Here is a 115,983-nt window from a genome sequence, read left to right on the forward strand (position 1 = left end):
AATGCCAGAAGTTTAATTATTTTACCAAAATAAGAGGGATCAAACAAAATACATGTTATTTTTTAGTACTGACCTGAATAAGATATTTCACATAAAAGACGTTTACATATAGTCCACAAGAGAAAATAAGAGTTACATTTATAAAAATTACCCGTTCAAAAGTTTACATACGCTTGATTCTTAATACTGTGTTATTACCTGAATGATCCACAGCTGTGTTTTTGTTTTTTGTTCATGAGTCCCTTGTTTGTCCTGAAGTTAAACTGCCTGCTGTTCTTTAGAATAATTCTTCAGGTCTCACAAATTTTTTCAGCATTTTTCTGTATTTGAACCCTTTCCAACAATGACTGTATGATTTTGAGATCCATTTCTTCACACTGAGGACAAATGAGGGACTCATATGCAACTATTACAAAAATTTAAAACGTCACTGATGCTCCAGAAGGAAACACAATGCATTAAGAGCCAGGGGGTGAATACTTTTAGAATTTGAAGATCAGGGTAAATTGAACGTATTTTGTCTTCTGGGAAAAATGTAAGCATCTTCTGTAGCTTCTAAAGGGGAATACTAAATGAAAAAATATGATATAAAAATGTACACATCTTCATTCTGTTCAAAAGTTTTCACCCTCCGGCTCCAACTGCATTGTGTTTCTTTATAAAGCTTCAGTGAGTGTTTGAACCTTTTGTAATAGTTGCATATGAGTCCCTCAGTTGTCCTGAGTGTGGAAAGATGGATCTCAAAATCATAGAGTCATTGTTGGACAGGGTTCAAATACACAAAAATGCTGAAAAACCACAGAATTTGTGGGACCTGAAGGATTTTTTTTGAAGAACAGCGGGCAGTTAAACTGTTCAGGACAAACAAGGGATTCATGAACAACTTAAAAAAAAAAAAAAACACACACACACACACACACACAGGTGTGGATCATTCAGGCAACACAGTATTAAGAATCAAGTGTATGTAAACTTTTGAGCAGCATTATGTTTAAATTTAAATTCAACTATTATTTTCTTTTGTGGACTATATGTAAATGTCCTTAATGTGAAATATCTTATTCATGTCAGTACTAAATAAAGAATAACATGCATTTTGTAGGATCCCTCTTATTTTGGTAAAATAATTAACATTTTGCAGATTCTGCAAGGTGTATGTAAACTTTTGACTTCAACTGTATATGCATACACACACACAACAGTTCTTTCTGGACGTCGAATCTGATCGGCTGAGAGGAGCGCGATATGTGTGATATCGGAACTCCAATGGTTTCACTATTTGTATCACTCCGCTTACAGCATTTCTCACAGTGAGTGTCACGGCTGCTGCCCAAATCCATTATATATTTATAAGTAATACTGTTTTTGTGTCACGGAATGTAGTTTTAAGAGTTTTCAGGTGAGAATGTACTTGTTTAGCAGGTAGAAAACCTACTAGATACTATCATGACTGTGCCAGAAGAAGAAATCATTACTGTTGAACCTTATATAGTAATGTGATTAAAGCTTATGACACTGTTTGCTCTCAGTATGGCACTTGTTAACCTTAAACCATCCTGAACCAGTGCAAAATCTTCTTTGTGGTGTAAATCCTCTCTGCGAAATACATTCTTTCAGCAGAGGAATTCTGCATTAGAAATCTTTAGACTCAAGCACAAGTTTAACCCAAATACCACACAAACATTCTTGCCAATCATCACGTAAGAATACACTCTCAGGACATTTTCTTAAGTTAGACAAAAATTTCTTTGTTGTTGCATTGAAAGAAAAGGAAATAAGTAGCACAATGGTTTATTTTTATGTTGTTTGCTAAGTTATTATGTCATTGGAACACCTCAGGGGGAATGTTTAGAGGTATTCTGTTTAAATGAATGCACCTGCGGACTCTTCAGTCTTTACAGGCTCATTAGACAGAGTGTATCTACTCAGAGACAGTCTGTGTGAAAACATACAATTTGTCTTTATGTGAAGGGTTAGCTGTTTGTCACCTCATTATACGAGCTGCACCTGCACACGCCCTTATTATATACATGTGCATGTGTGAGTTGTAAATCTTTGAATAGGGTCGAAAGCACGAAGTAGGAAATGATGATCCTAAGATGGCACAGATGATGATTGCAATGGAACAAAAACCGTGGCTAGACTCGTCTGTGCTTGTCCTACTCATCGTATTTCTGTCATTGCTCTGCGTATTGAGACAACAAACCACACACTCATGATCGAACACACCAAACGCCTGGCATGCAATAACACTGGTATAGATGGGGACAGTGTTGGGTAACTACTCTGAAACTGCAGTTTTTGAAGTTTTAAGCTACATATAATAAGCAGAGTAAACCTCTGAAAAACTGAGAATATATTTCTGAATTTCTCTATCAAAGCATTATTTATCTGGCACATAAGCATGAGAAATTCAATAAGGGAGACACTGTTAACTATCGCTTGATAGTTCAGCCCAAAATGAAAATCACCCTATGATTTACTCACCCTCAAGCCATTCTAGGTGTATGTGGCTTTATTCTTTCAGATGAATACAATTAGAAATATATATAAAAAGTGTCATGGTTCCTTTGAAGCTTTATAATGGTAGTGAATGGGTGTTGAGATTTTGAACTCTAATAAAGTGCATCCATCATAAAAAGTACTGCACACAGCTTCGGGGTGTTACTAAAGGCCTTCTGAATCAAATTGATGTGTTTGTGTAAGAAAGATATCCATATTTAAATCTTTATAAACCGTAACTCTTTTTAGAGCACTTTTTATGATGGATGGATACACTTTATTGGACTTCAAAATCTCAACAGCCATTCACTGCCATTATGAAGCTTGAAAGAGCCAGGAAATTTTTTAATGTAACTCCGATTGTATTTGTCTAAAAAAAGAAAGTCATATACACCTGGGATGGCTTGAGGGTGAGTAAATCATGGGGTAAATTTAATTTTTTTCATTTCATCCCTTTAAACTTGCATTAAAAAATGTACACTATACAATACAACTAATACAACTAGAAATAAAGTGATAAATGTCAGAATTTAGCTAAATATATCTTTACGCCACACAGGGACTTTTGGGTATATAAATCTGTGAATGGTTTTTAAACAAAACGATTCTTTAAAATCAATAATTCCCGCCACTACAAATTAATCAATCAATCAATTATTAACTCTGCCTCTTTTTGTTAAATGTCAGTTTTAATAAACAATAATAGCCATTATAAAAATACAAAGCATAAGAGGCTTATATAAGAGGAAATAGACAAAAGCAAATTTTGAAATGGAAACGGACATAATTACATCCTGTACTGTACTATGCTGAACCGTACCAGAGGTTGCGTTAGACTTTAACATTGTCCTTCATTTTGATGGATAGGGTCGTAAAAATTCTGTCATAATCTATTATAGTCATTTTAATGTACATATTTTAATTGTAACAACACATTTAATTGCTTTTACTTTTGTTCACATTTTCATTTTTAATCATTAACTTACAGAACGACATCACAGTGTTTAAAAACTCTTTTAATAGATTCTCACTTTAATGAACCAATATCGATTCTTAAATCCCAGCTGATCTTTTGGTCTGTGCTGTTTTCATCTGATGAATGAACAATCTTTTGCAATTGGCTGAGGTCTGTGCTCAGATTTCTAATTCTGTCCATTTCATTAAGAAATTCAAGCAATAAATACCATTTTGGTGCTTTTTAATGTGGAGTGAGAGATCGCTTTAGCTAAGGTGGGTAGGCTACTCACCAGGTCGTAATCAAACACAGTAAATAATTCGTGACAGTTTCATTTTTGTTCTGGATCCCGTGCTCTGTTGCTACACTGGAGCGCACTCGCTACCACCTGGATAGGGGTGGGAATTACAGCTTCAATTTACAATAGATCACCCTCAGTGTAATCTGTGTAAAGTTACAATATTCGGTTAATGTGACCTCTGGTGGAAAAGAGCCATATATGGTTCTTTATGCATCACTACACTATTGACATTCAAACTACTTGCGAAACTGCTTGCGAAATTTCACCTAAATGTCTGGACACGTTTACCATTATTCGTTGAATTTTGTTCAGGCAAAATCCAGTCGTTTCAACAGGAGTCCACACAACTGTGAATTTCATGTGAGCGCATGTGAGGTTTCCCAACATAGATTTCACAACAGGTTCAAGTTAGTCACATGGATTCGCAAAAGAAAGCTGCTTGTTTTGAAAGCGACCTCTGTATGAGAGGTACTTCATACATCCCTATACTACTGACAATAAACAATCAACCTTTTTTGCCTTGCAAAATTCCACAAATGTAAAGTTTTGCACCTATAGTTCACCCAGAAATAAAAATTCTGTCCTCATTTACTCACCCTCAAGTTTTTCCAAACCTGTATGAGTTTGTCTCTTCTCTTGAACACAAAAATATTTTGAAGAACCAAAAAGTTCCATACTTTTCCATACTGTTAAAGTCAATGGCTACCAGCAACTGTTTCTTATTTTGTGTTTAACAGAAGAAAGAAACTATACAGGTTCGAAACAACTTCAGGAATACCTTTCATTTACCTTTCATCTGGATAACTATTCTTTTAATAGTGTTCCTTTCTTTACTCCCCAGCACTGGATGAGAAAATACAAAATACCTTGTTTGACTAATAGAACAGTTTCAACAACAGTTAAAGGATTTCAATATTTAAAATCTACTTAAAATAAAAGATACATTTTTGCAAACACCTGACCATATAACCCCTCATCTATAAGTTATAATTTACACACACTGGCGACATGTCCTTACAGAGGTCAACATTTCAGATAAACATTACAATACATCAGAGGATATTAATCAGGCTTCATATCATCATTTGCTGATAGCCACATCATACCATATGTGAAAGCACATGACGTAAGTCACTTTTAATGTGATGAATCATACTAAAGAAACTTCCACCAATTTTACTGGTATACGATAACAAGAAGTTGAACGAGACACATTTTAGTGCTGTTTTTCCGTATTATTATTCCATGCTTTGCGGTGCCAATGTACTCAAAGAACAGGAAGTGTCAAATGCCCACTCTTGTCCAACTCAAGATGAACACTTCTGTAGCTCCACACACACTTTAGTAGTTTAAAAGATCAGAAAAGCTTTAAAACAACAGCCTGTTCCAGTGTAGTGGTGCGGTGTGTTTGTGTGCATACATGTGATAGCAAATTAGTGAATGCCTTGTTAATGATTTACATAAGATATACACTATAACCTTAACAGGACGCCAAATGACACTTTGTACTACAAAACCTGAAAAGACTGTAGACGCGGCATGATTTCCAGAGAAACTATGTAAAGCAAGAAAGAAAAAGTATGTCTGGGAACTCTGATATCATGATAATACAAATACATTTTACATTACATGTAAAATAGACAATGTGTAGCCTATTATACAGTAGCCTACTAGTGCAAAATGATCCAAACTTATAAAACAAAGCGAAGTAACAGCTGGTCAAACGTCATTGACTAAGATCCGCCCTCGCCTTCTCTTTTACCTCCTCCAAAGCTGTAAAAGCTTTAGCTTAGCCAGTCACAAAAGGCCATGTTTACCTGAACTTCACTCTAATCTATCACCTGTATTGACCAGTGTCCTGACCCAGCTGACAGTGTTTACTCAAACCCATAGTCTGTCTGTTTGCTTTCTTCTCCAGTGAAGCTCTCCAGCACATGTGCCCAGCAGTGATGTGCTCCCTGAGGAGGTCACATACTTGGGCCACCCAGCAAGAAACGCATCACCTGGAAATAAGAGCTCTGATGAGCCACAGCTGGAGGATCTTCTCCTCAAGAGGCAATTCGCTGTGTAATATGCCACTTCTAGCGTTGTAAACATTTCCAGGTCTGTTGTATGGAAATCATTATCCCAGTAGCTATTGTTAAGAGATCCATTTCAGATCCTAATGAAAGTTATTAAAGTTGGCATGAAATAAAAATTCACCAGACTTGTGTAGACGTAAGACATAGCAGGTCTGTTCCAAATGTTTAGTCTGCTTAAAAGAGAAGTCCACTTCCAGAACAACAATTTACAAATAATTTACTCACCCCCTTGTCATCCAAGATGTTCATGTCTTTCTTTCTTCAGTCATAAAGAAATTATGTTTTTTGAGGAAAACTTTTCAGGATTTTTCTTCATATAATGGACCGATATGGTGCCCCGATTTTAAACTTCCAAAATGCAAAATGAAAAAAAGACATGAATATCATGGATGACAAGGGGGTGAGTACATTATTTGTGAATCTTTGTTTTGGAAGTGGACTTCTCCTTTAAATTACAAGACGAATGTTTACTGGATTGAAGAGACTTAATTGCTTGATTTTTCACACATAATTCTTTAGAAAAATGTAAAAAATATAAAAATATTATATGTTTGACCTGTAATGAAAACTACAGAGCTTGGATCATAAAACTAAGCATTTAAATATCATCAATAAGACATATTATTGAAAAAACTGATATTTATGTATTTTATGTAAAAATGTTGAGTCAGCTTAAAATATTTGTTACTTAAAATTTTAAGTCAACTTAAATAAGTTTAGTCAACTTTAAATGTTATGTTGTGCTAAGTGATATTTGTGTTGACTAAACTTAAAATTTTAAGGCAGCAGGGTAACAAATGACTTTAAGTTGAAACCACAATTTTTTTTTACAGCTCAATTTGGGCTTTTTTTTCGTCCTTGGTTGTGAGCTCACTAGATCATATATCGGACATTAAAAAATGATATATAAAGCATAATACAATACATAAAAGACACTTGCAATTTTTTATATAAATATTTTGTCTAAAGGTTAAATATGAAAAAAAAAAAAAAAATTAGATTTTTCTGACTATTTTTTCACATGTCAGGCTTTACAGTATTAAAGTACTACCGTTTATCCTAAGTATCCCAAAAATTCCATAATTTCCATAATTTAAAAAGTTATTATTTTAAGGATGATTTTCATATTTTAAGATTCAATGTCTGAGGAAAGGGTAAAACATATGTAATACACAAGTAAGTTTTAATGTGACCACAAAAAAATCCTCATAAAAGTACCCAAAATTATAAAACTATATATACATATATATATATATATATATATATATATATATATATATATATATATATATATATATATATATATATAAGCAGTAACAATATAATCTAAAATAATTTGATATACTTTTGTTTGAATGTTTGGGGTCAGAAAGATTTTTTTTTGAAAGAAATTAATACTTTTATTCAGCAACAATTAATTAAATTCACCAAAAGTAACAGTAAATACATTTCGAAAGCTACAAAGTATTTCTCTTTCATATAAATATTGGTCTTTTTGACTTTCTAGAATCAAAGAATCCTGAAAAGATGTTTTAGTTCTTTTAAAAAACAACGATATGTGACCCTGGACCACAATACCAGTCATAAGTAGCACAGATATATTTGTAGCAATAGCCAAGAATACATTATATGGCTTAAAATTATACATTTTTCTTTTTTATGCCAAAAATCATTAGGATATTAAGTAAAGATCATGTTCCACAAAGATATTTTGCAAATTTCCTAACGTAAATATATCAAAGCTTAATTTTTGATTAGTAATATGGATTGCTAAGAACTTCATTTGGACAACTTTACAGGTGATTTTCTCAATTTTTTGACATTTTTGCACCCTCAGGTTCCAGATTTTCAAATAGTTTTAGATTATATAAATCTCAATTTCCAAAAATTGACCCTAATGACTGGTTTTGTGATCCAGGGTCACATATTATGCACATATATTGAAATAATCTGCATTTTTGTAATATTTAAATATGATGTAAACACTACATCACTTTTTGATTCTGAATTTTAAAATCAATATCATTTATTATATCCCCGCATGATCTAGCTGTCTTGCAAATCTACTATTTAAAAAATCTGATAAAGTAACATGAAACTTTGATGGTGATTTTTAAGATTCCCCATTTTTTGACATAGTAGGCCTATATTAAAAAACAAAAACAATGTAAAATAAATTTACACACAAATATATTTTCAGAGGTAACATTATACAGAGGTTAGCGCTAGAAATGTATCTGAGGAATTGTGTCTTAATCAGCCTGTTATTTGAGAGGGCGCTATGCCTTTAAGAGTTTCCGAGCGCTGCCTGCGAAACTTTGGGAGGCCGTTGGACTGCTGCACTTTGGATAATGAAGGAAGTGACGAATCCGCAATACTAGGAGAGAGAGGGGGGAAAAACTCCAGAGGAGAAAAACAGAAACTAAGACTGAAGTCAGCGTGAAGCGCACTGTACTGAATGAAGGCGAGCGTCAGAGGCATGAGCAGCACGAGTCAGCGAGAGCTCACGAATCAAAGTTCCCTCAATGAGAGACGCGAGACGAGTGCAAACCCCAGATTGATCCGTGCGTGACGCGGCTCTCCTAAATGTTTATTTACCAAACGTGAAAAGTCTCCAGACCCGTTTTAAAGGACTTTATGAATTCTTTTGTATATCCAGCTTCCAAAAAATATGGATGAAGTTGCGAAAGTGGAGCCGCTGTGATGTTTGGAGGAGATAGCGGAGTCTGTCTGAAGAGTCTTGTGGAATGAGTCGAACCGCATCAGCGACTGTTATTCCAGTGGATTCTCCTTCTGAGCTCGCTTTTTGAGTTTTAGGATTATCTGGAATGTTTGCGAGGTGGATTTCGCCCGGTTCAGTTCGGTTCACTGTTTGGCTTTGGCTGCTCACGGTGTCAGTAACTCTCGGGTTTGCTTCAGAGCTGAAGGTGAGGGTTCGTTTGGCCGATGGACAGATCACAGATGAACTTCTGGAGGCGGACAGTGAGAGAGACTCCATCACTGTGGAGTTTAAACAGGGAGATGGGACTCTTATAACTTTTGTGGCCGATTTCAAGCAGGTAAGTTGAAAATTGTGGCCAGGATGAAGGTTTGTGGTTGTTTAATCTGACTGTCACATGATGCCACAGAAGTGTGTTGAAATGCACTATGTTTCATGACTTTTTTTTCATGTTTCATTCATAGTGGAGGAATTATTAGTTGATTAATCGGAATGTCAATTCATGCTTTTCTTTTTTACAGTTTTACACTAAAGCTGTTCTAAATTCTGTTCTAAATTACATTTCATATGAACAAACATCTGAAGGACATATGCTCTGTTACTTTAAGAATATGCAATATATATTCTGCATATACAAATTGAATCTTAAATCTAAATCTTAAAGTGCTCTTAAAATGATATGATATGCAGAAGTTATGGATGTACAGTTACATTTATGTTTATTTAGTTGGCTGGCAATGTATCATTCTATTTTGCTCTGTTACCTTATAAATATAATTTTGACATTCTTCACTTTAATAAATATATATATACATGCACAAAGATGGGTAGATTACTTACAAATTGTAATCTGTTACTGATTCCAGATTACATAAAAATTTGAGTAACGTAATCTAGGTTACTCATTTTAAGTAATGTATGCTGACTACTTTTTAGATTACTTTTAGTTTTTTTTTTTTTGTCAAACTTGTTTTAAATTTACTATCAGATGTACCATATAGATAAAAAAAAGAAAAAAAAAAAAAAAAATGAGAAATGTATTTGTAATCTTTTACTGATTTCAGATTACATAATGAAAATTGTAGTAACATAATCTAGGTTACTCATTTTAGGTAATGTATTTTGACTACTTTTTAGATTACTTTTAGATTACTTTTTTCAAACGTGTTTTAAATTTATCATCAAACGTACCGTATAGATATAAAAAAAAAGTAAAGGAAAAAAAAGAAATATATTCTTTTAAAATCAGCATCAAAAAAATGCATTTAACTGGGCATAATATAAGTTGATAAAAGCTAATAATTAATTAAATCATAAAAAAGTAAAATAAAAGTTATTTAAACTCTTGAAAAATAAATATCGAAATCAGTGACATTGCACAATGACTTTCAGATTTGAATTATTTTTGTCCGTACATCATTATTTGTTTCATACTTGGTCTAATGGCTAGAGAGATGCTATTTTCCGTCAAATTCATAAGCACGGCTTGCAAAAAAAAAAAAAAAAATTTGTTACGACATTTGTGAATATAGACAGAGCTAAATGGTTTGACAGTAGGGTTTTAGAAAGGAAAATTTAAAGGCGTAAAAGAGAAGAATAGGGGAGAATCAATAAATTATGAATAATTCTCTGCCGTTATGTGAATATGTAATCACAGAACCCATAAAAAAAGTAACTGTAATCTGATTATGGGCATTTTAAAATGCAACGTACTCTTAATTACAAGTACTTTTGGAATGAAATTAAGACTTGGAAGTTGTAAATGTGAGTTTTTTTTTTTTTTTTTTTTTTTTTTTTTTACAGTTACATTTAATTATTTAGTTGACTGACACTGTAATCCAGAGAAAAGTACAATGCTTTCAATGCATCTTCTCAAAACCAGTGAGATTTAGATGATATTGCTTACATTTCTAGCTCTGCTACATTTCTTTTTTTCATTTACCAGATCATCTACTGTACAGTGATAAAGCCTCAGATATTGGCGATTAAACTTGTAATTTGAGAAGTGGTTACTTTTTCTTCCTTAAACTATTATAATCAGTGCATTTGTGTTAAATCATCCATATTAGCGCTGAACTTCTGACCTGAGGTCAGATTCTTTTAGTGGTGATCATACCATCAGGATTAGCAGTGGCACTGTCACTGAACTCATCCGCCTCAGTTCAGTCACGTCAGCAGCCCTCTGCCCTCTCGCGTCCCCTGATCCTGCACAGATGTGGTCAGCGTGGGGGTTTGGATCACATTTGGGAAGGCTTGAACTTTTCCTTTCCTCCTTTTATCAGTTCCACTAGCGAGCCTGTCTCCATTCTTCTCACATGTGTTTCTCATCTCGAGTTTCCCCCTGTATCTCAGGGATTTATGGAAAGTTGAATTAACGATGACTTCCAGCTGGATTTACTGCACGCTGCACTGCAAAGGCTTAAACGGGGACGGAGGAAGACAAATATTCATTCATTAGAAATATTACTGAATGAAGTATGGTTTTGCTGGGATCCCACTAATCAGGTGCTAAGCGAACCCTCTGGATTTGATATCCAAAGCTGTAGTATTTTTCTTTTCTTCTCATTTCTTTTACATAAACATTTAGTGACAGATTTGGCACAGCACAGATCTTCATTTATTTTTCGTTTATCAAAGTGAATGCAGCCTGTGATTTCCTCTCATCAGAAAATATACGTTTTCTGTTACTGTGGAATTTACAGATTAAATGCCAACTGTGGCATATTTTACACTAGATTCAGACAATTTTTATATTGTTAGTCTTCATTAAATGGATACGGTCAAAAACGAGGTGCAGTTTACCATCCCTCCACTAATTATATAGCAGCGTTTTGTTTTAGTCACCGTTCACTTTTGGTTTCACTGGAAATCAGATCAGATTGTATCACGCATGCCTAAAAGGAATTTTTTTTTGTTTGCATACATTTTCATACATTTACATTTTCAAAGCATACAGTTTCGTAATTTAAAAAACAGGTATTTCTGATTAACAGACTAGCATTTTTCCAGTCTGTGTGGAAAAAGTGTGGGATGTATGAGATTCTTTGATTGTTTGGTCAGCTTCAGCTCCGTTTCGGGGGTTGCAGGAATTCCGGTAACTAATCAGCGGTGACTGTTTGGTGGAGGAGACACTTTGTATGATCACAAATCTTTCATCTCCAACTCAAGCTCTTCTCTTAAACGGTTCCGTTGTATTTCTAGTGGTATTATGTTTCTCAGCGCATCAGCAGCATAGGCAGCGGCGAAGATGAATTCATCTCATCTCGCATCCTCTGCCTGAGGAGCAGGGCGGTCTGCTTTTATGCTCATCTCCCTATTGGGATATCTGTGACCTCCTTGGACACAATCCAACCCACCTCTTTGCTTTGAAATGTTATCGGCACTAGCTTTTGGGCTTGCTGAAAATTTCATTATGTTAGATTCAACTTTAGGGCGAGCTTTTATTGTTGCTTGAGGCAAGACGTGTTGCATTGGCTCTGGTATGAGAAACTCATCATACGTTTGGTAGCATTTTGAAGTTGTTTCGCTTTTCAAATTGTCGTTTTGTCACTTGTGGGAACTTGTCTGTCTTTTATGTCCCGGTTTTACAGTTTGTTTGGATGCTGTCCAGGTGCGTAAACTTGCCCAGTCTAACCTGTTTCAGAATGTCCCACTGAGTCTGAGTCATGTGAGATGGATGTGACCTTAACCACACACCGCACAGGCTCGAACAACCTCTCTCATGAAGTATTATGACACAAATGGATGTTTAAAAGATTTATGTCAAGATGAATGACAGACCACACCTGTTGTGTAGACTTGTAATGCTGTTTTACATTACAATAAAGGAACTAAGAAATTGCGTGACTGGCAAAGTATAAATATCTCATTGCAAATTGCTGGGTTTCGAGGTGGTTTTGTCAGCATGCAGAAATGGCATAATTTGCCTTTAAAATCATTTGTTAAATTGAGTTCGCTGGTGATACTCTGTAAACAACAGAATGGATTGCACAGAGGGTTAATGTACTACTGAACACAATGTTCTGCTCATTTATGCTGTCTAAACTATCATTCCAGCAGCAATGATCAGCAAAATATGTGAGTTTTGTTTAGTTCAGTGGCATTGTTTACATTCAGTGCTGCCAATATGGCCGATTGATGACGTGTTGTGAAAACCCTCTATACAAAATAAAGTGTACGGTGTCTCAAATACAGGTTCATTTCAAGTTTTCATGTGCAAGTGTGTTGACAACAGGCAGGCCATCTCTGCAGGCCCCTTGGGTACAAGCTGATGTCTTTATTGAAGGCAGAACCAGGCAGATGTTGACCCTTTGAATGCTGCTGAGTAGGAAGAGGCCTCTTTTACCCACAGAGAGAGCGGCACACTGTTATGCAAAGTGCTTTGAACTGTTCAAGTCAGTTGATCGGGAGTGCATTGAGAAGTGAGAAACTAAAATATGCTGATTTTTAATCATACTTTGCTTGAACATCCAAGCACAGCAGTCCTTTAATTCATGTGTGTTGCAATTTGGTAAAACCCTTGATTGCAGAGCACAGATTGGTTCAAAAAATAAATCCCTGTGTGAAATGGTCTTCAGTGTTTCATAAATTGTCACAAGCAAATGGCAGTTTGATTGCTAGAGATTGCTTTCATCGTACCTTAGCAGCATAGAGTTTACTTAATCAACATGGTAGTTTCTTCTTCAGTCACTGAATTGCAGATATGAGGATTTTACACAGTTTTTTTTCAGTGGTGGAAGAATTGAGACCATTTGTAGTAATTGAGCATTTTACATTTTTGTTCAGGTGGCTTGAAGAGATAGTTCACCCAAAAAAATTAAAATTCTGTCATTAATTACCCTCATGTCGTTCCAAACCCGTAAGACCTTCATTCATTTTTGGAACACAAATTAAGATATTTTTGATGAAATCCCAGAGATTTCTGACCCTGCATAGACAGCAACGCAACTAACACATTCAAGGCCTAGAAACGTAGTAAGGACATCGTTAAAATAGTCAACCTGATCTCATGACAAAAACATATCTGTGGGAGTTGTTCGGATTGTTCAGATTGTTTTAACGTACATATGGAACGTGTTATTTGACGTTGGTTTTGTATGTATCACCGCAGTTCTGACTTGAAATGTCCATTGTGTGGCGCTGTAACTCTAACGCTTCATGACGTTTTAAAATAACGTACCACCTGCACAACACCTAATACGTATTTCGCGTCTTGCAAAAGTTTTAACAGGTAAGTTTTCATCATGAGATCAGGCAGAAAATAGTCCATGTGACATCAGTGGTTCAACTGTGAAGTTATGAAGCTGCGAGAATACTTTTTGTGTGCAAAGAGTGTCTTCTCTTTTGTGTCAGTCTTTGACGCACAAAGTATTCTCGTAGTTTTATAAAATTAAGGTTGAACCACTGATGTCACATGGACTATTTTAATGATGTACTCACTACCTTTCTGGGCCCTAAATGTGGTAGTTGCTATCTACGCAGGGTCAAAAAGCTCTCGGATTTCATCAGAAATATTGTACTTTTTGTTCCAAAGATGGACGAAGGTCTTACAGATTTGGAACGACATGAGTTTTTATTTGCATAGGAACCTGGTGAGTGTGCTTTTAGGTCCTGAAGGTGTATGAAGAACATTTTACTCATTATAATTCATTCACTATATCGCCGGAATTAGTTTTGATAGTAAAACATGCTTTATTATTATTGAGGATTAGCCGTTTCCTTAAAGCCCTTCCAAAGCGGCAAGAGAGAAGAAATAACCTCTGATCTCTTTGATTCATTGCTTTATGAATCAGGCCTTGGGTTACGTCAGTTCTAGCCAAGTCCAACTTCCCGTTAAAAGCCATTGTACAACCCAAGGTTACATTTTTGTTTTCTTGATGAGGCATATCTTTATAGAAATGAGATGTACTTCCCCTTTTAGTTTGCAGGAACAGCATGAATCCTCTTTAGTGCGTAAGGGTCTTGTCTCTTCCTTCTCCCATGCTCTGATGTCTCCCTCCGGGCTTTGTGCAATACCTTCTGCTTGGTATGTGGTGTTGAAATATTGGCATAACGGTTGTAAAGAGGCATCAGGTTTAAGATCTTGATTTATTATTTAACACATGAGCCATTGTGCCAAATGTTTTGTTAGTTATGAGATGGTTTTGGAAGGAGTTAGCAGCCCATAGGAGGTACCGCCGTGATCCTGACTAGAGCAAATAAGCATGTATCAGTGACTGTGAAGCACAATCAGACAGCTGAAACAGAGTAAAGACGTCCCTGGCGTCCCGCAAGAGCTCAAGTTAGCCACATGCCAAATAGGAGTCAAAGGTCACACGTTGACAGCCCAGTGGAAGCAATGGTCTTCCATTACTGTTAGAGCCAAGTGCCTCTATTTTTGCCCTGCTGTTTAGTTTTTGGTGTCATATTCAAAGGATAATCTACTTTAAGATGTTACCAAAACAGAATTGCGTCGTCTTGTATTTAGTGGAATACGTTATGTTTTTGCTCTTAGGTGTGTGAGACCTCAAATTCCTCTTGTATTTGAGCACAGCTCAAGCGTTTCTCCCACGCTCTGTCTTTTGTCCAAGGTTGCTGTTCATTAGAGCGAAAGGTTAAATGCTGGCATGCACCTGTGCCTTTTCACCAGCCTTCTTAGAAAACCAATTAAACATCTTTGCCGTCACAGAAGGAGCTGTAATCCATTTAAGGGAAATTCTAGACAATAGAGTTTCCATAGTTTCTTTTTAAGAAGGAACCACGTTTACAATAAACCTGCTTTTGTGGATCATATCTACATGCCTTGTTATTTGTTTATATTAATCTTGAAACTTTCCCCCAGTTACCTTTAACTGCTCTGGGTTTTTTGTTGTATGTAATGCACCATAACCATTGAATCTTTGAAGTCTTGCCAATCTGGAATTTCGTTTCACAAGGGAAATTTTAAAGCATGTAGACCTGCATTCTGACACAGCCTTGATTACTTCAATCTAGCGATATGGCTTGAAGGAATACTTTGCCTGAAAATGAAAATTGTCACGGTTTGCTCACCCCCATGTCATTCCAAACCTGTATGGTGTTCTTTCTTCTGTGGAACATAAAAGAAGGTATTTTTAAGAATGTCTCAACTGTTTTGTCCATATAATGAAAGTTAATGGGGTCCAAAACAACTTTCTTTGAATGGACAAACAAAAACTAAGACAACTTAGGTTTGTCATAAGTCATACAGGTTTGGAACAACATGAGGGTGAGTAAATGGCTTTAGCCAGGAAGGCCGGAAATATATTTTACGCAGATCAATGCTTGGCGAACATGCAGTTATGTGGTAGTAAAAAGTACTCAAGAGGGCTTTAGGGTTACTCTCAAATGTCTGTGCCATTAAACCAGATGCATTGTTACTCAGGTAGCAGCTATAAACATGTCGACAGTTGAATGTGTGCTATTGTATTTACCAAACTGTTGCTCCTCCATGACTCTGAGAAAACTGTTGAAAAGAAGAGTGTTTATGTTAACACTAGCTATGACACATTATGAATTATGTTCAGATAGATTTCAGATATAAAGTATGGTGTGCATGTTTCGGGGCTAGGGGAAATCGAAAAGGAAGAAAGAAATTGAGGGAATTTGAAAAGGATCTCTACTTCTTTATCTAATCAAATTCATCCATAGATCTGTTTGTAGTTAACCCACATTTTCAATATGGTAATGCTGGTGTTAATAATGCATGTAATCTTGAAATATACTGACTTGTTTTGCATGTTTTGTTCTCAATTCTCTTGTGTGTTTGTTGTGCAGTACAAAGTTTTTTTTGATGGCAACATGTGCATTATATTGCAAACAGGCATCTTAAGCAATTCCTCTTAAGGCCTCTTGGGTAGATATTATTCATGCCAGTTGTTACAATGGAAAGCAGCACTTGCAAACACAACGCAAACGTTTTTAATGTGGCAAAACAAAGAGCATTTAATCGACGCCGTTTATACAATCATTCATCAATGTCACTGAACAGTACTGGCAGAATTAGCAAAAATACATTCTATCACGTCTTTCATAGTTGCTCGTCTCTAGGGATGAATAGAGAGGGTGTTTTATGTTTAAGAGACAAACAAACATGAAGTTTGGAGGCTAGTCTTATAAACTACCACAAATTCAGATCCAAACAACATTCACTTAGATACAAGTTTCAAAACTTTAGCACAAAATAAAGCTGTAAGCCAATCTAACATTCAAACATTGGAAATAATTGTTTTTTTTTTTTTTTTTTTTAATGTTTTTGAACTGTTTCTAATGCTCACCAAGGCTGCATTTATTTGATCCAAAAATATAGTGGAAACCATAATATTGTGAAATGCATTAAATTGATCAAAAGTGACAGTAAAGACCAGTAAATTTCAAATAAATGCTGTTCTTTAGAACTTCATCTGAGAATTCTACAAAAAGTATCGGTTTCCACAAAGAACTTTAGCAGGAAAAACTTTTCAACATTAGTAAATCAGAATCATTACATTTTAAAACACATTCAAATAGAAAATGTAGAAATGTTTTTACTCTGACTTTATCAATCTTTGTTTGAGTATATGCCAATGGTGATGGTTCAGAAATGTCAGAAAGCACTTCTTGCGTTTTTTGCCTCAAGTTTGCATGTCTGTAACTTAAGAAGTATTAAGGATATCTTAATATCCTTTTAGATTTTGGTTCTTAGCAAACTTTTCTTTTGGTATCTTCATTTAAAGGTCCTTGATGGTTCAGTCCCAGAGGTATGAAGATCTTAATGTGGCTCCATGGGTGAAGTGGTTAATTGAATCTCAGGTGAAAATTGCCATTTTGTAGAAGGGGGTCAAAATGACAATTTTCACCTGAGATTGGAGCCAATTTACAGGGGTGTAGAAAGCTCATTATTTTATTTGTACACAGAGATTGGTAGGTCTGTTAGTAAAATTAGTTGATTTCATCAATCTTTATTTCATTGTATACTAACGATGACAGTTAAAAAATGGCAAAAAGCACTTCTTAGGTTTTTTGGACCAAGTTTGAATGCCTGTAACTCAAGAAGTCATAAAGATATCTTTCTGTCCCTTTAAATTCAGGTTTTTAACAAACTTTGCTTTTGGTATCCTTATTTGAAAGGCCCCTTGATGGTTCAGACTCAGAGATATGGAGATCTTAATGTGGCTCCATGAGTAAATTAATAAATTGAATCAGGTAAAAAATTGTAATTGGTAATTTGGAGATTTGGAGCCAATTTACAGGCGGTAAAAATGATTTTAGAAAGCTGGCAGCCTCATTATTTTATTTTGCACAGAGATTGGCAGGTCTGTTGAATCTGTTGAATTTATCAGTCTTTATTTTATTATATGGCAATGGTGACAGTTCAAAAATGGCAAAAAGCACTTCTTGTGGTTTTTACCTCAAGTTTGTATGCCTTTAACTCAAGAAGTATTGAAGATATCTCAATTTTCTTTTAGATTCTGGTTCTTAACCAACTTTGGTATCTTTATTTTAAACGCCCTCGATGGTTCAGTTCCAGAGTGAGTGAATTGGTAAATTGAATCTCAAGTGAAAATTGCCATTTGGAAAAGGGAGGTCAGAATGGCAATTTTCACCTTAGATTTGGAGCCAAATTAGAGGAGTGTGAAAATGACTTTAGAAAGCTGGCAGGCTCATTATTTTAGTTTTACACAAAGATTGGTAGGTCTATTAGTAAAGTCTGTTGACTTTAACAACCTTTGTTTTACTATATGCCAAAAATGACAAAAAAGCATTTTTTGTGTTTTTGCCTCAAGTTTGCATGACTGTAACTCAAGAAATATTAAAGGTATCTTAATATCCTTTCAGATTGTGGTTCTTAACAAACTTTCCTTTTGGTTTATTCATTTTAAAGGCCCTTGATGGTTCAATCCCAGAGATCTTAATGTGGCTCCATGGGCAAATTAGTAATTCAAATAGGTGAAAATTTACATTTTGTAGAAGGGGGTCAAAATGACAATTTTCAGCTGAGATTTGGAGCCAATTTACAGGTGGTAAAAATGATTTTAGAAAGCTGGCAGTCTCATTATTTTATTTTTACACAGAGATTGGTAGGTCTATTAGTAAAGTCTGTTGACTTTATTGACCTTTGTTTTACTATATGCCAAAAATGACAGTTAAAAAATGGCAAAAAAGCATTTTGCCTCAAGTTTGCATGCCTGTAACTCAAGAAATATTAAAGATATCTTAATATCCTTTCAGATTCTGGTTCTTAACAAACTTTTCTTTTGGTTTATTAATTTTAAAGGCCCTTGATGGTTCAATCCCAGAGATCTTAATGTGGCTCCATGGGCAAATTGGTAAATTGAAAAAGGTAAAATGGTGGATTATTTAATAAATACACATCTGTGACATTTAATATTTTGGCTTTCATTATTATATATGTTTGTCTTTCCATATAAAAAAAATTAACAAATCAAAAATTGGAGCGGGCTACCTCTGAATTTCATTGCATGGGCAAACAGTTGAATCATCTTTCAAAATATCTTTGGTGCAGCCAGTGTTTCATTTATGACTTTATTGTTTTTGATAATAAGTCAACGTTGTGTATCTGACGTGAATTTTATGGCGTACGCAGTGTTTGGTATGGACTGTGAAAGCAGCGCCAAGCTTTGTGACAGTGCCACTGTCAGACGTCAGCATAGTCCAAACAAACACGCCGTGATCCTGCAGCAGGAAGCAGGACCAGGAGCAGAAGCTAGTGTTTGCTTTGACTTCAGAGATGGCATACATTTCTTCAGGACTGTCAAAATAAACTTTCCGGCAGCGAGATTTATGTTCAGTTTCTAATCTGGGCATTTGGTGGACCGGCTCAAGGTGGGCGAACGAATGAAAAACTGAGCCGAGGATCAAGCTGACTGAAGTATTTACTCGCTAACCTGGCTTAGACATGTTCCTGCATGGCGGGGGTCAAACAGAGAATTGTAACAGGACCCTGGAGGAAAGCGAAAGAGATAGTCACCACAGATAAGGAAAGAGGAAATTGTCAAGCACTGAAGATAAAGGGTAGCTGTAAAGAGAAATCAATGATTGAGCTGCTGATATCAGGTCGGCTCGCATCAGCTTAGTGAGCGGTCTACCTGCGCGGTGTCAGTTTGCTGGGTTTCTCCCTGTTGTCATCGAGGTGTTTGCGGAGTAGTGACGCCAACACTTCCCTGTAATTAAACAGAGTGCCTAGAGCAGTTCCCCCACCAACGCCCCCTTCTCAAACCAAACCGCCTGTCTGCCGGCTGGGAGGTCCTTGTAGTGCCAGATCTTAAAATAACAAGGGCCTGCTCACTCCCCCCCTCTTGTGTTTGTTGATTGTTCTGTCACCCATGCCGTAATTCCGCCAGGTCTGCCTCCTCCGTCAATCTAATAACCTTCCTGCTGCTTCCTCCTTGGAAGAGCCTCCATGCCGAACGGCTCTTCATTAGAAATATAGTTTTGAGTTACATTTATTAACTTGTTTATAGCTTGTCTGTGATTTCATGGACAGATTTAGAGATTGGGGTCTGTGTACTTGATACACATAAGACACACATAAGAGATGCTAGTATGTAGTATATGAACCACATACTGTTTTTTTTTTTACAGAAAAGTATTTATTTGTGATAAAGATTTTATAAAATAAGACAAAATAAGTTGGATTAAGCATTGTGAAAATACACTACTGTTTCAAAGTTTGAAGTATTTTACTGCAAAAAGTAATATTGTGAAATATTAGTAATATTTAAAATAATGTTTTTTAAATGTTTTATTATCAATGTTTGATAACATTTCCTATTATTACCTATTATTGTGCTGCTTTCTGTATTTTTATTGAAATACTTTTTTTTTCTAAATTCTTTGAAAAGAAAGTTTAGAGAAAAAGGAAAGATACATGTTTAATTGAAATGGAAACATACAATGGAAACAAATCATTTTGTTACATTATGAATGTCTTTACTGTCATGCGACCTTACTGAATAAAAGTATTTATCCTACTTTTGAACGGTAGCGTATAATATCTAGAATCATTCGTATCTGTTTAGGAATGGAAACATCTAGTTAAAAAATAAAAACAAATTAATAAATATAAAATAAATATTTATTACATTTATTTTATATATATATATATATATATATATATATATATATATATATATATATATATATATATATATTTGAATACATCTATAAATTGGTTAAAAATATTAGGTAAAAATATATGAAATAGCTAAAAAAAAATAGAATAGATAAAAAAACAATTTCTTTCAATATTAATATTACTATAAATAATACTATATATATATAAATATATAGTTATATATGTAGTTATATATAAAGTTTGAAGGAATTTACAAATTATTTAATTAAAACAAGAATATATATATACTTACATGTACTTTATAAGTTTAGTATTATATTTATAAAATGTGTGTATATATCTATATAATATATAAATATAAATATTAGTAAGAATACATAATATAATTCAAAGAATTTCTAAATGATAAAGGTATGTCTATATATATATGTATATATATGTATGTATGACTATCTATATAATATTTATATAAATATAACTATTAGTAAGAATATATAATTTTATAATAATAGATAGATAAAAGTATATATATATATATATATATAATAAAAAAGCAGATGTATGTCAAATAATTCAGTGTAAAATATTTAAACAATGTTTACACAATGTTAGTTAAATGTAACCATGAAATACAATATATATATTTTTTTATTTTATTTAATCTTTTTTGTCTTTTTAACTTGATAAACAAATCTAAAATGGATAAAGAAATGACATTAACAATGAAAAAACATTTATTACTTGTTACCTTTAGCTACCTTTTGAAAACTGTTGTGAAAGAAACTTTTTTCAGGATTCTTTGACGAATAGGCATGTTTCAGAGCAGCATTTTTTACTATCACATTTGATCAATTAAATGCATTCCTTGCTGAATAAAAGTATTTATTTCTTTAAAAATATCTTAGTGACTACAGCTGTTTTTGTATTTATTTGTCAATTTATAAATACTTTATTTTTATTTTTAAACTAATGCATTGGAAATTAATGTCATTATTTTAATTATAAGTGCCATTCCGCGTCCTCCATAAAAAAGCAGATCATTTGCTCTCAAATTTTTGTCAAGTTTGCGCAGGAAAAACAAACACGTTTAATTTGGATTGGCTAGCAATCACCAAGTTTGTCTGCAAAACTGAATTTACACCCCCGGGCAAAACTTTACAAATAAGATCATTGTCATTCAAATAGAATGTTAGAGGAGGTGAATGAGTCTTGGCTGTCTATCTGCCACGGGCTCAGTGAGACTGCTGCTCCATGAGTTTGAGGGTTGACCAACTCTGGAAACCAGATGGAAGATTCTAGAAAGAAAATTAGATGAGAGCTCCAGAGCAAACAAAGACAGCTTGGGATTGTTTGTTTGGATTGTCTGAGAAAACCTCCGACTTTTTGCGAGCGAAACCCTGAAAGCTTGCTCCCTTCTGTCGGCTCAGTGCTCGAGACCTTACTGTGAAAAACAAGAGGAGGAGGAGGGAGTGAGGAGAATGTGTGTGTCTTCTGCTGGCAGAGTCATGGGGATGCCAGAGCAAGGAGAAACTGATGAATGGGTAGACAGGTCTGCGGCCTTGCTCTCCTCCTCTCTGGGGTTTCCCATAATGCCTTTACATGGAAGTCTTTATAGGCACAGGGGCGCTGCCAGATATCTGGTCTGGTTGCTAACAGTGACTTAATGATGTGCTGAAATATACAGTGTTTCTTTGTTGTTCTGGGCAGGAATGCTATAAAATCTTCTAATGAGGGTTTGACTGTAAACTTAAAGGTCGACAGCTGACTTTCAAATGCTAAAAAGTGAGGTTTCAGGAGCCAGAAGGAATAAAATTGATTAGTATTTGATGCTATACAAGTCTCCAACTCAAATACACCAGTATTTGTAGGTAATTAGGGGTCGACTGATATGTGTTTTTCAGGGCCAATACAGATTATTACACATCATTATATGTGTGGTGTAAAAATGGTAATATATAATACAAAAATGGTAATATATAATATGACACATTACAGATACGATATATATGTCTGGTGCAAAAATGAAAATTAATGTCAAAATTAAGAATAACAAGGGCTCTGACAAAAACTTTCTTTGAATGCATTTAAATCATTTTATCGGCAAATCGGTTTTGCCGATTTATAATAATTCTATATTATAAATGACAAATTTATGTAACAAATTATTTAAAATAAACGCTGTTCATTAAACTCAATTCAGCAAATAATCCTGACGGGGAAAAAAGGGGTTTCCATGAAAATATTAAGCAGACAAAAACATTTTTTAACACCGATATAATAAGAACCATTATTAATTGAGCATGAAATCAGCATATTAGAATGATTTCTGAAGACTAAAGTCACTGAAGACTGGTGTAAGTGCTGCTGAAAATTAATCTTTGGCATCACAGGAATACATTTTAGTATTGTTTCTACTGTTTTTGTGTGTGTGCTTATTACAAAAACATTAATGACATTGTAATTGCTTCAATTCACCTTTTTGTGTTTCTGAAGGAGTGGCACAGTTGAAAAATGACTGAATGTTTTTCTTCTCAGGATGTGAAGATCTTCCGGGCGCTGATCCTGGGAGAACTGGAGAGAGGGCAGAGCCAATATCAGGCGCTCTGCTTCATCACACGCCTCAACCACAATGAGATCATCCCCAGCGAGTCCATGGCCAGACTCCGACAGGTCAGTCCGTTTCTCCCAGGCTCCCTCGGAGGCTGATGACAGGGCAGGGAGAAGTCACTAGGGTGAAAACAAGCATATGCTGGGTGTTAGAGTTGAGCTCATAGGGTCAACTGTGTTGCGTAGGAGTGTGATGTTTTAAATGGGAGATCTCAGAGGAACAGGGCTGTAAAAGGCCTTTGATGAGTAGTTCCTGGGAGGGCGTCCAAGGTCTTAGATGTGTGAATATGAATAAAAGGTGTGAGAAAAGACCGTAAACATCAAGCGTTAAGGAACGGCACGACTAATACTAAAACTTTCCTTTTTGTACTACAGAAAAATCCCCAGGCCATCCGAACGGCAGAAGAGAAGAGAAATACGGAGATGCTGAGCATGAACGTAGCAGTCAATTTGACACGGACGTGGCAGCTGAGTGCCCACATCCACAACATGTGCAGCGTCGCCCGGGAGGCCGTGTACACTCGTGAGGCTGATGTCAGACACTGGCTGGACAGAGGCAAGCATGCTTACTGCATCCCTTAATTACACCCTACCAAACCCAGCACGATTAAATATATCGTTGACATAGTGCACTTCACATATTAACCCTCTAAAGCCTGATTTATGAAGTAGTTTTCAATTCACATTTATATGTGTAGCACTTTTCAGAATACACATTTTTGCAAATTGTTTCTTCTAACAATCTGGAGTAATTTATCATGTCAGAGTGATGTCAGTATGGCAGAAATGTACAGTTCATGGATAGTAAAAATCATGCAGTTAGTCAATGACATATATTCTAATAGAAATGGTGAATACGATTAACAGCAATTATTATATATTGTGATCAGAATTATAGTAATATAAGGAAAGACAAATCTTCTTTTCACATGAACTCCAAATTAACCTTTAGAGAAAGTATGTAAAAAGTAGTGGTGTCATTTGGTTTAAAAAAAATTCATTATCTCAACAAAATGTATTTTTTCATGATTGAAATTAGTCTTTGAAACATTAATTAAATTCAGATTTTGGTGAAGTTTTGATGGTTCTAAATGAATGTACAAATGTGTTTAATTTATATTTAATATATGTAAATATATGTTTTATATATATATAAATGTATATATATGACCTAAATTATAAATGCAACACTTTTGTTTTTGCCCCCATTTTTCTAAGATTTCTAAGACTTTTTCTATGTACACAAAAGGCCTGTTTCTTTCAAATATTGCTCACAAATCTGTCTAAATCTGTGTTAGTGAACACTTCTCCTTTGCCGAGATAATCCATCCACCTCACAGGTGTGGCAAATCAAGATGCTGCTTAGACAGCATGATTATTGCACAGGTGTGCCTTAGGCTGGCCACAATAAAAGGCCACTCTAAAATATGCAGTTTTATCACACAGCACAATGCCACAGATGTCGCAAGTTTTGAGGGAGCGTGCAATTGGCATGCTGACTGCAGGAATGTCCACCAGAGCTGTTGCCCGTGAATTGAATGTTCATTTCTCCACCATAAGCCATCTCCAGAGGCCTTTCAGAGAATTTGGCAGTGCATCCAGCCTCACAACCGCAGACCACGTGTAACAACACCAGCCCAGGATCTCCACATCCAGCATCTTCACTTCCAAGATCGTCTGAGACCAGCCACCCGGACAGCTGCTGCAACAATTGGTTTGCATAACCGAAGAATTTCATGCACAAACAGTCAGAAACCGTCTCAGGGAAGCTCACCTGCATGCTTGTCGCCCTCATTGGGGTCTCAACCTGACTGCAGTTCGTCGTCGTAACTGACTTGAGTGGGCAAATGCTCACATTCGATGGCGTCTGGCACTTTGGAGAGTTGTTCTCTTCATGGATGAATTCCGGTTTTCACTGTACAGGGCAGGTGGCAGACAGCATGTATGGCGTTGTGTGGGTGAGCGGTTTGCTGATGTCAACGTTGTGGATCGAGTAGCCTATGGTGGCGGTGGGGTTATGGTATGGGCAGGCGTATGTTATGGACAACAAACACAGGTGGATTTTATTGATGGCATTTGGAATGCACAGAGATACCATGACGAGATCTTGAGGCCCACTGTTGTGGCATTCATCCACGACCATCACCTCATGTTGCAGCATGATAATGCACAGCCCCATGTTGCAAGGATCTGTACACAATTCCTGGAAGCTGAAAACATCCCAGTTCTTGCATGGCCAGCATACTCGCCCAAGATGTCACCCACTGAGCATGTTTGGGATGCTCTGGATCAGCATTTACGACAGCGTGTTCCAGTTCCTGCCAATATTCAGCAACTTCGCACAGCCATTGAAGAGGAGTGGACCAACATTCCACAGGCCACAAAATTTAACAACCTGATCAACTCTATACAAAGGAAATGTGTTGCATTGCATGAGCCAAATGGTGGTCACACCAGATACTGACTGGTTTTCGGACCCCTCCGGACCCCACAATACAGTAAAACTGCACATTTTAGAGTGGGCTTTTATCGTGGCAAGCCTAAGGCACATCTGTGCAATAATCATGATGTCTAAGCAGCATCTTGATATGCCACACCTGTGAGGTGGATGGATTATCTCAGCAAGGGAGAAGTGCTCACTAACACAGATTTAGACGGATTTGTGAACGATATTTGAGAGAAATAGGCCTTTTGTGTACATAGAAAAAGTCTTAGATCTTTGAGTTCAGCTCATGAAAAATGGGGCAAAAACAACAGTGTTGCGTTTATAATTTTGATCAGTGTAGTAAGACCTAGTACAGATGTCTTACTGTTTTAATTGGAACACATCTGCATTTGTAACGCCTCACTGACCTACATAGCTTGACGCTTGATGATCATTAACGATAATGATTTTTCCAACTCTTTAGGCATGGAGGCCTCCATGTTCGAGCCTCAAGCAGTGGAGGTGCCAGGCCTGCAGAGCTGCGGGACAGTGAAGGACCTGTGGCAACCTTGTTCCTGTAGCTACAACCTCAGACTGGAATGGTACCCCTGCCTGCTGAAGTACTGCCGCAACAGAGACGTCTCCGGCAAGGGAAGCCCCTATAAATGCGGCATCAAGAGCTGCAGCAAAGGCTACCAGTTTACTTACTACGTACCCCACAAACAGCTGTGCCTATGGGAGGAAGAGACCTAGAATGATATATGCTTCTGCAAAAACATATTTAATGTGACCTTCACCACAGGTTTCATTCACCTCCAAGCCTTCAGACTCGTGCCTTCTGCACAGAGCAGAAATGATGCTGGATGGAGTGTGATTCGAGGAGCGCTAGCACTCTAATTTTGATTCTCCAGAGCACGTCTTTGTGCTGGTCAGTAGTTTTAAAACTCCTTTGCTCTGTGGAACGAGTGGAATTGAGAGCCAAGCGAGTTTGGGATGAGCAACCTGTGAATTAGTCAGTATATAACAAGATATAATCTTAAAATTAGCTGGAAATGGTTGCCAATTATTTTTTTTTTCTGAAACTTATTTATTTTGCAGTGGGAAATGATTGAAGATACATAAGCACAGCGCACATGTTAAGAGAAAGTGCATTTTCTCTCTCTTTTTTTTTTTTTTTTTTTTGATTCAAAGCACTGTATTAAGTTCTAGTGAACATACGCATGCTTTGATTAATATCGGTACAGACAGAAAATGCTATTAATTCAACTTTCAATTCAGACAGATTCAATCATGTGAATGATCTCACCTCAAGTCTTAATGCTGGGATTCTTTGGGAGTATATGTTTTTGTTTTCACAAGGATGGACTTTACTCAATTGCACAACAGTATCATTTAAAGGAACAGTTCACCCAAAAATTAAAATTTAGTGATCATTTAATCACTCACATGAGTTTCTTTCTTATGGTGAACACAAAAGAAGATATTTTAAAGAACCAACAGTTGTTGGTCCCCATTGACTTCCATAGGGAAAGAAATACTATGAAAGTGTCAGCATTCTTCTAAATATCTTCTTTTATTAACATCAAAAAGAAACTCATACAGGTTTGGAACGACATGAGGGTGAGTAAATGATTAAATGTACAATTTTGGGTGGACTGTCCCTGTCCAGCTGGATCAATATACAAACTCAGTTTGAAGTATGGACTCTCATAAGTTGGGAACAGGCAACACTGCAAACCTGACATGAGGAAACCAATGTACGTGAGATGGAAAATATACAGAGAAAGCTGATGAAATCCTGTTTAGATTGTCACTACTGTTCATCCAACACTGCCATCTTCTGGTTATGCAGCATTACTGTCACTCAGGCTTCTCCTATCAGTATGACCTCAAAATATCAGCTGTGAAACCATCACAAATACGGATTCACAATCTTTTGTGTGGTATCGAACGTCCTCAAAGAATTCACTTTCATTCAACAGGACCAAATCCGCAGACTCTATCATTGTTCCACATTTCACTTTTCAGCTCACAACTTCTTGTTCTTACAGTGGGAATGTTCACGTTTAACATGCCACAGGTGACTCGGTTGTTGTTCATGGTACTAAAATGTTTATACTGATTTATTTAATTTTGTTTCAAAGAGTTTAAGTGTTATGTTAAAAGTGTTGTTTGAGATTACACCTTCCCTAACCTTCCCAAACAACAGCCATTGTTTGGAATACAAGTGCCTTTGGTGATTCAGTGTTTACTGAGTCTTTTTAAGGATAAAGCTGTTATGAATAAAGTATCAAAACTATTTTCCTATGAAAGTGAATATGAGCATAATATGAAGTAATTTTAAATAAAAGCTCCTTCAGCAAAGTGTCTGTTATAACCTGTCTCTTTTTTTTTTTTTTTACTGTTACATTGTTACAACATTTTAGTCTAATTTATCACAAATCATTTTGGAGTTTGCAAGTTAAAAGTGGGAGGCCAAAATTTTTTATCATTAATTAATTCACCCTCAAGTCATTCTAAACCTGTAGACCTTAATTCATCTTCGGAACACAAATTTAGATATTTTTGATGAAATCTGAGATGCAACAGACACATTCAAGGTACAGAAAGGTAGTGAGGACATCCTTAAAATAGTCCATGTGACATCAGTGGTTCAACCGTAATGTTTTGTGCGCAAAAAAAAAAAAAAAAAAAAAACTTTAAAAAAAAAAAAAAAACTTTATTCAACAATTATAAAGTCATATTTACAATGTTTTCAAAACGCGTCATCAATCGGCCATATTGGCAGCACTGAACATAAACAACGCCATTGAGTTGAACAAAACTTGCATATTTTGCTGATTATTGCTGCTGAAAATGGTCAATTATTGTCATGTTTTGGGCTGTACTAATTGGCCAGACGAGGAAAAACATTTGGAATACTATTAGACTGCCAAAAGTTATAACAAATCAAGGAGAAGAGTGCAAAAAACGGAGGAAAAAAGGCGTTTGTGGTTGACCAAACTGAACCAGGATTTCCAGGGCAAGAATCTTGACAAAATTCATGTTTGTTCTTATCATTTCCAGTCAGGTAGGTGAAATATTAGGCTAATATCTTAATTAATACCGCTTGTATGTATCTTTACCACCTATTAACTTTAGTTTGTCAAAATATTGTGGCCTTTCCTGTTTACTAAGTCGTTTTCTGTATGATTTACAGCGTCCACACATTTTTTCTGTGGTTTAGACAACATAAATTAGCAAAACAACATGTTAAGCAGTACATTAACTGTGCGATCCATGCTGTTGTTTACGTCCGAGTGTCCCAAGTATGACCGCGCATCCGGGTAATTGACCAAATCGTAAGTGTGATTCTGTCTATGCAGGGTCAGAAAGCTCTCGGGTTTCATAAAAATATCTTAATATGTGTTCTGAAGATGAACGAAGGTCTTACGGGTTTGGAAAGACATATGAGGGTGATAAATTAATGATAATTTTAATTTTTGGATGAGCTATCTCTTTAAGTTCAAAGTCACTATGGTTACCGTTGTCAATTGTTTTGAAGGACGCGGTCCGTACCGGCAGAGGTCGCCATATTGTAAGGATGTGTCTTCCTCTTTGTTGTCATCCTCGCTGTTGTCCAGCCGCTGAGGGACTGAGTGGCTGAAATGTGGCTTTTGTTTGTGTGGTGATTTGCGTACCATCTCCAAGACGATGCCGGAGCTGAACACTGAGATCCCTCAAGGCCTCGTGTGCGGTCTGCTGCTGCGCTTCTGTACGTGATGCTGAACCGGGAGGCACGGAGGAAGAAGACAGCATCCATGCCGAGCACTGAATAACTCTCCGGCCTGTCAATGAACATGTTATTGAGGTGACTGTTGTAAGAGGTATATACTTATTTCTTTTTTTAAGAACATATTTAATTTCATGGCTACACGTTTAACCAGCTCGTCTTAATTTAATGAAGGGTGGTAATTAATTAACCCAGCAATCCCACAGCTCAGAAGATTAGCTTAAGTCTGAATCGAGCAGTAACGTTATCTGTTTTGCACTGTGCATTAAGAATATTTGAGAAAGATGTGGTTTATATATATACATACATATATATATATATATATATATATATATATATATATATATATATATATTACTCAGTTTTATTTTTTATTTAAATTAACTTTTTGGCAACAGTAGGGATGTACGATGTTTTTATTAGCACTTTTAATGAATACATAGTACAAAAAAAAAAACGGTTTTCAGATCGTCAGATAATTTAATATTTCAACAAAACAGATATGAGAAAACCAGAAAAGCTTTTTTAATTTATTTAATTTTTTTTTTTTTTTTTTTTTTTTTTTTTTTTTTTTAGAAGTGATATACAGATGCAGTGCAACAATTGATTCTACATATATACAAATAATAAACACAAACACTGGTAACATTTAATTCATTTGTTTTTATTCATTTATTTCTTTTGCTAATTTATCAGACTACACAGGTCGCATTGTGTATTTTTGGTTCATCAAAGGCTAATATGATTAAAAATGTCATTTTTTTGTTTTCATCGCATAATTTTGCTTGAAGCAGGGTCATGTTTCAAATTATTTTTAGGTAAAATGTTTTTACTGTATTTTATTATTTTATTGAATCCCAAACCTTTCATATACACTACCAGTTTTTTTTATTTTTAAAGAAGGCTCTTTCGCTCAGCAAGCCTGCATTTATTTGATCCAAAGCACAGCAAAAACAGTACAATTTTGAAATATTTTTACTATTTAAAATAACAGTTTTCTATTTGAATATATTTTAAAATGTGATTTATTCCTGTGATCTCAAAGCTGAATTTTTATCATCATTACTCCAGTCACATGATCCTTCAGAAATCATTCTAATATTCTGATTTGCTGCTCAAAAATCATTTATTATTATTATTATGTTGAAAACAGCAGTAAATTGTTTCAGGTTTCTTTGATGAATAGCAAGTTCAGAAGAACAGCATTTGTCTGAAATAGAAATAGAAACAGAAACATTATAAATGTCTTTGTCATCATCTTTTGATAAATTTAAAGCGTACTTGCAAAATAAAAGTATTAATTTCTTTAATTTCTTTCCCCCAAAACATTTCAGATAAATGTTAAAATAAAAATATTTCAAAATTTTACTGTTTCTGCTGTACTTTGGATCAAATAAACGCAGGCTTGGTGGGCAGAAGAGAATTCTTTAAAAAACATTTGAAATCTTGCTGTTCAAAAACTTTTGACAGGTAGTGTATGTTTAATAAAATGACCTAATATTGACACTGCTTTACTTCCGAGGTTTGGACAACATTAGGATAAAGAGCTGTGGATAAGGTTGCCACGGTGACTTTTGAGCATGTATTTTATCAATTATTTCTTATTAAACCTGTTATGAATAAGAACAGGCTATATCAGTGACCGGATTTGTATGTATATTTAAGTTAAAATAAAGTAACCTAGTATTGACCTAGTTCAACTTCAGCTGCTTGACATCCGAGATTCGGACAACATTAGGATAAAGAGCTGTGGATAAGGTTGCCACAGTAACTTTTGGTCTACATTTGACACACCCAGACACAAGCCAGACTCTTGTATTTCTCAACTGTTAATGTGAAATCCACTGCTAGCCCTTCACACATCCTCGAGTGGTTTTAGCGCTTATTCCACATCAGAATCAAAGGAAAAGTGTCATTTTTAGACAGCCACTCAAGCGCTGTGGTGCTTCAAGTAAGTACTCTCATGAATGCATGCATGCAATCTAACATGGTAAAGTGTTTTGTGAATGTGACATCTCATTGTATTTGATTAGGTTCACAGAATAAAGATGACGCCGTTGGTGCTGGGAGTTGGAGCGTGCTTAGCTGGCTGGATTGCTCTTTATGCTTTGCTGTGTTACACAAATGGCTCTTGTGGCTATGAATGGAACTGTCGGCTAGTTACACTATTCCATGGCATCCTTGCAGTCTGTATAACTGCATACATTGGATACATAGATGGACCGTGGCCTTTCACCTACCCAGGCAAGATATATTAAATGTTAATATATATATCCACCTATTTCTTCAATGTGGAAATAAACCTATGGGTGAGACTTCCGGTTGATTATCCGCTATACAGGGAAATAATGAGAAGAATAACAACGTGCAGTAAATGGTAAAATTGTTTGCACTACAAACCAGTGTGTTTATAATAAAGATAATATGTTAAAATATGATGGTAATACACACCAATTTGCACTATCAAGCAGCAAAACAAGCTGTTTTGTACAGCTAAAAATAGCTGGATGCGGATGAGACCGGAAGCCTGACCCATAAAATCTACAAATGAAGTGGATAATGTATATATAGACTACATAATGCAGCTCAGAGATGGCATGAATGCATTTTGATTATAATTGCATAATTAATGCTATGAGATTAATGTTTCAGATCTAAAATTTTGAATATTAAAATATGAAATAAAAAAATCCAAAATAGGTACTACATTTGAACAAAAACCTAGTTTGAGAGCGTTAAATTACTTGCGGTGTCAACTGCACCATTTTACTGCACTTTACAACTTTTACATTATGGAATCTCAGTTAAAGTTGTAAGTCATCTGGGTGCTTTTCGCCTGTTGTTTCATGAATATTATGAATTTAGACATACTATTCTTCTCATGCACTGTTTTTTGCTCTTACATAGTAGGGAAATAGCCGTCCTAGGTGTATATGACTTTCTTCTTTCAGATGAATATAATTGAAGTTAAATTTAAAAAAAAGTCCTGGCTCTTCCAAGTTTTACAATGGCAGTGAATGGGTGTTGAAATTTTGAAGCCCAAAAAACTGCATACATCCAACATAAAAGTCTACTAACATAAAATCTGACATAAATATCCATATTTGTAACTTTATAAGTTGTTATCTCTAGCTTTCACTAACTGTTGTACGTGCGTTCATGAGAAAGTGGCTATATGGATATAAATATGGATTTTTTTTGTACACAAATGCATCGATAAATTTCAGAAGGCCTTTATTAACCCCCTGGAGCTGTGTGGAGTACTTTTTATGATGGATGGATGCACTTTATTGGACTTCAAAATCTCAACACCCATTCACTGCCATTATAAAGCTTGAAAGAGCCAGAACATTGTTTAATATAACACAGATTATATTTCGTCTGAAGGAAGAAAGTCATATACATCTAGGATAGCTTGAGGGTGTATAAATCATGCTGTAACTTTTATTTTTTGGTGAACTATTCCTTTACAAAACAAAGCAAGTGACTATTTATGAATGAGTCGTTGAATTATTCACTCAACTGTTTTTTTCTAAATGCAGATTTAGTCAGTAATAAAACACCAATGTGTGCTTAGAAAATTGTCTTTAAAATTATTTTTGTTGGTGAAATATAGCCAGAAGGGACAGTATTATATCTAAAATATACCTTGTTTAATATTAATATCTTGTTTATTGAACTGTTGTTTAAAATCAATATCACAGTTGCAATCATGCTGATATTTGGAGTGTTTTTGCTTGATATTTGCAAAGTAAATGAAACACTCGATAATGTCAGCTCACACATTGTCAAAAAATTAGTTTGCTGATTTAGCAAAAAGCTTTGTATTGTAACAACGTCAGTAGTCCAAGTAAATTAACAATGTGTAATATTTTTTGCACTAAGATATCCCATTTATTTGACAGCAAAAGTCTGTCAGATTATATAAAATACAGATAAAACTACATATCGTACTTCCACAGTTTTGAATCCCCACATTTTTGAACCCAGTGCATTATAGGTGTTGAAGTATTCCTACTTTTCTTTACCACAGCCCTTTTTCTCTTTTTTCCTCTAGCCGTGTAGCATCAATTTTTAAAAAAACATATTCTACTGCATAGACAGCCGTCTTTTATCAAAATCCTATCTGGCCAGCTGCAGATTACCCCTTTAAAACAACAACTGTGATATTATTGTAGACATTTCACACACTCCTAATATATAATGTTGTCTTATTAGTATGGACATACTGTCTTTTTTCCATGAAAAATGCTTATTTTGTACTATATATATTATTTGCAGGTACAAAGAACACCCCTCTGCAGATCACCGCTATGGTGGTCAGCCTGGGCTACTTTATCTTTGACATGGCCTGGTGTGTGTATTTCCGCACAGAGGGTCTGGTGATGCTCGCACACCACACCATGAGCATCCTGGGTATTCTGCTCACTCTGTGGCTGGGGGAGTCGGGCATCGAGTCGTGCGCCGTGCTGTTTGGCAGCGAGATCACAAACCCCCTACTTCAGACCCGCTGGTTTTTGAAACACTCCGGCCGGTACGACAGCTTCCTTGGAGAGGTGGTGGACGTTCTGTTTGTGCTGCTGTTTGTGTTCATGCGCATTTTTGTCGGCGGCGCCATGTTGTACTGTGAGCTGATCTCTCCGAGACCAAAGTTCATCATTAAATGCGGTGGCGTGGCCATGTACGCGCTGTCCTGGGTGTTCGTGGTTGACATCGGCCGCTTCGCATACCGCAAATCCCAGCTCAAATACCAGCGCTGGATGAATCGCCACAGGATGGCAGAGGTCAACGGGCAGGACGTGAAGAGAGAGTGAAAGATCTCTCCGATCAGCAGATTGGCCTCTTGTTTCTAACACTTGAGAGAAGAGAATCAGAACAAGTGTACCAGCTAATAAAGCTCTGCAGCTAATAGATGTTTACATATTTTTTAAAGGATATCAGCCATTAGTGTTTATTTGTGGTTGGTAATATACACATGGGAAAACATCCATGCTGTATCAGAGCCCTTAAACAGTCTTAATGGTTTTTTATTATTTGCCATTATGATTAACTCAAAATTCTTACAATCAAATCTAATTTGTTATATTTGTACTCATAAGGAATTAAGTGTTTAAACTGTACTGGAAATATTTGATATTTTTGTAATTAGGAACACTACTTGTTATACATTTTAATTAGTTAGGTTGCTTTTACAGATTTTCCATTACACTTTTAGTATGTGCAATATTCAGAAATGATCATGAAACACTACTAAATGTTTCTGGAAGATTACCGAATGATTTGTGTGTGATTAATGACTTGAATGAAAAAGTAAATCCAGAAGTTTTGTCTTTGAAATGTAACCTTTTTCAAATTGTGAGACTGAGTGATGACTTACAGGATGTTTGCATCAGTTATTTATCTGTTATGGTGAACTGACCACACCAGTTGATAAATCAATAAACATCATCATTCCAAAAATGTATTTTAGGGTGATGTAATGTACCGACTTATTTCTGAATATGGAAGTGTCGCCTGACTGGAATGGTGCTTTACATTTCCAGTCTCTGGTGTTTCTAGTAAAATTAACGTATTTTCCGTTAAAACAAAAAAGCACACGACGACATGGTCGCAACTTTTTGTTGTAAATCACTTGTCATAGTTCAACGAGTGGGAAGATGACATGAAGCGATGCCAAATTAGCTGCACTGAAAACATGCGCACACTCAGGGTGAAGTTTGCGGCATTTTTTTCCACAAAATGATAAGGGTACGTATTATTTTGACACATTATTTTATTACTTCACACAGTATTTTAACTTAAGAAGGGAAAACAAGAGCAGCACCCAAACGGAAAATAGAATCAGTCATGGCGGCGCTCAACTGTTACTCAAGAAAAAGGTGGACACATACAGAAATTCAGGCTGACTGATCGTTTTAACACTGTAACTAATAGACCTGTAGTGACAAGAATAATTCCAATTCTATATCTATTTTCTCCAGTGGTAACTGATTTAAAAATAAGTCAGGAAATCAATAAAAAAGTGTACTCAAAGTCATTATGACTTTTTGCCAATATTTGCCATTATGATAAACTCGAATTCTTAGAATTAAATCTAATTTGATGTATTTGTATATATTTGGTTTATTGACAGAAATCTAGGTCTAAGTGTTTAAATATCTGAATATGCAAGAACCAGAATATGTGAAATGTTAATTCTTTTTCCAAAACAAGAGGGATCATACAAAATGCATGTTATTTTTTATTTATTACTGACCTGAATAAGAAATTTTACATAAAACACGTTTACATATGAAGAGTTCAGATGCAAAACCAGCTAAAAGCCATCTCGGTCAAAAATGAGATAATGATACTGAGTGAATGTTCCTGACACACAGTATATGTCCATCAAATACTTTTACTTCAAACTCTCTAAATTCCAGCCTCAGCCCAATCAGAAGTACCAGTACTTCCATAGAAACCTATACAAAGTAGCCAGAAAGAAATGCTCATTTTAAAGAAAAACGTCAGATGGATTTAGAGGCTTTTGCATCTGAACTCTTCATATAGTCCACAAGAGAAAATAATAGTTGAATTTATAAAAATGACCTTGTTTACTTGATACTGCTTAATACTGTGTTGTTACCTGAATGATCCACAGCTGTGTTTTTGTTTGGTGATAGTTGCTCATGAGTCCCTTTTTTGTCCTGAACAGTTAAACTGCCCGCCGTTCTTCAGAAAAATCCTTCAGGTCCCACCAATTTGTTTTTTTTTTTTTTTTTTTTTTTTTTTTGAACCCTTTCCAACAATGACTATGATTTTGGAGATTCATCTTTTCACACTGAGAACAACTGAAGGACTCATATGCAACTATTACAAAAGTTCAAACGCTCACTGATGCTCCAGAAGGAAACACAATGCATGACAACTTTTTGAATTTGAATATCAGGGTAAATTTACTTTGTCTTCTGCAGGGCAGTACTAAATGAAAAAAAAAGTACACATCTTCATTCTGTTCAAAAGTTTACACCCCTAGCTCTAAGCATCAGTGAGCATTTGAACCCTCTGTAAAAGTTGCATATGAGTCCCTCAGTTGTCCTTAGAGTGAAAAAATGGATCTCAAAATCACATAGTCATTGTTGGAGAGGGTTCAAATACACAAAAATGCTGAAAAAACAAAGAATTGTGGGACCTGAAGTATTTTTTTGAAGAACAGCAGGCAGTTTAACTATTCAGGACAAGCAAGGGACTCATAAACAACTAAACAAAACAAAACAAAACAAAGAAAACCCACAGCTGTGAATCATTCAGGTAACAACACAGTATTAAGAATCAAGTGTATGTGAACTTTTGAACAGGGTAAATTTTATAAATTAAACTATTATTTTCTCTTGCGGACTATATGTAAACATCTTTCATGTGAAATATCTTATTCAGGTCAGTACTACATAAAAAATAACATGCATTTTATATTATCCCTCTTATTTCGGCAAAATAATTAACATTTTGCAGATTCTGCATGGTGTATGTAAACGTTTGACCTCATCTGTATATAATAATTTTTCATAAAAGTGTTTTGTTTTGTTCAGTTGGAAATCTTAAGAAATCATCTCTAGATTCTTTTTCTAGCAAATAGGTACATTTATGTGCATTTTAAACTATATTATTATTACTATAATGGTAACACTTTACAATAAGATACATTAGTTAACTATATTAGTTAATGAAATAAGAATGAACAAAACTTCTAAAGCATTTGTAAATCTTAATGATAATTTCAGCATTTACAAATGCATTATTAAAATCACAAGTTGTGCTTAACATTAGTTAATGCACTGTGAACTAACATGAACTAATAATAAACAACTGTATTTTCATTAGCTAACAGAATAAATACTGTATGTATTGTTCATTATTTGTTCATGTTAATACACTTAACTAACTTATTGTAAAGTACCAATATTATTATTATACAAAGCATAATTACTAAACAAAATCCAGTATAATGTACGTAAAAGGTCCAACTTGAAGTAAAACGTCATTAACGCGTTGCAGTTTTGTGAACGTCCACCATGTGGCAAACTAACATAATACTTAAACGGTTTCGCACTGTAGGGCTTGACGTTTTTTTTTTTTTTTTTTTTTTTTTAATATAACCAGTGGCTGGTTCACATTTTCCAACAGATTAATTAAACTCACTGAGCCAGCTGTAAATGAAATAAATCACGACTTTTACTTAAGAAAACCCATAATGTGAAAAGTGAACGCCTTGTCCGAATCACTATGGATACACAAATGTTCCATTCAAAACAAGTACTTTTTAATGTATTCATAAACAAAATACTAAAAAAGCCTATACTTAAAGCCATCTAAAACGGCATTAATTAATCACGTACCCTTTTTTAAAAAAACATGTCCGAATGTTTTATTTTCCGCTAGACGCGTTTCCAGAGTTCGAGAGAATCTGAGCAAAAACGAAACTTTGAATTACCATCCTCACTCCACAAACTATAACCAAAACACTGGCAGTTTCTCAAATTTCATTGAGCTTGTCTACCTAGATAGCATTTTGTGCACGTTCCGAGTGTGTTCAGCAGAGCGAGCTCGAGTGAACTCGGTTGAATCGGAAATGCTGTCCACACAGGCGGCTCACTAGGTTTTGAGACGCAACCCCGCGGGAGACACGGCAGCAGTCCGGCACATCTCAACTTTCCCCACTTTGATGGACGGGAACCTACAACCTCTAAACTGATTTCAACGTGGACCCTCGCTTCCGTACGAGCTCGGTATCGTCTCTGAAAACATTCGGGAAGACCTACGCGAACTTTACCGAGTGGTTTTGTTTATTTTGATGCTGAAGTGATTTCGTCGCCGCTCCATGGAAACTCTCCGTGAGGTGACACGTGTATGAGCGCGTGTATTTTTCCCAGTCTGGATGACTGTGGGATTGGTGTGGATGCACACGGCTGTTTAATATTGTTGTTGCGAAAACATCGCGTCTCGTTTTTGGAGTGGACGTTATTTGGCTGCCGTTAGCTTTAGCATAGCAAAGGCCTGGTCTGCAGTCTGGGTTGCGGTACTAGTTATCTGCTGTTGCTGCTGCTGTGTTGGCTGTGGACGTATACACATTCAGCATTAGGATACTGAAAAGTGTTTTAATTGCCACAGGAGTGTAACTTCGTGGAGAAGGAAGTGTTTCGTCTTCACCTGGGAGCTGCTGCTGAATATGAAGGTAAATTTATAACTGTACGATAACGGGAACTCACCAATTGTGAGTTATTTTGGTTTAATTATTGACTGGTCTGTACAAGTCTCTTACTGTTAAACTAACACGTGTAACGTTTTTATAACATTTTGTGTATACAGAACATACTTAGTGAGTTTTATATGTCTAAACTGTAATTAACGTTACAGTAGAGTGTTATTGTGTTAATAATAATGTTGTTATCAACAACAGTGTTATTTTTGTTAAACAGCACCACTTCTGCAGGAACCAAATGTTCTTTGGGTTACTTGAGGATGCTAGTTTAAAACATGTTTGTTGGTTTTGGAAAATTTATGTGATGATTTTACTTTTCAGGTCTTCAGTTCATATCATAATGCTTATGTATTATTAATATTTAAAGTCATCTGCTCATGCGTTTTTGGCCATGTTTGTGATTGGATGCATTTATACATGCTGTTTTAGTGCAACTTTTATAATAAATTTTCTGTTTTTTTTTGTCATTAGTGAACCTCTTGGTCAGCACAAGCAGAATACGGATGCAACATCCTCATGCAACAACAGAAACCGATGCTTCCCTGGATGCATCTGAAAATGACTATAGGATATAGGACGAATAAAAGCTAAAAACAAAAGCCCAATGAGCGACACACGGTCCACAGTCACTGACAGGTATGTATGAGTTATATTCGTGTTATGTGGACAAACTCGCTTTTGGTGCGATCCTACCATAAACTTAACCAGACATCTAAGCCTACATCTGTGTTAGCTTTCTGAAGGACAGCATTGAGCTTTTAATGGTTTTGTAATGTAGTGTGTATGGTGTAGGATGGTCATGAAGTCTGGTTCTTCACCGGTTTTGTGCTTCGCTTCCAATTTTGAGAAGTCAGTTTTCGAGTCATGCGTTCAAGTATGTTTCTGTAGGTTTGTGTTGTAGAAATACATTCACAGACACACTGCGTGATCTGTCATGTTGATTATGTTTTTTGATCCATATGTCATTTGACCTATCAACTGTGAAAATACAATTTACATTGACATGAGCAACTTTCATGGTGCCTGTAGCAGTTGGAAAGTCATTTACTGTGGCGACATTTTGACTTTGACAGCGTCTGTGGCATTATGGGATGGTTTGTTTTGAATTTCAGCAGATGAAGTAGTTCATCTGGGTCTTTGATACAGTGCTTGTTGCATACTATATAGCAGAGAACTACACATACCATTAGTGTTTTATTTTATTATTATAAACATTACCGGTCAAAAGTTTTTGAACAGTAAGATATATATATTTTTTTTTAAAGAAGTCTCTTTTGCTCACCGAGCCAGCATTTATTTGATCCAAAATATAGCAAAAGCAGTAATATTATGAAATATTTTTACTATTTAAAATAACTGCTATTTATTTGAATATATTTTAAAATGTAATTTATTCCTGTGATCAAAGCTGAATTTTCAGCATCATTACTCCAGTCTTCAGTGTCACATGATCCTTCAGAAATCATTCTAAAATGCTGATTTGCTGTTCAAGAAACATTTTTAATATTATTACCAATATATAAAATAGTTGAGTACTTTTTTTTTTTTTTAGGATTCTTTGAATAAATCAGACAAATCAGCATTTATCTGAAATAAAAGTTTTTGTAACATTATTCACCATACCATTCAAAAGCTTGGGAGTCAGTATAATTTTCTTTCTTTTTGGGAAAGAAATTCTAGAATAATTAATAATTTTATTTAGTAAGGATGTTTTAAATTTATCAAAATGATAAAGACATTTATATTGTTACAAAAGATTTCTATTTCAGATAAATTCTGTTCTTCTGAACTTTCTATTCATCAAAGAAATCTGAAAAATTCTACTCAGCTGTTTACAACATAATAATAATAATAATAAATGTCTTTTGAGCAGCAAATCAACACATTAGATTGATTTCTGAAGGACCATGTGACTGGAGTAATGATGCTAAAAATTCAGCTTTGAAATCACGAATACATTACATTTTAAAATATATTCAAATAGAAAAGAGTTATTTTTTAATAGTAAAATATTTCACAATTTAACTGTTTTGCTGTACTTTGGATCAAATAAATGCAGGCTTGGTTAGCAAAAAAGACTTCTTTAAATAACTTTTGACTGGTAGTGTATATTATTTTATAGTATTTAGTTTAAATATCTGAATTAACTTTTAAGTTATTTTTAATTTTCAGTTTAGTTAGTTTTAATGTTTCTATTTAGCTTTAATTTATTTTGATTTCAGGTTTATTAGTTTTAGTACTTCATTTAACTTATTTTATTTCATTTAGCTGCCAAGGCAGCATTTTCTAATTTTCACTTGTTTATTTTTTTAGTTTTTCCATTTAATATTTATATTTTATTTTATATATTTTTTTATTTCAATTGTTAAAAAATGTTTTTTAGTAGTTTAATACCAGCACTGACCTGCACTGCCTTTTTTGTGCATGTTATGTGCTAATTATGGATTTTTCATGCAAGTATGTCAAATATTAGATCTTTTTTTTGTTGATCTTTCTGATGCATGTTTAGCAATGCTGCCGTCTTGAATTCTGCATCAACCAATATCATGCTTGGTTTTGTTTGGAATAATCTTGTCAGGCTGCTCACAGCATATTATGCAATTCTTACTCAAATGTGATCCAAACTGTCTCTGATCTCATTTCAGAAGCCAAATGGCCACACAACTAGCCTAAAACATTTGCAGTTAGTGACAAGGTTTATAATTTCTTACAGACAAGCGGTTTAGAAGAAAACCATTGTTATCATGTTGTATTTTATTGTATTTCCTTCAATCATTTCATTTTTGCAAAACTCACGACTGGCTCACTTAGCTATTGCTTTTTAGACCGTAACAATTTAAGTGAGAGTTCTTGTGTAATTTTATCATTCTGCATCATTCATAATTTCCTATTGATCCCACTCAGACTTTTTTATGAGAAGTGTTTAGTGGAAACTAAGCCATGGGAAAGTTCAATAAATGTATCAATAACCACTATTTGTTCAGCCCTCACATACTTTTCATTCATGATGTCTGAAAAACGTCAGTCGGAGAGTGTTTTCTACTTGTAAACCGGGCCGTTGGAGCAGCTCTCACAGGTCTTTGCCACTGACGTCACTGTGGAACAGCAGACTGGTTGTCTGTCTGGTCATCTCTGTGATGACAGAAATGCTTTCAGCGCTGCAGGGATTGAAACACAAGCATCGGAAGCTGACTCTGAGGGAGAGACTTGCTTGCATGGTGTCGTTGATCTACCTTTCATCCCGTCTATTAGAGTAGCAATATCAGGATTGAACGGTTTTGGCCACCCAGGCCTAGTTGAAGATGATTGGTGATCATCTCATCTGTTGTCACTGCAGGTGATGCATTGTTCAGCACAATGTATGTGGCTAATGCATCTTTTGTTAGCTTCAGCCATGTGGCGTTCTGTTTTAATCCTAAGGTTATGCCAGTTCAAAGTCATTTGTTGTTTCTTTGTGTCTAGACCTCATTCACTTTCACCCCTACACTGAAGAATGACACGTAAGACAGGATATCCTGTAAGAAGATTGGTCACAGCTTTTAAGTTTGTAAACAAATTGTTTACCTAGACATTGTTCTTGTGTAGTGTTTGGGATTGAAGCAACAGTTTAGCGTAAAGCTTTTAGAGTACAGCTTTACAGAAGGTTGGCATCTTTGTTTTTGTTAGATACTAATTAATGAAAAAATTGTTTCTTTCCATATACATTATCATTGCAGTCAATACTATATTATTATATAAAAAGTTTAAAGGAAATTTCACATTTTTGCAGGAAAAACTAAATAACACAAATATTAAGAAATTATTTTGTTTTACAGTTTTGCTCATTAAAATCTTTTCCCACTATAATAATTAATAACTGTCGAATTAAACAAGCTGACACTTGTGTAGCTGTGAATTTTATGTTCTTTTTTTTCACACTCTGAGGAATTATTACTGAAATGTGTTTCCTGTTCATCAGTGATAAGCAGAGAGCAGCTTAATAACCAAGTTGCTTAAAATAGCCGCGTGACTGAGCTCTGATGCATTGCTTCACTATTAATATTTTGACACTCTAGTATTTGAAACTGTACTGTCATTAATACATTCTGAAATGAAATGCATGGTATGGTTATTATGGCTGTAGCTCTGGTGATAATGTAAAATAGTCAGCATCACTTAGCAAAGGCATTTTTATTTTGACCATTCTAATTTTTTTGCACCGTGTCTTTCTGACACATTTTCCATGTTACTGTACTGTAATTAGGGCTGGGCGATATTCCGATAACGATAATTATCGCAATATAATTTTCCTCGATAAAACAATATGAAGAGTTCGATAAATGTTCGATATAATTTTTATGTGCCAAAAGCGGAACGAAACAGCGCGACTCATTTGAATCGCGCCACACGGACCGTGTGAATCAAAGTTCAAACTGGCGTGCTGCGTGAGCTCACTGGAGAAGATGCATTTATTATTGTAATCTCACGTCGCTTCCGTTATGAGCGCGGCTGCCGCACGCCTACATTTCAAATAACGAACTTGAGCACGCAAAAGACGCGATATGTGAACGGCTCTGTCACACAAGCACTAAACAGCGCTGTGAGATCCAGTATGAAACACTTGAATTCAGCGATGAACACAAATGACTCTGTGATTCAAACTAGTTTAAAGCTGTGTGCAACGAGACAGTCAGAAAGCTTTTCAATCTACACATCATTTACCATGGCTTTACTGTAGTAACACTCACTTCACCATGGTAGTGTGGCGGTAGTGTGGCAGCAGTGTGGTATATTAACATTGAATTTTATTTCAGGAGTAATGGTATATAATTATAGTATGTGTGTATTTGTGATTAAGCTATAGCATGTGTGCATTTATACTGAATGTTTTTAGACTACCGTATTTCATAGAAATAGGCTACCTATAAAACCATGTAGTTATATTTTTACCATGGTACTGAGGTATCATTATGTGTGGTTTTAACTGTGTTTATCATGATTTAAAATGTATGCTTGCTACTATGGGAGACCAATGCTTAATTAAAAAAACAAAAAAACAAACAAAAAAAAAACAACTGGGTCAGAATAAATTTGACCATATAAAACTGAGGTTACTACAATTTTTATAGATGTTACTGATTGATAATGAACAAAAATTTACTTCTGCATCCTCAAGCTACTATCAAAATTATTATTATTATTATTATTATTATTATTATTATTATTATTATTATTATCAGACAACCCAAACCTGTTTCTTGATTTTAAACATTATAACTCATTAGAACATGCAGAAATTATTATTTTTATTTAGATATTTATTTTGTTAAGGAAAATTATTGGTCTGGTTTCTACAACTGTCACTTTGGAGCAAAAATCTGACTTTAAACTTGAAAGAAACAAAGATTTGACATTTATCGTTTATCGACTGATATGAAAAAAATTATCGTGATTTTATTTTGCCAATATCGCCCAGCCCTAGCTGTAATATTAATCTCGTTCTGTAATGCAGCAGGGTTTCCTGCATCAAGCATGCTTGCTACCGGTTAGTCTGCCGTACGCTGATCAAAATATAATCCCTGTTTATTTTGGCTGAAAGATGTGAGTTAGATTTTTGTGTGGAGAGAAAGAAAGACTTGGGTGTTGCAAAATAATCTTTCGACAACAAATAATCATCCTAGCTTTCAACTGCGTTTTCCTCGCTGGCTGCATGCAGCTATAAATCTACAGTAGGACATGCTGTTCAGTTCCCCACAGAATCGCTCGATTAGGGCGGTTCTTTTTAATGAATCATAACAGCCAATCAGGCTAATTGAACACAAGCCTCTACAGTCAAATCATCAACTAAATTGGTCAACAAACTTTTGTTGTTATTTTTTTTTATAAAGCTGTTATGTATGGAAACCGGTTTCTATACTGTTCTTGAATTAAAAATACATAAAAGGTACAGTAATTGTTGACTTTTTATCTCACAATTCTGTGAGAATTGTGTGATATAAAAAAGTCAATTCCAAAATATAAAAAGTCTAAATATGAAGTCAGAAATGCAGGATATAAACTCACAATTGCAAGAAATAAAGCCAGAATTGCGAGACACAAACATGCAGTTCTAGAAAAAAAGTTTATATTTTGCTATCCTGGCTGGTTAATTGAAAGTTAATTTCTTGCAATTCTGACTTGAAGAATTGCAAGAGACATACACACAATTCTGAGAAAAAAAGCTTATATCTCACAATTTTCTCAAATTCTCAAATTTCTTTTTTTCCAATTCTGACTTTATAACTCGCAATTGTGAGTTTATATCATGCAATTCTGAATTTATTTCTCGCATTTCTGACTTTATAGCTTGTAATTTTGTGGGATGTAGTCAGAATTACAAGATTATATTTCGTAATTCTTTATTTTACGACTTTATTTCTTGCAATTGTGAGTTTATATCATGCAATTCTGAGAAAAAAAGTAATAATTGCAAGTTTGTATCACGCAATTCTGGGGAAAAAAAGTCAATTTGGAGTTTATATCTTGCAGTTCAGACTTAATTTAATATCCCACAACTCTGACTTTATTTCTCACAATTCTGAATTTGTTACTTGCAATTGTAAGTTTATATCATGCAGTTCTGAGGAAGAAAGTTATAATTGCAAGTTTATGTCACGCAATTCTAGGAAAAGAGTCAGAATTGAGAGTTTATATGTATTTATATATTTGTTTTATTATCTTATGTAACCATATATTTTATTATTTATTTATATTTTATTGTTTTAAGTAGTTTTATTATTTTATGTAACTATATACTGAGGGAGGACGGTTTAATTGTGCTAAATTACACATGGTATTTTAGCTGTCACTATTTTAATCTAGCTGCTTTGTGGTTAAACTTCTGTACAGGGTGTGCATGTGCTGTGATCATGCAGAGCTCCCTTGAATCTCAGATTTTCAGTCCATTATTTCTAAGCGCAGAACCGGTCAGCCCACTCTAGCTTTAGATCATAGTGTCAACACGAGTGCTGTGTTCTTCTGACACACGCCCAACGCTTTCTGCGATACGGAGATTCACAGTGAGGATTGATGAAGCAGTGCACTGATGTTTGGCGTGTGATATTGTTGTGTCCTCATCCTTGTGGCCATAGTGGCTGACAGACGCTCTCACTGGAGTGTAAATGAAGAGCGGAGTGGGCCGGCCTCACACCCTGCTGCCACTTTGGCATGCACACAACAGCCACTCCTTCTCCTCTCCGCTGCTCTTTCTGCACCAGATCTGTCTCAGTAAAGATCAGCAGCCCCTGCTGAGGCACAACAATGTCTGACACCCCCGATCTTCCCCCTCTGTTTTCCCCTGCCCCCTCCACCTCCAGACAAATGGGCCTTTCACTACAGCACGGGGCCACACCTATGCTCACCTTTACCTTGGGTGAAGCAGCTGAGAGTCTCAGAAACACGCCTAGTTACTCGGTTGTCAGACGTAAATATAAGCATGTAAGCTTAGCAGGAGGTGAGTCATCCGTCTTGTCAAAGCCCTCATTGTGATTTCGGCCTTGCTGCCTCGTGTCTTACAACCTTCTGAGCTGAAATGGAGAAATTGGTTTCTTTTTGTTCTGACGGATAGGGTGGAAATCCTGAAGCTTGCAGATTGACAAAGATGTTTGAAGTCGGATTTGGACAGAATACCAGTTTTGCCCAATGGAAACTCATAAAAAATGCACTAAATCATAGTTCGGAGGAAGGCTGGTCTGTGCAGGGTGGATATTCTGGTTTCTCTGGCAGCGTAGAAAATCTCAGTTGACAGTCATGAAGCCCAGACCGCACTGTGAAATCAACTGAAAGTCTATGAATAGAAGTAACTCAGAAATCTCAAGTCTCCAGCAGAAGATAGCCATGAATGCACATTTTGTGTTGCAAAATGAGTCCCTTTGGGAGTAATGTACATTGCGTCAACTGGCAAGAAATGCATTTCACATGGCCATTAAAGTAATTATTAATAAGTATGGGCAGGTTCTCCCTAAGGTTCAGGTATGGTGTTTTTTAATTTTTCGACGCCCATTTACAGTCAACACCCTTGAAATTTGAGTCAGGTGTTTTTCAGCTTAAACCACATTTGGTTGTTATTGTTTTCAGCGCTTAATGATCATATGAAGGCTGTATGATTACGGGATTGGCTTGATGAAGGGTCTAATTTGAATTAGCTCTCAGCATAGAAATTAGCATACAACTGTTTTGAAGGTGATATCATGTGCTGCAAATACTTTACAACCTACAAGGCTAAAATGTCAAGACAGAATATGAGTATTTTGTCACATTGCGCAGATATTTGGAGTGTTTGTGTGTAATTATTGGGCGGGCACATGAATATTTAAAATAAAAATGTGATGAGTGGTGCTACTTTGGCAACTTTTGCTAAAGGGCTGGTCACACTTAGGGCTGGGCGATAAATCGGTAATTTCCTCGATAAACGATAACGAGTTTGATAAATGTTCGAAACACTGTGCGCACCGAGACAGTCAGTAGGCTTTTTAATCTACGTCTGCATTCTAATTCAAACTACTATCAAATGTGTATTTCTAAGAGATGAAAATTTTTATATTATTATTATTATTATTATTAATAATGTTATCAGGCAACACAAACGGGCAGAAGACGCGGTTTTATTTACTACACAAATACTGAAGCACATGTGACGCTCGCTGTGATTTTTGGCCTCTGCGTCTCACTATATGACGACATGAACACATGAACTTATGTGAATTTTACCAATTCATTTCAATTTAAATAAAACATTTAAATGATAAAAATAAATAATACAACCAGATTAACCACTTAATTGTAGAATTTTTTTTTACAATTATTATTCAAACTGAAGCAATATTCACACAATTTCATGTATTCAATTTTAACAACCTTTTAATTAATTTTCATTTAATTAAAAGTAAATAAATGTTTAATGCCTTCATTTGAGTATGAGAAAAATTAAAACAAACAAGAATTTCTGGAAAAAATAAAAATAAAAAAATGGTTCAAAATGTTGAAATTGAGATATTTGGACTTATTTTTTTCATTGAAATAAATGTTTTTGTTATTAAACAGAGTGTAAAGTACCGAAAAAAAGTAACATTGGGTACCCAACCCTACCCTCAAGCCATCCTACGTGTATGTGACTTTCGTCTTTCAGACGAATACAAATGGAGTTATATTAAAAAATGCCCTGACTCTTCCAAGCTTTATAATAGCAGTGAATGGGTGTTGAGATTTTAAAGCCCAAAAAAGTGCATCCATCCATCATAAAAAGTACTCCACACGGCTCTGGGAGGTTAATAAAGGCCTTCTGAAGTGAATCGATGCATTTGTGTAAGAAAAATATCTATATTTAAAACTTTATAAACCATAATGTCTGGTTTTCGCTAACTGTACACATGTAGGGGCCTATTAATTTTTATTAAGACATCCCAGACCACCACCAGACGGGATCGCAGCGGCGGCAGGTTGTAGTGAATGCCGTGATTGCCATTTGCTGGCTTTGGCTAGCCTCTAAGCTTACGCCTACGACATGCCTGTTATGCATCGCTCCAGTAGAGTTATTGTAAGCTAATTTGATATTACACCGTTTACACAAACCTTTTCCAATTTCTTCTAATTCAAAATAATCCCACACCTTAGTATTTTGCATGGTCATGAGGTCTCTATAAGGGCATGCAATTTACTTTTCGCCAAGATGCACTTTTAAAAATAATGTATTATTTTTCAAACTTTTAATTTGAACTTATTTAAAATGTTTTAAATGTAACGTTAAGATCACAGCAATTTTAATCATAAAATCATGTTTTTGAGTGTAGTCGACTGTTGTTCAGTATCGACTAGTAGGAGCTGTACCGTTTAGTCAACTAGTCGACTAGACCCGCACATCCCTACTAGCAAGGGGTCAGGGTATTTTGACCTCTATGGCATTGAAACAGTTGAAACCTCTAATTTAGACAGGAAGTGGCAGTTCAACTGTCGTGCCAAACAAGCAACCAACGTTTTTTTTGTCCATGATATTTTGTAATGCGTCTCTGACATAAATGCTACCACAATGTACAGTAGTATGCAAAACTGTGGTAACTACTTCAAAAATAGTGCTGGGCAAAGAATACCCCTTCTCTGTCTACTGTTAGAACATGCGACCATCAAAAGTTGGTGTTTGAAGATACCTGAAACAGCACTTTTTCCCATATTTTGTAAGTAAACATGCAATATCACCTTGTGTACAGCTTCAAATTCTTATATGAATCTTTTAAAAAATTAACCAATAGTGAATCAGATGGATGCTTTTTACTCTACACCATGTTTTAGAAGGTCCAGGAATGATTCTCTATGGACTGAGACTGCAACTCTATTACCGGTAGTGTTTTTGTGACCTTAACACACGTCAGTAGAGAGTTTTAAAATTTGGATTTCCTAGCAGTACAGCAAATGCCAGTCGAGTTTGGAGAGTTCTTTCACAAGGTTTGTTTGAACATAGATTCCCCTATACACCCTGACAGCGAGTGGGAAATGCGGAGCTGTAGCCAATGGCCCTCTGGCTGTTGGAGAGGGGGAGGGACATTGACCGAGGGTTTGCAGTGTTGTGATGTAGATGTTAATGCTCACATGTAGTCGCCGATACCAAAACGCACTAAACATGCAAGTCTTGGTACGATTTGTGGCTGGTGTCGTAGCTTGCTGCCGGTGTTATTTTCAACATCAAAATGAACATCTAATATTCTCTGTTCCCTGTGCCATATCGTTGAGGTCTGATATATTCCTTCTCCATTTGCAGTCTTGGCTTATGCAATCCCTGGCCGTCTGTGCCAAGCGGAGACCAGACTGCTGTGCTGTATTTTCTCTGGTGCATTAAGCTGTGACTGAAAAGTGTGGAGAGAGAGAGACGACTGCCTCTCTGCAGAAGGCGATTGGATATGATTTATTCGCCTGTCCTCTTCTCCCTCATGCTGCGTGGATGCTTAAATCTTATGTAGTTTCTGGGGCAGCGTGGCAAGGCGGGCACGCAGGGGCGAGATTAATCCTGTGTGTTGCATGCTTCACTGCTGTGAGATGCTATGACAGTTGGCTGCAGGATTAACGTGGAACTGATGCACTAAAATACAGATTTGGTGATTTTAGGAATATTACAGGAAATATTAGAAGTATATTAGAAAGTACAGGCTAAATACAAGGTGCAGTTCACTTCAAAATTAAAATTTTGTCTATTTATCCACCCTCTTATTGATTTAAATCAGTATAAGCTTCTTTAATTATTTTTTTTAAAACTTAAATTTATTTATTATTATTTATTTTTTTTGTGAGCAATACAGGTTGCAGAATTTAAGCATTTTTTAAATCAATTTACATCCATACAAATGTTTTTCTTTATTCTTTTATTTCATTACTTTTGTATTTTATTTTATTTTATTTTTTTTATTTTGTATTATTTTTTTTATTTTATTTGCTTTTGTTTAATTTTATTTATTTAATGAGGCTTACAGGTTGCAAAATGGATTGGCCCTGGAGCAAAGAACCGTATATACGCTACCAGTCAAACGTTTTTTAGATTTTTAATGAATTTTTAAAGAAGTCTCTTCTGCTCACCCATCCTGCATTTATTCGATCCAAAGTACAGCAAAAACAGTAAAAAAAAAAAAAAAAAAAAACTAAAAAACTAAAATAATAGTTTTCTATTTGAATATATTTTACAATGTAATTTATTTCAAAGCTAAATTTTTAGCGTCATTACTCTAGTCACACGATCCTTCAGAAGTCATTCTAATATTTAGATTTACTGCTCAAAAAACAAAAAAAAAACATTTCTCAAAAAATAAACAAAACAAAACAAAAATCAGATAAGTGCTGATCTTTGGATCCTTCTGTACATCAAAGAATTCTGAGAAAAAATATTACTCAACTGTTTTAAATGATGATGATAATAATAATAATGTTTCTTGAACAGCAAATCAGCTTATTAGAATGATTTTTGAAGTACCATGTGACACTGAAGACTAGAGTAATGATGCTGAAAATTTAGCTTTAATCACAGGAATAAATTACATTTTAAAATATATTCAAACAGAAAACCGATATTTTAAATAGTAAAATTATTTAACATTTTTATTGTTTTTGCTGTACTTTGGATAGAATAAATGCAGGCTTGGTGAGCAGAAGAGCTCTTCTTTAACTTTTTTAAAAACCATTAAAAATCTTACTGTTCAAAAACGTTTGATTTGTAGTCAAAAGCACTATATATAGGCTGATCTGCGTAGCAACGCGTCACACGAATTTACCTCTCAAGTTGAATTTTTTTCAACTTGTGTGGAAGACACGTTAATGCGTGTTCACGTCACCTGGTCTGTCCGCCTCTTTGCATTGACTTTGTATGTAATCTACTTGTGCAAATAATTCAGTTCGCCTTTGATGTCCACAATAGCGGAGCTTGAAGCTCCTTTAGTAGCTTGTTGTAATTAGCAGGCTGCCTCTCTTTAGTTTTTGACAGAGAAGGACCTGTGTCGTAGTGATCTTTTGTTTCGGGAGCCGTGGATCGGTATGAGTTCTGACTACCCCTTGGCGTCAGCTTGTCCTCCTGACCTTGGTGGCGACAAAGTGTGTTCTGAACTTGGCTTACTCTCTGCTTTCCCACCTCCTCCTGCAATATCAAAGAATTTAAACGGACAATCTAGCGTGAAGAAATGCACATCCTCCAGCCCTGTCAGGACGGGTGATTGAGTTTATTGGAGCAGAAAAGGAAAATCTCCCCAGGCCGTTGCAGCTCAGAACCCCCCTTTCCTCATTGTGATGTCACCTGGGGGAGGGGCCGCTCATTTCACATGCCCAGCTCGACCCGTGTCTTCTGACATTACCCCGAATGACACTTCCACATCCACTTACCTTTCATTTCTGTTGTCTTTTGCTCTCGCTTCCCATTATTACATGGACTGTATGTGTGTTTGCACTCTCGCAAACACACACTCGCCGTGCTCTTGTTTGATCATGTCATTACTCAGTCATCACAGTTTAATGGGTTTTAACAGCTGATGTTTGGAGCAAATGTTGGCTCCTGTTAGAGCCAGTTGGTGCGCTTGAGGCCATAAAGACTCTGCCTCTCTTATCCGTCCGCAAAGCATTTGTCCTCATCTTATTTGCCTAGGCGCTTTCCCGGATTTGCTTATTCATTTTGGTTTATAATGGACCTACATGCAGCCTTTTATTTATGAAATGACTTGATTGTTCTTCTGTGAAGAGACATCCGCGATGTTTATTTTTCTGTTCGCTTCTGCTTCACTTATTTCCACTGACTCAAGCAGCCAAAATTTGACAGATCTGCAAATGAGACTTCATTTGCTCTTGGAGTGGGTGGTTTTGTCCCTAGCAGTTTAAAAGCAAGTTCCCCTTTTGGTATTTGAAGGAGAAGTGAAATGCTGTATTGTATTATTTACTGGGTGTACTATGTGTGTCCATGTGTTTTTATTTCTTTATTTCTTTGTTTTTTTTTCCATCTCACAATTCTGACTTTTTTTCCTTACAGACGCAAGTTTAGGTCTCACAATTCTGGCTTTTTTCTTGCAATTTTACTGTGTAAAGTTTTTTTTCAGAAATGTGAGATATAAACTTGCGGTTGTGACTTATAAAGTCCAATTGTAATGGGAAAAGAAACTGATATATTCTTAGAATTGTAAGTTCTTATCTCAATTCTGACTCAACTCGCAATTGTTATAAAGTCAGAACTGCGAGATGTAAACTTACAATTCTAAGACAAAAAAATTTTTTTTTATTCTCACAACTGCGAATCTTCTGTCTTCATTTTTAGACTTGCAAGTTTGTCTTGCAATTTTGACTTAACTTGCAGTAAGGAGTTTATATATCACAATTCTGAGAAAAAAGGCAGAATTGTGAGACGTAAACTCACGATTGCGAGGAAAAAGGTCAGAATTGAGGGATTAAAAAGTTGCAATTACCTTTCTTTTTATTTTTTATTAAGTAGTGGAAACTGGGTTTCATAGTTAAGGGAATCTTGGTCTTCTTTTTCTTGCTTGTTTAATTTAGGTCTATGGACAGCATGATGTCAATTACCACAGGAAACAGGAAATGGTTTCAGTAATTTTGTGTTTGCTAAGATTTTACAGTTGTTGTTTTTTTTTTGTTTGTTTGTTTTTTTTTGTCCAGAGGTTTGTACCATCACAGTTTTTTTTTTTTTTGCAACATATTTTTATTTATCAAAAAGAAAGTTATACTTTTATTTCAATTAAAATTCATTTTATTTATTTATTTAGCAATAATAGACTTGGACCTTCTTTATTAAAAAAATATATCAGAAATTGTACAGCTGTAATTTAACTTTACTGTGATCATAAATTCAGAAACATACTTTTGCTGGAAAATTATGACATAAAATGATATCCTGTAATTTGTTTATTGTTCTGGATGTATTTTTAGTCCATGTTAGCCAGATGACTTACACTTTACAAATTTTAAGGGGAAAAAACAACAAAACAGAAATTGTTACAATTATGTACAATACCTCACAGAAAACCAGCTCATTTAGATTTTTACCCAGTTTAGACCTGACATGTTGAAAAATGAGTTAAAAAGTGACAATAAAAAGTATTGATACATAAACGATACCATCACACTCACGGTCCAGAAAGCTAGTAAGGACATCATTAAAATAGTCCATCTGACATCAGTGGTTCATTCAGTGGTATATATATATATATATATATATATATATATATATATATCAATCAACTTTATTCAGCAATTTCTTCTTTTCCATGTGATGGATGTTCACGAGAGTACCACAACTCATGTCTATGCAGGGTCAGAAAGTTCTCGTATTTTATCCAAAAATATCTTAATTTGTGTTCTGAAGATCTGAAGATCTTACAGGTTTGGAATGACATGAGGTTGAGTAGTTAATGACAGAATAAAATTTTTTGAGTTAACTATCCTTATTTTTTGTGATGAAATATTTCCATGTTTTTTAACGTTTATTGAATCCAAACATTACTTCACATTATTACAAGGCTATATTGTGAATCCTGGGTGTTGGGTCAGGTCACTGTCTGACACACACAGACTCTTGCTAAAACACACACATGACCATTTGGAGCGATGCAGACATGCTCGACAGTGGTGATGTCATGAGCTGGAGCACAGAGGTCCTCTGGACCACATTGGATACAAACAGCATGTGTTCTTTCTTCTGCAAAGTCACTGCTCATTCTCGCTCACTGCCAGCCCAGCACTCACTTGTTTTTTCCTCTAGTGCTCTAGCCAGCACTGATATCATCCCTCAGCTCTCCGCACCCCCCTATCTTCCTGCCAGCCTGCCCACCGCAACCTGAGCATGACACTGTCACATGCGCACACTAAAGAAATCTGTACGCTGAACTTCCAGAGAAGTGTAGAAGAGGAGGGACAATGTTGCAAAAGAGCCATGTTGTTTTCCACCCCGTATCCCGCTTTTCCTTCAAGTGGTTTCTGACAAACACGCCTTTCAGAGTCAAGTAATTGGGGTGTCCCTCATCCAGGCCTTTCTGGCTTTGCGTGGAACATTTTCCATTATTGCACAAAACCTCAATTGAGTGGAGAACCCACCCCCTCCACCTCACCAATCCCTCTGCCGTTCTTGCACTTCCTTTACCCTTCCTTCTCAACCCCCATTGCCGCCTCCTTCTCCAGGAGTGAAGATGGCCTCCTTTGGATCAGACAGTGCTGTTGACTCCTACATTTAGCAAACTCGTTTGACTCTAGAGAGTATGCAAGTTTGTTTTAAGGGTTTTTCGGTTTTTAAGCATGTAGCGGTAAAAACCCTGTTGTAATTGATAGAATGGCCAAGGATCAGCAATCTCCATGTAAAACTGATTGTGCAGACCAAACCATAAGTCGTAGAGACTTTAAACTTGGAGGGATGATAGTACTTACACTGTCTACAATGCCACCAAGACTCGCCCCAATTGGCCTGACGGGGGCGCTACAGCAAAAAAAGTCACTACTGTTTGTCCTATTAACATAAAAATGGGTACGAGCTGTCTTGGTCCAAAGAGCATCTAGTGGCTATAAGGACATTTGCATATCTCGAAAATCAATAGGCCGATGAACTTCGAGCACCTGTTAGACCAGGTTAATAGAGGTCGATTGGAACAAAACTTGGTAGCCCTGTTTGAATTACGGCCCTGAAGGGCTGTGAGAAATTTTAAAGAAGTAGGCCACTAGGGAGTTATATTGCATTTTTCAAGAGCTTAAATGATTGTATATTGCATGGTTTTTCACATGTACACACAATATTTGTATCATACGATAGACCTCCTCATTCCAAACAGCTTTGCCTCTAGAACCACTGCTGTCAATCAAACTGTTTCTTAAATGATTGAGAAAATGTAAAAAAAAAAAAAAAAAAAACTACTTTTGCAAACTAGTCCTAGGTTTTTCGGGAAAAATCTTGGGAAAAAACACTGCAGTGCAAATCTCTGGACTGTCTAGGTTAATAATTAAAAAAAAAAATGTTGAAATGTACCCTTTGGCAAGCTCTAACGGGGCCGTTTGGAAAAGGGGCCTGTCTAAATATACCTAAAAGCCTATAAAGCCTAAACTAAAGCTCAAAACTTCATGAATAGTGCTATAACAGTCAAAAACATATTTCTATAGTAAATGACCTGGGTTTGCTAAAAATGCTTATTTTTTTATCATTGTTTTAGGTCATTACAGGCTTGATAAGTAAATGCCTTTTTAATAAGTGCTTAAATGCCATAAAGCACTTGAACCCCAGTAATTGCTGCTTGCAGCTATATTTTTGCTTACAGTTGTGTCTTTGTCTGACACTTCTGACTTTACAAACTCAAAATTTAGAGAAACTTGTTAATTTTGACAAGAAAAGTCAGAATCATGAGATGGAAAAAAAATTGCAATTACATTTTTTTGTTGTTGTTTATTCTGTGGCTGAAACATGACAAAGAAAAGAGTTTTGTGTGATTTAAAAACAAATCTATATTGCAAAGATGTAAGCTAAAAATTCTGAGAAGAAATAAAGATAGAAAGTTGACTTCTTCTTCTTTTTTTTTTTTTTTTAGTCCATTCCATGGAAATTAGCTTTCATGAGAGAGGCTAGACAAGTTGGAGACACACTATTAAAAAGTTAAGTTAAAACTTCTATGCACAAGCATTACAGTAACAGTTGTGGTCATAAGCACAAATAGCAGTATTCTTACGTGTACCATCAGCATGCATGATTCATTAGGGAGAGAATAACATGTAAAAGGTAAGGTTATTGGCTGCTTCGGTTGTTTGGATTTACTTTTCCATTCCTCCTCTTTAGCGGGAGGTTTTTAGCTGAGCGGACCATGGAACGTTTTACAGGCCCTTTCATAAATGGCCCATTCAGTTCCCTCAGACTGCTCTCAAAAGGATCCTGTGTCACTACAGAGAGCTCTGATACAAGCAAGAACAGTGTGCTGCACCACAGCCCCTGCTTGAAGACGATTGTTTTGACGCTTTTCATTTTAAAGTGATAGTTCATCTGAAAATGACATTTCTGTCATTTACTCAAATTCATGTTCTTCCGAAGTTCCTGTATGTACACTACTGTTCAAAAGCTTGGGGTCAGTAAGATACTTTAGTTTTTTTGCAATTCAGCAAAGACTCATTAAGTTGATAAAATGTTACAGTAAAATATGTACAGTAAAGACATTTATTTCAATGTTAATATATTAGAATGGTATCTGAAAAGTCATATGACACTGAAGATTGGATTAATGATGCTAAAAATTCAGTTTTGCACCACAGGGATTAATTACATTTTGAAATATATGAAAATAGAACATGTTATTTATTTTCAGAAATTTTTAAGAATCTTCTTGTGAACTTTTCAACATCTGACATAATGCTTTCTAAAGTCCAAAAATGACAAAACGCCTACAAGTTCTGCGCTATTTAGAGTCTAGTCATCATAAAGTCACTCTTCACTCACAATCCTGCCCTCCAGCCAGCTAATAATTCGAAATCCACTGTGACTGGATCATTGAGTCCCAGTCGTTTCCAGCCAGTTCAGTGATCAAATTGTTCATTTAAACCTGTACTTTTCAATAAACTCTAGGTCCGGTTCATAAACTGAACTGATTCGTTCACAACTCAATGATCTGTTTGCAACAGTTAGAGTTAACAGCTCATTAGAGGGGAAGATTATTAGGTAATAACGGTGACTTAAATTTAGTCATTCCACACAAGGCTATCCACTTCAAAATACTTGGGATGTAGTATAGAATGCGTATGAACTACTGTTATGATGCTTTTAAAAAATGTTGTCTCTTTTTGTAGCTTAAATGATTAGGTCACCTCCAGAATAAAAAAATTCTTGATAATTTACTCACCATGACATCTAAGATGTTCATGTCAATTTTCTTTACTTGAAAAGCAATTTTTTTTGAGGAAAACATTCCGGGTATTTTTTTCTATATAGTGGACATCAATGGGGATCAACGGGTTGAAGGTCCAAATTGCAGTTTCAGTGCAGCTTCAAAGGGCTCTACACGATCACAGCCGAGGAATAAGGGTCTTATTTAGTGAAATGATTGGTCATTTTCTTCTTCACGCATTATGTAATCACGTTGGAATAATCACGCGGCGTTAGTCAGGGTTTGTACAAGGTGCTTAAAGAGCTTGAACTACTTGAATTTGACTTTTTGAAATTTCAGGCCTGGAAAACCCTTAATAGTGGGTTTTTGAATCATTCCGCAAATTCAACGATTCGGCGTCTGCGCTTCGAGTTCTGATCTGAAATGATGGTAATAATAGTAATATTCCTTAAAAGGGACTTGAAAAGTGTTTAAATGATTAAAAGACAAAGTATCTATGAAATAAGTTTTCCTTTTTTCAATAAGCGCATATCTTTTCATGCGAAATTCACGCAATTAAAAAAAAAGTGTTACTTATTTTGCCTATTTCAGTTAACATAAAACTATCGAGCTAAACCAGTAGTAATACTATGGCTGAAGACGTGAAAAAAGAAACCGATGAACCAAATCAGCTGAGTCATTTACACTGGAACCGCACAGATTGATTCAAACTCGTGACTTCGATCTTTCATTTCAAGTGATTCACCAATAAAACCTAGATTGAATGAAAAGAGCCATTCATTTTCAAATTTCAATATCGATTTTAAAAAACACGTATAGTGATGGGCGAAACAGAGCTTTTTGAAACTCCGAATCAGATTAACCATTAATTCATTGTTTCATAGTGCTCTAATTGGATTGTAAATCAACTGATTCAGATCTGGACTTCACTTTGAGTATCGCAAATCATTTGAGTTAGATCAGGACTTCGGAGAGGCTTCGTGAATCATTTGACTTGGATCAGAACTTTGCATATTGTGAATCATTTGATTTCGATTGGCACTTCACGTGTCGCAAATCATTTTATTCAGATCATGACTTTGCGTATCGTGAATCATTCTGTGAAATGAATGATTTGTGATCCACGCTCTGAGTCCTGACCTGAAATACTGGTTCGTGAATCATTATTCAGATTGAGACTTCAGAGCAGGTTCGAAAGTCTTTTGTTTTAGATCAGAACATCAGAGTGGGTTTTTGAATCATTCCGCAAATTCAGTGATTCGCCCTCTGCTCTCTGAGTTCTGATCTGAAATGATGGTTCGTGAATCATTATTCGGATTGGGAATTTAGTGCACATTCATGAATCATTTGATTTAGTTCGGGATTTCGGCATGCATATCGTGAATCATTTGTTTCAGATCAGGTTTTTGAAGCGGTTTCGCAAATCTTTTTTAAACCTCAAAATCATCAATGTCATCGGACTTTGTTGTTTTACCTGCTTTTTTGTAAAGGGAGTTTGACTTTCTTTGCTCATTCACTTTGTAAACACAAAGTGCTACATCACCTGTGACCTTTCCAACGTGATTACGTAATGTGTGAAGTCGAGCTAGTGCAAGACGAGCATTTATGGTCAAAAAGTATCTAAATTTGTTTTTTTTTTTGTTTTTTTTGAGAAAATGACAGATCAGGTTCATTGAAACTGCAGGTTGGACCTTCAACCTGTTGATCCTCATTGAAGTCCACTATATGGAGAACAATACTAAAATGTTATCCTCAAAAACTTTTTTTTTTTTTTCAACTGAAGAAAGAAAGTAAATGATCAGGAATTTTTTATTCTAGAAGTGAACTAATTCTTTAACAGACATGATCACTATGAACTATGGAAAAGAGCTCCATGAAGATTCTTGCAAGTTTTAAATGACACAAGGATGAGTAAATGATACATTTTCATTTTTAGAAGAACCAGCCCTTGAAAGATTAAGTCTTTCTGATTTTGGTCTCACTCATTTTGATTTCCTTCTGGGAATTTCAGTGGTTATTAGCCCTTGTGGTTATATTCAAGATAAGTTGTGCTTTGTAAAACAGTGGGTTTTACATGTTATTTTGATTTGCACAAAATTTAAATCTAAAATAAATGTGCAAATCGTAGCCCCTATTGGGAATGGGAATAGAATTGCTTCATATTGGCCTGTGCTGGCACTCAAGGTTAATTTTATTAGTTGAGTTTTAATTGAAAAAGTCAGTGATTGACGGCTGCTCTCTTATTAGTCTTATCTAGTTTACCAGCGGTGACAAATTGCCCTACGTAATCTACCGGCCTTATAAAGGGTGGGCTAATCCCACCGAGTCCTTTCTATTACTTTGCTGCAGTGTTAATTTCACAGTTAGCTGACCTCTGAGGCAATCTCAGGAAAGTTAGTTAAGTGCTCACGCGATTATTCCCTGTGTTCAGGGCAACACTGCAAATGTCTTACACTTCACAGTGAGGGTATAGAGTCAACTCTCTCCGATACTGTCCCGTAATGAACTGGCTGTTTGGCTGACCCGTAGAATGAGTTCAAAATCGACAAGCTGTCAGGCTGATGGACAAATGTGAGGTCTAGCTGACCCTCCGTCGTATAAAATGCTGAAGTGATTGTTTCACCGAGGTGTTTCTCATTGGTGTTCTGCGAGGTCCACGGGTCAAGCTCCTGAGCCCAGGTGAAGGAAATGGCAGTGGGTTGTTAGTACAGTGCCTCTCAGTTAGATGCAGTCGGACAGGCCTACAAAGGGCTTCTTCAGCACTGTGTCCCATCACTGACTGGTCTAGAAAACAGAGGTTTCTCACACGGCCTGTGAGCGGGAAGCAGAGCGCTGTTAAACGCATTCACCCCACCTCGCCTCACCTTACTGCCGAGGCTACTTTTAGATTTGGAGTCATAGCTACTGCTGTACGCAGGCTTTTCCACTTGCATTTGTGATAAAGAACTGACAAGGACTCATGCGGAGCCTCTTAATTGATGCGTGCAATGAATAGGGCGACATTAGCGCAGTGGGGCACATCTGTTGTCCTAGCAGGAAGTTAACTAAGCAAATAGTGATTGCACACAGCAAGAGGATGCTATTCAACACTACACAATATGCAGTGCCATCAATCAGTGCACTTAAAGAGATAGTTCACTCAAAAATGAAAATTCTGTCATTATACCTCACCGTCATGTTGTTCCAAACCCATAAGACCTTCGTTCATCTTCGCAACACATATTACGTTTTGATGAAATCCAAGAGCTTTCTGACCCTGCATAGACAGCAATGCAACTGACATGTTTAGGGCCCGGAAAGGTAGTGAGGACAGCATTAAAATAGTCCATGTGACATCAGTGGTACAACGTTAATCTTATAAAGCTAAGAGAATATGTTCTGTGAGCAAAGAAAACAACATTGACTTTATTCAACAATTTTTTCTCTTCCGTGTCAGATGGACTGTTTTAATGATGTCCTTACTACCTTTCTGGGCCTTGAATGTGTCAGTTGCATCTGCATTTTTTCTGCCGGTGTGAATACATTTTGTGAGCAGTCACACTGGCGCGACCACTGTGTTGTTTAACTCATACGCACTGCTGTTTCTGTTATGTATGTGAAACATCAAACGGCAAACAAAATAAAAGCATAATAAATCTGTGCTACGTTAGAGCTGCACAGTGTGGACCGTTTATCAGCTCAGACTGCAACGCAAACAAATTTGTCCGAGCCTAGAACAGCCTCACAAAGGAACCAAAGTTGATTTTGTGACAATGTTACTGCACAGTGCTGCGAGATCCAGTGAAAAGCCTATGAGTTCATCGCAGAATGAATAAGGTTACTGTGAGATCTGGTGAGAATCTTTAAAATTATGCACAAAATTCTCTGTTGTAAATTACGTATATTAGAAAACCACACATATTAACACTAACTATAACCATGTTTTTTTTGGTAGAAATAGTCGTATTTTATTACATTATTATATCTATGTTTGTGCAAATCATTCGTGATCCAGCTTCACTTACAGCAGAAGTGAGTATAAGGTTTTTTTTTTTAAAGAATCTTTGCGATCGCCTTTTCTAATAATGTGCTAGTTAGCCAGTTTCGTCCCTAAATGCAGCTAAAGTAAACAGGCTCGTCACTCCACAGAGAGAAGAGAGGGGCGGGGAGCAGAGCTAATTAACATTTAAAGCAACATTGACCAGAACAGGTTGATTTTTACAAGGTAAAAAGGGTGTTTTTTACACTACCACTGAGAAATTTAAACAAAGCATATTATAGACTTTTTATTAAGGCCCTAATGAATCATATCAACTTGTGGAAAATGGGCATCCAATGACCCCTTTATTAAAAGTAAATTTTGTATGCTTCCCAACTCAAGCTTAGTGCTTTGCTGTCAAATGTATAAACCTGAAATAAACAAGAAATGAACATGTAATATTATTAGCTACTGTACGTGTTAATGCGAAACAATAATTTTGTGATTAAAATATCAATTTTTATTAATACTCCCACACACCACACACCATCTGTAGAACTGCTTTCAAATGTTAGTCTGGAGCCAGATAGATAGATAGATTTTAAGCTATACTACTATATGTTAGTTCAATAATTAATCACGTTTGTTTACTGTAGCATGAACATTTGGTTTCATTTTGTTTGTTTATTTATTTATGACATGATTTAAGCTAAAGAAGCACAGTTTACAATATCATGATGTATTTTATCATTTATTCCTTATTTGAAATATGTTTCACATTATTATATCATTTACTCCTTGAAACAACATTTGATTTTTGTTTTTTTCTCCATTCAAATACATTAGCACTGTAGTTGCATGACTGAAAATAACTGCCCAGGGGCGTCACCAATATGGCCACTGAGTGAACTCATCTTAAAGGGACCTTGCGTAGTTTTGTTTATGGAGAGTTTTGCTCATTTTGTTTTTTCAGGGCATGTCCATGTTGGCATCTGGCAAATTTTCACCCAGTACCAAATTCATTTTTGGTAAATATTGTTAGGTTTGATGTCCTTTTAATGTCAGCAGAAAAAATAAGAGAAGCATCTTATATAGTTAGTTTATGGTTTCATTGCATTTAGTTTTTTTTTTTTCCACCTACTGTACTCAGCTCTACTAGACTGCAGCTCATTTTTGTGTCACAACCCTCCCAGTGTATTATGTTATGTGCTCATCGCAGTGTGTTAATGTGTTTCATTGACTTTGTATATCGATTTCTCCTATTTGTGTTTACAGAACCAGTAGCATTCTCAGCAGAGACCATCCTCCCAACAAGAGTCCCAAAAGCGATAAGCTGCCCGGTACCCCAACACACGAGTTTGACCCTACAGGTAAATGACGTCCGAGAATTTCTTTTACACTTACCCTTACTTTCCTTACTCATACAGAATGGTAGTGTTTAGCTGTACTAAAGGCTGTCCTGACTGCTCGTGTGTTCGTGTGGTGTGGACCAAAGCACACTGCTCCTCTCACACGGCCTCTTCAGACTCTAAAATGGAAACAGTTTCCTCCACACACAGCACAGATGGAAGGCTGTGCCCGTCCACTAACTGCAGTGGAACGGCTTTAAACAGCGGCATGATTCATACTTGCTGACCATAAACGATGCACATGTTCCTGGCCCCAGTTCTGGCAGTTGAAAGACATTGTCAGTGTGTTTTTCTTTCAAGTTTTGCCTCTGTTTTTCCTCTCAGCCTGCTGGTGAGAGTAGAGAAGGAAAAGCAGTTCTGTGCATGGCCGTTAATGTGAGGTTTATGGTGGAGAACAATGTGATAATCGTGTTGATTAAAATACGATTCGCATTGTTTGGATGGAGAGATGTTTGAAAAACGAGTGAGATGATGACAGAATTTCATCTTACAGCTCTTCTAGAGTGGTTTTCACATGTGCGTAGTTTTGTTTTATTGGTTTGACCTAATGTTAATATCTCACTTTCACATGTTAGAGAGAATGGTGGTGAATGGAGGATGTGATGCATGTCTATTCCTGATGTTCCTCTGGTTTTGGACTCGCCTTTTCTGATGCATGACTAAACCATCTTAACCACGGTGTGGCGTTCAGTGTCCTCTAGGGTTGGGCGATATAGATAAAAATATTAAATATTTTTAAAATTCCTTTGACAGTATTTGATGTTGTTTATTTTGAATTGGTATTGGTTGTTTTTGTTTGACCAAGCAGCCATTGTTGTATAGTACATTCAAAGCGATTTACAGTAAAACATTTAGTTATTAGAAATTTAGGGCTGTCAAAATTCCTCGATTCGGTTCGAAAAAATTTTGCCCGTGTTGAGTAACTGCCAAAATACCGGAAGTGTCGCATTTCACTGACGAGAATCCAAAAAAATGCATTATTAGACCATTTTCCAAGGCTGCATGATATTTTAAACCCATTTTTAAAAAATTCACGAACACTGTGATTTTATTCAATAAATATATGCAATGCGAGTTTACTATATGCGCTTAATTATTTGCACGCCTGTATGTTACGTACACGCATCTCGGAGCGGCTCCGTTCACAGTAAATGCTGCTCCACACAAATTGTTGCATCTCAAACTCCATTTCTGCAAATTGTTGAGAGTTTCGATTTATTATAACGATCATCTGGGAACGCAACATCCGCCATTTCATCATATTTATAAGGTGAATCATTTATAAACCTATGCAAACACAGGAGAATACATCAGTATCTTTCTAAATATGCTAACTGTTCATTGCGATTTCAAAATAAAAATTTAAACCCTTGCTTTGAGTTTACAGATTTTGATGTCCACATATTCAAGAAATTACAGTGGCTGTAGCTTTTATGCTTTTATGGCGACATATTAAAGATTAAATGGACATTTGAATTAAGTGTTGTTTAGTCAATATTAAACAAGGATTAGATTGTGCAGTAAAGTGAAAAAACAATCATCAGGCTGTTGGCGCCCTCTGCAATCATTTGTTATAATGAGTAATGTACATTAGCTCTGTTGTTTATAATACATCATATTTTAACCATTTTCTTCAATAAAACCATATGGTTTCTTGTTGTTGAAAAACACTTCCTTAATCGTATATTTCCAGGAAGTTCATTTGAGAATACGCTGATATATCGCCCAACCCTAATATCTTCCCAAAATCGGAGTGTCTGAGAAGTGTGGCTCTTTTGTGCAATTAATTTCAGCCCAAAGTTGTATAGCCTTGCGTAATGATGGAGACTATTGTTTTAAATCTTAAACTTTCCGCTAAACAATATCACTGATTACATTTTTATGAGAAATTCAAGTATGCTAGGCTAATCAAATCCACAGTTTACTCTCTTGTGTTATGATTAACTATGATTATCCATATTTCAAGATGAAAGCAAAAACCAACATCCTTGCGTAACCGTTTTTGAGAATCTCTTGTTGAACTCTTGTTAAAGCACTTCTCAACCCAAATTCTGTTAATTGGTTATATGTGACCCTGGACCACAAAACCGGTCATAAGGGTGAATAAATAAGCTTTCCGTTGATCTATGGTTTGTTAGGATAGGACAATATTTGGCCAAGACTCTGAGGGAATCAAAAAAATCTAAATATTGAGAAAATTACCTTTTAAAGTTGTCCAAATGAAGTTCTTAGCAATGCATATCTCTAACCAAAAAGTTTTGATATATTTGCGGTAGGAAATGTACAAAATATCTTCATAAAAACATGATCTATACTTAATACCCTAATGATTTTTGGCATAAAAGACAAATCAATCATTTTGACCCTTACAGTATATTTTTGGCTACTGCTACAAGGCTAGCTACTTTAGACTGGTTTTGTGGTCCAGAGTCATATATCTGTTTATGCCAAGCATTGATTTCTGGGTTAACACCTAGGGACCTTAATACCTGAACACCTTATTAATCATTTCGGGGAAGACATTTTGTTAATATGTAAGTCCTTGGGGGTTTGACTGCTTATCAATAGACAACGACCCATTCCAAAACAGCCACACTGTGTGTATTTGTGCCATTGCTCATTTTTTTCATTTGCGTCCTCTCTCTGTGTCCTCTGTGATATGTGCGTGTGTGTCCCGTGTTGTGATCATGATGTTGTGTGGCTCAGACGTGCTGGTGCAGAAGAGTGGATTTGTAGTGGCTGACAGGAGACCTGAGTCTTGTGGTAAGATGATCGTACTGTTGCTGTGTTTCTAGTATGTCTTTACTTTTGTGCGGGTGATTCTTCTCCAGCACTCTGAAGTTCAAGTGTTATCAGCATTTATTTATGTTCAGCTTCCCCGCTAAGTTGATTTTGGGCTGTGTGTGTGTTATTTGACAATAGCAGATAGCATTATTCTTAAAGGGTTTAAGATTTTTTGGATGAAAACCGGGAGGCTTTTGACTGTCCCCTTGACTGCCAGGTAAATACCACTGTCAAGGCCCAGAAAGGTATGAAAGACATTGTCAAAATAGTCCATCTGCCATCAGTGGTTCAATCTGAATTTTATGAAGTGACGAGAATACTTTTTGTACGCAAAGAAAAAATCAAATCAAAGCGTAAATATACGTAGAAAACGTATTCGTGTTGTTTGGCTGACACAGAACGGCGTATGTGTCCAGCGGATACTCTCCAAAATGGCGCTATGCTGACACGGAGGAGACGAATTGTTGATTTTTTTTGCATACAAAAAGTATTTTCGTACTTATTAGTGGGACAGTCAAAAGCCTCCCGGTTTTCATCCAGAATATCTTAAATTGTGTAATGAAGACAAACGAAGTTTTACAGGTTTGGAACGACATGGGGGTAAGTGATTAATGACACAATTTTCATCAGAATCTCTAGAACTGCTCTGAAAATCACTTCATGAGCCTTTTACCATTTCTTTTGAGAAAAACCAAAACTACGTCATATCATTTACAAACAAACTTGTGTTGGGGCAGGAAAATGTTACTTAATGTAATAATAGTACTACTACTAACAAAATTATTGTTAAACCATTCTTTTTTAGGAATATTTACTAGAAAAATTATTTAGCAGAATTTATTTGCCAGAAAAATGTAAGGCACAACACAGTATTTCTGAAAAAATAAGTAAAACAATAATAAATGAGTTTTTATAAAATTAATTATTTAGAGATGCTTTTGATTATTAAAATTGAATGAAACCATTAAAATGGAATGCAGAAAATTAATGGAAAACACAGAAGTTGGTCAAAATAAAACTACAGTTGAGAAAAAAGAAAATAAAACGTATTTCAGGGGCTTTGAAAATGTAATTTTTGTTAAACTTTTAAATTGTGTAAGTTTCGTGATCTCAATTAATTAGGCATGCTTTTTCATGACTACATTTTAATTTAACTATTAAAACAGAATCTAGAAAAGTTAAAACAGAAAAAAAATAAATTAAAAAAAAAACTGAATTTGGGAAAAAATATTTTATAGGGCCCTATACTACTAATAAAATTATTATTATAACATTATTTTTAAAGAATATTTCCCCCCAAAAAAAAAAAAAAAAAAAAAAAAAATGCTGGGATTTAATTACCTGAAAAATTTAAATACACATTATTTCTGAACAAAAAAAAACAAAACAAAAAAAAAAAACACTTTTTAAATCTTTTTATAATAAATTCAATTAATTCGAGATGCTTTTGATTATTAGAATTTTAATGGAAAAACATAATTTGGTAAAAATAAAACAAACAAACAAAAAAAAAATCATAGGACTTAATGTCATACTTTTAGTATATTGCTGTTAATTTGAGTAAGTTTCATGATTTTAATTATTTTGACATGATTTTTGCTTATTTTTAAAATTTATTAAAAAAAGAGTCTAGAAAAATTAAAACGGAATAAAAACTGAATCCTGAAAAATTAAAATGAAAAAAAGTTGGGGAGAAAATAAAACGTAATTTGGGAAAAAATAAAACAGATTTTGAAGGGCCCTATTTATGTTGTGCTACAGTTATTTGAGAATTTGATGATAAATTATGGAACATTGTTACATTTTAAAAATGTCAGCAGCATGCCGACATAAAGCAACGTTCGCTACAGGCGTCCCGAGTTCGAATCCTGGCTAGAAAACCTTTCACGATCCCACCCACTATATCTCTGCCACTTCGCTTCCTGTCAGTTCTGATCTGTCCTATCAAAATAAAGGCAAAAATGCCCAAAAATACATAATAACTTTTATGTTTTAATATATTTTAAAATGTAATTTATTCCTGAATTTATTCCTGAATTTTTAGCAGCTATTATTAGTAGTACAGTTCTCATCAATGTTTAACACAGTTGTGCTGGTTAATATTTTTGTAGAAGCTCTAATACGTTGTAATAACTCCAGAAAATCTTAAGTAATTACATAATTATATTTTTTATATAATTAGTTTGGGGCTTTAATCTGACAGACGGCATGTGTGTGGTGTCTACTTTATGCAGAAAAGAATTATTTCTTTATTAAATTAAAATGACTGATGGAGAAGGTGTTTACAGTAATGCACTTGGAATCATTGTTTCTGAAGTCATATCCGTTAAATGCAGTCTTTTCTAAATTAGTCATGGAAAATGTGTAATATAATTATATCATAAGGAAAGCATAAGGAAACTCTTCACGCTAATCAATGCTGAAGTCATGTTTAAACTGCAATATTTCTTGATGAGTTGAAGGTACGTCACACAGGGCATCTCTGTATGACTGAGCAGTTCATAGTCATTTCTGTGATCTGAGAACTGCAGCTTTTGTTTTCACATCTGATGAGCTATCAGTTTTGAAAGTAGGCCCGTCTCTCACACGCAGCATTAGATGTCCGTGATAACCCACATCCCCACAGCTCTCATCATTTCTTGTATCCTTCCATTATTCTGGGAAGCGAGCTAGGTTTTGATTGGACTGCGAGGTTGATGCATTCATTTCACAACTCTGCAGATTTTATGTTGCCAAGTACTTCATGCCCGTGACTATCTGCACTTACTTACGCTGCCAGTTTGATCAGCTATTGGAGTTATTGTTACCGTAATCTGCTTTGAAAGGCCTCTCCTGATGAATGCTGTAATAAAGACATTGGCAATCCAGTAAAATCAGTTTCATTGCTCCTTTCATAGCTCACTTCAGTTCTTGTTCTCTCCCTTCCTCCAGGGCTGGTTCAAAGATGCGTGATCATTCAGAAAGATGAGAACGGCTTTGGGCTGACCGTCAGTGGGGACAACCCTGTTTTCGTGCAGCTCGTCAAACAAGGTAAGATGCCTGTCTGTCACACTGTCTGTCTTTCTGGCTCCGCCCACAACAGCTCCTGTGGTTGTCTGTCGAGACTTTCCCCTTCCTAGGCTGATATAACACTTGGCTGCAAGTCAGACAATGCGTGTTTCAAAGTGAAACGTGCACTTCGTTCAGGCGAAAACCACCTAAAATCCCATAGACTTTTACTGAGGGGGTGGTGAAAACTTTTATGCATAGAGGCCTGTGGTGCATCTAAGCTGTTTATTATCTATAGCAAAGCTTAACAATTCCCTACTTGAAAAACAGCTAAAACCAGCCTAAGCTGAATGGCTGCTTTGGCTGGTCTCCCAGGCTGGTTTTAAAGTGGTTTAAAGTGGTTTTGGCCACTTTTTAGCTGGTCAGGATGGTCGTAGCTGGCCAAGCTGGGAGACCTGCTGAAAGACCAGCCAAGGCTAAACCAGCTATTTTTAGCTGGTTTAAACATGTTAATCATGCGAGAAACATGTTAATCGTGCTAGCAACATGCTCGTAACTTGTTAATCATGTTAGCAACATGCTATTAACATGCTAATAATGCTAGCAACTTGCTAATTATGCTAAAACAGACTAGCAACATGTTAGTAACTTGCTAATCATGCTAGCAACTTGCTAGTAACTTGCTAATCATGTTAGTAACATGCCAGCAACATGCTAATCATGCTAACAACATGCTAGCAACAAGCTAATAATGGTAGAAACGTGTAACATGTTAATCATGTTAGAAACATGTTAGCAGCATGCTAATAAAATGCTAACCATGTTAGAAACATTCTAGCAACATTCTAATCAGGATAATTATGCTAGCAACATGCTAGTAACATGTTAATCGTGTCAGAAACATACTAGCAACATGCTAATCAGGCTATAAACATGGTAGTAACTTGTTAATCATGCTAACAACTGCTAATAATTTGCTAGTCATGTTAGTAACATGCTACTAACTTGTTAACCATGTTAGAAACATGTTGGCAACATGCTAGTACCTTGCTAATCATGTTAACAACATGCTACTAACATACTAATCATGTTAAAAACATGCCAGCAACATGCTAATCATGCAAACAACATGCTAGTAACAAGCTAATAATGGTAGAAACATGTAACATGTTAATCATGTTAGAAACATGTTAGCAGCATGCTATAAAAATGCTAACCATGTTAGAAACATTCTAGCAACATTCTAATCAGGATAATTATGCTAGCAACATGCTAGTAACATGTTAATCGTGTTAGACTAGCAAAATGCTAATCAGGCTATAAACATGGTAGTAACTTGCTAATCATGTTAACAACATGCTAGCAACAAGGAAGTAACAAGCTAATAATTTTAGAAAACATGTAAACATTCTAGTAATTTGTTAATCATGCTAGCAGCATGTTAGCAACAAACAAGTAACAAGCTAATAATGTTAGAAACATGTTAGTAGCATGTTAATCATGTTAAAAACATGTTAGCAACATGCTAGTAACATGCTTGTCGTGTTAAAACATTCTTGCAACATGCTAATCAGGATAATCATGTTAGCAACAAGCTAGTAACTTGCTAATCATGATAACAACAAGCTAGTAACAAGCTAATAATATTAGAAACATGTTAGTAACATGTTAGTCATGTTAGAAACATGTTTGCAACATGCTAATCATTCTAGCAACATGCTAGTAACATGCTAATCATGTTAGAATCATGCTAGCAACATGCTAATAACTTGCTAATCATTCTAACAACATGCTAGTAACATGGTAACAACATTTTAATCAGCCTATAAAATGCAAACACCAAGCTTGTTGAATCATGTAAGCGATGTGTTAAATCATGATAGCAACATCAACTTTCATACTTTTACAACTGCTTCAAACTTTCAGGCTAGGCTTTCTCAAGCCACCTTTAAGTTTGTTCTCAAACTTTACTCTTCTAGTTTCTTTTGCGGTGCAGTTGTTTTACAGTATATGGCCATTACTGTCATTGTAGTTGTTGTTATTATTATTATTAATTTCTAATTTGTTTGGCTTCCTAAAACACCAGTGTGAATGTAATTTAGAGTGAGACAGTATATCACAAATAAAAAGAGGGTTGTGTCCCTTTTAAAGTTCAAGTCAATTCACTCACTTTTTTCTGACTTAAGTTTTCTTAATTAAGAACATGGGTTGGAGCTCTTAATTTTGAACTCGTTCAAAGTTCGTTAAGATGGAGAGATGTGATAGAGTGAACACATTTACACAAGACAATAAATGCATGAACACCCAAAATGGAAGTTTCTTCATTTGCAAAATGACAGTGAAAACCAATTTGTGTGCAGTGTAAGTGGGGCACGTTAACCACATAGAAATGTGTTTAAAAACCACCCAGCACTCCGGCAACCACTTACTGCACTAGAAAATACTTTCAACTCATAATCGTCATAATCGTCTCCTGTCTTTTTGGTAGATGGCGCTGCCATGCGTGCAGGTGTTCAGACGGGGGACAGGATCATTAAGGTGAGATGCTTACAGATGCAAGAGCTGTATTTCCCACTCCTCTCCCTTCACCACTGCTTTTTAGCATCTGTCTATTCTGCCACCTGCTGGTCACAAATTGACCTTGTGTTTGAGTCTGTGTAGGAGAACTCACACGTATATGTTTTTATGGTGAGAGTATATTGCATTTTTAATGTGTCTTCTCTCCTTTAGGTGAACGGGACATTGGTGACGCAATCAAACCATGTTGAAGTGGTGAAATTAATCAAATGTGAGTGTAAACCATTTGGTTGGGTAAAGATGAACGCTTCATGTTTCCACCGCTGACCGAAACTCATTTGTTCTTCACAGCCGGCTCATATGTGGCCCTCACAGTATTAGGCCGGCCTCCCGGGTTGCCCCAGATCCCCCTCTCTGAGGTAGATGTGGGTCTCTTGTCACCGGGGGGTTATGGGGACCCTTTTGTTACATCTCCCAACTCTTACAATGCAGTGGAACGTACCTCCTCTCCTCTTGTATCATGGGTAAGAACCCCATACCTTTCTGTGAATTTGATTTTTTTTTTGTTTTGTTGTCATTTTACTTCCTCATATCTCTCCTACATATTACATTTATCATTTACTCCTCCTTGTTATTTGTAAACCCAACCCTACATAGGAAGAGAACAGTTCTCCACTCAACCAAAGAATGGACAACAAAAGGATGCTGTTCAAGGAGCAACAGGACATACAGGTCAGAATCTAAATATCAGACTCAAAACTACTGGTTTAAAGTGGACACGCATGCTGCTTTCTGTGCCTGTCAGTAAAGTGTTGAGTTACGGAGCTGTATTGTTGCAGTATGACCTAAGTTGATAAGAATGAGGCCTTTCCTGTTGGGAGGTAATTTAGAGCTTCAGTTTAGCTGATAAGTGAGAGGACAGACTTAAGCTCCTCCCACTATATTTTGACACAGTAATCACCTTCATGTCTTGTAAACAAAGATCTGTCCTTCTAATTGTTTTGGAGAGCAACATAGAAGTAGACTTTTACAGAGCAGTTGTTAGGCTTATACTCGTCTGTTACACTCTGACTCTGTGTGTAAGACATCTGATTATATAGTATATGAAAATGTCCCTTCCTTAGGGACTGAAGGAGGACTACAGTAGAACTCCTACACCCAAACCACTACGGGACATCCAGGAAGCCAAGAAGCACATTCCACATCAGCAGGGCCATACACATGTATGAAATTTCTGACCAGTCTCAATTCTATTCATATTCAAAGCATCAGTAACACACTGTTAGGGAGATAAATATAGCTGTTATAAGATATGTTTAGATGTAGCTAGAGAAACAGAATTTTTTATTTAAAATTTTTACACAAAAACTTTATACAATCCAACCGTTTTTCAGCATTGATATCAGCATATTACCATGATTTCTGTATTTTGTGACAAATTCAGCTTTGCCATAACAGAAATGCGTTTTAAAATTAGTGCTGGGCAACAATTAATCACGATTAATCGCATTCAAAATAAATAAATTAGTGGTCAAATGATTAATTGTGCTTAATTGCATCCAAAATAAACGTTTTTGATTACATAATGTATGTGTACATACTGTGTATGTTTATTATGTATATATAAATACGCACACACAGTATATGTTTTGAAAATATTTACATGTATTACATTTATAGTCATCTAATTGATAAGTATTTTTGATATTTAAACAACATTTTTCTTAAATATAAAAATGCATGTGTTCATTTATATATACATAATAAATACACAGTACTCACACATATATTATGTAAACAAAAACTTTTATTTTGGATGCGATTAATCTTTTGACAGCACTAATTAAAATGGAAAAGTTATGTTAAATGGAAGTAATATTTCACAGTTGATGCTGTCAAATCGATTAATCACAATTAATTGAATCCAAAATAAAGGTTTGTTTACATGATATGTCTGTACTTTGTATTTTAATACATGCAAATATACACACATAGCTACATGTATATATGTAAGAAATATATGTGTAATATATTTTTATTTATACATAATATAAATCATATGTATGTATGTGTGTTTGTGTGTGTGTATATATATACACAGTATACACACATTATGGAAACTTATTTTGGATACGATTAATTGTGATTAATTGTTTTGACAGCACTCTTCACAGTATTACTTTTTTTAATGTGTGTTGATCAAATACATACAGCATTGGTGAGCATAATAGGTGGCTTTTAAAAACAATCTTATTTTCTTATGTTATTACATGACATTAAAATGTTATGTTTATATATATATATATATAGTCAAATTGTGTCATTTTGGATAATAACAGCTTCCCCTTTTTTATGCAATCATTTCTGGGCAAACAGTCTTCAGAGGATGCTAATTGCTTAATCTGATTGATATATTACTTGACCATTAATTAGAAATTGTTAGTTTCAAAATATCATGGATCTGACTGAATAGCTTTGAATTATGCTGCATGTATTAACTATATCTGAACCTCTGCTTTAGGAAAGTCTGTGTCTCAGGAACAGTGAAGATGGCTTTTGGGTGGATGAGGATCAGTATAAGGGAGATTTGAGCCCGGAGTGTTTTTGGAGTGGAAGTTCAGTGTCATCTGTAAGTGTACATTGCGCTCTCTCTTCTTTGAGATATCTTCACTGATCTGTTAAACAGGGGCACTTATCTTGAGTGTAGGTGTAATTAATTGTGTTTTTTGTTGTGTGATGTGCAGATCCAGCGCCGGTTCTACCCGGCCTCACCAGAGAGCCAAAGGGACTCCAGCTGTTCCAGTCCGAAGAGCAACCCCAGAGACAGCCTCAACTCCTGCCCATCCCCTGATGTCGAGGACTGCTCCGACCTGGTGAGAACCGCTGCGTTTGACAGACCTTTCCGTCTGATTTCTGATGAGCATGATTGTCACACCTTTCTGCTTCCCGTAGGATTCTCGTTTCTCATCCACCATAGGGAGTCCACCCTCCCGCCTGGCTTCAGAGATCATTGCTGCTGAAGATGATGACTTTGACACAGAGCAGGAGCAGGTATTTTCAGTTCCTTTCCGTCAAGTGCAGGGACCATGGTCTTGGTCACATGCCTCTTTAAACTGCTCTGATGTGTCTCAGGTGAATGGCCAGTGTAGCTGCTTCCAGAGTATCGAGCTGCTCAAGACTCGCCCTGCTCATCTTGCTGCCTTTCTGCACCATGTGATCTCTCAGTTTGACCCTGCACCTCTGGTGAGTTTCAGCAGTAATTAGCAATGCTTGCAAAGGCAAGTAAGACATCAAGGTCATGCTTTCTAAGCAATCAGATTTCATGGTTTTCACCTAAACTGACAATAAATTCGTCAACTTGGGTTGACCAAAAAAAAAAAAAAAAAAAATCAGAAGACCATCTTGTGAAGCTGTAAGCACATCTGCATCAATTTAGGTCACCGTATGTGAGAATTTATGAAATTGTTCTATTCTTTATAGAACAATTTCTTTATTGTTCTATATTCTTTACATGAGCAGAGGATCCAAATCTTAAATCATTCACAGCAAAAAACAAAACAAAACAGAAACATTACAAATTTAATTAAATAGGGAAACTGTGGCATATGCAATATTCCACTGAAGTCTTCATGTCACAACCCCTAATGTAACAGTCTGTTGCACAATGAATGCACATGTTTTTTCCTGTTCAGACTGCAAAAAAAACTAAACAAATTTTAATTGTTTTTTTATGCTTGTGTGAGCAAAGATATAGACTTGTTGGTACGAATAGGAGGATAACAGTTTGAATAAAAATAAAAAAAAGTATGATTATCAATGTTGAAAACTGCTTAATATTTTTGAAAAACTGTGATTTCGGTGTAATTTATTTGAAGTAGACATTATAAATGCCTTGACTGTCAATTTTGTGTGGTGACAGATAGAGCTCAACATGCTGCAACTTAAGAAAACACATGCAAATAGAAAAAACACCACCAAATTAGGAAAAAAGTTAGACAACACATTTGCTGCAAATACAGAAACACCCTGCAAATACTGCAAATACAACCAAATAAAGAAGCGCGCAGCAAATACTCCCAACTTAACCAAATACAGAAACGCTCAGAAAATACTCACAACTCAACCAAACACAGAAATGCTGTGCAAATACTCACAGCACAACCAAATACAGAAATTAACTGTAAATACTCACAACTCAACCAAATACAAAAACAAGCTGCAAATACTCCCAACTCAACCAAATACAGAAACGAGCTGCAAATACTCACAACACAACCAAATATAGAAATGAACTGTAAATACTCACAACTCACCCAAATTCAGAAATGCCCTGCAAATACTCCCAACTCAACCAAATACAGAAACGAGCTGCAAATACTCATAACACAACCAAATACAGAAATGAACTGTAAATACTCACAACTCAGCCACATTCAGAAATGAGCTGCAAATACTCCCAACACAACCAAATACAGAAACGAGATGCAAATGCTCACAACTCAATCAAATTCAGAAATGCCCTGCAAATACTCCCAACTCAACCAAATACAGAAACGAGCTGCAAGTACTCACAACACAACCAAATACAGAAATTAACTGTAAATACTCACAACTCACCCAAATTCAGAAATGCCCTGCAAATACTCCCAACTCAACCAAATACAGAAATGAACTGTAAATACTCACAACTCAACCAAATAAGTAAAATGCATTGCAAATACTCCCAACACAACCAAATACAGAAATGAGCTGCAAATACTCACAACTCAATCAAATTCAGAAATGCCCTGCGAATACTCCCAACTCAACCAAATACAGAAACAAGCTGCAAATACTCACAACTCAATCAAATTCAGAAATGCCCTGCAAATACTCCCAACTCAACCAAATACAGAAACAAGCTGCAAATACTCACAACTCAATCAAATTCAGAAATGCCCTGCAAATACTCCCAACTCAACCAAATACAGAAATGAACTGTAAATACTCACAGCTCAACCAAATACAGAAACGAGCTGCAAATACTCCCAACTCAACCAAATACAGAAATGAACTGTAAATACTCACAACTCAACCAAATACAGAAACGAGCTGCAAATACTCCCAACACAACCAAATACAGAAATGAACTGTAAATACTCACAGCTCAACCAAATAAGTAAAATGCCCTGCAAATACTCCCAACAGAACCAAATACAGAAATGAGCTGCAAATACTCACAACTCAACCAAATTCAGAAATGAGCTGTAAATACTCCGAACACAACCAAATACAGAAACAAGCTGCAAATACTCACAACTCAATCAAATTCAGAAATGCCCTGCAAATACTCCCAACTCAACCAAATACAGAAATGAACTGTAAATACTCACAGCTCAACCAAATACAGAAACGAGCTGCAAATACTCCCAACTCAACCAAATACAGAAACAAGCTGCAAATACTCACAACTCAATCAAATTCAGAAATGCCCTGCAAATACTCCCAACTCAACCAAATACAGAAATGAACTGTAAATACTCACAGCTCAACCAAATACAGAAACGAGCTGCAAATACTCCCAACTCAACCAAATACAGAAATGAACTGTAAATACTCACAACTCAACCAAATACAGAAACGAGCTGCAAATACTCCCAACACAACCAAATACAGAAATGAACTGTAAATACTCACAGCTCAACCAAATAAGTAAAATGCCCTGCAAATACTCCCAACAGAACCAAATACAGAAATGAGCTGCAAATACTCACAACTCAACCAAATTCAGAAATGAGCTGTAAATACTCCGAACACAACCAAATACAGAAACGAGTCACCTGTTGCAGTTCCTATTAAACATTTCTGATGTGGTCTGTGCGTATTTGAAATGCATTTCTCTATTTGGTTTGGTTTCTGTATTTGCACACATTGAGTATTTGCAGCACATGTGTTGTCAAACTGATGAGGATGCTTTAATTTTTATTTTCCATTTGCAGCAAGTTGAACTCTCTCGGCCACCGTAATTCTAAACAATTTAATGCCTTCTTGCTGGATAAAAGTATTAATTTCTTTAAAAGCTCTTAAACAAAATATTTGAAACTGTTTATTAGTGATTATATCTGTATCGTCAGTCGTGTTTCAGATTGAAATCGGTCAAACAAATTCACAAATCTGTTTCAAATTGCTGTTTTTTTGCTCAGTGCCTCTTCCTTCCCTCCACAGCTCTGCTACCTGTACGCTGACCTCTACAAACAGACCAACTCCAAAGAAACACGGCGCATCTTCATGGACTTCTTGACGTTCTTCTTAGACCGGGGGGCAGTAAGTGAAGCTTTTCACACCTCGTCTCTTCTCGCTCAAACCCGTCATTGTCTGCTCTGCCTTGGTATCATTTGGTCTGCGGGCAAGTTGAGGCAAAAGCCTGTATCCACCCAGATCAACCGTGCCTTTTGTCCTAAGAGGTGTGTGGAGGGTTACTCCTTTCCCAGCACCCTCAGGGTCAGGAAGCAAACACGCTCTCAGACAACCTTTTACCTCCACGGTCATCGCATATTGTTGTTCTCGAACTTCGTGTACATGTGTGTTTGTGAGTGGGTGCGCGTCTTCCCTGCAGCAAACTTTGTTCTCTTTCTGCCAGATGGACGGGTAGTTCATTTGTAACTCGTGCATATTTTTTTCCCACGGCTCTGCTGTTTTGCTACATTGTTATTTTAGTGTTTGTAGTTGTTTTACAGAGGAAAAAAATAATAAATAAAAACTGCTGCTTTTATCAGAAAGACCTTTTTAATTTATTATTTTTGTTCAACAGAATTTGAAAGTCGCTGTGCCTGAATCCATCTCCTCTGAGCTCGGTAAGCACAGTTAATTTTAGAAACGTCTAAATGGAAGTCGTTCTCACCCTCATCCTGTTGTTTGTGTGTTCATTTCAACATCCAACCACATAATCATTTCTCAGCCCTCAGTGGGAAACCTGCAATTGTTCAGAAAGCACAAATCCTGTTTAACATTCATGTTGACTATTCATGTAATTATGGATTTAGCTTCTGAAGCACTTGGTCACTCTGCCCTTGTGTCATGTTGACATCTTAAAAAGGCAACATGTTTAATGACACGCACTGATGCCATTTCTATTCATGCAGGTTGTTTACTGGTCATATATGGGTGTGTGTGAGAAATGTTTTAGTGTTGTACCTAACTATAATTTGGGAACAGAATTGTCCTTTTGGGACATTTGAGAATGTCCTCAATTGAAAATGAATTTATAAATAATGCAAATAGTAATTTTTTTTGTGTGCGTGTTGTCAGAGCGACGGAGACCAGAGCTGATTCCTGAGGAATTACACAGGCAATATATACAGACAATGCAGGAAACTCTCCTTCCGGATGTACAGAGAAACTTGGAGGACTTCAGGTCAGGATTATAGACATTCTCATTTCATCACTGACCTCTGCTGCCACATTGCACTTTTTCAGACTGACAGTAACACACTGACAGTGACACCTACAAAACAACTGCATCCACTCTTACAGGCAGAAGCGCAGTATGGGCTTGACCTTGGCTGATGTAGAGCTGTCTCGTCTGGACTCTGAACAGCCGGCTCTGGAGAGAGAAAGATCATGCGCTGAAAACATCCTCACCAAAATAGATGACGTTCTGTGAGAATCTCACACACTCTTTTAGTCTCTGTACATCAGGGCTGGACGATTATATTAAATAGTAATGATACATTTGCAGTGATTTTACTGATGATTTTTAAACAAAACAATGTACATTTTATTTGGCCATTAAGTGTTTTTTTGACATTCATGACATTAGTGTAGTATTTCATAATCGTAGTCTTTCAAAATCTTGTGGAATAGCTATTAATAATATGTCTGATTTATTTTTCAGTTTCAAAAATGTTATAATTGGTTGAAATTTATTTATAAATTATATGTTTTAATTTCAGCCTTTGTTTAAGAGTTTGATTTATGTATTTTGAATACATAAATATCAAAGTACAAATTGAGTTAAAATCTTAAAAAAAGTTATTTTTTAGCTGTTTTGGTGAATAATTATTCAGCTACAGTATATCATTTTCACAGCCCTTTTTATTTATCTATTTAAGAGCAAATTTTAGCTCTATTACTAAATAAAAATTATATTTATATCATCACCCTTTTTAGCCCTTTTATGTGTGTTTCAGGACAAATACATAAATAGCAAAATATAAATTTAATATTGTCAGTAGACTAAGAAAAGAGAAATTTATTAGCTATATTGTTAAATAAAAAATTAAATAAAAATGATTTAGCTATATCATTATCACCCTTTTAGCCGTTTTATTGATCTATTTCAGAGAAAATACATAAATAGCTAAATATAAATTTAATATTGTTAATAGACTGAGAAAAGAGAAATTATTTAGCTATATTGTTAAATAAAAAATTAGCTATATTGTCCTTAAATAAAAATGATTTAGCTATATCATTGTCTCCCTTTTAGCCCTTTTATTGATCTATTTCAGAGAAAATACATAAATATCAAAATATAAATTTAATATTGTCAATAGACTAAAAAACAAGATTGTTATATTGTTAAAAATGCAGTTATATTGTTCTCAGATAAAAGCTTATTTAACTATATCATCACCCTTTTAGCCCTATTATTTATCTGTTTCAGAGAAAATACATAAATGTCAAAATATAAATGTAATCTTGTCAATAGACTAAATAAGATAAATTATTTAGCTATATTGTTAAAAAATTAGCTATGTTGTTTTCAAATAAAAAATGATTTATCTATATCATCACCCTTTTAGATATTTTATTGATCTAATTCTGAGCAAATTTATAAATATCAAAATAAAAAGAGAATGTTGTCAATAGACTAAAAAAGAGAAATTTAGTTATATTGTTAAAAAATTTGATATATTCTCAAGTAAAAATGATTTAGCTATATCATCACCTTTTTAGCCCTTTTATTGATCTATTTCAGAGCAAATACATAAATATCAAAATATAAGTTTAATATTATCAATAGACTAAAAAAGATAAATTATTTAGCTATATTGTTAAATTTTTGCCGTATTGTTCTCAAATAAAAACGATTTAGCTATATTATCAACCTTTTAGATATTTTACTGATCTAACTGAGAGAAAATACATAAATATCAAAATATAAATGTAATATTGTCATTAGACTAAAAAAAGAAATGTAGCTATATTGTTTAATAAAAAACTAGCTATGTTGTTCTCTAATAAAACAATTTAGCTATATTATCACCCATTTAGCTCTTTTATTGATCTATTTCAGATAAAATACATAAGTATCAAAATATAAATTTTAAGAAAAAAAATATTTAGCCATATTGTTAGATAAAATGTGCTATGTTGTTCTTATATAAAATGATTTAGCTAAATCATTATCACCCTTTTAGCCCTTTTATCGATCTATTTCAGAGCAAATGTCAAAATATTAATTTAATATTGTCAATAGACTAAAAAAGAGAAATTATTTAGCTATGTTATTAAATAAAAATGAGTTATGTTGTTCTCAGATAAAAATTATTTAGCTATATTATCACCCTTTAGCTCATTTATTGATCTATTTCGGAGCTAATACATAAATGCCAAAATATAAATTTAATATTGTCAATAGACTAAAAAAAGATAAAATATTGATCTATATTGTTAAAAAAAAGCTAAATGATTAGGCTGCATCACTATCAGAGCAAATTAATACATTTCATATTGTCAGTAGACAAAAAAATATGTAGCTACATTGTTCACTGTTTTAACTTATTTATGCATTTCACTCAAAATATGTTGAATATCAAAATCTATTTTAAATATCATCTAGCCCTACTCCACATACTCAAGATTGTCTTCTCAATGACTGTCCTCCATCTTACATATGTGTCTCTTTCAGGCTGACTTCACAACCCACAGAAGAGGAGAAATGGTAAGAATTTTTCATGTTCTCCACTGGCAAAACTCATCCATAATGATCAACAATAAAGACATTAAGAATGAGGGTTATTTGATTGCGCATAAAGACGCTGTGTTAGATTTGTTTATAAATTGTCAGCCTGGGGTGCACCAGCATATTGACACTTGATACAAATGCAAGATGCTGCGGAACAGAGCGACTTAATGAGATTTCTAATCTTCTAGCTTTATTCTAGTCCTCATTTACCATAATGTAGGCAAACATATTTGAGATGCCATATGGAAACACCACAAGCCTGTATGATTTATGAATGTTCAGGACATATGTGAGAAGATAGACTGTGAACTTGTGCGCGTGTGCACGTGAGTTTAGAGACATATGGCAGAAGGCACAATAAGATAGGAGTCATGTAGAACAGGAGGAGTTGGCCACATGGAGCCAACAGCACTCAACAGGCACAACACAACCCTCAGAGACACAAATCTAAATTAAGAAATGAAAGACTTCGATGCTCAGCGCTGTGCTCTAGTTACTAAGCTTGGACATGGAGTGGGAAAAGAGTTAAATTCAATCCTAATACACAGTTTTGTCTCTTCCAGCAACACTTTACAGTATGTGATCTTTATGTACATGAAGCATCTTGGAGTTCGGGTGAAAGAGCAACGAAACCTGGAGTCCAAACGAGTTCGAATTAATTTTCTTCCTTCCAAACTAAGGGTATATGCTTGTACTGTTTTCTGCCACCTTACATTTTCATGTTTCTACCACATAACTCTGTTCCAAAACCTGGCTTGCTGTCTGCTAGGGATGTGTGATATGTATCATCTGCGATATTCGATTTGACTATCGATTATATCAGAAAAAATGTAGAACAAAATGTAGGTTAGATTACTGCGTGTGCGCATTTAGAGTTCACGCTTTCACGGCGTGATTGACTCTGTTAAAATACATTCAGAATTCCCCCAAAATTTAATATAAGGGGCATATATGCCCCAATATGACTTTTATGTCTTATATAACGTTAATAGGTTACATACACCCTGCAGAATCTGCAAAATGTTAATTATTTTACCAAAATAAGAGGGATCATTCAAAATGCATGTTGTTTCTTATTTAGTACTGACCTGTGTTTTTTTTGTTTAGTGATTGTTGTATATGAGTTCATGTTCTTCAGAAAAATCCTTCAGGTCCCACAAAATCTTTGAATTTCAGCATTTTTGTGTATTTGAACCCTTTCCAACAATGACTGTATGATTTTGAGATCCATCTTCTCACACTAAGGACAACTGAGGAACTTCTTTTAGAGCATCAGTGAGTGCTTGCACCTTGCATACGAGTCCCTCAGTTGTCTTCAGTGTGAAAAGATGGATCTTAAAATCATACAGTCATTGTTGGAAAGGGTTCAAATACACAAAAATGCTGAAAAACAAAGAATTTGTGGGACCTGAAGGATTTTTCTGAAGAACAGCGGGCAGTTTAACTGTTCAGGACAAACAAGGGACTCATGAACAACTATCACTAAACAAAAAAACACAGTTGTGGATCATTCAGGTAACAACACAGGTGTATGTAAAATTGAACGAGGTAATTTTTATAAATTTACACCCTGCAGAATCTGCAAGATGTTAATTATTTTACCAAAATAAGAGGGATCATTCAAAATTCATGTTATTTTTTTATTTAGTACTGACCTGAATAAGAGATTTCGCAAAAGATGTTTACCTATAGTCGACAAGAGAAAATACTAGTTAAATTTACAAAAATGACCCTGTTCTAAAGTTTACATACGCCTGATTCTTAATACTGTGTTGTTACTAGAATGATCCACAGCTGTGCTTTTTTGTTCAGTGATAGTTGTTCATGAGTTCATGTTCTTCAGAAAAATCCAGTTTAACTAGAAAATGGTTTTAAACAAAGCCACAACAGAATTGAGGAACACACAACACTGTTCCGTTACTGAATCAATAAGACGTTTGAACGAATCGTTCGAATAATTGACTCTCTCATGCAGTGATTTGCCTCCACCTACTGGCAATTTTTAATTTATATTTAAAAGTGTATTCAAAAAAATATTTAAAATATCAGTATTCAACTTGTTTTTGTTCTGTTTTTTTTCCCCCAAAACATTATTCATGCATTTGTAACTGTAGGTTATATGTTTTCATGTCCTGCATTAAACAGTCTGTGTAAATGCATCTAAATGCCACATCTGATTCAAATTATGTCCCACCTCTGCATTGCAAACTCAAATTTTGTTGACACTGATTTAATTTGTTTGGTAACAGCCCTTTAATGTCTTACTATTTGAATTTATTGAGTAAATTGAAGAATTTGACACAAAAGATGATGCATACAATTAAAAAGTAAAAATGCCCATAAAAGGTAACAATCAATTTAAACTTTTTAAAAAAGGTCATTTCTGTTGCTCCTGCAAACTAACCACCTCACATAATAGGAAGAAAATCAAAAACTCTGGGAGTCAGCTGTCCACGGCAGTCCTAAACCTGTCAAAGTACCAGCACAATAACACGCTCAGCAAAATATCGTCTAATTATCATTATCGACCAAATTCCAGAAAATATCAAGATGTCATTTTTTTTGTCTTTATCGCACACTCATACTGCCAGTTACCTACTGAGGGAACATCCTATCAGAAACTCATTTGACTGATTTGAAATGTTCTTTGTTCAAGAGTTTGACATTAATATAGTTTTGTGTTAGCATATTAATCTAATAAAAAAGTGCACACATTAGAATCTTTTTTTTTTTTGTTTTTTTGTTAGATCTAAAAATGATTGTAAAATCAAAATAAAATATTACTATTGTACTGTAAAATAAAATTAAGAAATTTAGCTTTTAAATCAGTCAAATATTTTACTACATTACACGGGGATGTTTTGTGGTCATGTTGAAGCGAATGGAATCACATTGATTTGATGTACACGAGTAATCACGATCCACAATCCATCTATAATGAACATTATTCTCATCCTATATGTATTGCTTGTTATGTAAAGATACACGCAGGCATAATTACGGCCGAAGCAAGCTTATGATGTCTTGAAATGCTCCCTCTATTGGCAGTTTACTAGGTTTTGGAACAGAGCAATTATCTTCTCAGTCTTCCCATGGCAATGTCGTTAGCCTGAGGATTGTTGTTTTATCCTTCCTCAACAGAAAAGCAAAACAGAGAAGGAAGGGGAGGAGAAACTGAAAAGGCCTCGCTTTCCCATCCGGGTGCCCCCGCGGTGGCCCAGTCGCCTCGATTCAGTACCATGTAAGTCTAATGTGCAGTTCTACAACCTGCAGCTATTGAAGACACTGACTTTCTTTCTTAAGGCTTTTAATGTTTTTGTGGATTTAGAACCGCCATTAACCAGTGGATGGTTTAAAAAATGTAATGGACATGTATTGTTTACAAGCTATGAAACAGTCTTTGATGTTATTTAATTAAAACATCAAAAAGGCTTATTAGTAGGCTTGGCTTTTTTGTTGTTGTTGTTTTTTATCAAGTTAGCATGTTAAAATATGTTTATTCTGCAGTCAAATATACGCTACCATGCAAAATTTTAACATAAGTATATATATATATATATATATATATATATATATATATATATATATATATATATATATAATTATTATTATTATTATTATTATTTTTTTTTTTTTTTGGAGGGAATATTTTTAATTTAGCAAGTATTGATCAAAAGCACAGCACATTTTATAGATTATATAGAAAAGAGATTTGTTTTGACATTTTGACATTTGTTGAGTCTTGAAAAATATCAGGGTTTTAACAGTTTTCACAAAAATATTTAGCAGTGCCAAATATTCATCCCAACAGTGTAACTGTTTTCAACACTAATAATAATAAATATTTCCTGAGCAGCAAATCGTTATATTAGAATGATTTCTGAAGGATCATGTGACATGGAAGACTGGGGTAATGATGCTGAAAATTCAGCTTTGCCATCAAAGGAGTAAATTACATTCTAAAATATGTTACAAAAAAGAAAGTTACATTTGATTGAATAAATGCAGCCTTGGTGAGCATAAGAGATTTTAAAAAAACAAAAAAAATGCCCTCAAACTTTTGGTAGTGTAGTTAAAGCTTACGATTCCTGGCAGTTTCTAAAAGCAGAAGACTTGCCCTCATTTTGCTTTCCTTCCTCTGGGTGGTGAAAGATTCATGTTGATGGCGAATCTTGTTTGGTGTGTGTTTGAGCAGCTGGGAGGGTCGGGGACAACATCAAGCATCGGCCTCAGAAGCAGATGTCTCAGCCAGCTTTGGGCGGGTCAGAGCTGATAGATGGTGGACGTCTGCGGGGCAGTCAGTCGAGTGAGGGCTCGGACCTCCTACAGAGCCCGAGTTTGATCACCTCTCCCCCCTTCAGCGCCCCCTTCGGTTCACTGTCAGACCCCTCTGCCAGGGATCCAGAGTTTTGTGAGTACTGCATTTCCATCTCAGTCATCTGAGTGACCGGTTCTTTCATGCCATCTGAGACTGGCTCTTCTGTGTCTTTAGGTATGAGCCCATCTGCGGTCGTTCCCCGGCTCAGTGATGGGCTGCAGTCTGGAGATGTGCTGGACAGCATCTACCCACCTTGTGACTACATCCCATACAACATGGACCAGCTAGAGGAAGATGGAGACAGGTGCATATTTAAAAGCTTAATCTTAATCACCCAAAAATGAAAATTACCTTAGGATTTACTTGCCCTCAAGCCATCCTAGGTGACTTTCTTTTTTCAGACAAATACAATCAGAGTTATATTAAAAAATATCCTGGCTCTTCCATGCTTTATAATGGCAGTGAATGGCTGTTGAGATTTTGAAGTCTAATAAAGTATATCCATCCATCATAAAAAGTACTCCACAAGGCTCCGGGGGGGGGTTAATAAAGGCCTCCTGAAAAGAATCGATGCATTTGTGTATGAAAAAATATCCATATTTAAAATTTTCTAAATCATAATCTCTATCTTCTACTAACTGTCGTAGCTCTGCTGAGAAGTGACGAATACGGTAGTGCAGAGGAGAGGGCAAAACAAAACACCGGTCACGAATTAGAAGTACAAAATGAGAATTTGTAAAGAAAAATGTGGGAGGATTTTGATGTAAGTCAGGAGGAGACTGGTTTTCCTTTGCTGTAAACAAAACTGGGTTCTCACAAGAGCATATTCTCACCTTAAATATATGTCTTACGCAGGGTTGCCAGGTTTCCACAACAAAACCCACCCAATTGCTACTCAAAACTAGCCCAAATATAGCCCGATCACTTTTCGAGGGGGGTCCCTCGTAGGGATAGGCGATATGGGCTTAAAAGTTTATCATGATAATTTCTGGTGTTTATTGCGATAACGATATCAATGACGATAATTCATGGTTCTTTATGTTCTTTAGAGAAAAGTATTATTTTTCCTATTTTTACCCAAAATAGAACACACGTAATGTTATGACTGTTTAATTCACTGAAATGTGAATTAAATGTTTGTACTTTTTGTATTAGAAGCTTCTGTGTATGTAAACACACTTGGCAATAAAGCTATTTCTGATTCTGAAACTTCACATGTGCCATATATCAGAAGTAATAGTACTGACGACGCTTCAGGAATCTCTAATCCAGTTATCGCTGTAGCTGAATAAAACGCGGATAGAAAAATATTAACTGAGGAAATGTAAAGACAATAAGCATACGATGGCTACACTGTATGATTTGTCTGTCTTCTTCAAGCAATCTTGGGTATTTTTATAAGGGAACAGTATATTTAAAATGCAATGCTAATTGACATAGCCTTTATAATACTATAAAATAGTATGATTTCAGCCTCATTCTGTGATATTAAAAACCACGGCTGAGCACACAAGGTTATTTCAAACACTCGACAATGTTATGAATTTAATTTGGAGAAAAAGCATGTCAATAAATGATGTCCTTGCTGGACAACGGGTTTGTAAACAGGCTCATACACATGCAAAACTGCATCAGCACACTTGCTACTAAGTACATTTAACGTTATTCAAGGCTCAGACCGATTTTTGTCGCACTGCACAGTTCTGACCTAACCAGTTCTAGATTAAGGCTCCTCATTTAGCGATATATCGTTACTAGTTTCATGCCTTCAGCATGTCACTGTACTGTCGCATGCAGAAAAATGTCAACAACTAGACTTTGTCGTTATTATTGCGGGAAGACTAATTCTTATCGTGGGGGCGACATTTTACCAGTATATCGCAAACGATAAGATATCGCCCATCCCTAGTCCCTCTGTAAAAATCGCATGCCGGGGAAAAAATACACAATTTTTGATGGGGTTCCTCTGGTAAAATTGGCATTCACTACAAAAGGCCTATATTAACCCCCCGGAGCCATGTGGAGCACTTTTATGATGAATGGATGCACTTTTTTGGGCTTCAAAATCTCAACACCCATTCACTGCCATTATAAAGCTTGAAAGAGCCAGCTTTTTTAATATAACTCCAATTATATTCGTCTGAAAGACGAAAGTCATATATACCTAGGATGGCTTGAGGGTGAGTAAATCATAGGGTCATTTTAATTTTTGGGTGAACTATCCCTTTAAGATTTTTGCTTATCAGCCATAACATGACTTCTCGTATCATACCAGGATTTTAATATCAATATGGTCATTTTGTGTCAGTGAATTGATTAAGTATGTTCTGTTTTCCAGAGTCCTTGATGGGGGCACACCTAAACTCAGTAGAAGGTACTGGTCACCGTCTGCTGTCAATCACCCAGATCACTATACACTTTGTCCTAATCAGAAGTGACATGATAAAGCGACAATCGATAAAAGCTATTTCTTTTTTCCCTAACCAGCTGTAATGAGGACATTTTCTCCACTGCCTGCTTTCTATTTTATGCTAGGCTGCCATTCTCAGTGCAATCTTATTTGTTCAAAGTATCTACCCACATTAAGCATCAAATATCGACTGATTGGCTGAGATTATACCAGTAGTTTCACAGTCTGACATGGTCTGAATATAAAGTTTTCCGCGTAACATTTTGCATAAAACTTGGTTAGAGTACATTGTTGGCCCTTTTTTGAATGCTGTGTGTATGCTGTCATTGTGCACCAGCTCTTACATTCAATTCACATTTACACATTGAGTTTAATGAGAGTGTTAATCTATGTATCATCTCCTCCCTCGCAGGTTTGAAGAGCTGCAGAGCGAGGATGATCAGGGGAGTGATGTTTACTCTGATGTTGATCCTCCAAACTGGCAGCAGCTGGTCGGGCGTGATGTTTTAGCAGGTCTGACACCCCACGAGATCAAGAGACAAGAAGTCATTAATGGTATGATCTTGTTCGCCTTTCATAACATAAATCAGACAGGTGCACGGTTAGAAGGTTGAAGTAACTCTGTCTGTCTGATGCTCGCAGAACTATTCTACACGGAGCGAGCCCACGTACGCATGCTGAAGGTCCTAGACAGTGTCTTCTACCAGAAACTCACCCGAGACAACATACTGCCCCCTGCTGACATCAAGAACATATTCACCAACCTGGAGGAAATCATCCAGCTGCATAGTATGTTTTTTCAGATACGTTTTTCTGTGTATAAACCACCACGTTTTACATCATGGCATTTGCTGTTTTAAATTCCAGTGAGGATAGCGGATCAAATGACAGCGATACGCAAGAAGAACGAGTTGACGGTCATCGACCACATAGGAGATGAGTTGCTGTCTTGGGTAAGGGCTCATGTTTTGCTCGTATCCTGTGGCCGTTGTGGTAGGTCTTCTCCGGGTGATAAGACTCCCACCCATCCACCCACAAATCTTCTGGCTTGTTGTTTGTTGTTTTCTAGTTCAGTGGTGGAGAGGAGGAGAAGATCAAGCAAGCAGTGGGCACTTTCTGCAGTAACCAGCCCTTCGCCCTGGAGCTCATCAAATCCCGGCAGAAGAAGGACCAGCGTTTTACCTCCTTCATGCAGGTGGGTCGAGACTCCTCGCTGGCCGCAGGGCCGTGAGAGATGCAGTTCACTTGAGAGAGACTGTGTTTGGAGCATTGCAGACATACAATACCGTCAAAGGTTTGGGATCAGTATGATTTTGACATTCATTTAAAGATGTTTCTTATGCTCACGAACTCTGCATTTATTAAAAAAAAAAAAAATATATATATATATATATATATATATATATATATATAATTTTTTTTTTTTTGTATTTTAGTGTTTTTTAAAATATAATTTTAAAATCCTGAATTTTCAGCATCATTACTCCAGTCTTCAGAATCACACGATCCTTCAGAAATCATTCTAATATGCTTAATAATTTTTTTACCACTAGTTTTTAAAACCAAGTACATTTTTGTGGAAATTGTGATGCATTTTTTCAGTATTGATTGATTAAAAGACAGTTAAAAACAACCGTTTATTTGAAATATAAATATTTTGATATATAACACTGCTGTTCAAAAGTTTGTGATCTGTAAGATTTATGTTTTTAAAGAAGTCTTTTCTGCTCTTCGAGACTGCATTTATTTGATCAAAAATACAGACAAAAACAGTAATATTATGAAATATTATTGCAATTTAAAATAGTGGTTTTCTATTTTAATATACTTTTAAAATAGAATTTAATCCTGTGACGCAAAGCTGAATTTTCATCATCATTACTCCAGTATTCAGTGTCACATGATCATTCAGAAATCATTCTGATATGCTGATTTATTATCAATGTTGGAAACAGTTGTGCTGCTTAATATTTTTTGGGAACCTGTGATATTTTTTTCAGGAGTCTTTGATGAATAAAACATTAAAAAGAACAAATTTATTTAATATAGAATCTTTTGTAACTATACACTACAGTTTAAAAGTTTGCGATCAGTCATTTTCTTTTTTGAAAGAAATTAATACTTTTATTTAGCAAGGATGTGTTAAATTAATAAAAAGTGATAAATCAGCATATTAGAATGATTTCTGAAAGATCATGTGACACTAAATACTGGAGTTATGGCTGATGATAATTCAGCTTTGCATCACAGAAATAAATTATATTTTAAAGTATATTAAAATAGAAAGCTGTTATTTTACATTGCAATAATATTTCATATTTTTTTCTGTAGTTTTGATCAGATAAATGCAACTTGAGCATAAGAGACTTTAAAACATTACAAGTCTTACTGATCCCAAACTTTTGAACGACAGTGTACATCTTTTACTGTCACTTTTGATCCATTTGATGCATTCTTGCTTAATGAAATATTAATTTATTTTCAAATTCTTAATGAGCACAAGCCTTTGAATGCTAGTGTTGTGTAGTTGTTTGCATTTTTCTTATTTGGGGCTGTCAAAGTTAATGTGTTGATGCATGTGATTAATTAAATAATGCTGGTTGCACATTTATTCACTTGACTCTTTCAATCTGTTGTATATGTATTCTTTATGGAGGAACTGAATGTGTTAATGTATTAACTTATTTTAATTTGCAACTAATTAGTTCTAATTACATTTAAAAAAATTGACAGCCCTGCTAATTGTACAGCAAATGGCAGGTTTGTTTTGTTGATACAGTGTTGAAGTAGAAAAGATGCGTAGATATCTAAATGAAGCAATCTGAATTGTTAATGGTATCAGCTTTGCCTGACAGCCAAACATTAGAGAAAAGGAAGACAAAAGAGATTTCGTTTAATTGGTGCTTTATTTGTAGGATATACTGTAGAATTTGCTTATCTTGGAGATAAGAGTTTATGAACCTTAGGCAGATGTAGTTGAGCGTGGAGCCTTGGGAGTGTTGAGAGCTTGTGTTTGTCTCTGCACTGTTTTTATCTCGTAGTAGAAGAGGATGCAGGAAACATGGAGAGTAAGACTTAAGATTTAACAACCTTTCCACATACACTGCATTTTCTGAAATCAACCACGCTAATCTCTCCATTGAGAAAACTAGTGTGTAAGCACTAGAATATAAAGGTGTAATAAAAATGTCAAATCCACTGTTATGCTCATTATGCCTTTGAGGTGTATATTAAAGAAAATAGAGCCTTTTCACATTTTAAAAAAGCAGTTTTAGAAAGCAGTAGTTTAGTTTACTCAGCTCTGTTGATTCAAATCCATTTGATTAACTTTTTCTTTTTATGGAACAGAAAAGGAGGTAGTTAGGGGAATGTTCACGCTGCTCTTTTCATGCATTGAAAATGAATGGTGACCAATGTGAACAAAGGTGAAGGGGAACATTTTCTGTGAATAATGACTGACTTCAGTCTGTTCCTCACACAAAGCCTCAATATGACCTCAAAAGACACTGTGTATATGTATTATTTATATATAAACAGACATATTTTTACAAATATTTGTATGTGTTGTATTTGTATGTAAACACTTGTATATAATTTATATTAAATATAAATATACATATTTTACATATCTAAAATATTTTTCCTTAATAAATACATGTATGTGTGTATATATATATATATATATATATATATATATATACACGTAATAAATATACACAGTACACACACATAGTATGTGAACATAAACTTATTTTGAATCGATTAATCGCGACTAATCGTTTTGCAGCTCTACTTTTGATCATTAAAATTTACTTAAACCATTAAAATGGAATCCAGAAAATTAATGGAAAACCCAGAATTTGGTAAAAATAAACTGAATTTGAGGGGGGAAAAACCTATTTCATAGGGCTTTTAAAATGTAAAAAATGTAAAGTTATGTGTTTTTAATAAATTACATACTTTGTGTGTGTACTGTCTATTTATTATGTATATATAAATACATATATTTAAAAAATATATATTTATATGTATTGTATTTGTATGTAAACACTTGTATATAATTTATATTATATGTAAATATAAGTATTTTACATAGTATTTTACCTTAATATATGCTTGTATGTGTGTGTATTTATATATACATAATAAATATACACAGTACACACATAGTAAACATGCAAACAAACTTATTTTAAACAATTAATCACGACTAATTGTTTTGTAGCTCTACTTCTGATCATTAAAATTTACTTAAACCATTAAAATTGCATCCAGAATATTATTGAAAAATCCAGAATTTGGTTCAAATAAACTGAATTTGGCCTTTAAAATGTAATTGTAAAGTTATGTGTTTTTAATAAATTGTTGGGAAATTGTGTAAGTATTTTTAATAAATACTGTTATAATATTTATTAATATTTTGAAGTAGGTTTTATTTTATATTTTCAGTTTTCATTTCAAATTTAGTTTCAGTAATTGTGAATTCTGTGAATAGTGCCATTCTTATTAATTTTTCTATATTTCTATTAAACTTAATTTTAATACCTCAAGGTGAACTTATTTAAGTTATTTTCCAAGGCATCATTTCTAATTTGATTTTTTTGAACTCTAAATTAATATTTAGTTTTATTTCAGCTTTATTTTAATTAACAAACACTCTTTTAATAGTTTTAGTCAATGATAACAGCACTGGTATGGAAAAGAGCAGCATGAATATCCTTCCTAATATTTCCTTTTGTTAATTACAGAAACTAAAGCCATATAGGTTTGGAACAAGATTAGAGTGAGTAAATGATGACAGTATATTAATATTTGATTAAACTGTTTCTCTGGAAGACATGAAGAGTTTGTGAGTGAGTGACAGTATATTTACACATTTTAGAGATATATTTATGGTTGTTTACAAAGACTTCAGTGATTCCAGTTACCTTGCTGACGGATCACAATATTGTGACTCGCTGAGGATTACTTTATCGCTTGAGTGAAGGGTAAAATCCACACTGAAGTGTATTATTCATGATGTTGGAGACTCTTGATGACAAGGAAATATGCAAAAGATTAGGGAGGATTTTGTTGTGGATTTGCATGTACTGTTGTCCTCAATTTCTTGTTTGATTGTCTCTGCACCATCTGCAGGAGGCTGAAAGCAATCGCCTGTGTCGACGATTACAGCTAAAGGACATCATCCCTGCAGAGATGCAGAGGTTCACCAAGTACCCCTTACTGTTGGACAACATTGCCAAGTACACAGGTATTCTCCTCCTTTAAGTTTGCAGTAGTCTGTTTAATGTATTGTATTGCAGAGAGATTTACATTAAAGTTAAACAAATGCTTGTTTTAAACAACATTTAAACCAAATTCACCACAAAAATATTTATAAAAAAAGCCTATGTTTACGATTGACATCCAGGTTTACTAACAGGTGTGACTCCTGTTCTCCTGTGCACTTAAAACAGTTGGAGAACGAGAGAAAACATCTGTTCTGTTATTTTCTGTAACCCGAAAGGGGTTGTCAATCATGGAATTGCTGATTGACAGCAAAAAATGATTTGTGACACTCTCACCTCATGCCATAGGTATGTCAGTGATGTGACAGACAGCTAGTTGTTGACTGGAATAACCAAACTCATTAAAATTCAGTTGTGAGTCCTAAAAATTTTAAGGAAGTCACTTCCCATGTTAAATGCACTGGACCATCTTTTTCATAACTCTGTGTAAGACCTCAAGACAACTATTATTTTCAACAATGAAAAGAAAACATGTTTTTCTGAGCAGCAAATCAACATATTAGAATGATTTTTGAAGGTATGATGCTGAAAATTCAGCTTTGCATCACAGTGATAAATTACCTTTGAAAATATATTACAATTAAAAATAATAATATTTCAAAATAAATATTTTATTTAAAAAATTATAAACATACATACATATACAAATATCATACAAATATATTACTGTATATTTGCAGGAAGCAGGGTTTTTTTTAAACTATATGCAGTTTTGGTTTTTATTATTGTACATATTGTCATTTTGTAAGATATTTTATACTGTTATAGTATTTGTTAATATTTTTAATTAGGTTTTATTTTATATTTTCAGTATACATTTTAAATTTAGTTTTAGTAATTTTATGTGCTTTTGTCATTTTATTGTTTTTTCTATATTACTGTTTTTTTAGCTTGCCATCAGAGTGATAAATTAAAATTTTATTAACATAATGTTTTATTAACATAAAATTATTTTCAATTAAAATATTGCAAAATAATATTTATTGTTAATTCATATTTATTAACATACATACTCATACAAATATATATTACTGTATATTTGCAGTAAGGAAGTTTTTTTTTTTTTTTTAAGCAAAACTATATTCAGTTTTGGTTTTTATTTCTCATTGTACATGCCATTTTGTCAGACATTTTATACTATTATAGTATTTATTAATGTTTTAAATTAGGTTTTATTTTATATTTTCAGTATACATTTAAATTTTAGTTTTAGTAGTTTTATGTGCTTTTGTCATTGTTATTAGTTTTTCTATATTTCTGTTCAACTTTTTTCGCTTTGCCATTACAGTGATTGATTAATTACAATGTAAAGTATATTAACATAAAAAAATAGTTTAAATTAAAATATTTTGAAGCAAACTAAACTTTATAAATTTTTTATAAATAAATATTTTTTAACATGCATACTCGTACAAATACAGGGTCCTAAAATTGTCTTAAAGTCTTAAATGTAGTTGTATCAAATTTAAGGCCATAAAAAGTCTTAAATGGTACAAGAAAGTCTTAATTATGATTTCAAGAGGTCTTAAATTTGCAATATTTCTGCTGTTCCAAAAGCGCCACCTGCTGGCAGAGAATGAATTTGCATTTCCAATAAGTTTGTTCAGACCAAAGCAAAAATCAACCCATGTTTTTATGCTGCAAACACACAGAATTGTAAATGTGAACTGGTGGATCGACAAGAAGAGAACACATTATAGAACTTTATTTATTATAGAACATTATTATTTAACTCATGCTTTTTTACCGTCATTTTACAGTTTATTATTTTACCATAAACATTGCCCTAAATGGTATTAATTTTATTTGTGCAGGTCTTAAAATTCTTAAATTTGAGCTTAAAAATCCTGCAGATACCCTGAAACAAAACTATATTTAGATTTTAGTTTTTATTTTTTATCATACATTTTGTCATTTTGTAAGATATTTTTATTTATCCCCATCACCCCCTTGCAACTGCTACATTTTGGGGAAATAAAAGATTTTTTTTTTTAAATATGTCATGAGGTGTATTGTTTGACAAACAAGACGTGTGACTCTCACCTTTATTGTTTTAGCTGTTCAAAAAACGTTTGCTGGCTGGACACCAACCATTAGTAAATTAAAGCTATGCCAGCTCTTAATTCCCCATTATTATTCTGAAATGTTCCGAAGGGAGAACGGCACACTTTCAAAGCGTCTCTCACATTATTTGGCAGACGTGTTAAATTGTGGCTCTCTTGGCATTGTCAGAGGAAGGCAATAAATGTAAAGTATAACTAGCGATTAAGGAGGAGGTGATTCTCCTCATATTCGTTGGCACTTGGCAATAGTCTCAGTTGGTGGGCACTAGAGGAAATAGAGGGCACTTGGCTGGCCAGGATGTTCTTAAAGAGTTGATTAGTCTCTTCGTGAAACGTGTGCGCATGTACGTTATGTATCTTCTTTACCGACAGATGAGTCAGAGGAGAAAGACAAAGTGAGACGAGCAGCCGAATGCTGTCGACACATTCTCAGCCACGTCAACCAGTCCGTGAAGGAGTCCGAGAATAAACAGGTAAGCAGTGCAACTCGATCGAGCTGCCACTCTCTCTCACTTCGGCAGACAGCCCAAGGCAGGCAGACTTTATAGCCTCGGGTCAGCTTAAAGGAAAGACTGGAAAACCAAAACTTAATGATTGTCAGTACTCATCTGTTGGTTGAAAGCTTCCAGATCCTCTTACATCAGCCCTGAAACTGCTCTTAGAGTAGAAACAGGATGATCCAACCTTCTGTAAACTACTGGAGATCATTCACAAGAAAATTCATTAAAACTAATCTTTTACAGAATCTACAATGTATTTCTTAAAGGCTTGAAGCTTTAAATTTTTTTAATGGCTTAAATCATAAAAGGGCAGCCAATGTTAATGAATTCTTCAGCAGAAATATGTATTTTTTGTGTCCCGCAGAGACTGGAGGACTACCAGAGACGGCTGGACCTGTCTTCCCTCAAGCAAAGTGAGAACCCCATGATCTCGGAGTTCAAGGTTAGTCCTAATCATACAGATTTGTCTAGGATTTTTCCTGGAGAACCATATTTGAGGAGCAGAGAATAGCAGGTTATCCCATCAGTTTTTCTGTCATGCGGATCAACGTCAGTTATATTTGTGTCTAAGATTCTTTTTTAGCAAGACAATCTCTTGAGGAGCTAAAATCAAGTTGTGTATTTATTCAGTCAGACAAAAACATGATTTTCCTGGCATCCTTTTGAGTTTTTGTAGCTTGGGGGAGGAAAAAATATTTAAACTCCAAAATCAGTCCAAACCCAGTACATATATTGTTTGAAATTAAAAGAGAAGTCCACTTCCAGAACAACAATTTACAAATAATCTACTCACCCCCTTATCATCCACGATGTTCATGTCTGTCTTGTTTCAGTCGTAAAGAAATTGTATTTTTTGAGGGAAACATTTCAGGATTTTTCTCCATATAATGGACTGATATGGTGCCCCGATTTTGAACTTCCAAAATGCAGTTTAAATGCGGCTTCAAACGATCCTAAATGCAGTTGTAAAAAAAAAAAAAAAAAGAAGATCAAACACCCTTAACAAAAGGGTAACACAGCGATAAAGGGCGATTTTGACGTTGAGGGTGAACATGAGATGGGAGTTTTTCGACATACCCTAACTGTCATGAACCGGAAAAAAACAGTCCAGGCAGAGTAAGACAAGACGAGCGTTTGGCATTAAAAAGTATATAAGTTGTGTCATTTTTATTAAAATAACCGTTCGCTGCGCTACATAAGACCCTTCTTCCTTGGCTGGGATCGTTTAAGGCCGCATTTAAACTGCATTTTGGAAGTTCAAAATCGGGGCACCATATCAGTCCATTATATGGAGAAAAATGCTGAAATGTTTTCCTCAAAAAACATAATTTCTTTACGACTGAAGAAAGAAAGACATGAACACCGTGGGGTAATTTCAAACCATGTATGTACTGGGTTTGGACTGATTTTGGAGTTTCAATAATTTTTCCTCCCTCAAGCTACAAAAACTCAAAAGGACTTTTTTTAGTACTTTGTAGTACTTAATTATTTTCTGTAATATTTATATTTTGTTCTATTTCAGCTATATTTTCAGTCATTTAAAATAGTTTTGGTTAACATTACACACACACACACACACACACACACAGCGATGTTGTTTATGTTGTTAATCTAGATGGGGGACATTTATTACCCTCTCTGAAAATGTGAATCCAGTTTTATTTATTTGAGTCAGTGTGTGTAATATGTCAGTGTAAACAATCAGTTGATCCTCATAAGGATCAGATTTTAAAAGCTAAATTGGGTGCTGTGTGAATAAAACTAGCAAGTCCTTCCAACATACTTGAATTTTAAAGGGATAGTTTACCCCTAAATTAAAATGTTATCATTTCTTCACCCTCATGTTGTTCCAAACCTGTATGAGTTTCTTTCTTATGTTGAACACAAAAGAAAATATTTAGAAGAATTTTGAAGAACCAACAGTTGTTGGTCCCTATTTACTCCCATAGTAGGATGCAAGTTACTCAGTCATTTCTTGTCCAACAGAACCTAGATCTCACTAAAAGGAAGATGGTCCACGAGGGCCCTCTGTCCTGGAAGATTAACAAAGACAAAACTATTGGTAAGCCACTGCTCTCAAACTTCCCAAAAGCTTTTTTTTGATTGTGTTTAATAACACTGGTGTCTGTTTTTGCATCAGAGCTGTATACTTTACTCCTGGAAGACATTCTGGTGTTGCTGCAGAAGCAGGACGAGCGTTTTATTCTCCGGTGTCACAGCAAGAACCTCGCAGGAACGGCTGACACGAAACACATATTCAGTCCCATCATCAAACTCAGCACTGTGTTGGTGCGCTCGGTAGCGACAGGTGAGCATCTGACTTCTTATTTGTCAAACATATACACACATATTTCAAGAATGAATCCTTACAGTGTTCCTTGATTTCCCCACACAGATAACAGATCGTTCTTTGTGATCTCCATGTCCAAAAATGGAGCTCAGATTTATGAGCTGATGGCCCAAACAGTGTCCGAGCAGAGAATGTAAGTTTTCGCCACTTCTCTCTTTCTCATGTTTCTACACTCTTGTTTTTTGAGCAGCATTAATTGTCTTTTATATCAGGTGGCAACGGCAGATTGCTCAGAGGGCAGAGGTTGTGAACGCCAAACCCCACAGCGTCATTCCTTTGCCTCAGCACGAGTGAGTTCCTCTAGATTTTCATAATCTTAGACAAAAGTAACCGTAAAATCTATGCATTAGAAAGTAGCAAATCTAACTGATAAAGGCCCGTACCTTTCATAACTGTTCATTTGTGTTCTAGCGTTGACAGAGACAGCGTCGAGTTAAGCAAGTTCAGCAAAGGCTCTGAACGGATCTCCACAGGAAGCATCCAGTCCGCAGGTAGCTGTGCATGTACAAACGCTTCTCTGATTGTAAAAGTGTTGATTGCCACCATACTCAACTCCAGCCCTCATCATCTGTCTTCAGAGAAAGACAGCGAATTTTCGCCCACGGCAGCCCTGCGGGATTGTGTCCCGGACGCCAACCCTGGGAAGAGGACCAGGTCCCGAGAGCTGGCAGGGACGCCTCGTATCTGGACTCTGAACTCTTGAACGGCAGGGACGCAGACTCTCTATCCTGTTCGTCGAAAGCAGAGGAGGCTCTTAAAACCCGTAAGAGTGCTTTTGAACTGCATTACCTTGAGGAGGCGTCTCTGTCGTATCATGTTTTGTTTTGGACAACTTGACATGATAAATGTGAAATAATCATTTACATAATAAATTGCGCTCGCCAAATGTCTTCGCAATGCCAGATACTATGATTTAAGGCTACTGTGCCTGTTTTGTTTGGCTTGTCCTCTGCATTGGGAGGCAGATGTCTTTGTGTTGCCAAGTTAAGAAACTGACAATTCAACCTCTATTGATTTTAAAAAGTCCAGGAAAGACTTATTTATTTTCCAATTGTCTTTTAATTAGTTCAGTATCTAACAATAGAAGACTTTTAATATCTTGGGTACTTCCGCTTTCCAGTGGGATTCACTCATGCTGAAAACAAATAAGTGAACTTGGGATAATTCTGTGTTCTTGTATGAGGTCAGCTTGGGTCTTTTGGTATCTGAGCATCATGTTGGGAAGCTGTTTGTTTTAGTAATTGGAAATCTGACTAATTTCTGATTCCTGACTAATTCCTTTTGAGCAGTCTGCTTCAGAGATTCAAAAAAACACACTAAATGATTTTTTTTTTTTTATGTTCCTGATAGCCCAGTGGGGTGTATTTCATGCTCTAATATGTTCCAATAAATTAGTTTTTTTGTTAAAGGCACAGTCCACCTCAAAATGTTGGTAACCAGACAGTTTCATCTCTCATTGTATGGACAAAAATACAGTGGAAGTAGGGGTGGGCGACATGACCAAAATCTCATATCACAATACGAGTAATTTTATTTCACGATAAAGATATAGATCACAATTAGGGATGCACGATATTGGATTTTTGGCGATATCTGATATGCCGATGCCGATACGGATATATTTCCCTTGGTTTGAAACCAACAAGTCTCTCTCGTGCGGAAATTATAAGCAAATTCTTTTTTAAGGAAAAGTCCACGTCCAGAACAACAATTCACAAATAATTTACTCACCCCCTTGTCATCCAAGATGTTCATGTCTTTCTGTCTTCAGTCGTAAAGAAATTATGGTTTTTGAGAAAAACATTTCAGGATTTTTCTTCATATAATGGACTTGATTGGTGCCCGATTTTGAACTTCCAAAATGTAGTTTAAATGCAGCTTCAAAGGGCTCTAAACAATCCCAGATGAGGAAGAAGGGTTTTATCTAGCGAAATGATCGGCCATTTTTTTCGGAAAATAAAAATGTTTATACTTTTTAAGCACAAAAGCTCGTGTAGCACAGGCTCTGGGGTGCGCATTCACGTAATATTGAATCACGTCGAAAGGTCACGCGGAATGTACGCAGAACTACAGATCCAGTGTTTACAAAGCAAACGCACAAAGACTAAGAAAGTGCAAGTCAGTCAAACGCTGTTTATAAACAAAAAGCTACAACGATGTCGGACGATTCTGAAGTTGTAGGAGAAAATAAGATGGAGTTTTTCGCCATACTCTACCTTTTTTAACTGGAGTACACAGACAATGAACTTAGACGTGATTCGTAGTAGTGATGGGAAGTTCAATTCAGTCATTTCGCTCATTTTGTTCATTTTAGCAAAATATAATTCAAATGTTACGTGTTACTTCCCTAACACATCTACTGCTTACACAAACGTTGATCACACTATAAACAATACAAAACTATAATGCTATAAGAAACAGAAAAGATTAATTCATTGTTTACCTGGGTCTTTAGTCTATGATTAGCTCACCTCACCTCTTAGCTGACAAGTTTTTGGGTTTGAGTTGTTCGTTCATCACATGACAGCCCCATAAGATGGGGCTCAAAAAACCTGAAGACTCCAAACAGGTGAGCTAATTCCAGTACAGAACTGAATAGGATGTTGCGCATGCGCAACTGAATGAATCACTCCCCGAGACGACTCGTTCTTCCCGAGTCACATTAAAGACTCGTTCAAAATAAACAAATCGTTTAAGAACGACCCATCACTATTTCGTAGCATCGTGAACGTGCATCCCAGAACCTGTGCTACATGAGCTTTTGTGCTTAAAAAGTATACAAATTTTTATTTTTCGAAAAAAATGACATTGTTTCGCTAGATTAGACCCTTCTTCCTCGGCTGGGATCAATTAGAGCCCTTTGAAGCTGCATTTAAACTACATTTTGGAAGTTCAAATTTTGGTGCACCATAGAAGTCCATTAAATGAGAGAAATCCTGTAATGTTTTCCTCAAAATACACTTTCTTTACGACTGAAGAAATAAAGGGGACAAGGGGGTGAATACATTACATTATCTATGTTTTTTTTGTTCTGGAAGTGAACTTTTCCTTTAAGACCTAAATTACTGTGTTTATGAGGAAACTTGCAAAGACGGGCATTTTGACACCAAAATAAAGTGTTTTTAACCATTCAATGCCTATGAAGAGGCAAAAATAACAAGTCTCTCAGACGTCACACAAATATAGCTCTCTACCACTGCTGATTGCGTTTCAATGGCTTAAAAATACTTGTTTAAAAACGTGCAAATTATACGTTTTCGTAATCACAGCATGGCAACGTCACATGAGCGTGTAAACACGATAGAGACGCTAGTCCAAAATCTGTACCGTTTGACAAATTTCTACCGGTTAATATATCACCCACCCCTGAATGGAAGTTAGTGGGAACCAAAAGTGTTTGTGTTTCCTTGTTAATATCAGTTATAAATGGGGTCTCAGTATCACACTTGTCCAGCATGTTGTGTCATCAGCGTCTTCATTTCCTGTTGTTTTAAGATAGTGTATCATTTAATAAGATCTGTGTACACATGACTGTGTTTTTCAGTGGCGGCGCTGAAGCAGGTGCTGGTGACTCAGCTGATGGCTCAGGATGAGGGCGAACGATTGGGTCGATCGGCAGGCAGCCGTCTCCTCAGGACCACCTCTCTACGCACGCCGGTGGAGCACAGCTCTGCTCGCACCCCTAGTAGAGCTCAGGACTACACCTGTGGAGATACGGGCTTCTACGAGTGCCCAGAGGACTACGGTGAGTGTTTGACCAAGAAACATTACTGTCTTGAGGTAATGCTGGTTTATATGGAGAGGTGGAATGGAGAAAATGGTGTTCAGATTGTACACATCCCAGCTGACTATAGTTGTGCTTTTCAGCAGCTTATCTGGTTCTGGAGGGGTACGGTGGCCCATGTGAGAGCAGCACAGATGACGATATTCAGGTTCGGAGAAAGGAGTCAAGTTTGGCCCACAGCTGTGCTGCTGACTCGGGCATCAGTCTGAAGTTCTCCTCGCCCTCCTCAGGCAGCACATCTCGGCTCAGCAGACAGGTCCTCTCACATCTGCGCTGCCTGCAGGCCACCCTCAACCAGCTCAAGGTCTGTCTGCTCTCACCACTCTCTGTATTTTCGGGCTACACGATATATCAAATATTCACAATGTACTCGGTGATCTTGTTGACTTTAATGCTCTTTTTTTGAGTTGTTAAAGGCTGGGTCATAAGACTAGTTTTGTAATTTGTTTTGCAATTTGGGAGTCTTTTTTTGTGTACTTTTTTTTACTGCTTTTTTTATTTAAATCGTTCATACACTTATATTTACTTATACATATACTATATATATCCGCTATACTTTTTATGACTGACACAGATCATTTTTGTCTTATAACCGATATGTAATTTTATTTTATTTATTTATAGATGAGATGTGTATATATTATACAATCATCTGTATTTATTTTTATACATTTATATTTATTTATTAATGATCTTTATTATTTAATAATAGTAATTATAAATCATTTCTATATTTTACGAATACTAATACAGTGATTAATTATACGCATATAATGATTGTTCATATGTTTTTATTCACTATGTTGGATTTTTATGACTGATACAGATTATCTGTCTAATAACCAATATGGAAAAGTAATTTTAGTTTTTTCTATTTTATTTTTATTTTGTAATATATAGACACAAATTGTGTATGTATTATAAAATCAGTTTTTAAAATCACTTCTATACTTTATTTATTAATGACCTTTTTTACTATAATAATAATAATAATAATAATTTTATTATTGTTAGTGATTTAATAATAGTAATTATACATAATTTCTATATTTAATTTAATAATACAATTTTATAACAGTTATTACATTTATACACATTTAATAATGATTGGTAATTTGTTTTTATCCACTATATTGGATTTTTATGACTGATACAGAACCGTGTGTAACTGATATATAACCGATTTTTTAAATTTATTTTTAGTTTTGTAATATATAGACAAAATGTGTGTATATATTATCAGTTTTTAAAATTACTTTTTTACTTTATATTTATTAATGATCATTATTGCAATAATAATAATGATAATAAAATAATTTTATTATTGTTAGTGATTTAATAATAGTAATTATACATCATTTCTATATTTTATTTAATAATACAATTTATTAATTTATTACTAATACATTTATTAAATTATACACATTTAATAATGATTGTTAATTTGTTTTTATCCACTATATTTTAAATGACTGATACAGATCATTTTTGTCTAATAACCGATATGTAATTTTAGTCTATTATTTAATTTATTTTTAATTTTGTAATATATAGACAAAATGTGTGTATATATTATAATATCAGTTTTTAAAATCACTTTTATACTTTATATTTATTAATGATCTTTATTGCAATAATAATATAATAATTTTATTATTGTTAGTGATTTAATAATAGTAATTACTCATAATTTCTGTATGTTGTTTATTTAATGATACAAATTGAATGTATTACTAATACGGTTATTAAATTATATACATTTAATAATGATTATGTTCCTGTGTTTATCCACTATACTGGATTTTTATGACTGATACAGATCATTTTGTCTAATAACCGATATGTATACGTTTTTTTTGTTGTTGTTGTAGTTTTGTAATATATATATATATATATATATATATATATATATATATATATATATATATATATATATATACAAAAATGTGTGTATATGTTATAAAATCAGCTTTTAAAATCACTTTTATATATTTATTATTTATCTTTATTGCAATAATAATATTATTATTGTTAGTGTTTTAATAATTGTAATTAAACAATTTCTATATATGTTTTAATAATAGTAATTAATTTATTACTTTATTTAATAACTTATATAAGTTTATTAATGATTTAATAAATAATTTGTTATTTTTAATCTTCATAGTAATTGTATTCTGTTTTATATATTGTAAAAAAAAATCGAATTAATAATACAATTATTAATTATATTCATTTAACTTTTTTTTTTTTTTATTCTCATTGAGTCTCTCATTTGAGAAGTGGCTGTTTGGAAATTTTGTGTGATTATCCAAATAATATATCAAATAATAACCTTTAAATATTGTTGTTTGGTGCTAGAAAGCTAACAGATGTTACTATTCATTACTAGATTTGATATTAAAGAAACTATTGTTTAGTTTATTGAGCGATTATTGATTGTCAGTATTTCTGTACTGTAAAGCCTATATTAATTTGAGTAATAACTTGTTTTTCAGGAGATGGAAACAAAGTATTATAATCTACTCCGCCAAAGGCCCGTCGGGTCAGCCGCAGATACGGACGAGAGCAGAGGTAACGTGAACACCACAGTGACTGCTAAACATTTCAAATCAAACAGCCTTTGACACCGAGTTTTCGGTTTCAGGATTATTCCATCATTCTGCTGTGTCTCATTCCTCCCACAGATAAGAAATAGAGTGGCAGAAGTTCCCGGCTCCTGTGATGACGGGGGCATCGCTTCTATCCGTAACATGCTCCGCACAAGCCTGTCTTCCTCACTGCTGAACACCTCCATCCAAAAATGAGGGGAATATTCTAACAAGGCCTCTCGCTTCTGTCAGCACTCGTCAATTAGGGAAGACGGACTGTCTCCTCTCAGCCTTACCTGTCCCGAGTACATGTCCTCATTCCAACGAACGTGGGCAGCCCAGTCTCTCCTCCTCCTCCTCCTCCTCCTCTTTCCCCAGCAGCCCTAGCTAGAGAAAGGAGAAAACTATACCAAAATGTACAAAGCTGTGTGTTTAGAAAATATATAAGTTGAGAAAGGAATTTTTTTAAACTAATGTATTAAGTTTTCTTTTTTTAAAAAAAAATCCCAAGATGTATTTATTTTTCCTTTTAGTGTTTTCCATGTTTCCCGCATGCTTTTGGCTGTTGAAACTCTTAAGCTGTCTGTCGCTGTAGGCTTCAGTGTGACTGAACAGGGCGAGCGCTCCAGAATTCAGACTTTTTTCTCCCCCACAATTTTTACGCGTGGAAGCCCAAGTCTGTGCAGTACATAAAGAGAAGTTTTTGCTCAAGGCCTCCCTCAGTTACTCCAGCCAGCTGACATTCCTCCCAGAGCCCTGGACTGATTCATTTGCCCTTGAGACCCTCCTGCTGAGATGAAGAGTGAATGGAGCTCAGGCTCTCTTGGTCTGCAGCTACATTTTGATGACTGCAAAAAGAGAAGATTGGCCATCGAGATTGAAGGTGATGCAAAACCTGGAAATAAAGATGCAATGACAAAACCTTTGCACTGATTGATTTTGGCAGTTTTTTTAAAATGCAGGGACTAGAGGAGTATAATGAGTGCATGTGCTGGAATGTTCCCAACGGTAGTTTTTCAGTCATTTTGTTTGAAAAAATGAAAATTCTGTGATTAGTTACGCACCCTCATGTCATTCCAAACTCATAAGACCTATGTTTATCTTCGGAACACAAATTAAGATATTTTTATGAAATCCAAAAGCTTTCTCATCTTGCAACGTCAGAAAAGTAGTGAGGACATCGATAAAATAGAGAATAGAGAATACTCTTTGTGTACAAAGAAAACAAAATGACGCAACAGGAAAGGACGCAATATTTTGACAAACTAACGTTAATGTTAGCTAACGTTCTTGCCTTGGAAATCCTGGTTCTGTTTGTCCAACCACAAACGTCTTTTGTTCCTCAGTTTTTTGCCCTCTTCTAGATTTGTGTGGCAGTCTCATTGTTGCCAAGTCTGTGGTTTTCCCGCAGAATTGGGCTACTTTAAAGAAACACTCCATTTTTCTTGAAAATAGGCGCATTGTCCAACTCCCCCTAGAGTTAAACAGTTGAGTTTTACCGTTTTCGAATTCACTAAATGTTTCACTAAATGAGGACATAAATACATTAACAACATCTCTAAAACTGCTCTGAGAGTCACTTCATGAGCATTTCACGGCTTCATTTGAGTAAAACAAGCGTCAAATATACACACAGAAATTTACAGGTATTCACGGCAACCCGTCAAAGTAAAAGTTCGGTTTAACTTTATTAACCATTCAGTACAATGTACGTGCCTACTACAACTACTACTACGACTACTACTATTAATTAATACAAATTTCTACAATTTTTTCACACAATATTTATTCCATGTTTTAAATTTGAATAGTCAATCCCCTTTATTAGTCAAAAATAAAATATCATATTCATTATAAGATCAATTTATGTAATATTTTATACCTTCATTTGATAACCAGAAAAATACACAACACAGAATTCCATAAAAAAAAAAATAAATGTAAATATATATATATCAATAAGTTGTTTTTATGCATTCAAATAAACAGACATGCTACAACATATTTGGTAACAATAAAAAAAAAAAAAAAAAATTTTTTAAGCATTAAAAATAAGTTAAAAATTAAAACGAAAAACGGAATTAAAATAATAATAATAATAATAATATTAAAATTTTTAAAATAATAAATAATTAAAATTGCATGCAACTATATATTTGCTACAGTTATAAATACATCTTCAAATTTATTATTTTATTTTTCTAACATATTTTTGTAAATTTATAATTTTGTTATAATACTTTGATATGTTTGCTGTTTGCAGTGATTACTATTTACTATTGTTCATAGTGCGGCAAGGTCTTTAACCCCCAGTTTAATGCCCCGGACCCCATCGACGTTCAACCACCTGTGTCTAACAAAATCTTATGTGAGCATGACGTGAGCTCCCACCCAACACCACTAGCCCCTGATGGTTTGGCATCAGCCCCGGATGTTTTAAAATCCTAGAAACGCCCCTGGTTACATCGTGTACTAAGACTGACAGAAAATGAAAAGTTGCGATTTTCTAGGGTGATATGAACTATACTCTCATTCCGGCGTAATAATCAAGGAACTTTGCTGCCGTATGAACTGTTTAACTCTAGGGGAATTGGAAAATGAGCCTATTTTTAAAAAAAGTTGAGTGTTCCTTTAACACTGTTGCTGTTGGTTGTTTTTTCATGTCCATGGGTTAAGCGGTCCCAAAAACGTAATATTTAGCCCCTGAAATGCTAAGTTTACTATGGGTACCCCACAAAAAATCCCTGTATTTTACCCCCAGGAACATGATTTTTACCGGGGACCCCCCTCGAAACAGTTAGGGCTAGTTTTGAGTAGCAATTGTGTGGGTTTTGTTCTGAAAACCTGGCAACCCTGGGCAGTCTGTACTCCAAATGTGTTTCCTGGTTCGACAGATTAGATTAGCCGAAAACATGACCCTAATAGGCCATTTTCAGCAGCAATAATCAGCAAAATATGCAAGTTTAATTTGGTTCAGCGGCAATGTTTATGCTCTGTGCCACCAATATGTCCAACTGATGACGCGTTTTATTTTTTATTTTTTAACTAATCACTCTTAAAGGGCGCGGGGGGTAGGGGGGGAATAGAAAATTCTGTCATTAATTACATTTATGTCGTTCCAAAACTAAGACTTTTGTTCGTCATCTTTTTTGTACACATCCAGGAGCTTTCTGACCCTGCATAGACAGCAATGGAATTACCACATTCAAGGGTAAGAAAAGTGGTAAATACATCGTTAAAATAGTCCATGTGACATCAGTGATTTAATTGTAATTTTAAGAGGCTACGAGAATACTTGAGTCGTTATTTTTGTTTTCTTTGTGCTCAAAATGTATTTTTCATAAGTGTTGCCAAGTCCGCAGTTTTCCCGCAGAATTGGGCTACTTTGACATGGTTTTAGCAGGTTGTTTTTCATGTCCGTGGGTTGAAGAGACCCCAAAAATATGATATTTATTCACTAGAATGCACATTGTACCAGGGGAACCCCGCCAAAAAACGCTTATTTTACCCTACAGAATGGCTTTTTAACAGGGAACCCCTCTCTAAATGGGACTGGGTTAGTTTTGAGTAACTAGCAATTGGGCGGGTTTTGTTGTGAAAACATTACGGTTCATAACATTACGGCTGAACCACTGATATCACATTGACTATTTTATCGACGCACTTCCCACCTTTTCTCGAACGTGGTAATTGCATTGCTGTCTATGCAGGGTCAGAAAGCTCTCGGATTTCAACAGAAATACCTTAATTAGTGTCCCAAAGATGAACGACCTGAGGGTGAGGAATTAATAACAGAATTAGAATTGTTGGGTGAACTATTCCTTTAAAATTAAATAGCCACGTTGTATTGAAAATGGAGTTCATAGTATGTAATTTCGGTCAGAAAGAAATGGTCGAGCAGTTTCATATTTCTTTTTCTTCACAACAAGACGGGAAGCTTTTTAGCATTAGCGCGAGTAAATGGAGAGCAAAGAACGCGAGCATAATTAATGCTCTAATTATGTGCTGCCACAGAGCATGATCGGAAATTTAGTTTGTTTTTGAAGTCGTGCAAGCCTGTCTCCTCATAAACCAGCTAAATGAGTTGTGTTTTCTGGCATGCTTTATCGTTATTCCTCATCAAGGGTACATAAAGTGGGTACAAACTAAATTGTACAGTCATCATTCACAGTTACAACGTTTTATGATCAATACCAATTTGCTTCCGCCATGATTCTTTCCTTGAAGCATCCAGTGTGTGAATTATGTACACTGACAGTCGGTGATGATTTTTTGTAGTACTTTCTGTCAGTGATTTTGAAGTAAAGTCTCTAAGGTTTGGCTTGTGCAACCCGAACTGTCTTTGGGCGCCCGTAGTCTTTGAAATCTTGCATAAAGAATATTTGAACAAAATTGTTTTATTTTGTAAGTAAATCTATAACACGGTAAGAGAACACAACTTTCTATATTCGATGTACTGAACTGTAAGCCCTCGGGCTGTTTACTGTTGCTGTGGCGAATATTTGGTGCTGTATAAAAATACTAGGGAATTAAATAAGACGTTTCATCATGATACGATCTGAGATATGAGAGAACCTCAAAACATGACGATTTGATTAGATTCAGGTGCCTGTGATCAATATATCGATATTATTATTATTATGCCTGTTTTACACAACCAGGTAAACTTTATAACTTACAAATGCAACCAATATGTAACGTTTATATAAATATTAAACATCAAAATTAAAAGTAAAAATCAAAGAACTGATTTACTCCCTTCTTAGCTTGATGCATCCAGCGTTACATATATCCAAGTATAAATATCCAAGTTTGCACCAGATATTCTTGTTGATTATACACTTACAGGCCAGTAGAGGGCAGATAGTGCTTGTTGTCTGTCTAGAGACTCTGTGTTTGCCCATAGGGCTGCAATGACATCAATGCTGAGGGTTTAACTGGGCTCTATAGGTTAGCCATGCAGATACAGAGCAGAGCAAGTGTTTAAAACTACGACTCCTGTTAAGCTCCGTCAGTCCTCCTCAGGCGTTGCTCATTACCGCCACACTTGTTGCAAATCATTTAAAAAGAGGAAGAAAAAGCTCTTCACTTAACCATGCTCTCAGTAGTGCTCATTCAAATGAATCGCAGAGCTCCACTGTAGCCTCAGTCGAGTTTCCCCTAAGCAGTTTTAGAGATGCACTCTGTTCCTCTGAAGGAAAGTGGTTACCTTTTTACCTTATGTGTCCTCTGGTACAATGTCCTCACCGTTTCACCCTTAAAACACAGTGTGGTTAAGTGCAGAGCAACAGACAGTCAGCAGGATAATTGATTGTCTCAGTCTCAGCGTGCACCTGTCAATTATCTAATTGAAGCACTAAGGGGGGCGAGAAGAAGGGCAAACTGTGGTGTCACATCACATCTCTCGCAGCCTCTCAGGTCACCTAGACCAACCCAAGAGCCATTCCTGTTTCCATACTCTCTGTTCCACACACTTGAGAGCAGTGTGCATGCACTAACATAAGCTATTGAAATTGATCAGTGTGAAATATGCAGCTTTATGAAGATATAGAAAGTACTGTGGTTGTCTGACGGTACATGGGTCCAAGTGTCATTAGTAAAAAATGTTTCCAAGATGAGTTTAAAGTTCATCAGAACATATTTGTAGAAATTCAGCTCACCAGGGAATACCCTGCGGTGAATAGGTGCCATTAAAATGAGTCAAAACAGCTAAAAAAACAATGCAATAATCCACATTGTTGAAGAAACAAACTCATCTACATCTACACTCACACAGTCATATACATTTTACATTAATATAATAGTCATCTTATTATATATTGTGCGTAGCTGTCTTGAATTTTGTCTTTGAACATTTTTGTGGCAGCTCTATCCACCTATTCTTCAAGGCTGACGTAAGCCTGGGCGGGAATTACAACTTGCAGTAAACGGTAAAACTGTTTGCACTACAAACCAGCGTGTTCATAATTAAAATAATACATTAAAATAATGTGGCACACACCAATTTCTAATATCAAGCAGCAAAACAAGCTGTTTTGTATATTTAAAGGGGTCATCGGATGCCCATTTTCCACAAGTTAATATGATTCTTTAGGGTCTTAATGAAAAGTCCATAATATACTTTGGTTAAAAATTCTCAGTGGTAGTGTAAAACAACACCCTTTTTACCTTGTCAAAATCAGCTCTGCAAAAATTATCCCATTCTGGTCGAGGCTGCTTTAAATGCAAATGAGCTCTGCTCGCTCCGCCCCTCTCTTCTCTCTGTGGAGTGAGGAGCCTGTTTACATTAGCCGCATTTAGCAGCTTAACTTGCTAACTAGCACATTATTAGGAAAGGCGATCGCAAAGATTTATATAAAAAAACCCTTATACTCACTTCTGCTGTAAGTGAAGTTGGATCACGAATGATTCGCGTGAACACAGACCCATATATGTAGATCGAGAGGCGCATTCCCTTCACAAACAAATGTAATCCACTGCAGAGTAAACTGAGTAGATGACGACCACTATGTTCATTATTACATCCAGCAACACAATACCTCAATCGCTCAATTCTTGACTAACTTACATCCCTGCTCCAGCATCAAAACATGGAGGCTGGACTGTTACAGCTGATCTGAGGTAAAACGCTCATGTCAGTCAACTATTGTGGGAGCGGCCTCTGTGGGTGTGACGTCACACCGACAGGCATCTGAGAAAGGCTCGATTTGAATAAGGGAATATTATTTTTACAGATTAATTAAAAACCACTGCATGCCATTGGGTGTTTGTTGCTAAGCATCTAGTGGTAATCTCATGGTATTTATATGTACTTTTATGTTAGTCTAGACTAGTCAAGTCTTCTGTCAAGTTTTGCATCTTATAACTTACAACACTATCGGTGCTATACTTGCACTGGCCTTTACCTTCTGCATAAACTATGCTGTTTTTATTATGACAATAGACGGAAAAGATACATTTACATAAAAATTTTGAAATATATGAGCCATTCTACAGAATTGGTGCAAACTGCTGTCCCACTTCCAAAAAAACAAAAAACAAAAAACATTTAAGTATTAAAATCTTAGATGTTTACCAAGATCGTTTTATTATCTGTTGAAACCCACAATAATATTTAAAGTATCAGTAAATTTAATGTATATATAAAATCATCATTTAGTGGGTACTTTCAATTGGGCGGTGGCTGTCCCGAACCCTAAGTCCTCAATTTCAACTTCCGAAAATGATATTGAAATAATTTTTGCATTTCATTCCACTGCTGTTTTTAAAAAGATATTTTTGTTTAAAAAAAGTTAAGTTAAAAAATATTTATTTTATATGTTCTTTGTAAATCATAAAACTTTATGTATAAAAAAAAAAAAAAAAAACTTCCCGAAACATACCAAATTATCTAAAATTGTCATGACCGAAACAAGTGATCATTGGTTCGGGATAATAAGGGAACACATTATTCTTTATTTGGGGGAAATAAAATTTTAGTACAGTTATGCAAATTTTTAGTATTTTACTGTTTTAGTATGTGACTTAAAATCTGTAATGTGATGTGGTCACTACCAAAGCACGACCAAAAATGTGGTGTCACGACCGAAACATGGGATGTTTTATCAAAAATAAAGTATACTGAATTATTAACTAAGATGTTATGATAGTTTTTAGTTCAATGTATATTCAGACTAATGCATCCTTAAGTTTAAACTCATTATGATCCAACTTTTTGCCTTTTACAAAGAAAATTTGGATTCAAAATACAACAAATCTCATAAATCACACTTGAAATATATTAAAAAATTGGAATTGATTACTGATTTACCTCTAAAAACTTTTTAATAAAATAAAAAAATATATATTTACAAGGAAGATGTAAGCAAAATCTTAATAGGCCAATATAACCCTTCTTATTAAATTATACATTACTGTTTCGGTAGTTACAAATTTGAGGAGAGAACAAATATTCCAAAACTTTCTGAAAATACAATATGAGAACTGCACAGTTACTAGAAATGTGTACCTTGGATTTCATACAATTTGCATACATACAAAATTAGTGGGAAAAGACATTTACAATTCTGACTTTAAACCAATTCTCTAGAATGGTTCATATAGCTGTATTTTTTTTTTAACATCCATTTGACTAGTTCTGTACCACGATTTTCGGTGCTGTTCTGCATGTGCATGTACTGTACATTCTGTGTGGGCTCAGTTAGCTCATTCATTACAGTGGGTGTACAACCTCACAGCCACTTTCTGCCTGACATATTGTGCTACTCATATTTTAACACATTTATTAAGGTACATAATCATAGTTATTTTCCACTTGACATGATATGATACCCATATTTTAATATTAAAAGTAAGTCATCCTACCAAAAAAGCACATTTATAGACAAGCACGACAGTTAAAGTCACCGTGAGTGATTTTCAAAGTAGTGAGCCGCGGCACGAATAAATACGCATGCTTGACGTGAACTAAAACAATAGTACTTAAAAACTCGAGTGAATGTGGATAGGCTATTTTATTGTCTTTTGAGACATTTGAGTTTGACCGAGAGACTTTTTTCCCAGAACAGTGAAGACAATAAGCTAAGCTATTAGAAACCTCTCAAGCTTATTATCACGTAACGTGGCAGCGAAGAGAGAAGCAAGGAGAGGTTACGAGTCCCCCGTAGGATGCTAGTGTTTGATTATGACCTCACTTCCACCCCTCGGTGAGTAATGAACCTCTCCGCTCATATTGACTCGCCTAAATGGAACGTTACCCCTCGGCATTTAGTCTCACTGGAACAGCACTCAGCTGCTTTTAATTACATAGGTGAACAAACCTGGCTTAATATAGAACGAATTAACACGCCCCCACCAAATTATTATTCAAACCACTCAGAGAAGAACACACGACTTAGTGTGAATGACATTTGTGCTACAGGAGACTGGATGGATTGAAAAAGTTATGCAAGAATTATTTTACAACCGACCTCAGAATCGTGTCAAGTTCATGTATTTTAGCGTATAGAGTTGAGATTTAGAAGTTTATTGTTGATGAAGGGAAATCATGAAAACTGTGTGAAAAAAAAGCCAAAAGTCAGAATTCCAAGAAAGTCTGAATTGCACCATGTTAACTGAGAATTCTAAGAAAAGGTCAGAGTTGTGGGATGTAAACTCAGAATTCCAAGAAAAAAGTCAGAATTACGAGACATAAACTTGCAGTACAGAGAAAAAAAAAGTCATTATTCTGAGAGATTATCTCAGAAAAAAAGTCTTATCTGCAAGATGTAAAATCTTGAGTTTGAATTGCGACATGTAAAATCAAAATTTTGAGGGAAAAAAGCCAATTATGAGAGTTTAACTCAAAATTCAGAGGAAATCTGAAGTGCGCTATGTTAATTGAGAATTCTTAGGGAAAAAGTAATTGAGATGTAAACTCAGAATTCCAAGAAAAAAAAGTCTGAATTACGAGATGTAAACTCAAAATTTGAGGGAAAAAAACCAATTGTAAGATGTTAAATTCTAATAAAGTCTGAATTGCGCCATGTTAACTGAGAATTCTTAGTGGGAAAAAAAGTCGTAATTGTGAAATGTAAGCTCAGAATTCCAAGAAAAAAGTCAGAATTACCAGACATAAACCTGCAGTTCAGAAAAAAAGCCATTATTCTGAGAGGCTAACTCGGAATTCCAAAAAAATAAAATAAAATCTGAATTAAAAGATGGAAACTTAAAATGTTGAGAAAAAGCTAATTGTGAGATGTTAACTCAGAATTCTGAGAAAGTCTGAATTGCGACGTTAACTGAGAATTGTTTGAAAAAAGTCAGAACTGTGAGAAGAGAAAAAGTCTGAAGAGACATAAGTGCAGTTCAGAGGAAAAAAAAAACATCATTCTGAGATGTTAACTCAGAGTTCAGAGAAAGTCTGAATTGTGCCTTGTTAACTGAGAATTCTTAGAAAAAAAAAGCTGAATTGTAAGATTAAAAAAAGCAAGATTTTACCTTGAAATGCAAGTCAAAAGTGTGCTATAAATGTGCAATTCTGATGAAATTGGTCTAAAGCAGAGGTCTCAAACTCAATTCCTGGAGGGCCGCAGCTCTGCAGAGTTTAGCTCCAACCAGCTCCAACTCACACCTGCTTGGAGTTTCTAGTAATCCTGAAGACCTTGATTAGCTGGATCAGGTGTGTTTGATTAGGGTTGGAGCGAAAATGTGCAGAGCTGCGGCCCTCCAGGAATTGAGCTTGAGACCACTGGTCTAAAGAAACCTTTAGAAGCTTGCACTACTTAGATATGAATTGTGATATATAAATCTAGAATTGCAGTAATAAAGTCAGATTTGAAAGATAATACGTTTCAGTTACACTTTTTTTATTCTGTAGTGGAAACAGGCTGCCATGTGGAACAGCAACTCATGGAAGTTGTCAGAATTCCTCATGAAAACCTGCAACACACAATAGACATACACATGATGTGAGCCCTGAAAATGTGTGATTTAGTGTACTGTAGTGAAAATTTACAGGTGTGACTGCAGTTATACAATGTGGTTGTAATTTTCATAAATAACTAATCTATGTGTGAACCGTATTAAGTACTCAGAAACAAGACTGACAACCGTATTCTCCTTCTGTGAAAACAATGCTTCTAATGCAGAACTCTAGCAAATGTGCAAAGCAATTGATCAGCTCTGACAACAGACTACCACTGAGTAAAGACTGGCGGAGTCTCTGTGCGATATGCTTCACAGCCCCTCTCCTCCCACTCTCATTGTGTTCGTATCTCCGTGTCCTGTCCACAGGGAGCGTGCGGCTCAGCTCAAGTTCATATGGCTGTTGCCCCATAAATTTCGGCAGCCCTTGCTCCTGTAGGGTGCCAACAACACTGATGTACTTATTGAGCTGTTGGTTGAGATGGAGTTGAAGGCGGGAGGGGGTTTAACCACTGTCTCATTACCATGGTGAGCATTCCGACACGTCTGCTTCATCATCCTGGGCCTCCTGTGTGAACCGTTCATTTGAGAGATACGGATGCCAGGAATGACCCTGGTATGTTAGGGGGCCTGGTGCCCTTTCTTTGGCCGCAAAGCAATGAGAGAAATGAATGACACTTCCATCTTCTTCTGTGACACCGTCGGATGCCTTAAGCCCTGTTTAATTATGATGGAGACAGGGCCTGGGTGCTTTGAGCGCGACATCAGAGAAGATGAAATGAGTCATTCTAACCTTGCACTTGGTAGGGTCCCATGCAGCAAGAGTCTTTCAGGAACATTCTGGTCATGATTTAGCACTTTGCTGGTTTATGGATTACTGCGGACCACTTACAGTTTATTCACTGACCGCTGGTGCAAAATTGGAAAGCATTTGGGAGAATCACAAGCTGTAAACAGACTGCAACGAAATGTACAGAAACAGGGTGCACAGGACTTCTATCACTCTGCCAAAAAACAAAATGATGTTTACAAGCTACTGAGTTGGCATTACAGTATGATCTCTTGTGTAATTCTCTTATGATCTCATTGTGTAATTTGCCATAGTTTACCATGTTAGTGACATCAAATAAGCAGAGTTTTGAGGATCTCAGTATAGTACCCAATTGTTTATATATTGTTTAAATTGTTACTGCTTTAGGTTATTTTGTAATAAATGTAAAATGCTTAAAAACACTGACTTGATGAGATTCATACTTGGCTTTAAGAAATAAAATATTGATTACATTTTTAATGTAAATATATATATATATATATATTTTTTTTTTTTTTTTTCTGACAGTGTAAGTAATGTTTAACCAAGAAAATCTGACTGGGACATGACTTTACATTTGATATAAAAAAAAAAAAGAAATGAAAAGAAAAGGGAAAAAAAGGATCGCTTTAGTAGGCTAGATTTCAGATACATATAGGGAAGATTATAGGGAATACATGGAATTTTCTTTTATTTTTATTTAAATTGATTTTATATCAAGTAACACATTTTTAATGTTTTAGATTCTGTTTTAATGTTTTAGATTCACTATAATATGACAGCCTTTTAGTGCCACGTTAAAAAAAAAAATCTAAAATTACAATATTAGAATCTGAAAATTTTGAAAATAAAGTAAA

The 115,983-nt window shown here is 35.4% G+C and overlaps 3 protein-coding genes across 5 annotated transcripts; all 3 read left to right on the forward strand.

Annotated features, from left to right (window-relative positions):
• Positions 1 to 8,207: 8,207 nt before the first annotated feature.
• On the forward strand, positions 8,208 to 27,953 carry oafa (OAF homolog a (Drosophila)). The gene is made up of 4 exons (XM_051129836.1): positions 8,208 to 8,898; positions 23,167 to 23,301; positions 23,614 to 23,794; positions 26,148 to 27,953. The coding sequence occupies exons 1-4, from the start codon at positions 8,668 to 8,670 to the stop codon at positions 26,414 to 26,416; spliced, it is 816 nt and encodes a 271-aa protein (XP_050985793.1). The 5' UTR covers positions 8,208 to 8,667; the 3' UTR covers positions 26,417 to 27,953.
• Positions 27,954 to 29,262: 1,309 nt separating this feature from the next.
• On the forward strand, positions 29,263 to 34,533 carry tlcd5a (TLC domain containing 5a). Of its 3 annotated transcripts, XM_051128493.1 has the most exons (4): positions 29,263 to 29,529; positions 31,287 to 31,386; positions 31,469 to 31,679; positions 33,717 to 34,533. In XM_051128493.1, exons 3-4 carry the CDS (start codon positions 31,484 to 31,486, stop codon positions 34,247 to 34,249), a joined length of 729 nt encoding a protein of 242 aa, XP_050984450.1. In that variant the 5' UTR covers positions 29,263 to 29,529; positions 31,287 to 31,386; positions 31,469 to 31,483; the 3' UTR covers positions 34,250 to 34,533. The 3 variants fall into 3 exon arrangements, with proteins under 3 accessions (XP_050984450.1, XP_050984451.1, XP_050984452.1); XM_051128494.1 differs by lacking the exon at positions 31,287 to 31,386; XM_051128495.1 differs by lacking the exon at positions 31,287 to 31,386 and having other exon boundaries at positions 29,263 to 29,513.
• A 3,394-nt stretch (positions 34,534 to 37,927) lies between these two features.
• On the forward strand, positions 37,928 to 104,045 carry arhgef12a (Rho guanine nucleotide exchange factor (GEF) 12a). Its single transcript, XM_051129520.1, is given in 42 exon segments — positions 37,928 to 38,646; positions 39,145 to 39,309; positions 62,236 to 62,330; positions 65,076 to 65,132; positions 68,085 to 68,183; positions 70,630 to 70,679; positions 70,872 to 70,929; positions 71,010 to 71,182; positions 71,316 to 71,390; positions 71,783 to 71,881; positions 73,180 to 73,287; positions 73,403 to 73,531; positions 73,611 to 73,709; positions 73,791 to 73,901; positions 76,863 to 76,961; positions 77,449 to 77,491; positions 77,946 to 78,051; positions 78,171 to 78,296; positions 80,551 to 80,583; positions 81,171 to 81,288; positions 83,749 to 83,848; positions 84,803 to 85,018; positions 85,100 to 85,229; positions 87,264 to 87,299; positions 87,748 to 87,890; positions 87,978 to 88,124; positions 88,203 to 88,288; positions 88,405 to 88,530; positions 92,472 to 92,586; positions 95,059 to 95,159; positions 95,551 to 95,628; positions 97,173 to 97,248; positions 97,327 to 97,494; positions 97,582 to 97,669; positions 97,749 to 97,826; positions 97,948 to 98,027; positions 98,115 to 98,174; positions 98,177 to 98,299; positions 101,081 to 101,281; positions 101,407 to 101,624; positions 103,819 to 103,894; positions 104,008 to 104,045. Coding segments are annotated over 41 exon segments (4,167 nt in total). The 5' UTR covers positions 37,928 to 38,646; positions 39,145 to 39,277; the 3' UTR covers positions 104,019 to 104,045.
• Positions 104,046 to 115,983: the final 11,938 nt, after the last annotated feature.

The sequence above is a fragment of the Labeo rohita genome, chromosome 15 (assembly GCF_022985175.1).
Source record: "Labeo rohita strain BAU-BD-2019 chromosome 15, IGBB_LRoh.1.0, whole genome shotgun sequence".
NCBI lineage: Eukaryota > Metazoa > Chordata > Actinopteri > Cypriniformes > Cyprinidae > Labeo > Labeo rohita.

Bases quoted from the DNA above. Each gene is read 5' to 3' on its own strand.
- oafa (XM_051129836.1), top strand. From the start codon at position 8,668: ATGTTTGCGAGGTGGATTTCGCCCGGTTCAGTTCGGTTCACTGTTTGG. The intron at 8,899-23,166 runs GTAAGTTGAAAA...TTTTCTTCTCAG, and splicing joins TTGTGGCCGATTTCAAGCAG to GATGTGAAGATCTTCCGGGC. The intron at 23,302-23,613 runs GTCAGTCCGTTT...TTTGTACTACAG, and splicing joins CCATGGCCAGACTCCGACAG to AAAAATCCCCAGGCCATCCG.
- tlcd5a (XM_051128493.1), top strand. From the start codon at position 31,484: ATGACGCCGTTGGTGCTGGGAGTTGGAGCGTGCTTAGCTGGCTGGATT. The intron at 31,680-33,716 runs GCAAGATATATT...TATTATTTGCAG, and splicing joins GTGGCCTTTCACCTACCCAG to GTACAAAGAACACCCCTCTG.